This window comes from Ahaetulla prasina, chromosome 2, assembly GCF_028640845.1.
Source record: "Ahaetulla prasina isolate Xishuangbanna chromosome 2, ASM2864084v1, whole genome shotgun sequence".
NCBI classification, from domain to species: Eukaryota; Metazoa; Chordata; class Lepidosauria; order Squamata; family Colubridae; genus Ahaetulla; species Ahaetulla prasina.
In genome coordinates, this window is record NC_080540.1 from 176,233,721 (window position 1) to 176,377,899 (window position 144,179).

General features: G+C 40.7%; 1 protein-coding gene and 1 long non-coding RNA gene across 5 annotated transcripts; one reads left to right on the top strand and one right to left on the bottom strand.

Annotated features, from left to right (window-relative positions):
• Positions 1–19,044: 19,044 nt before the first annotated feature.
• ATP2B3 (ATPase plasma membrane Ca2+ transporting 3) lies at positions 19,045–92,052 on the bottom strand. Of its 4 annotated transcripts, XM_058172680.1 has the most exons (21): positions 91,848–92,052; positions 74,625–74,822; positions 72,449–72,706; positions 71,518–71,643; positions 67,626–67,756; positions 63,709–63,726; positions 58,546–58,582; positions 55,140–55,304; positions 53,602–53,816; positions 52,043–52,285; positions 49,408–49,649; positions 46,912–47,146; positions 45,133–45,312; positions 44,063–44,150; positions 43,749–43,855; positions 37,119–37,310; positions 31,760–31,973; positions 30,080–30,291; positions 28,526–28,633; positions 27,751–27,933; positions 19,045–19,253 (listed from the first exon to the last, which is right to left on the bottom strand). In XM_058172680.1, exons 1-21 carry the CDS (start codon positions 92,050–92,052, stop codon positions 19,089–19,091), a joined length of 3,522 nt encoding a protein of 1,173 aa, XP_058028663.1. In that variant the 3' UTR covers positions 19,045–19,088. The 4 variants fall into 4 exon arrangements, with proteins under 4 accessions (XP_058028663.1, XP_058028662.1, XP_058028664.1 ...); XM_058172679.1 differs by lacking the exon at positions 63,709–63,726 and having other exon boundaries at positions 58,546–58,587; positions 67,631–67,756; XM_058172681.1 differs by lacking the exons at positions 58,546–58,582; positions 63,709–63,726 and having other exon boundaries at positions 67,631–67,756.
• Positions 63,908–114,531, top strand: LOC131192995 (uncharacterized). The gene is made up of 5 exons (XR_009153820.1): positions 63,908–66,303; positions 67,667–67,856; positions 73,184–73,303; positions 110,808–111,004; positions 113,650–114,531. It is a non-coding gene; the product is annotated as an uncharacterized LOC131192995 (long non-coding RNA).
• Positions 114,532–144,179: the final 29,648 nt, after the last annotated feature.

Sequence of the window (144,179 nt, forward strand, 5' to 3'; positions counted from 1 at the left end):
GGTATCTAAAATATAGTGTATTATTGAAGTAAGTGATCTAGATAAGTGTGGCCATAGACCGGTGACTATTTGAACAGCTGATTGCACCTTTCAGTATAAATACATACTGTATTTGTAGAATATGTGTGATACACTTATGGGGCACTGTGGTTCCCAAATTGTGTTGCAATACCCTAAGGTGCCACAGCAAATTCAGAGAGCTATGGGATATTCTAAATTTTTGAGCAAAATAGCGATGTGCAACATCTGCTGGACACTACAACTAATAGCTTGAGATAGTTCACAGTTTTGGCTTAGGGGTACCTTGAAAATATTACTGAGACATTAAAGGCACATAAAATAGAATTTTGGCCTAGGAGCGTTGAGAAAGTTTGGAAATGTTTGGCATATCATATGTGCAGAACATTTTGTTTAATTGGCCATTTTAATGCCAGGAGCTTAGATTTAACACCAGACAGCCTTGTTTACTTGTTTAAAGTAAAATAATTCTTGCAAATCAGCTGCATCATCTAGATCAGGGGTGTCCAACTTTAGCCAATTTAAGACCTGTGGACTTCAACTCCCAAATTTTCCCTGGCCAGCTGGGGAATTCCGGAGCTGAAACCCACAAGTCTTAAAAAATGGCCAAGGTTGGATATCCCTGATCTCAATTTAATCTCTTTAAGATTAAAATAGCATCTTACAGAGACACCACACAAATGGGAATTTGTCTAGAAACACTGACTCTGATTACAGTTTTTACTTATGCAATAATGGTATTTTTCAAGTGTGTGCGCGCATGTTTTCTTGCTGCAGTTAAGTCAATCATCTGAGGTAAGGAATTCAGATCTGTCATGGGGACACCACTCATAGTCATGAATTTTTAAAAAAATATCCTCAATTTGAGGGGAAAAATAACCAAGCCAGAAAGCAGGAAATAGTTGGCAACCTCTCAACTTTTTTTTTCTTTTGTAGTAGCTGGGAAGAGAATGTAAAAATTGGTGGTGGATTTGCTAGTGGATGAAGCTGACTGGGACAAGGGATTATGACGTTTCTTTCGTTGTCTGGATAATATCACTTAGTAGTAAACTTAAGCTTGGTCTTCCCCTTTTGCATACTTGGCCTTTGTTTTAACCTGGAGCTTCCAAATAGTGTCTGAAGTTTATAAATATTAGACAGTGAAATAAGCCTCCCTAGCTTCAGTATTTTTGAGATAATGGAAAGAACATGAATAAGGTGTTCCAAATAATACACTCTGTACTCTCCAAGCAGTTCGTACTGCATGCTATGGATAGAAGGCAAAGGTTTCTGATTCTATGCCAAAAAAAAACCATATATATGATTTCTCTTATTTACGTACCACAACATTTTGGTTATTATGGGAAAAAACAGTGTCTTAAATGGAGCACTTGAATCCACCTTGTTATTTAACTCAGCCACTCTCCTTGGTTCTAAAAATTCAGTAGGCATTGCTTTCATTGTTAAGCATAACCACAAAGACTAGAAACTTGTGTCATTCTAAACCAACATTGGGATTTTTGGAGATTGAAGTCCAGGGCCTCCTTTCTCTAGAGTTGCAAGCCGTTTTCAATGCCAGCAGATTACGTTGCAGGGATTTTGAGAGAGAACTTGGTTCATGGCCTACATTTCTAATTTTTGTAGAAAGAACGTGGTAAGAGTATAAAATGAGGTGAAAAGCCTAGCAAGCATGACTTCTGGAATTTTTTTTAAGTCCATAGGAGAACTCTCATTTCTTCTGGGTCACTTCTGTACTTGGCGTATATTTGTGTTTCTGCTGCCCCTCATGTTACCTCTCTCTATGTTTGTCTATTTGTTGGGATGAGGAAGCATGTGCCATTCTGGGTCATGTGATTGGGGGACTGTCGTAGAAGATGCTGCCAATTTGATGTTTTTTTCCTCCTCAAAAATACTTTTATTTCTTCCCACGAGACATGCCTCCAGTTGTTAGACTATGATATTTCTCCATCACTTCCTTTCTCACTCAGGTTGTCACTTTCTTCTAACTGAAAGTAGTTCAAAGCAGCTCCAGATTTCCTTTAATGGAACAGAGCACATTGTAGATACTTTCCTGCAGCTAAATTTAAGGAATTTGGACTTTCCTGAATAAAGATTTAGGTTTTTTTAACACAAGAAGAATGTTTCAGCACACAAAAAAAGTGCTCCTACTTTTTGAATTTCTCTGTTTATACTTTTGTTCCGCTTTATAAATTTATGTTTTTCTGGAGGTCCTGTGATGAGTAAAAGGATACTCAGTTTGATTGTTTTTGTAATGTTTACAGTTTTGAGGTTTTAGAATTTTACATATTTTAATTCCTGCCATGGACATTTTATATAAATGTTTTGGTTGCTTGAAATTACCGTAAACTGTGGTATGGCAATGGCAGGAATAGAAATAAATAAATAATATGGGACAAGAGAGAAGATCTTAGCAAATTCTGGATTTCTGCCCAACTATTTCTCTCATCCATCATTTTTTTTTCTGGAATGTTTTATCTCTTACCCCCCGGCCAGGTTCAGTCTATTTTCAAACTCAAGCTTTTTTGCTGGCTTTTTCTGTCATCCCACATTTGGCTTCCTTCTGTTCGATTTTCAGAGAATTGGCTGATAGACAGAGAGACATATGAACAGATTTCTGAGCCCCTTTTCATAGTTTCTTTCTGGCATTGTACTGGCTTGGAGAGAGAAAAAATGTCTGTTGCTGTGATAGTTTTCTACAGAGGTTTAAGAAAATTTAGCATTTTTATAATACAATCTTGTAGGTGTTGGTTCAGTCCCGCTTTCATTGGAATGGATTTCAGATAGATCTGTTTAGGATTGCATGGTTAGTTTAGAAAAGTAGTAGCAGGATTAGAACTTTAGAAAAATGAGAGACAAGCTTAAATAGAGAAACAATGGCTTATACTTTTGAAACATTGTGAAGCTCAGTTTGATCCAGTAATACTGAATAGTGGTGGATTTAGGGTAGTTACCACACATTCCAGTGGAAGACAATGCAACTTTTAAAAAGAACTAGGTAAATTCTTAGAAGCTAATGATTTTAGTTATTAGTAATGATGATAAATTGATCTTCCACCTTTAGGTATACATTTGAGCACTATTTCTTGGCAACAACCAATGGAGCATCTGTCTGACTTGTGTCTTACAAAGGGAAGGGAAGGGAAGGGAAGGGAAAGGAAGGGAAGGAAAGAGAAGGGAAGGGATCGAGTCGAGTCCCTGTGGATTTACTCTGCTAGTCATAATGACTATAAGGGGAAGTGCTCATCTCCATTTCAAGGGCCACTGAACCATTGAGCTGGCTGAAGACATTTCTGCAGTCATGTTACCAGCATGACATCACAGAGCACTGTTTATCTCCCCACTGAAGTGGTACCTATTTATTAATTCACATTTGCATGCTTCCAAACTGTTAGGTAGGCAGGAGCTGGGCGAAGACAGGAGCTCACCCCATCAGTTCTCAAACCTGTGCTGTTGGCTTTCCAACTGACAAGCCCAGCATCTTAATCACTGAGCCATCGTGCTGCCCATACTTTCTTATTAAATGCCCTTAATTTTTGCCTAATTCGTATTGGAGAGAGAATTTTGGAGGAGACACATCTTCAGTCAGATCCTGCAAGGCAGTTCTTGTGTACACCTGGTTGCCTTTCCGGCCCCCGCCACAGCCCTCCAAACATCCATCCATATTTATAGAGCCACAGATCTTGTACCTTGTGTAATTTAGTTGCTGCATATTTCTTCTCTTAAAAGAATAGCCAGATATAGTTACTACAAATACTATTCTGCTGCAAGCAGAGAATGTTGTGTTGGCAATCTGAGTAAGGTTGACACAACTTTTAAAGAAAATACACTACAAGTCAGCTACTCTTGAATTTTACCTTCTCTCTAGGGATTGAGTAACAGTGTATTAATGTAAGCCACCCAGAGTCACCTTGAAGCGAGATGGGCAACAAATAAATCTAATAAGTAAATAAATTAAAGATATATATTCATGCAATCCTAATTAGACTGCAGCTGTTCTTTAGAGATGGCCCACTGTTTCCGGTACTTGCTTGTCTGTGCCAGTTGGCCATTCATGAACTCTGAAACTCTTTGTTTCAGCCGTTTCTAAACTTACTTGTGTTTGCCAGGCATCTGCAATATATGAGCACGTGCACAAATACAAACACACACACACCATATACATATGTCCGTTCAAGCTACCGATTAGAATTTGGTGTGGAATTCAAAAAATGAGTTGGGAATTTGTTCCAGATTACAGGACAGAGGAACTTGGATGGATCTTTTCAGTCTTTCCATGAAAAAAAATCTATTGCCCCAGATTCTGTAGTGATGCTCTTAAGCAGCTGGAAATCAGAAATGTTTAGTGATCTATTTTGGATTATCCAGAGATTTACCAGCAGATCTTAAACTTTCTTTCTTCTAGTCTTCTTTCTGGATCTAAGGAGCTGTACATAAATATATTGAAAGGAGGGAACAGTGATAAAGGGGTGTGATAGGAACAGATTCAGGTAGATTGGTAATACCTACTAGTTCATTGTTTGGCAGTTCATTATGCTCCAGAATTCCTGGGGATGAGCTTTCCTAGTCCTTCCTATTGATGCCAAGAACTAAGCTGGAGATTTTCAGCTTCTAAAACTTGACTCTGGTATAGAATTGCAGATCTGCATAAGGATTGCTATACGGAAATAAGTATAGGATGGAGCTAAGTACAACAAAAAAGTGTTTTAAAAACTATTATAAGAAGTGATAGGTTTTGTTCACGTGAGGCTCTTTTACTGAATGAGGCTAGTTTCTCCCAATAACCGGATGGCTTTTGTAATAATCAGGTCAATTTTAACAAAGCCAGTTCCTGGCTACTTCCAGCTTTATGCTTGTGGATTTTTTGCAGTCTCTTTCATTAGGACAAATGTACAAGCACTTTTTTTTAAACTTATTTATTATTCTTTTTTAAAAAACATTCAGATGAGAAAAAAGAAGAAAAAAGCTTGCGTTTGTTATTTTGTTCTTAGAAAGAAAAGACAGCAACAAAGAGATTTACAGATGGGTTTGGCATTTGCCCTTCCGAAGGAGGGATGGCTTTTGTAATAATCAGGTCAATTTAACAAAGCCAGTTCCTGGCTACTTCCAGCTTTATGCTTGTGGATTTTTTGCAGTCTCTTTCATTAGGACAAATGTACAAGCACTTTTTTTTAAACTTATTTATTATTCTTTTTTAAAAAACATTCAGATGAGAAAAAAGAAGAAAAAAGCTTGCGTTTGTTATTTTGTTCTTAGAAAGAAAAGACAGCAACAAAGAGATTTACAGATGGGTTTGGCATTTGCCCTTCCGAAGGAGGGATGGCTTTTCTGATAGTGCTGTAGCTGGTATTTTCAAGCAGGCTTGCCCTAGGAAATACAAAACATGTAACATATTGAATCATGATGAATGGTCAGCTGTAATGTCATGGGTGGAGGAAAATGACACTGCCAGAGTTCTAGAGGGTCTCATCTCTGCAGCCTAAGTCAAACAGTCTGAGGATATGTGCCCCTCACCCCTCTATTGCCTGATTTCTGCCCAATCCACTTTTAACCACCAAATACTGCTTGGTCATCCTATCTGACTGAGAATCAGGAATGCCTTTCAGATGACAGCTGGTGCCACTCCATGTCTGAAAACTATTAGGATTGAAGCTTTTTAGCAAACTTTCATATTGAAAGGAGGAACAGTGATAAAGGGTGTGATAGGAACAGATTCAGGTAGATTGGTAATACCTACTAGTTCATTGTTTGGCAGTTCATTATGCTCCAGAATTCCTGGGATGAGCTTTCCTAGTCCTTCCTATTGATGCCAAGAACTAAGCTGGAGATTTTCAGCTTCTAAAACTTGACTCTGGTATAGAATTGCAGATCTGCATAAGGATTGCTATACGGAAATAAGTATAGGATGGAGCTAAGTACAACAAAAAAGTGTTTTAAAAACTATTATAAGAAGTGATAGGTTTTGTTCACGTGAGGCTCTTTTACTGAATGAGGCTAGTTTCTCCCAATAACCGGATGGCTTTTCTGATAGTGCTGTAGCTGGTATTTTCAAGCAGGCTTGCCCTAGGAAATACAAAACATGTAACATATTGAATCATGATGAATGGTCAGCTGTAATGTCATGGGTGGAGGAAAATGACACTGCCAGAGTTCTAGAGGGTCTCATCTCTGCAGCCTAAGTCAAACAGTCTGAGGATATGTGCCCCTCACCCCTCTATTGCCTGATTTCTGCCCAATCCACTTTTAACCACCAAATACTGCTTGGTCATCCTATCTGACTGAGAATCAGGAATGCCTTTCAGATGACAGCTGGTGCCACTCCATGTCTGAAAACTATTAGGATTGAAGCTTTTTAGCAAACTTTCATATTGAAAGGAGGAACAGTGATAAAGGGTGTGATAGGAACAGATTCAGGTAGATTGGTAATACCTACTAGTTCATTGTTTGGCAGTTCATTATGCTCCAGAATTCCTGGGATGAGCTTTCCTAGTCCTTCCTATTGATGCCAAGAACTAAGCTGGAGATTTTCAGCTTCTAAAACTTGACTCTGGTATAGAATTGCAGATCTGCATAAGGATTGCTATACGGAAATAAGTATAGGATGGAGCTAAGTACAACAAAAAAGTGTTTTAAAAACTATTATAAGAAGTGATAGGTTTTGTTCACGTGAGGCTCTTTTACTGAATGAGGCTAGTTTCTCCCAATAACCGGATGGCTTTTCTGATAGTGCTGTAGCTGGTATTTTCAAGCAGGCTTGCCCTAGGAAATACAAAACATGTAACATATTGAATCATGATGAATGGTCAGCTGTAATGTCATGGGTGGAGGAAAATGACACTGCCAGAGTTCTAGAGGGTCTCATCTCTGCAGCCTAAGTCAAACAGTCTGAGGATATGTGCCCCTCACCCCTCTATTGCCTGATTTCTGCCCAATCCACTTTTAACCACCAAATACTGCTTGGTCATCCTATCTGACTGAGAATCAGGAATGCCTTTCAGATGACAGCTGGTGCCACTCCATGTCTGAAAACTATTAGGATTGAAGCTTTTTAGCAAACTTTCATATTGAAAGGAGGAACAGTGATAAAGGGTGTGATAGGAACAGATTCAGGTAGATTGGTAATACCTACTAGTTCATTGTTTGGCAGTTCATTATGCTCCAGAATTCCTGGGATGAGCTTTCCTAGTCCTTCCTATTGATGCCAAGAACTAAGCTGGAGATTTTCAGCTTCTAAAACTTGACTCTGGTATAGAATTGCAGATCTGCATAAGGATTGCTATACGGAAATAAGTATAGGATGGAGCTAAGTACAACAAAAAAGTGTTTTAAAAACTATTATAAGAAGTGATAGGTTTTGTTCACGTGAGGCTCTTTTACTGAATGAGGCTAGTTTCTCCCAATAACCGGATGGCTTTTGTAATAATCAGGTCAATTTTAACAAAGCCAGTTCCTGGCTACTTCCAGCTTTATGCTTGTGGATTTTTTGCAGTCTCTTTCATTAGGACAAATGTACAAGCACTTTTTTTTAAACTTATTTATTATTCTTTTTTAAAACATTGCAATTCCCTTGAGATAAGGAATGACTATTAAGCCAATAGAAATATTGTGTCAACATGTGTGAAAAACGTTTTTACTAAGGATGCCAGCAACTTAAAGAATACTTGAAAGCTATTTGGTTACCTACCTTCCAAGGAGCAGAAGCTAAAACTACAATGATAAGCTTGTGAAACAGCTGCTGGGCCATGGGAGACATCAATTTAATGCTGCCATGCCAGATTCTCAGTACCATATTGCTACCCAGCCCATCTGCATCTTCTCCCTATTCTTGCTGTTTGTCCAGTGCCCCCTTTTTATGTCCATAGTTTGTCTTGGATTAATCAGAATTGGTCCTGTGACAAATTGCTTAACATGTAACTGAGAGAGGAGCCTTTGTTGGTCACAAGAAATAAAACAAAAATGGGTGCAGAACTTAAATGAATGAGACATGAATGGTAAAGAAGCAGGCATGGGAAATGAGAGGAATATGTGGGCAACTAAATATTATACTTAGTGGCAATCTAGCAATTGTAGAAAACAGTATTTGTATATGTGTGCTATGTGGTGGTGGTGATATTAGACATCAGTTCAATCTAAAGTAATGGGAATGGAAAATGAAGGATTTAACCTCATTCAGGAAATGTCCATGTTCTGATTGAAGGATTGGGAATGGTATTTCATACTTGCTTGTGGCTTATTGTAAGCTAGTCTTATTTTCTCCATGCTGGCTTCTTCCCTGTGATCTGAATTTTGCTCTAAAATGGATGCCAGCATTTCAAAACATGGAGAAAAATCTAACCAAATGGTCACTAAGAGTCGACCCTGACTTTCTCTTGCTTGTTTCAGTAACAGAAATGTACCTGCTGCTTCTTTTAAGGAAGCACTGGGGAAATTTCACCCCACCTCCATTCCATTGAACTTGACTGCCAGTTTACATCTCAAGACATTGTGGCTGTAGTGCTTTGTGAGTAAATATCTCTGGGTACTTTGCATATAGCACGGAGGTCAGTGTCTTATAATTTATGGTGGATTTTGGTGTGGAGAAGGAGGGACTTCTCCCATGCTTCTTGTATAGGACTAGCCCATTTGATGAATGCCCAGAAGGTTGGTGATGAAGAGGAGATACATAAATGTTGATAGGGTTGCATGCTTAATGGGGAGGAGAAAGATTGAGGCAACCCAGGCAATTGCATGCATTTGACTGTCTTCTTGCCACATCATGCTTGGGGACCAGGATCCAGCTCCTTTATCAAAACGATGAGTTGGGGAGAATCAACCTGAGAAGTCTAAAAGAGAAAGGCAAAGCCCTCCAAAATTAGGAAAAGGAAACAAATTGCAAGCAAAATCAAATGAAGAACAAAACTCCCAAATGAAAGCAATTTGGAAGCATGCAGTAATGGCAGAAATGTTGGGTCAGATTACCAAAGGCAATTAATAAGAGAAATAATGAAGCAGAAGGAACATGATGTTGGGAAGTTCCTTAATTATTTTTCCTAATCTTGGAGAGAAATATGTGTATGAGTGTGTGTGTGTGGGGGGGGAGAGATGGGGGAAGATAAGGGAATAAATAAAACATTTAATTCTAAAGGTATTCAATTTGTTGCTATGTCTTTATGTATGTATGTGTGCAGGAGGGGGTTATTGCAGAGAGGGAGGGAGGCAGATTGCTGTGCAACTCTGTAAACTGGAGAGACATTACCTTCAAGCTGGAATTCAACAGAGGCTTTGGATCTCAAAACTAAAATTCCCTCAGCTTTAGCCAAAGGATTTGAGGAAATGGAAAGATATTCAGTTTACTTTGCACCATATTTGGAACGACTATTTTGGCCTTTTAGAACCAGTTTAGTTTAGTGGTTAAAGCACCAGGCTAGAAACCAAGAGATGGTGAGTTCTAATCCTGCTTTAGGTATGCAGCTCAGCAGAGTGATCTTGGGCCAGTTGTGCTAAGATGAAACTGACAGCGTTGCAAGAATTCCAGCAACTCAATTATGTGGGAGTCAGTTTGATGTAATGGTTAATGCATCAGGCTAGAAACTGGAAGACTGCGGTGCTAGTCCTGCCTTAGACACAAAAATGGCTGGGTGACCTTGGGCCAGCCACACATATTCAGCCTAGGAAGGAGGCAAGGGCAAACCACTTATGAAATGTTGCCAAGAAAATTGCAGGGACTTATCCAGGCAGTCACAAAGAGTCAACTGTACTCAATGGCATAAATGAATAAATGATTGGCTTTTAGTCCAAGCCTTAAATTAACTAAGAAACTAAGAAAGTTATTTTGACACCAAAATCATGTCAGGATTGAATTCTAAGTATCTTGCTAACTTCATAATTCCTTAATAGAGATTGTTCCCTCTGATAATATCTGGTAAACTCTATTTGATTTAATTCAGTTCAGTGCCTTGACCAGGTAGATTTTATGTTCCATATTATGAAGTTGGAAATAATCTGCTCTGTGATCTAATCTTAGTTTCTGTACAGATATATTCAAAGTCAAGTGGGCACCGGAGTTTCGTCCCATTAGCAATTCGGCTGGGCTTTTCCCAGTGGCTGTGCTTGGGGTTCTGTGCTGGACGGCTAGGAAAAGTCTATTTTTGTTTGCCAGTCACCTGGCTTGAGCCTGGACAATGCCTCCTTAGCGCCCGGACGGAACGCCTGCAAGGCCATTCGACGCAGGGTGGAAAGGTGCAGAGAGGGCATGTCGGATGCCTTCCTCTGCCAGGTACTCTTCAAACTGGGCTGCCGTGAATTGGGCTCATTGTCGGACACCAGAGTGTCCGCAACCCGTGAGTTGCGAATAGGTGGCGAGGGTTGCGATTACTGCTTCGGCTGTGGTGGACTTCATAAGTATGATCTCTAACCATTTGGAAAATGCGCCCACCACCACTAGGAATGTTTGGCGTGAAAGGGCCAGCAAAGTCAATGTGGATTCTTGACCAAGGCCCTTGGGGCTTTTCCCATTCTCTGACTGGGGCTGTTGGGGGTAGCGGTCTGGACTCTTGGCAAGCTTGGCATTTCCTACCCTCTCAGCAATCTCTGCCCATGAGTGGCCACCATACATAGCTTCTAGCTAACCCCTTCATCCTTACGATGCCTGGGTGACCCTCGTGGAGGAGGTCCAATACCTTGCCCCTTAACTTAACAGGAATTATTACACGATCACCCCATAACAGGCACCCCCCTTGAGCCGGGAGCTCATCACGCTTTTAACAAATCCTTTGAACCGTTCGCCCGGCGCAGCGGGCCACCCTCTCTGTACCCAACCGAGTACAGTCCTTAACACAATGTCGGTATGATGCCCGAGCCACTTCCTTTGATGTGACTGGGCCAGAGTCCAACGAGTCAATAAGGAGGATGGGTGTCCCGGAGTGGGGTCTTGATCGCCCCTGGCAGTGGGCATCGGCTCAAAGCGCCTGCATGCCCCACTTCTTTCCCGGTCGATGCTGCAGCTTGTATGAGTAAGCGGCTAAAATATAGTCCATCGAGTCAAGCGTGGCGAAAGTGCCACAGGCGTTGGCGGTCGCCAGCCAGTAATCCCAGTAACGGTCTGTGGTCAGTCACGATTTCAAAATTCGCCCAAAGACATACTCATGGAATTTTTGACCCTGATACAATGGCCAATGCTTCTTTGTCTAATTGGCTGTAGTTCCTCTGGGAGGACATCGTTCTAGAGTAGAACGCTATAGGGGCTTCTGTGCCGCTTGAAGTCTATGGCTGAGTACAGCCCCACCCCATAAGGGGACGATCGCAAACCAGCACTAGGGTAGTGAGTCGTGATATTGGATGAGCAGGCTATCACTTGAGAGCAGGTTCTTTACTGCTTCAAAAGCCCTATTTTCTGACTTTCCCAAGACCAAACAGTATTTTTCCTAAGAGCCTATGCAGCGGTTCCAAGAACGGTTGCTTTGTTCTTTAAAAAGACCGCGTAAAATTAACCAATCCCAGGAATGCCTGCAGCTCTGCTTTGTTTTTGGGCGCTGGAGCCTTCCTAATTGCCTTAACCTTGCTCTCAGTAGGGTGAATTTTCTTGTCTATCCGTAGCCCAAGAAATCGACCGATTCGACCCCTATCTGACATTTATTTGTCTTGACTTTTAATCCGCTGTCCGGAAAATGCTCAAGACCTTTCTTAACCGCCTCCCCAATTCCTCCATGTTTTCCCTGAAATTAGGACATCATCAAGTAGGAACTACCCTGGGAGCCCTTGCAGTAGTCGTTCCATCAGGTTTTGGAACAGCCCTGGTGCCACACTAACCCCAAATTGCAATCGGTGCACTTGAATGCCCCCTGTGCGTCACAATCGTTTGGGCTTCGGCTGTGCGGCGCTACTGGCAGTTGTTGGTAGGCTTGGGCCAAGTCTAACTTTGCAAAGACTTGCCCTTGCCCCAAAGAGTGAAATAACAATTTTGCAAGCAATTTTGCCTGACTCCAATGGCATGAATTCCCATTTCTCTTTTAGCTCAGATTTGAAAATAGTTGTCACTCCTCAGGAATAAAGCAAAACCTGCATGTGTCCAGCTCTTCCTTAAAATCCCTAAATCAAGCCATGGACCCCGTGGGCAAGCTGACCTCTTGGAAAGAAGCACACAGTGCTGTGCAAATGGAAGTGCATGATGGTTGGCAGCTGCTGACACATACAGCAAAAAGCCCTGTGGGAGACTTCAAGGTGCATGTGGCAAAAGCAGAGATGGTGGGGAGAGGTGGCTTTCATGCTGCAAGAAAGTCAGGGCAGGAAGTCCCAGAGAGACTTCAGAAAAGCGGAACGGCACAGACATACAGTGAAAACGCCTCCAGTTACAGCCGCAGGAGAGGAAGAGAAGAGAAAGACCCATGCATTGTTGCAACAGTACAGTAAACGTTCGAGTATTGAGGCCCATCCTTGCTGTTTGGGGGAGGAGACGAGGGAAGAGGGGATAATGAGTTCATGCTCGGCCATCGGGCCCTCTGTCCATGCCTCACAGGCTTCCCTCCTACCCCTGCAGTGGCCAGAAGCGAGTGGTAGGACACAAGAGAAAAAAATGAGCCAGCAAGTTGAGGTGAAAAAGCACAAGGTGGTGATGGGGAACCCTTCCAGGACATCCAGTCTTCAGGCACTCTCTGCAATCGGCATTCAGTTCTTTAGTATTACCCTGCACTGATGCGTTTGGAAAAACTGAGTGGAAGTGTTGCCGTCTTCTCCTCATATTTATGTCTCCAGGACGGAGGTAAACTGGTTTAATAAGCATTCCTTCCCAGGAAGACTTTAGTTCAGAGCCACCAGCTTTGCTTAATATTCCCTAAGGGAAAGTGATGTGTGCTAAAAGGTCTATCGGTGTCTGTGTTATTAACTAGCTGAAATTTCAGATCTGGGTTTAAACAATGATGGGACTTTTGCATGAATTTATGGCCCTTTTCTTAACCAGGGAAAACAGCTTGTTGCCATCTCTCACTAAAAGCCAAGGGTTAATCAATCTGCCACATTTTAGCTGCTAGGATCTAACATGAGCCAGAAGTAGAGCTGTGGGCAGATTAAAGAGCAGGACTATTGCAAACAGGGGTTGATTAATTTTGAATTCCTGAACCCAAAGTACATGAGCTCATATCTGAAATAACAATTTTTGCAAGCAATTTTTGCCTGACTCCAATGGCATGAATTTATGGCCCTTTTCTTAACCAGGGAAAACAGCTTGTTGCCATCTCTCACTAAAAGCCAAGGGTTAATCAATCTGCCACATTTTAGCTGCTAGGATCTAACATGAGCCAGAAGTAGAGCTGTGGGCAGATTAAAGAGCAGGACTATTGCAAACAGGGGTTGATTAATTTTGAATTCCTGAACCCAAAGTACATGAGCTCATATCTGAAATAACAATTTTTGCAAGCAATTTTTGCCTGACTCCAATGGCATGAATTCCCATTTCTCTTTTAGCTCAGATTTGAAAATAGTTGTCACTCCTCAGGAATAAAGCAAAACCTGCATGTGTCCAGCTCTTCCTTAAAATCCCTAAATCATAGGCAGAGATCCCTAAATGATACAGCTTGTCGCTATTTTGAAGTGATAACTAAGCTGTTATGACTGGATTTAGCAAATCTCTGGAATGTAGAGAAGCTGAACATGCATTTTAGGAGTTGTTACAAGCTACTTCACCACTGAGCCAAATTTTACAGGAGGTATTCGGGACATAGATTTCAGAAAACAGACACCTCTTCTTTACAATTACAGGGCTACAATATTTGCATGTTTCAACATTTGAAAAATGAAAGATAAGTAAAACTATTTAAGTATGGGAATCTGGCATGTTATTGCTTAAATTCTTATTAGGGTTTTATTACCACACTCATAAAATTATCTGTGGATAATAATTATCAGTGGTTAATAAAATCATCAAAGATTGAGTGGGCAATTTTTCAGTGACAGGAGCTATACAGGTAGTCCTCGATTTACAACCACAATTGAGGCCAGAATTTCTGTTGTTAAGTGAAACATTTGTTAAGTGAGTTTTGCTTCATTTTATTCACTTTCCTTGCCACAGTTGTTAAGTGATAAGTTGGTAGTTGATAAGTTAGTAACCCGGTTGTTAAGTGGATCCGGCTTCCCCATTGACTTTGCTTGTCAGAGAGTCACAAAAGGTGATCACATGAACTTGGGACATAGCAACAGTCATAAATATGAACCTGTTGTCAAGCATCTGAATTTTAGTCACCTGATCATGGGGATGCTGCAAAGGTAAGAAGTATGAAAAACTGTCATGGGTCACATTTTTCAGTCGTAACTTTGAATGGTCACTAAATGAACTGCTGTAAGTCGAGGGCTACCTATACTTAAAAAACACCAAGGGGGGTGAGAATAGGATTTCCAAGTGATTCATATAGTTGGGGTTGTCTGGGTTTTTTTTTGTTTTTTTTTGAGAGGTGCTCCTTTGGGGCACATATTAAGGTGAAATCAAAACTCAAACACCATTTTCACTATGGTACCAGAAACTATTAGGCAGTTTCATCTTAATTTCTAAGCAGTTTGGCTGCACAGTTTCTGAAACTTCTGGAACTGCAAAAAAAAAAGGGGGAAAAAGGGGTGGGTGGGTGGGGGCGAGGGAGATAAATTAGATTTTCTTTGTGACTCCAAATGAGTCCCTGCTGTGGAAAATGTGGCCTTGTGTAGAGATAAGATTTCACATATTATAAATTAGGGCTTCTGCTCTTGATGGAATTTGGGGAAACTCTGTCAGGGCTAGAGCCTATTGGTGCATGTAGTGCTCAAAGTCCCCATGAATAAGCACAAAGCAGCAGTGATGGGATGACTTTTAGGAGAAGAAAAAAAGAAAAATAAAGGAATTGTGGAAGGGAGGGAGTGTTTTGTGTTGCTTTTATTAAACATGAAAGGAAATTTCCAGCTGGTATAGAGGTGGTTCCATCCATGACATCTTGGAAGCTGAAAAGCAAAAAGGAAGGGGAACTTCATAAGGGGAGGGTACCCAGGACAGGGACTAAGACAGGAGATTCATTTCAGGCTCCAGAGAGAAAAGATTTTTAAAATTCTGGTTACTATTAGGACAGCAGCTGTTGTGTCAGGCCAAAACAATACCTTGATTTGACAAAGCTATAAGCCAAGTCTAAAGGTCTTATGGCTGCCTTTTTTATTTCTTTGAATAGATTTATGTCTGCAGTTTATATATTGCAATTTGCAGTCTTCCAACTGAACACGGCTAGAGAATTTGTGAGCATCTACTAGCCTTCCTTTGTAATTCCTTCAATTTATAATATCTTGATATTGCTTATTGATTAAATGAAATTGAACTATTGTTCTCTGAACAATAAACAAATTATAATTCCTGCTTTTTTTAATACACTTTCGAAGAGATAGAGGATTTATGTTTGAATCATTCTTTGATCTTGGTGGTAAAGTGAATGCAATGGGAGAGCTACCCGTAAGTTATTTCACCTATGTACACTCAAAATGTGTCATAATTCAGTTAACAAATGAAATGTCTCTAATGAAAGACATATTTCTTCATTTGAATGATTTATATAGCTGCCCCTCTCACAATAGTGACTCAGTTCACTATGTTGGTGTGACTCCTATCACAGTCCACAGTCTATATAGGATTTAAAAGAGGAATTTACTCTGCAATGAATAGACTTATGCTGCCATTGACTCTCAAAATCATGACCTCTGAAAGTTCCCAATTAAAATAATTCAGGCTTGTGTGTTAAAATCTATCAAGGCTATGAAATAAACAAATATTAAACGTCTGCTAGAATCTAGTATAAGTATCTAGCATTACCAAAATCTGTAAGGTTATGAAGAATAAGGCTATTTGCAAAAAAAGTTCTGATTTGAGAAGCATTGCCTGGTTCTTTCAGCAAGGAAAAACAGGCTTCATCTGTACTCAATTGATCTGTACTCTCAAAGCAGACTCTGTCTTTAAAGAGTGCATCAGACAAAATTTCAGCAGAAACTGAGGAAACTTTAATTCATCAAATTTTTGGCTATTAGTATTAAAGGCACATGGAGCATATCAGGAAAAAAAGAAGGGGGAGAAGGAGGAAGGGAAATAGCTGGAAATCAGACTAGATTCTGCTTTGATCGGGGATGTCAAACTCTATTTCACGGAGGTCCGCATCAGGATTGTGTTTGACCTTGAGGGGGGCATGGTCAGGCTGGGCGTGGCCAGCTCGATATCACTCATGTCAGGGGCACCTGTGGTGACCAAATGCTAAGGCAGGCCTTCGCTTAGACCCTCCTTCCCTCTCATTATAATCTAACTATCTTTCTTTCTTTCTGTCTGTCTGTCTGTCTGTCTTTCTTTCTTTCTTTCTTTCTTTCTTTTCTTTTTCCTCCTTCCTTCCTTCCTTCCTTCCTTCCTTCCTTCCTTCCTTCCTTCCTTCCTTCCTTCCTTTTTTTCTTTTCCCTTCCCTCTTCATTCTTCTTTCTTCTTCTTTCTCCTCTTTCCTTCTTTTTCCTTCCTTGCTCTCTTCCCATCCTTTTCTTTGTCTTTCCTCTTTCCCTTTCTGCTTTTCTGCCCCTTCTTGGATGCTCAAATGCAAAAGGGGAAACATTTCTCCTTTTGTTTTGTTTTGCTTTTAGTTTGTTTTGCTAGCCCTCTGCCGGGGAAAACTGAGCTGGGGGGGAGGAGGGCACTGAGAAGTAAAGTGAGATCTTGGGTGCCAAAACAGTGTTACCACATAGACCTGCTGGAAAGCTCTCTCTCTCTCTCTCTCTTTTTTGCTGAAACTGCACTGAAATAAAGCGTTACATGGGGACTATGACCTCAGAGAGCTTTCTTGGGAGAACGTGTTAATAGACTGCATTCGGACAATGGAAGCTGCTAATTGGCCTTTAGGTTTCACAGACCAAAAATGTTTCAATCTATTCTGTGAGCCTGAAAAGATAAGATTCCCCTGTGGAAAATTTAGGGAGGAGAAACCCATTTGCCATCCATAACATGATTCCTAAAAAAAGAAATATAATCATCAGAAACAAAAAGAAAAAAGGAACAAAAACAGACAACAGCATTTCCAAGATGCAGAAGGTGGGAAAAGATTCCCAAGGACATTAAAGTGATGGATATCAATTGCCCAAAGAGCGACAGCAGCTCGCTGGAAGGGAGGAAAAGAGTTTAATATAAAGGCAGCCTTTAGAGAGACAGAAAGAGAGAGAGAGAAAGAGAGAGAGAGAGAGAGCTGCTAAAAGTGCAGCAAAGATGACAAGGCCATACTCGAAGGTTTACGTTGTAGGTTATGCCCCCATTGAAAAGCAAGATCAGTGCATGTCATACCAAAAGGCACCATGAATCTACCACACCACACCACAATGCCGGCATGACCACCAGCATGGCTTTGACCGGTTAAAAGAAAAACCAAAACAAAAGAAATCATTGAAATATTTTAAACAAACCAACTTGCCAAGAATACCTGGGACCGGCAGCTGGAGAACAGGTGGCTTACCTTTGTGGATCTTTCATTGTTGTGCCAAAAAAATGAGAAATAACTCTTTTCAAGTAGGCAAGGAAGAATTGGTACAGTTTCTGATGAGCGATGGGGTGGGTGAGGGAACAGAAAAGGGGGATAAAAGGAGCAGGGGAACCATTTCTTTTCACCAACATACAGAGGAACTGATCCATGACATCACAGAGGTGCCTTCAAGAAACACATTCTTGTCTTTCACTTAAGAGGTCCACTTTTCTGACTCCCCATCCCCAGAATTCTTCCCTGCACTTCTATCAATATTTTAGTCTTTTCCACGGACACCTTTTAAAACTCTTAGATGTCCCACCCAAGGCAGCATCTCCATCTGCAGAGCAGGCATTCTTTTTCTCAGAATCCGTCTTCTCCAAAGGGATTTTTGTTTGTTCAGAAACTTCCTACAATTAACCCATGTTGTTAATGATAGATGAATAATATCTCTTTGGAATTTCTTCCATCCTATCTGCTATCTAGATTACAAATCTGAACCAGTTTTTAAATCCATTTCACTGTCAAGCATCCATTAGGGACCGTAGAATATATTTTCACGCTAAGGTTGTATTAATGCTATTTGAATTGTCATGGCTTCAGACCAGGATTCTTTTAGGGATCTGCACTTTCTACTACTAACCTTCATTACTTTAGTTCATCTGGTCCATCGGAATGTGGGAGAATGCTGTTTCAGTTGTCTCTAGCAAAGATGTGCCCAGAAGCATAAATTTACGATTTTCCTTCCCCCCTGCACCCCCCCGCCCAGAAAAACATTTGGAGCAAAATTATATAACTCCAAAAATTCTTTGGAAGCAGGCATACCTCTAACTTTTATGGCAATTTAGTGTGAAGTGTGGATGGCAAACTATATTTGAGCTTGTGGAGCTGTCTCCCTGAGAATCTGCTTTGGAGCAATTTTAGTTTATTCTAAAGGGTGTTCTGGTTGCCTCCAGATTTAATCCAGACCAGAATTGCCTTGTTCTTCCTATTATTCATTGAAGCAGGAATATAAAAATCTACTCCAAATGTTTTGTGCCCTGATCTGGAATATTGCCCCTTTGCTCTCTCTGTGCCTCCTTCCCCATCTCTTACATGCAACAGCAAGTGACACACACCAAACAACACAATAAACACCAATCACTGTCAAAATGCGTGGCTAGATCAAGAAATGAGGCTGGATCCCCAGCTGGTGTCGTTTTTCCCTTGATCCCGCTCATCTAAGCGGTTAGCCGCTCCCCTGGCCCAGACCCACCTCACCAGCTGGGGATCTGACTCCAGTCCATTAAAAACCAGCAGCCACGGAGAAAGTGAACGAGACGAGCAAACCAAGGAGAGAAGGGGTGCAGGTGGTTAAAGAAGGAGAGGCAAAGCGCAGAAATTGTATGGCTTTATAGAAGTTGGAAATCCGGCCTGGCTGAGACCGGACAGAGTTAAAAACTGAAAGAAATAATATTGCAACGGTGGCTGCAGCAACGAGGGACTGAGGGATGGGGGGTGGGTGGATAGAGAGAAGGAAAGGGATATTGTAGGAGGGGCAGAAATAGAATGGGGTGGGGGGGTTTTTTGGTCTTGTTTTGCTTTTTGTTTTAAATCACAAGCAGTAAGAGGAAATCAAGACTCACTCCCGGCACCGGCGCTGGCATTTGCGGCGGAGAGAATTACGTGAGTGGGGGTAGAAATATTGGTTACATCGTGCAGTTGACTGAGGACGGAAGAGCGGCGTCGGACAGCCCCCTGAAAGGAGCCGCTTCTCTTGAAGGTGCTAACTACCTCCATCTGCAGGAGAGAAAATGAGATAGAAAATTTGGGTGGCAGCGGACAGTGGCTGCAAATGGAACAGCCCGTGCCAGCCAAAATTGGCCATGCTGGGTATTTGGCCTCCTGCCAAAGACTGTGAAGCATTATGTGCCAGAGACCAGCTGGTGGGAGTTGGCACCACCCTGATGTTCTTTGATGGAGAAAGCAAGTTGCACCAGCAGAAGATCGAGGAAACTGGTCACCCGAAGGCTCCGTTTCTGGATCATTGACAGGAAGTACAAACCCACGGTATGTTACCCCAGAATTGTTCAGGGAAAACCAATCACTGGATAAATAGATGCCAACCCTCCTATTAAGAACAGAGTACAAGGCACACCTGAACTGTCAAACTCACTGCCGGAAGATGTGCTGAAGGGCTATGCTTTAAGATGAATCATAAAGACACATAATTCCACCTTTGAAGTATCACCAGGCAAAGAAAAAGGGTTATAAAACATTTCCAAAATCTCAAATTGCTTGTTTGAATTACTTTATAATTTCGGTCTTCAAAACCTATTCCTCCCTTCTCACTGGTATCTTTTTTTAGTGTGACTAAGGAGTTGTGTATTGAAGAGCAAACAGTACAGAGGAGGTAAAGGTAAATTCAAATAATATCAGGCTTGAGGGATGGCCAAGGATAGGAAGAAGCTTCAGCATCAACTTGGTTGTATTTCAGAGGATCTCAATTTATCCTACATTAGTGTTATTCCTTCCTGTTTTCAAATTCAAAAGAAAAACGAAAAGCATACTATTGCTATCAATACACATCTGCGCCCTGGATTCCAGTCATAAACTTCTGCATGGGTTCAATAAGAATTGAGAAAGATCCAGCTTCTAGAAATCCTAGAATTTTACAATTTCTTCATTCACAGTGATAGATCCTTGGATGGTATTGTGCTTCCTTGTTTGACTCTTCCGAGCATGGATTACTACAGTATATAAGAGGCTACACTTACAATGCGCACAACACTCTAAATTGTCCTACTTGTAAAAACCCACACTTGCTGAACCCAGTACATATTTTCACTTAAACATGGCTGAAACTTTTCCTGAGGCCAAGAACTCCATCCTGCACGTTCTTCCAGGTATAGAAATAGATTGAACTGGCATTTGAATTTTAGTTTGAGGTTGAAAATAAAACAAGGTCTTCCATAACTTGTCCTGAGCAGTTTAGGACAAGATGAATAACACCCCCCAGCTCCCTCTTCCCTGCTCACTATTCATTCACTTCTGCCCTCAAAGCATCAATTTACTCTGCCTAATTATTAGAACCAGGCCCATAATAGAACATTGAAGTTTACTTCCCATGTATAGGAGAAGAAATTCTAAGCCTTCTCTTTTCTAATGTTTCCATAGTGTTTTCAAATAAATATTTAATTTCAAAATGATCGGACATAAACCTGAATAAGCATGATAACTCAGAAGGCCTACTAAATACACTACTTGGGAAATAGCATGAACATTCTGGGAATCCATAAATCTCTGCAATGCAAGCTTTGGATAGTACACAGTTATACAGTCACTTAGAAAATAAATAAGAGAAAATATGAGGAAATAATATGCCATGGTGTTGATACAGTAAAAAAAAATCAAAATTAGGTTATGGAAATATGAACCTTGGAGAGACAGCAAAGAATTGTATATTATCAATATGAATAATCGTTAACCAGATATAATTGAAATCTTTTGCAGCTGAGCCCATCTTTATTACAGAATCACAGAACTGGGAAAAGCTTAATTCCCTCCTCTCAATTTAAGAAATTACTCCTTAATCCCAGAAATAATTCTAATGGGATTCCTGTATATACATGTGGATAAACCCATCCATGGATAAACTGACTCAATCTTTTAAATCAAACTACTTTGGTTTAAAGTTTTTTAAACCAAACTACTTGAAAAATGTGCCACTGTGGATAAGCCTATTGTGAAAATTAAGCATACCCAAATTTTGAGGGTCAGTTTATCCACAGATGGGTTTATCTGTGAATATATACAAGATATACACAGGTACTTTTAAAAAGTTGAGGTGAAAGCCTACTGTTTATACTTGCAGATAAGCCCATCTGTAGATAAACTGAACCCAATTTTGGGAGGTGTATTTTGGCACCACGAATTCTTGGCTTATCTGCAAGTATATACGGGTATACTCTTTGGCTCACTAAGCCAAAATGTTTGGTTTTGGCTTTGCATGAAATATGAAATTGGGAAATATGAAATTAGGCAACCTGGTTAGTAAGCCATGTTTTATGACATAGCATGATAGTGACCCAGACATCCCCTACAAGCAGGAAGCCTGCCCCATCTTTCCCTAATCCAGGAAGACCATACTGGCTGGAAATTCTGGTAAGTCCCAACCAACTTATTGAATGAAGTGTGACAGAGAGGGATGGCCATATTACATCAGACAGTGCACAAGAAAAACCTGCAAAGATTTCAATAAAAGATTAAAAGAAAATAAACCATCATCGTGCATTTTGTGGTTTAAAAAAAAAGAAACCCCACATTTAAATCTAGCTATTATTTCTAGTTCATGCAGATGTGTTGGTTGTAATGTATTCATGAAGTAGGTAATTGATCTTTGGGCTTCACCATACAGTGAACTGTTGCATTATTGGTGATAGTTTATGTATATAAATACTGAGACAAACATCCCTTCTTATGCTGTAATATCTACTGTGAAAAATGAATGGATCAATCCTTTTGGTGATGTTTCTCTCTTATTTATGTATGTAGGTCAGGTTCTTGTTCTTGGGTGATGGAAAGGCCCTACTACATCATTTTAGTTTGGTTCACTCATTGTTCTAAGCCAAAATCAAGGAAACCAGATGATGGCTTAGGATGATGTATGGTCCCAGCCACTGTATGCACAAGCTGATTAAAACTGGGAACAACTGAGGAGGTTATTGAATGGGTGGGCTTCTTAGTTTGCACTATTAACTAGACAAAGGAAAGTATGAGATTTCAGCATGCTAAGAAAGAATAAGTAAACCTTTTTGTTCCCACATATGAAATAGATTGGTTGGAAAGATAGAGTGTGTGTCACAGTAAGCAAATGACAGCGAAGTTGCATATATGGGTATGTTTGTGAATATGTGTGTGAAAAGGAAATGTGAAGGGGAAGGAGGAACTTAGGATCCACCTTTGTCACCTTGAAACATGTCCATTGTCAGACTCTACCTTAAATTCTAAGCATGAATTTTAAACCCATTTATTACACGTCTTCCCACACTTCCTGCAAAAAAAGAGAAAGAAACAAAAAAGAAAGGAAGAGAAATAAATAAATAGAAAAGGAAAGGAAAGGAAAGGAAAGGAAAGGAAGGAAGGAAGGAAGGAAGGAAGGAAGGAAAGAAAGAAAAAGAAAGAAAGAAAGAAAGAAAGAAAGAAAGAAAGAAAGAAAGAAAGAAAGAAAGAAAGAAAGAAAGAAAAGAAGCAAGTTTATGCATTCCGGATACTGTATTGATATATTCGGTGGGATCAGCACATAAAACTATCCCTGGCACTTTTAGACAGGAAGGATGTGTCATGTGTACATGTATCCCCACCCCCACCCCCAAAATAGAGTAGAACTTCAGCACTACTTTTCTACGTGTGGAGAAATTTTGGTGATGTTTTACATGAAAAAAACTTCCAACATGAATATGTAGATATTACTTGCAACGGGACATTATGTAGTTCACAGAAAAGCTTGTTCATATGAATTCTACTGAATTTATAAATGGGATGCATTCTATCAAGGAACCCCAACTTACTATTTTTAAGAGTAGTCAGGTATGTCACAAAGCAAGAAATAGCTGGGAAGGGGGAAAGTCTTTTCTTAGGGAACCATGCTTAGTGAGGAATTATTGTTGTTGTTGTTTACATATTATTGTTAATCCAAGATCATAGAAGTTCTCAAAAAAGGAAAGCTTATATGATGCATCCTGTTTCAAATATAATTGTGTTTGAGGAGTATTGCATTCTCCTCATTCCATATAATTCATGACTACCAATAGTATTTGGACAGTATCACAAAATCAGCATGGCCCAAAGGGAGCCTGGTAGAAAGTGGAATGAATGTAAGACGAATGGCTGTAAGATAGGGCCTGCATCTATCCATGGTACAAACGTACATTGACAGCTTCTTTTTATTCCATTGTGCCCCCATGTTGCTCATCCTGTTCCCAGTAGGATTAAGGTATTTTTCTTATATTTATTCCGACACAGATATCCTCAAGGTGTCTAAAATTTAGTAAGCTTTCTCACCCCTTACCTTGGAGGAAAGTGAGGTAATGGCAGAGACTGGGAATAGAGATAAGATAGGGATTAACAAAGGGCTCAGCAAATATCATGCCAGTATTGTTATCTGCTGACTGGTAGATGGCTGAATAGCACATCAGAAATGGGGAAAGACCTATGAACTTACCAGGATGGGTTTTACCAAAGCACACTTTGAGCTTTACTTCCCCACTTTTGCAATAGGAAACATGTCATTTATACTGGCATGTACTAAAACTTCTTTAGGAGGTGAAACAATGGTTAAATTAGACATATAGATCCAGATGAATCAGTCAGCTTGGAGATACAATATCGGTACAAACCAGTTTTGAATTCTTGATCTCCTGCTGGTGCAAATGGTATGAGCAGGCAGAAGCAGGAGAATTTCCAATTGGATACCAGTAGGTTTTGGTGCAAGGCATTTTGAACTACAGGAACCTCCCTGCTCCCCTCTCCTTTGGTTAATCAGCCTTGTAGAAGCTGTTCTTCTTTGGACTCATTTGATTGAGATGGGTGTGGCACTGTTGTTACAACTTACATCTCAAGGGGATGAAGTTGACTTAGCAGGCTGAGATGAGGGGTCTGCACTGAATGAAAGGAACTGGGGGTTAAGCGTGCCTGAAACGTCTACATTCCATCCTGGAAGCCCTGGTTCTTACCCCTGAGGGGGAAGATTGGGAGGGGAGCCAGATTCCTGGGTTCTGTCATGAAAGATGGGGCACACGGGCACCCTCCATCAGTGTAAGTTGATTAAGAGCTGTTCTTGGGAAAGGGTTGGAAGACATGATGCTTGGGCGGCAGTCATTTCATTTTAACCATTCAACAGCAATTTCGATACATCACATGCTATTGGTCATTTCTCATCATGCTCCTGGCCAGGGAACATCCTTGATCCAAGAGCATCAACTCTTAAGGCAGGAACATTTTTTTTTTACATGCTAAAAGAAAAAAAAAAAGAGTTGCAACAAGGCACATGTCCCGCCCCCTCTTTGAGGCAGTGGGAGGAAGTGGGAAGGGATGGGTGGGGAAAGGCTGCAACCAGAAAGCATGTAATTAGAACATAGAAGCCAGACATGGGTGTCTTTGGAATCATGCCGCTCACATGGATCACTGGTGACCAATCATACCTGTGTACAAATGCTATAAATACCCGAGGAGGAACAGCCTACTTTCAGATGAGTTCTGTGTCCCACCCTTCCTCCAGGGACCTTAACTTGTTGTCGGGTTATGATTGCATTGACATTGCCCACAAATTTATGAGTACAACTTTTATGTGCCTGATAATCCTTGCTTTAATTTTTGTTTAAAAGGAACAGTTCTTTATAAGCCCAGGTAAATCAAATTAATTATTAATTAGAATGATTTCGGGTTGCTTCCAAGCTGCAGGATTCTAAACTTATTCAGTCATTATTTTTTCTGCAATAAATTATATGCTGAGTGGTAATTGATTTTTCACTTTCAGGCTGTACAATACTTGTGTGGGGAGATATTTCATCCCACCCCCGGTCTACTGGAAGATGTAATTTAACTGTGTGGGTAATGGGTAATTTAAGTCATGTATTTATAAATTTAGCATGCTGATTGGCACAATGTTTCAGGTTTATTGAATTGTATTTTTTTTAAAAAAGAAAAGCTGAAATGGATTTTAGTCCAAATGTAAAGACTTATTAAAAATACTGCCAAAACAGCTATCTGAAAAGATAATAGTGAAATATATTACTAAGAAAAGAGTAGCATTAACTATCCAAAACATCTCTCTACTCATCAAAACCACACCTCTTTAAAAACATGTGAGGAATTTGAGAGAGAGTGTGATGTTGTTCCACTCCTTACAAAATGAATAAAATAAAATCTTATAAATTTTCAAAAGAACATAAAAGAGGCACAAGAAAAATATATGAGAGCGGGAATTTGCGATAGATATTTGATAACCGCCCCATCTCCATCCTAGATAGCAAACTTTTGACAACATGAATTCCAAAAAAAAAATATCAATGGGGAAACATCCTGAACAGAAGGATTTCCAATGGGGTGGAAGTGATATCTTTTACATTTTACAGACCTATTTCTTTCTAGACTTCCCCCTTTTTCCTTTCTGTCAAAATGTCATTTCCTCTTAAATGGAGTGTGCTCTTGCTGTATCAGACAAGTTACAAATGCCAGATGGAGCATGTATCTAATCTAAATTTCTTGTGGAAAACTTGGGAATTCTGGCTTTGTGGAGTTTGTCTTACTGATAAAGCAAAGCCCCTGCTTACATTTTAATCCATTATATTGTATTCCATGTAGCTCGCCATCACGAAAGGAAATACTGTGTGTGGGCAGGGAGATTTCTCCTGCTTCTCATTTGATACTCAAGGATTCAACCAAAAATTGATTGGCCAATTTTTTTTTACCCAGAAGGCAGTCAAGATATACCTATAATGTTTTACCTTCCCCAATATTCTTTCATTTTGCAGTTGATAAACTTAGATTTGTCTTTCATATGCAAATATTTCTTTCCTAAAATCCATTTCAGCCAAAGAAAGAAGGGCTTTGAAAGAGCCTAAACGGACTTCACATTGTTTTTGTCTCACTACACTTATACAAGAAATATGCCCATTTATATCTTAGGTACTTATAGTAATACAAGTTGCAAACTGGGCTTGCTTCCAACACTGGGTCTATTTGTGAACTATTACACAAGCCTGCTGTTTGTGATATCCTGACCCTGCACATGAGCAAGGAATGAAGTAATAGAATAAAGATTCAGCAGGCTGTTATGCGTGAGGCCAGCTCTAGTACCATCATGGACATTTGGATCCCCCCAAAAAACAGATACAACACGCCATAGCCAGCATTATATTTGGGCTGCTTTGGACACTACATGTTATGCAGCTCTTACCATTACCATCTTTCTCCATGGAAATGCACAAGCCACATGATGGGGTTTAATAACCCTGTGGTCGGAGCTGAGTCAATTTGTTGCCATACTCATACTGGATGTCCTTGGACAAGATTCCTGTTTCAGCTTTTTTTCTTTCTATGTCTAGCTTAATGAAAAGAAGGACTAGGGGAGACATGATAGCAGTGTTCCAGTATCTCAGGGGCTGCCACAAAGAAGAGGGAGTCAAGCTATTCTCCAAAGCACCTGAGGGTAGGAGAAGAAGCAATGGGTGGAAACTAATCAAGGAGAGAAGCAACTTAGAACTAAGGAGACATTTCCTGACAGTTAGAACAATTAAGTAGTGGAACAACTTGCCTCCAGAAGTTGTGAATGCTCCAACACTGGAAGTTTTTAAGAAGATGTTGGATAACCATTTGTCTGAAGTGGTATAGGGTTTCCTGCCTAGGCAGGGGGTTGGACTAGAAGACCTCCAAGGTCCCTTCCAACTCTTCTCTTCTCTTCTCTTCTCTTCTCTTCTCTTCTCTTCTCTTCTCTTCTACTCTACTCTACTCTACTCTACTCTACTCTACTCTACTCTACTCTACTCTACTCTACTCTACTCTACTCTATTTTCTATCCTATCCTATCCTATCCTATCCTATCCTATCCTATCCTATCCTATCCTATCCTATCCTATCCTTCCTTTATCTTATGAGCATCTAGCATGACCTATTCCTGTATAAATTACTACCACTAACTCTACCCTGTTTCCCCCAAAATGACAACCCCTGATAATAAGCCCAATCGGGCTTTTGAGCGCATGGCAATAAGGCCAAGCACTTATTTCAAGGTTATAAAAAAATACAAGACAGGGTTTTATTTTTGGGGAAACACAGTACAATTTTCCTTATTGGTACTAGTATTACAATGACTGCAGCACTACTGTTACAATTGGTGTCACTGTCTTAGTTACAATTTGCTGTCTTTTAATTGGACAATTTTTAAGTAGCCCAACAACAACAACCAAAAATAAAATAAAATAAATAAAAATCACCATCCCATTTCTGCTTCTATAAACCGCCCCTGTTCATGCATCCAAGCGCGGCATTCATTAGTTTATTCTCTTGAAACAAGGCAATGTGGAAATGCCTGGCATTTAAAGGTCTCTCTCTCTCTCTCCACCAGGCATGAGCATCAGGGTGAATCCACCATGTCCTGGGAAGGGGTAGGAGATAACCAGATGAAAGAGTTGTCTTCAAGTCACCGCTAAAGCAAAGGAAGGATTGGGTAAGGGGGTGGGGAGGGAAGCACTAGTCGGAGTCAGAGGTGAGGAGGCTGTTCCTCACTGTCTCATACCTGGGTCTGGATGCGGTTGAGGCCACGGAACCACAAGATCTGGCCACGGCGTAGCTCCCGCTCAGCGTGGTCAATTTCTTCCTCATCCTCAGCCATTTCCTCATCTGTGATCTCATCCTTACCAGGGCCATGTCCTGCTTCCTTCAGGCATTTAAGATGGCTGGTAGGGATGGTGGCAATGACCTGCAGTGGGGAGTAAATACCTAGGCTACTTTTCAGTCTTTTCTCTGTAGAAGATATCTATTGCTCAGTTTCAATATTTTTCAGGAAAAAAAATAGTAATAGTGATGGAACATGGGGCAACCATCGATTGTTTAATGAAAACAATAGCTCAGTAGGCCATGGATGTGGAAAAGACATATTCCATGCTAGGGGCGATTAGGAAGTACTCTAGATTATACCACATTGCAAAAATATACAGTTGTAATATAAAAGTAGTATAATAATTTTAGGTAAATATATAGGGCAATGGGTGAAAAAGAAAGCAACAGTTTTATAAGTCTGGAGCACCTTATCTATGAGCAAATTTGAAATGAAGAACTTTCACTTGAAAAAAAAAAAGAAGGAAGGTGGGATAGATAAATATGGGAAGAAAGAGAGAGGTATATAATTCTATAAACGGTGCAGCAAAAATGACTAAGAGAAGCTTTTCTTCTCTCCTGTTTCATATTTTTTGAAAGCATAAAACTGAAAACAAGACCTGGAACGAAATACCAATACAGATGGAGAAGCAAGATAGAGCATATACTGGTGTAAATGGAAATGATTTCCTTACCTGTCCCCAGACGAGTTCCCCGAAGCCCACAAAAAGACACCACAGCCATTGCTCTGTATTCAGTGGAGAACAGCTGAATGGCTTTCCCCCAAACTGCACAATGACGATCTGTGGGGTGGGAGTGGGGGGAAGAGAGGGATGGTAAGTTGATAGCCAACCTTTTAGTACTAGAAGAGGCTTGCCTGAACAGGACAGAAGGAAAATCTGGGTCAGATGCAGGATAAAGAACAGATAGGGTCAGATCCAGGATCTGAGGAACCAGATCCTCAGGTAAATGTAAGAAAAGGGTTTGAAAACAAAGGACCAAAGGACCAAAGTATAATGTGTTGCAGGGCAAGAAGCACCAGAGATCTAAGGTAAAAGCTCAAAGCAAGTAAACTATCTGAGACTGTCTCAGCATTGGGCTGCTCGGGGTAGGAGGGCCCTGGGGGCACTTAGGTATGGGCAGGAACTTCACCCCGTTAACCACCTGGAACTGGGTGAAAATGGTGCTGCATCCATTCATCCCTCCATCCCTCTATCCACCCACCCACCCAGCCTCACTAGGTGGACTAGACCATGAAATCAATGCCACTAGAGTGCTAAAACTACTTTAATAGAGATTGGCTATAATAACAGAATCTTGGAAGCCTGGTTGTGCTGCCCCTCCTCCTACTTCTTATATTTCCTATGAGTCAGGAAAGCATCTGACTGATCCTCTTCCCAGTGTTATCCTAAAAACGGACTTAAAAATGTCTCAATGTCTATTTGTCGAGGTAAACCATTTGTGCATTATTTCCATGATGCACATACTATCCGTCTGTGTATACACAATTTGTTTTTTTAATGAATTTATCTTCTGTCAACCTTGCTTCTCCCTGTCTTCCAAGTCTTTCCTTCCAGTTGCAGATCTCACCGTCAGGATGTATACTTAGGGCAGTTATACAGTACGTCTACCTTGTCTATCTGTGAAGTGTCAGGGACCTTTAATAACTATGATCTACAAAAGCATGCATAAACATTTACATTTCATACAGACACAGATACAGGCACAACACACACACATAGAGAGAGAGAGAGAGAAAGAGAGAGAGAGGGAGAGAGAGGGAGCGCCACTGAACTATTCATACATCAGCTTTCCTGACTAGCTACCCTTAAATGTGTTGGGATTAACTAGGATAGGAGCACTGACCATACTGACTAAGAATCTGAGAGTAGCATGTCAACACCTCTAGAGGGCACCAGGTTGTGGTGGCACAGTGGTTAGAATGCCGTACTGTACGACAGGGCTAATTCCCTGCTCACTCCAGGAGTTCAATCCTGAGTGGCTCAAGGTTGACTCAGCCTTCCATCCTTCTGAGGTCGGTACAATGAGGACCCAGATTGTTGGGGGAAATATGCTGACTCTATAAAGCACTTAGAGAGGGCTGTAAAGCATTGTGAAGCGGTATATAGGTCTTAAATGCTATTGCTATTGTTATTGTGGGAGTCCACAGAAAGAGGAAGCACACGCCTCTTTCCTATCTTTTTCTAACTCCATCCAGCTTTTCACAACTGTTTGCTGCAAGCTTATACCTGTATGCCAAAAGTGCCCAAAACAATGCTGCAGAAGATGGGGTTGCTAAAAATGCCATCAAAGACATTGCGCTCTCCATGGATTTTGCGGGCATTGATCTCATTGAACAGCTGCATCATGACAAAGATGTTAAAGATGATGGTGTAATGCTCCGAGGGCGGAGAATGCAGGGGAGCGTTGCGGCCACAGTCGATGTCAAATAAAACCTCTCCTGTGGAATAAGGAAAGGGAGTAAAGCAATTGCATCACGGACCGAGAATGCCAGTTCCAACCAGCCAAATTCATCCCTCCACCGAAGTTCCAGTTTGGTGTTATACCGAATGGACAAGTGAGCTCCCACTCCAGATTCACTCTTGCTGCTTACCTATCAGCCCCTCATGACAGATGACAAGCTGCCAGCCCAGACATTCAAATCAACATTTTGGGATTGGAATCCTAGATCTTCTTGAGAGGTGCAAGACTTCTTGTTAGGAAGGATCTTACTTTAGCATGTAAAAAAAGGGCTTCTCCCTCAGCCCCTCCCTTTCCAGGGGGGAGAGCTTTGGTTCTCTTGGAAACGGCAGGCAGTACTCCAGGGGAAAAGGAATACATAGACGTGTGTTATGCTGGGTGGGAGAGAAGGAAATAAGATTCTCCTCCAGCTCTGATTAGAGTGGAATTTCCAGTTAACAGTTGAATCTAAAGGAATTTGATTCAAGCCCAATCTATTCTTTAGAGCAGGGGTGTCAAACTCAAGGCCCGCGGGCCAGATCTGGCCTGTGGGCTGCTTAGATGTGGCCTGCAGGGCTGCCCTGGAAACAGTGAAGGACCGGCCCACAGTGCCCTGCCAGTGACAACAGAGCTTGGGAGCCTGTTTTCACTGGCAGAGCGCTCAGGCCACCACAGGCGTTCCTGACATGAGTGACATCGAGCTGGCCCCCCCCCGCCCCCCCGAGGTCAAACACAACCCTGATGCGGCCCTCAGTGAAATCGAGTTTGACACCCCTGCCTTAGAGTAAACGTGGAAAAGATTAGCTAAGAATTCTGCTAAGTTTAGTTTTACTGAATGTTCATCATTTCTGGTATCTGTTGTTTCTGTACAAGCTCAGTCGCTTGGGGCTTTGTAGCTTGGAACTTCTTTATATCAACTTTGTAACTTGGAACATCTTTACTGCTTCCAAGTTTAGAGGAGCAGCCTCGTTCTCTCATCAGAACTTTCTAGTAGCTCTTTCAAAATGCTGATTGTGGTTTTAGCGATTCTCTGTTTTTATCCCCTCCATCGCTAATTGTGTTACAAGTGACTATTTAAAGTTGAAAATAAAATATTATTTCCTCCTTTCCCCTCCCCAACTAAAGTTTGATTCTATTTATACCTTGTGAAGTTGATCTCCCCTCCCCCATCTGAATGCCCTAATGCTACAGGACAAACAGATGGCGCTATGGAATTATTTTGCTCCCCTTTCTCTCATTTCTTCCCTTTAAATTTGAAAAAAAAAGTAGCACAGGTTGTAAAACTCTTGTCACACATGCCAGGGGTTAGGGATAAAATACCCCTGGAAGAGAGATGTGACAGTCATCACTACTGAATTGCCTTGATGAGGCAAAACTTGGCCGTAGAAACCCAGAAAATTTCTGGGACAGTAAGTGGAGTTCTCCAACCTTTAACCCTCTACCCTTCTATAGTTCACTTATAAACTCACCCACAAAGAGGAGAGTGAAGATGATAATGAGCTGGTACACAGCATGGCCCAAAATATTCTTCATCATGGTCCGGGATATGAGGGGTTTGTTGCGTCCATAGGGCTTGCGCAGCAGCAGGGCCTCAGTTGGGGGCTCGGTGGCAAGTGCCAAGGAAGCAAACGTATCCATAATGAGGTTCACCCACAGCATCTGTACTGCCTTGAGAGGAGAATCCTTTAGGAGAAATTGAGAAGGAAAATTGTAACATCTCCAAGAAGTGAAGGAAGCATATACCCATCCACCACTATGCATACTAAGCATACTCTATCCATCTTAAGATACCAATGGACTTGCTTAGAAATGAGCAAACTTTTTTGTAACACAGTCAGTACTCGTCAAAGTTTCTGGTACTTGGGGTGTATTAGGTGAACTTCATGAATATATTGATCTATGTATCATCACAAGGGGCATTTCCAGGCAGAAGATCTCAAGAGAGATTGAGGCTTTGTGGGAGAGCAGCTATGCTCTTCTATGGTAATCAAAATTCAGAAGGTATCTGGTAGCAAAGGTATCTTGTTAGGCAAAAAACCTGCTAACAGACTACTTTTGAATTTCAGCTTGGGTCTGTGCTTCAACTAAGAGCTGAGCTTATAAACAGCTGCCTCAAAATCAAAAGGAGGAGGAAATGGAGAAGGAGAAGGAATCCATCAAGAATGAAAGGACAAAACAAGACAAGCCTTGCTTTCCTGAATTTACCTGTTGATGGACAGCTCCAAAGACACGTCCTTGTGCTCCATTTTTATTCTTTTATTTTAAACTGGATTGAATTGGATAGTCCTTTAAATAGAAGATGACAGTGAACAGAGTACTGTATTGTACAGTTTGGGAGTAACTTGCAAGGTACAATTGACAAGTAGGGAGAAAGTTAATTCTTTCATCTGTGATATCTTCTGCCTGCCTCTGGAAATTTCTGCAGTATCGTTAAAATTAACAAGGAATTGGGAACCAAGTGTCTGCCTTGAACTGAGTCACTCTGACTCTACTTTGAAGATCTGTGAGATATACTGATACCAGAGTATAACTATAAATCATTGGGCTAGATTAGCCAGAACTATGACCTGGTGTACAGACTTCAAATGTTTATTGATTCAGTCTGCTTTTCAAAGTCTCATTAGGATCTGGTATGTAATAATCTGGATTAAAAGAGTGATTCAGTACAACAATAATTGCAAATGAGAACATCTTTACTTCAATAATTGCAGCATGTTTCTGTCACTGAGCATTTTTTTACTACTGGTTTGCATGAACCGGTGCGAACCGGTAGCATTTCACCCCCTGTCCAGTTGCCATGATTCAATCTTTTAGATGATTACTTACGAGTGTGGCAGATGATCGGAAAGAGCAACCAACACACCCACTATTAATATTGGGGGCTGGCAGGGCTCATTCTGCTCATTTTAATATAGCATAATTTTTCATCATTTTTTAAAAAAATGCTTTATGGTCAGATTAATAGTATACATTTGCAGATGTTCATCTAATGATTTTTACACACACATATAAACACACACTTGTCTTTTCTGAAATGAAAAGGTGATAAATGCATTTAGTTCAGAGACTAAAATTATGAGAGGTACTACTAACTGGGAGGTAAATGGGTAATCCAGGATATCTCCAGAGCAGGGGTCTCCAACCTTGGCAACTTTAAGATATTTATATATATGGGTGGGTGTCTGTGTGATTGTGTGATTGTGTGACTGTCATCCCCACTCTTGAATCCTCCCATCACCCTAGTTCATTGCTATAAGAGAAATTGCTAAATTGAGTTGGAATTTGGGGTCAGCCTCATTTTCAGCAAAATCTTACACATGACAGATGGTATTTTTCAAAAATCATTTTTCATTTTGTTAAATACATGTCAAAATGTTAAGAACTTTCTGAGCTCAGTGCCTTCCAGATGTGTTAGAACTGCATGCTGGCTGGTGTCAAGCTCCTGGCTTCTAATTAAACCCAAATTAATTTTCTTTCCAAGCACGATTTTCACAGTCTCTTTGGCAAGATGTGCTGAGGTGAAAGGGACAAGGTTGGAAGCATTCCAGTAATTTGGAATTACTATTTCCCAACATTCAGCCACTTTATATCCAATAGATATTATGTAAAGAGACAGTTTGATGTGGTGGTTAACACACTAGGCTAGACCATAAATTCAAAACCTGCCCTAGGTAGAAAACTGGCTGAGAGATCTTAGACGAGTCACTCATTCTTGTCTCTTAAGAAGGTGACAAGGGCAAGCTATCTGTGAAAAATCTTACCAAGGAAACAGCATGGACTTGTCCAGGCATTCACCAGGAATCAACACTGATTTGAAGACACACACACACACACACACACACTATTATGGAGGAGTCCTGACTGTATTTCCATGAACCAGCAAACAGACAGATCTTTTCACTGGTAAGGAAGGAATTGGAAGATGTCTCTTTCTAACCCCTTCTTCTGAATCTTTATGTCTAGGGACAGAATTTTGGGACACACCTGGACAGATACTCAGTTGTAGAAAGCTATGACCAGTGCAGGACATTTAGGAATCAAGTATCTGAAAAATTTCTGCTTTACCACCTGTATAGTCATGATAATGTTGGAAGGTCTCGTCCAGCTGCCCTCACCATCTGTTTGTTTAAATTTTTTTAAAATTTCAATTTATTAACAAGTAACAAATGATAATACAGTGGAGTATATATACAGGCAAGATACAAAATGTCTTATTTAATTAAATTATTTAGAATTCTGGACTTGGGTAGTAGACAATCATTATGATGTCTGTGTTTAAACCAGATGAAATTAAAAAAAATCACCTTGTATTTTATCATAATACAGTACTACCATCTTTTAAAGTTGGATTTTCCACGAGAGTAATTTTCTAGCATCTCTGCCATCATATAGAGTTATTCAGATCCTTTCCTGATTTCCAGGGTCTTGCTACTATCTGTCTCATTGCAACCAAGAAGAAAACTATTAATTCTTTACGTTTCAAAATATTTCTTGGATTACTAAAAAACAAAAAAAAACTCTACATTCTGTAAGTTCAATTTAGGATATAATATATAGGTACTTGGGCTCGGCTTACGACCACAATTGAGCCCAACATTTCTGTTGCTAAGTGAGACATTTGTTAAGTGAGTTTTGCCCCATATTTCAACCTTGCTTGCCACGGTTGTTAAGTGAGTCACTGCAATTGTTAAGTTAGTAATACAGCTGTTAAATGAATCTGGCTTCCCCAATTACTTTGCTTATCAGAAGGCCACAAAAGGTGATCACATGACCCCCGGACACAGAAACTATCATAAATATAGGGTTCCCAAGTAGTTCCCAAGCGTCTGAATTTTGATCATGTGACCATGGGGATGCTGCAAGGGTCATACATGTGAAAAGCTTTTTTCAGTGCCGTTGTTACTAAACAAATTGTCGTAAGTTGAGGACTATCTGTATCCTATTTCTTTACATTTCCTACAGCATCTTTTGCCCTTATCGTCTGGGATCACATAGATGGCAACTTGAAGGAGACTGTGTTCAGTTTTTAATTTTCCAAAGCTTTCTTTTCAGTTTTATTTACACGTTGTCATGTTTTATTAGCATTTTAAGTAGGTTTTATAAATTGCCCTGGGAGTTTTAATGAAGGGTAGTATGGAAAGAAAGTGGAATAAATAAAAAATAAAATAGAGTCAAGCTTCATCCCAGGTTAATGAAAGAAGGGAATGATGAAGGCATTTTTAAGAATCCTTTGCATCTGTGCTTTAAAATTCATGGGGGTTATTTGACTCTGTCAGAGGATTGTGTTTTGACTGAAATGGTGAAATGGTGTATGGTGTAGAGTTTCCTGCCTGGGCAGGGGGTTGGACTAGAAGACCTCCAGGGTCCCTTCCAACTCTGTTATTATGTTATGTTATGTTATGTTATGTTATGTTATGTTATGTTATGTTATGTTATGTTATGTTATGTTATGTTATGTTATGTTATGTTATGTTATGTTATGTTATGTTATGTTATGTATTGCTCAATCCAGTATATAATCTTTAAATGGACTGACCCAATAACACAAGTTGTGAGTAATTGGAGCTGAAGCATGTTTGACTGTAGGTATAACCTAAATTTAAAGAAAGAAATCCATCTAAAAAAGAGTGAGAAGTAGCCTGTTTTGATGTGTCTGCATGCGTATTTGTTAACTCGAAATACTTTGTGGACTATTTACTCAAAATTTCCATTTGCAGAAAATAGCAGATTGTGTGGGAGCAACCCTCCCTTCCATCTAATAATGTTATGTATCTATTACCAATTGTGTGGATTGAACCAAGACCTGATCAGATCTTGGGACAATTTTAAGCTGATATATCTAACTTCATTGTCCATTGACTCTGTTTGTCGGGCCCTATGTGGCCCTTGACATCAGGGAATTTTACCATAGAGCAGTGTTTCTCAACCTTAGCAATGTTAGGATGGGTGGACTTCAACTCCCAGAATTTCCCCAGCAAGTTTACAAGAATGTGTATCACAAAAGAATATGCATTTCCTTTATTAGAGTGGCTTTATAAGTCCCCCGCCCTCACAGCCAAACAGGAGGATGTAGTTTCACTGTGTAAATGAAGACTCAATCATCCAGGCCAAAAGCACCTAAAAAGGTTAAATCATGGCAACAGAGCCAAAGTTTATTAAACTGAGACGTTTCCTTAGTCATCCAAGTAACTTCTTTAGTCAAAATGAATAAAATTAGATTAGGCAGAGAATCAGAGAATTGTTGGAATGTACTAACTCTTGCTATACCAACTGCAAGGGTTTCTCCCCGAAATGTGTTGCGTTCAGTGCATTGTGTTCTCATTGATTGGAACACTCCAAAATGATGTTGCACAGAAGAATACTAAAACCTGTTCTCTATCATCCCAGAGGGAAGATTTAATGGATTTAAGTTACACAAAGGCAAATTCCAACTGAAGAATTGGAAACACTTCTTAGCAGTAAGAGAAGTTCAGTGGTGAAACTAATTACTCCGGGAGGTAATGAACAGCCCTCAGTTGGGAATCTTTTTGTATTCTTGCGTGGATCACAGATCCAGATTTGTTGGCTTAGTGGCTCCTTCTAAATTTATGGTTGTAAATATGTTATCGTGATTTGATGAGGGATTATCTTTCCTTCTCTTAAGCTCTCTCATCTTTGAATATTCATTTTCTATACAGTCATCTAAGACACACACTCACATACTTTTCCACCTGGGATGTGAGAAATAGCTGGAACAGATCATTCCATTGTATCCCCATTGTGTATTTTCCCAATTTCTAGACCGTCCTCCATCTTCCATTTACTGCTCCACCTTGCAATGCAGCCCACCTGGGTGATGCAGGCCCCGGTGAAGGCTACGATGACGGCCACCACATTGACAGTGAGCTGGAACTGCAGGAATTTGGAGATGCTGTCATAAACATTGCGACCCCACATCACCGCCTTGACGATGCTGGAGAAATTGTCATCAGTCAGGATGATGTCAGAGGCCTCTTTCGCCACATCGGTGCCGGCTATGCCCTGAGGATGATACGAAAGTAGAGGGTTGGTACATTCTTCTTTTTGTGATGGGCAAAAAAATCCCCCCTCTCTTTTTCTCTTAAGGACTATAATGATCCCAATAGTTGTGTGTTCTAATAGTATTTTCATTGATCTAATTCATCCATTGCTAACCCTATGCCAATTAAAACACATGTTTATTTAGGTTTATTTATTGATTTGCTGTATGGTTGTAGACTGGAAATCTACATTATAACATAACAATATTCCTGAAAGCAATAAAGCCAGGAGAGAAATCATAACAGAATCAAACTTTATAAGCTAGCATGTTTATCAAAACATGTTAGCTTATTTTCTTGACAGAGCTCAAACCCAGTACCTCCGAACTGTAATGGGGAGAAAACGGCAATGTTCCTGGAGATTTCACTAGACCGATTCTTTAATTAAAACACTTGCAATCTCTGATTAGGACCAGCCCAAGCATTGGCTAAGTAGGGGGAGAAATTAAGTCTGCACACCAGGTCAGGTATAAAGGGCAAATCAGTAAAACATGTACAATTGCCTTAACTTCCATCACTCAACACATGGGTAGGCATTCCTAATAAGTGATCTTGCCAATGTGAACTCCCTTTTATGAGGAGCAGGGACAGGAGGAACACAAGGTTTACAGGCCAAAGTCTCTAGAGTCGTGGTAGGAAGTTTTTGACTTGTTTTGTACATCTAAATCAAATGCTGTCTGCTTAACTTCAGGCAGCGCTTTTTCTGGACCACGATGAGTAGGGTGTGGGTTGAGACTCTGCAGTGTGACATATTATTGGCTGTATATTCCTTCCATTTGAGAATGCAGCTAGGTTTGACTGGTCCTATAAAACAGGGGTCTCCAACCTTGGCCCCTTTAAGACTTGTGGACTTCAACTCCCAGAGTTCCTCAACCAGCTTTGCTGGCTGAGGGACTCTGGGAGTTGAAGTCCACAAGTCTTAAAGGGACCAAGGTTGGAGATCCCTGCTATACAATATACCTCCGAGAGATTCCCCACAGGTGTTCCTTCCTGGGTATCCCTGATTCTTCTCCCCACTCACTGGTCCTTCCCTTTTGACATTCTTTTTCTCTCCTCTGTTCTCTCCCTACCAACATCCCCTCTTCCTTAGGAGAAATAAGCGCCAGCTCCTGATTTATTTACTGCATTTCTTTCCTTGTGTGCTCTAGTAAACACTGTAGGAGGAGAACCATCTTAATCTATGGTAGCCAAAAAATAGGTGTTTGGCAGCATCTTTTCCAAATAAGAAATTTTATTAAAAAGCATAAGTTTTTGTGAACTATTTCATCAGAAGTGTAGAGTGGTTAAACAGATGCAGCATTTAAATTGGGGTGATGCTTCCTTTCCTCCCCTGCTCCCCAATTTAAATTCTACATCAGTTTAGCTACTCCATTATTCTAATGAAGTGAGCTATAGTTTACAAAAGCTGATTTTTCCCCCAATGGGTTAGTTGGAAAAGATGCTACCAGAGTTAGACCCATACATTAAAGGGAAAAAAAAGAGATAAAACTGCATTGTGTTCTACAAGGCTAAAGAAAGATAATTAGCTAGCCAGCCAGCCAGGAGAACTTGAATAAGAAGAGAAACAGAAACTTTGATACAAATACATAGACATGCATTACACACACATTTGAATATCTCAGGAACAAGGAACCCAGTTCTGTGTTCTAGAGTAGCAACTCCAGAATGACTTTGGGTGACTTACAGTTTTAGAAAAATGCATAATATAAAATAAAAAAAAGAAAGCTTAGACAAAACCCACAAGTAACCAAAGAATGCCAGAGGTTCCACAAACTCTCTAATCTCAGGTCAGGGAAGAGAGTCAGGTTGTTAGAAATTTATAGAATATTTAAAGGTGGGACCCATATGTATTTCTGGGGTTATGATGTTCCAAAGGGCAAGCACCACAACAGAGAAGGCATACATTTTAAATCCCACAAGATGACAACGTTTAACTGAAAGAATTGGAATATACCCGCTCTGCCCAATTGTATCAGATAGGCAAGAAACTATCAGAGATAGCTGCTCCCTCAAATAACCAGGCCTTGTGCCATGAAGGGGTTTATAGGTGATGTGCAGCACCCTGAATTGCACCTGGAAACCAGCTGGTAACCAATGCAGCTCCTTAAAGTAGTGATGATATAGAGGTGTAATATAGGCACCCATTTCTACTTGCACCACTGCATTTTAGACCAGCTGTGGCTTCAGGAAAGCCATGTAGAGTTCATTGCAATAGTTAAATTGCAAGGTGACCAGACCTGAGTGACCATGTGAAGGATCTTCTGGTCAAAGAAAAGCTACAACTCCATGAGAACACCCCCCCCCCACTCAAGTTGTCCAATAGTCTTGGATGGGGAGGTATAACACCAACCAAGACTGAAGATGAAATCAACTCAGCCTTAGCTACTCACTCTTGTCAGGGTTGAGTCTATTCTTCCCTATCCAGAGCTGAACAGCCTCAAGACTAAGGGTGACTACACTGGCAGCTTCAGCTGCACCACTCAAGTTGAGATCTACTATTGGGTATCAACAGCATAGTGACGATAAACTGTTATTGGTTAATGACTGAAATAGTTCTGCTCTTCCTAGTGATAATACTGAACCCCAAACTGACATATGACTTCGCCAATGGTTTCATGTAGATGTTAAAGAGAAGAGACAAGAGAGTTGAACCTTGAGGCACCTCATAGGTGAGAGCTGCAGGTAGGACTTCCTCTCTCTTAGCAGTAATTGGGAATGACCACTGAGGAAGGAAGTGAACAACTGCAGCACAGTGCCTCCCATTCCCAGCCTGCACAGCCAGTCCAGAAGAATGCCATGGTCGATGGTATTAAAAGTGCTAAGAGATCAGCATTCACAGCATCTATAAGTATAGTCCCCTCCTAACATATCTACCCCTGCCCATCTCAGTTTCAATCATACTGCCTTCCCTCTCATCTCCCCACTCCAGTTCTCCATTCCCTTTGTTCCACATACTTCTCACACCCACCAGCTCCCCTCACCCCACTCAAAACAAACAAAACATTAAAACCCACCCACCCCCACTAGCAATGCAGCCAGCCTGGTTCTTCCAAACTGTCTTGATCTCCCACCAACTGCTCTTCTTCTGGTAGCTCTGCAGCTATGAGGCATCTGATCCTCAAGGACAATGTCTACAGTCCCTAGCCTGGCTGTGTTGTAATTACAAAAATTCTCTTATTTATCAATACCATACTTTTACAAAGTATGAGATACAACCTTGTTTTGAAAGCTTTCAACAATCACCAGGAAATCACTTCAAAACTGTTTTTCATAGTCCCCCATCTGAAATGTTTCCATGTCACCCTTTCTTCCTAATCAGATATGTTTTGTATTATAGAGTTGTGAATTCAGACAATTCTGCAAAGGGAAGAAAAAGCCCATTGCCATTTTAGAGAATTTCTAGTCACTAAAGAAATCAGGACCAAATTATATTGCACAAAAAACTATGCAAGCTTTTGAATTTCCCAAAACATTTTTATCGGGCTAAGTGATATGAGAAGGAAGAGGTAGAGAAGAAGGAACTGCTTGGCAGCTACACAAATTCTTCTTCATCATTCATCTTATGATCTCCTCAGGGCTTAATTTCCTGGAGCCTATTTGTCAAGTGAAAAGGTACAATTGTTCAGTGGACTGGAAAATAAAGTGTTGTATCAAACTATTTCACCTCCCCAAAGAACAATCACACAACAAATGTCATAATATATACTTTAATATATGGCCTTAGGCATGAAAGCTGGCTGGGTGACTTTAGTCATCCCTCAGCCCAAATCCACCATAGGGTTGTCATGGTGGGGAAAACAGGAGGAGGAAGGAGTTGTATGTATATTTGCCACCTTGATGTACTTATAAAGTAATAAAGGTGGGATTAATAAAACTAATAAAAATTAAAGTTATTCCTGGCATTTTTACCAGGAATTCTTTTTCATGTACAAGACCTACCTGAATCCTATTTAAAGAGGTTGTTCTAAAGCCCAGGAAAATAAACTAGGCTACAGGTATTGCTGGCCTTTGTCACAGTATTTTCCACTGATAATTTCAATGCACATTTAAAAAAAATCCCCAATAAAAATAAATGTCTGCTGAAATTCCAATCTTGACCCCTTCTGAGATACCATTATCACCCCACTTTCATAAAAGGGGAAGAAACAGTGCCATTATTGTTGTTTTGGCATACCAGTCAGTGACCAGATGTTCAGAAGATTTCTATGTGTTTAGTGCTGATCTTGTCTAGGAGTAAGTTATAAATATATAATAACCAAAAAATGAGTCCTGGAACAATGTAATGCCTTCCAATTCCTATTTTTCCCACTTCTCAGTCAGCAGTCTTTTTGGAATTTTAAAACAAACAAACAAAATTGTTTGTACCTTTTTTTAGCTTAGAGATTTCAGTCAGGATTCCTAGAATGTACATGATGGTGTCACAGCATCCATGCCACAATATCATGAAGACAAATCAGAATGAGGAATCAAGATGACCAGATGTTGATGTTTTGTTCTTGTATACAAATGAGGCAACTGTTTTCAACCCAACCCTAACTGAAGCTACCCTAAAGCATTGTTAGCACAGACTGCTTAGCATGCAATATACAGTATGTACAAAATTGTGATGCAGCCAGCCTTTCTTTATTGTAGGACTACCTTAACACAATCTTGCAAGTATCAATTCTCCTGCCATCTCCTTTACAGCCTGAGAAGCTAGAGAGGGTCTTTTCTGAACCTCTTGCCCCTCCCAGTACCCAACTATCAGGTCTCTTGTCTATTGCTTCCTGTGCAGGATTTCTTTTTTTTTTCTTTTTTTTGTGTTTACATTTATACCCCGCCCTTCTCCGAAGACTCAGGGCGGCTTACAGTGTATAAGGCAATAGTCTCATTCTATTTGTATATTTTTTTTTACAAAGTCAACTTATTGCCCCCCCAACAATCTGGGTCCTCATTTTACCTACCTTATAAAGGATGGAAGGCTGAGTCAACCTTGGGCCGGGCTTGAACCTGCAGTAATTGCAGGCTTTGTGTTCTTAATAACAGGCCTTACCAGCCTGAGCTATCCGGCCCCGGTATTCTTGGCCCATTATCCCAATGTTTTTCCAGTGCCATTAATCAACCAATGAAAAAAGACCAAAAAGACCTTAGAGAGCATTGGAAACATGTTAATTATAAACATATTCACTTAGCGCTCATGAGTAAAGTGGTAAATTTGGAACTACATAAACCATATTGACCATGAATATACACAGATGTCAACAACTTTATATCCAATGAAGTAAGTATGTACTTCTGTGCATACTTACTTCAGACTAAACTCAATTGAAACCAGTCATGCTCATTTCCCATTGAATTGGTTCAATTGATAACATATTCTGACTTAAAAAACACCACCACAAAAGTTCTTCAGCTAGTTGAAATAAACCTTTAGGGTTTTAAGCTAGCTTTCCAAGTAATTTGCAAAGGATCCAGTTTGAAGTAGAAATCCCACGCATGAAAAAAAACATCTAACCAGCACTTGTTCTGTTTATTCTTTTGACTTCCTGTATGAATATCTGGCACAAAGAAGAAGAAATTCTGAAATGCTTGTTATCAGCTCGCTTACTTGCCAGAGAAAGAAGGGAGCAGTGATGGAAATGACATCATTGCTCTTGATCTGGAAAAAACAACCACCACAGAGCTACACTTTCCAATATTACCTCCCTCATATTGCAGACTGGCGACTGCTTATCCAGAACTCTACTGATGGTCAGTAGGAATGGGCTGACTGGTGCTTATTGAGCTTGTAGTCATTAATACTTTTTTAAAAGTTCCGGCTCCAAGTACTTGATTGACATTCAAATTAGCTAATGGTTTCCCATGGCTGAGCCCCTTGTTGGATGTAATCCATTTCATAACTTTGGCTTCAATGCTGATACAGAGTAGCAGGCTACCTTGGATCTGGGCCCTCTCTTTTCAGTTCAAGGTCAACCTGCTTATCTGCAAGGTCAAATCCTGAAAAAAACCCTTCCAAATCTGCAGAAATTGCTTATGCACGCAGTGTTAACTGATGACTATGATGTCTCCCTGGCACCTCCCTCCCCGCCAGGTCCCTCATGCAATTTATATTCATTTCCACGGAAAATGGCAATAAGCAGATAATCATACATACAGCACTTGCTTGCTTTTTGAAAAGGCAGACCGCCTGTACCAAGCACAGGGGAAAGGAAGGACTGATGGCGGCTGGGCCAGCATTGAGTTAACTAGTACGTACATCTGTCATTGCAGCTGCGACGCCAGGAGGATGCTGGGCTCATCCCACAGATGAAGGACATGCTGTGAGCTCTCTTTTTATATTATGTTTGTCTTCACCCTAGTTCCCTGTGAAGTGGATGTCCCTGTGGACACAGGGGAGGGAATTCAGTTCAACTCCTCTTACCATGGCAAAGCCCACATCGGCCTTCTTGAGCGCGGGTCCATCGTTCGTTCCATCCCCAGTGACAGCGACTACCTGGCGCTGGTCCCCAATAGTGCTGTCAATGATGCCTTGAAGGTCAAGAATGTGAGTTAGCTAGTGGCGAGTGGGCTACGATCCAAATACATCCCAGAGCTGTTAGGTGGACATGCTTTCAGAGAAATTCTGGGCTGCATATCTGGAGTTTGATTTGGAACAGGAAATCAATCCAAATCCTGGGAATTCTAGTTCCCACCACCCCGTTTTGACTGAGGATAAAGAGATTGCAGGGATCTTACCTTTCACCAGGGTGTGCTTATCGGTAGGTGATGATCGAGCCAGAACTCGCAGCTTCGGCCATATTTTATCAAGTCGTTCTTGTTCTATCTATAAATATAGAGAAGTAGTATGTGTAGTACAAGAGAACATAGGAAGTTGCCTCAGCTCATTTCTGCACCATCAATTGATAGCATTTTCTGGAGTCATCCAGCCATCATTGGCCAGAATAATGCACTCAGACTTTATATCACTTCTAGGATGGCTGGATGATACTCAGTAGGTGTTATATGTCTTTAGTGTGGAATTCTGAATCTGGCTATTCATCATTTCTAGCTTACAATTCTCTCAGCTGATAGGTGGTACAGGGATAGCAATAGGGATAGATAGATGATAGATAGATAGATAGATAGATAGATAGATAGATAGATAGATAGATAGATAGACAGACAGACAGACAGACAGACAGACAGGATAGAGACAGATAGAGAGATAGAGAGAAAGAGAGGGGGGGCATCAGCACAAACTTCATATGGAAAAAATCCTAGGTTCACTCCATTCAGAGACGGGAGAAGATCTATTGCCAAAAACTAAGATTTTTTTGCATATGAATTTTGTGCTATGGCCTTTCTCCAAATAGTGCCAGGACAGTTTTTCCCAAGTCTGACATTCATCGTCATATTTTGCTAATTGCAATATCAAATGCTTGGGCCATCAAAGGTAAGAAGAGTGACATCCTTTCTCCTATGCTGTTGAATGAGCTAGGTAGTCTAAAAATAGCTTGGCAATCAGTAAAAAGGAGAAGAGCTTTTCCCTCTGGCATGAGAACTTTTTGTCTGTGGGGATTTATTATTTTTTTTAAAAGGTGAAGGGTGTTCAGAATCTTCCTAATGATTGGAATTCATGAAAAACTGAGATTTGTTCAGATTGAAGGTCTCTTGTTTAAAGGGGAATCCTCTTCCTGATCTCCAAATGAATTTCCATTTGAGAGAGCCCTTTGAGGAGGAAAGCTGCTATTTCAGAACATATCTCCCTGACTTTGGAATTGCAGGAGTAGCACCTTTCCAAAAACTTAAAACAGCTTCTTTGATACCTCTCCCTTCTCATTGCGGATCCTTCGGTTGAAGTCCTTTCCCTCCAGGCACAAGAAGTCCTCCCCTGGTTGGATGATGCCACATTTGGCAGCGATGGCCCGAGCTGTGTTGATGTTGTCTCCTGTCACCATACGGACAGTGATGCCAGCACGCTGGCACTTGCGGATGGCCTCTGGCACCTGGAAAATGAACACACATTATAGCCAATTAAAGGCATTAATTGCTTATAACATAACACGCTTCTTGATTTTCTACCTCAGTATTGAATCTGATATCCAGACTGGGAATCTCAGCTTTGTATTTCCAAAACATAATCAGATTTCCTTGCTGGATTCATATCCAAAGTCATCAGTTAATCACTATTTCATCTCTAAAGCATCTAGCAAATTTGGGGAAAGTAGAAGCCAGGGGAAAAAAACCCTGAATCATAACCCCGGTCTTTTTCTTTAAAATAAAAGTGGCCACCTTCAGCATATTTTCATTTTTCTCATTAAGGCTGCTAAGACATACATCCTGATATTGTGTCACAGTCACAATGCTCAACTAAAATAGATGGCTAATGTCAGGAGGACACAATCCTGCATAGGAGACATATTATTCATCTTAAAAGCCTTCTGCTAAAGCCAGATATGTTGAAATTCATTGCCATTACCCTGAGGATGAAAACAATCTATCTATATATGTATATAGTGAGAGAAAACTATTCATTGACTTCACTCTATTTAATCATGTTCCCCATCCACGATGCAAAGTTCTATCTTATTTTTGCACAAAACAACAAAAATGCTTTCTTGCACAGGATAATTAAAATATATGTCTTAGTTCTTTGTTCTCTGCACTAACATCTGAATACTTTATCATGTAAAGTGCTTCATGTCTTTTAAAAGTTGAAGCAATTATGCTGATTTTACGAGTGCTAGCAAAAGGGGGAGAGCTGTTATTTAGCACAGAAATCCCAGCAGATCTGACCGATGGAAATCTCCTTTAGCAACTTCCCAAGATTCTCTCTGACTTCTAAAAATGTATTAAGCTTTTCCAAACTTGCCTTTGTAGCCAAAGGATTAAAAACATGATTCCCCCTGCGTGATGGTGCAGTGGTTAGAACGCAGTATTGCAGGCTAATTCTGTCCACCTGCTAGGAATTCGATTCTGACCAGCTCAAGGTTGATTCAGCCTTCCATCTTTCCGAGGTCAGTAAAATGAGGACCCAGGTTGTTGGGGAAAATATGCTGACTCTGTAAATCACTTAGAGAGGGCTGTAAAACCACTATGAAGTGGTATATAAGCCTAAGTGCTGTTGCTATTGCTATTTTTCTTAAATGGAAAGGAAGCCATTGTTATGAAGCTTAATTCTGGGCTATTTCTGGACAACTCTGACTTTATCTGTATTACAGAATTGAAGCAGCTGTGCTTGTTTGGCAAAATCCTCTTAGGATCCAAATCCACCACCCTGTTTGCTAGGCCATAGTGGCTGCTGAAAGCAGAATAACATAATAATAAAAGAGTTGGAAGAGGCCTTGGAGGTCTTCTAGCCCAACCCCGTGCTCAAGCAGAAGACCCTATTCCATCCCTATACCACCTCCATTTGTTTTTACTAGCCAACAGAACCTATAGCCCTATCCTGTTTCTGCTTTGATCAGCCATTGGGAAGAAATGGGAGTTTGGAAACTTAAGAGTTGATTTCCCCTGACTCACAAAACAAAAGACAAACACACACACACACAAAAATACAAAACAAAGGTTTGTTCAGAGAAAATCCACCTCTATCCAGCCATTACCTCTGGTCGCACAGGATCCTCAATCCCCACTATAGCAATGCAGGTCAAATCTATCACAATATCATTTTCATTGTCCCAGTCAGGCTCCTTCCCTGCTGGAAAGTCACGGTAGGCTATGCAGATAGTCCGCAGCCCATCGCAGGCCATGGGCTCGATCACTTTCTTTACCATTTCATCTCGGTCCCTGGGCCGGAAGACGCGAAGCTCTCCATTGCTATTTAGAATGTTTGTGCACCTGTAAGAAGGACGAACACACACACACTTACACATATATCAGTGGTGAAATCCAATTTTTTTTACTACTGGTTCTGTGGGCATATCTTGGTGGATGTGGTGTAGCTTGGTGGGCGTGGCTTGCTTGGTGGGTGTGGCAGAGGAAGGATACCGCAAAATCTCCATTCCCATCCCACTCCAGGGGAAGGATACTGCAAAATCCCCATTCCCTCCCCACTCCTGGGGGAAGGATACTGCAAAATCTCCATTCCCTCCCCATTCCTGGGGGAAGGATATTGCAAAATCTCCATTCCCACCCCACTCTGGGGCCAGCCAGAGGTGGTATTTGCCAGTTCTCCAAACTACTCAAAATTTCCGCTACCGGTTCTCCAGAACCTGTCAGAACCTGCTGGATTTCACCCCTGATATATATATACACACCAAAAGGAGTTTATACTTAGATACCAGTTCTGCCATGCAAGATATGCAATATCTCATTTATCCAGGATGCTTATTAAAGAAAGTAACTTTTCAAAATTGGCTCATTTTGATAAAGAAAAAGAAATGTTGCTCCTTTGAGCCATTTTTGATTCCTGACAACTGCCTGCACATTTTCTTTAGTGGTTTGCCCTTGCTTCTTTCCTAGGGCTCAGAAAGAGTGGCTGGCCCAAGGTCACCCAGCTGCCTTTGTGTCTAAGGTAGCAGTAGAACTCAAAGTCTCCCGGTTTCTAATGTTACCCACCACATCAAATTTATTCCTTGATATAGAAGCCTCTGCAAAAGGCTGTAACAGTAGCTAAAGGCAGGTCAAAGGAAATGAAATCTCATGTTCAGGAATTCTGCTAATTCTGACTTCTGACTTCTGAGCCACGTCAGAGTTTCCCCAATGACCATCATCCTGAAAGTTTGAATGAAGTCAGCATTGTTAATTTCATACTGCTCTGGTGCTTTCTTGTTTTCATGAAAAGCTGCTTTAATTTATTAGGGTTTGTCGCCCAGTCAGCCAGATGATCAGACTGGATTTTAGAATTTTTGTCCACCTATCTAATCCTAAGGACCTGGGATAGACAGATATCATAGTTTGATGGTGCTAAATGTATTGTTGCAGAGTGTAAGCTGTTCCGAGTAAAGCTGCCTTCTGCAATTATGGTGGGTCGCACAGTGTTTCTTTTTATGTATGTATTTATTTATTAATCAAACAGATGTATATAGCTGCCCACCTCATCAAAGGTGGCGCACAGTAGGTGAAGCCTCTTATAAAAACCAATGATATATTAAAAAGTATAAAAATCACATTAACAGCAAATGTTATAAAAACAAAGATACAAACCCTAGGCAAAGAGGGAATAAAAATAGCCAGCTTAGTAACGGAGCCATCTAAGCATATCTCCAGTTCCCTGGGAGCCCCAGGCCTGATAATATAACCAGGTCTGGAGGGCCTTCCAGAATATCAAAAAGGATGGGACTAATCTAATTTTTTGGGGTGGGGGAAGGGGAAGAATGTTTCATAAGCTAGATGCCACAACAGAGAAGGCACATCAGTGGACCCCATCAAATGTAGGTCCCTAGATGATGGTATGCGCAGCATGCCTTCCTTCTCTGGTAAATCTAATGGGGCAGGCAGATTTCACTGGGGAGAGGTGGTCCCTTAGATAGCCTGGTTCCATGCCATGAAAAGCTTTATAGGTCAAAAACAGAAGCTGGATTCAGAAGCAAACTGGCAACAAAATGCAGCTCTTAGAATAGAGGTGTAACAAGCACTGTTTTAAGCATGCACTTAACCACATTATTAACTACAACTGTAAGAGTTGAAGAGAGGGATGGAACTTATTTATAAGTTCCTGCTTCTCCTTGCTTCTTGCCTGATTTTTTTGTTTGTTTGTTGTCCCTCACAATTGGCCGTTTTATTCATTGCTGATTGTCTCCATTGCAAATGTATCCTCGAATGAGGTACATAGGTAGCCTTAGACAAGCCCTCGGTCTTAGCTCATCACCACATTGCTCATATTTATTTGAGCTTCTTTAGCCTGCTTCTCAATCTAAAACAAATTCTTTGTTTGGATTCCAATAGCATGCAGATAATAAGGCTCACTTTTCACAGTTAGAAGAATTCCTGGAATATTGTATGGGAATGTTTCAAGGTCAACATAGGGAACTAAGTGCATTTATATTGACCACGCCAGGGCAAGTTTCACAATATGAGATAGTCTTGCCTGCTTTAAGAGGGTAGCCTTTGTCTGTACGAAGGTCCCTTTCACCATTCATAATGCAGAGCAGACTCACTTTTTGAGGACAATTTCGGAAGCGCCTTTGCTGAAGAGGCGATAGCCACCATCAGGCATGCAAATGACGGTGCTCATAGATTTTCGGACAGAATTGAAGGTGTAAACCTTGTAGAGCTTCTCCTCTGGAATGTGCTCACGGACAGGCTGGTAGTCACGTCGCAGATCAACCACAAAGCCCAGCAGTGAACATTCGGTCTTATTGCCCACCTGGCGTGGGAGACCCCCTTCTTTTTCTGGAGGCTGAAAGAAACGGAAGGTCAGAAACGAGAGACACCCGGTTCAGTTCGTCTAACTTCATCACTTCTCTCGGCCAAACTGTTTGTGCATGAGGGAACGAGTGGTGGTGGATCAACTGTATCAAATTCTTGGCTGCCAGAATTCAGGTTTGTAAATACGCTTTGAATTTAAGGCATATCTATGCTATAGAAAAACTGATTTAATAATTGTTTTTGGAAGTCTAAAGGCAAAGGTTCCTCTCGCACATATGTGCTAGTCGTTCCTGATTCTAGGGAGCGATGCTCATCTCCGTTTCAAAGCGGAAGAGACAGCACTGTCTGAAGACGTCTCCGTGGTCATGTGGCCGGCATGACTCAATGCCAAAGGCACACGGAACGCTGTTACCTTCCCACCAAAGGTGGTCCCTATTTTTATACTTGCATATTTTACGTGCTTTCAAACTGCTAGGTTGGCAGAAGCTGGGAGAAGTAACAGGAGCTCACCCTGTTACGTGGCACCAGGGACTTGAACTGCTGAACTGCCGACCTTTCGATCGACAAGCTCAGCGTGTTCTTACCCAGGTGTCAAGCTTCAAACGGTGTTTTTTTGCAAGAGCAGCAGGATTTTTAAAGAAAGGACAAGCAGTTAAAATGGCAGTTTGATGGCTTATCAAGGTCAGTATTTGGAATGTGATTCTGGAAAACTACCCTTTCTGAACGGATTTAAAAAAAACAAACCCAGTATCAGGAACCCTCCCTCTAATCTAGACCCTAGAGATGGATCCCCAGATGTTGCTGGTTTTCAATTCCAGCCACTTCTGCCAAATACCATGAGTCATAAGGGATGATGAAAGGTTTAGTTCAGCAACATCTGGAGGATCAGAGATTTATCACTCCGCTCTAGTCACTTTTCTCCAACTTGTGTTGACTTCCTCCACTGGAGTTTGATTGGATCAGAAGGAAATTGGGTAACAATCTGCAGGCGGTAAGTCCCAGAACTAGAAATAATTTAGCACCACTCATCCTTATGCCTTCAAAAATAAAATCTTTTCTCTATGTGCCCCAAGACTGGGAAAGGCTTCCATTCAGCTGCATCCCAAATAGTATAACTCCACAGTTAGCTGTCACAGGTTCTTCTTCTTAAATAGCAATAGCCTTTCTGTGGATGCTGCTGAATGGTGGCCTGATCCAGTAGCTCTCACAACTGATCTGATCATCATCTGGAGCTCATTAGAGCCTGCAAAGGAAATTAAAACAATGGCTAAGCTTACTTGATGTGGTGGTTTAGCCTCTCTTCTTCTAACGTCTGAACCAGAAATGCTATTCTATAGGGCAGGTGTGGTGACAGTCACTAGGCACATCTCTGAATCCCACCAGATGCCACTCCTGACTGGTGCGGATGCCAATTCTATTAAAACTTACTGGATGGTAATCCAAAGCATGCAGTTCAGCGAATAATCAGGCTCTGTGCCATGAAGGGCTTTAAAAGTAACAGTCACACCTAAAAGTCCATGTTATGTTACATGGGCATAGCAAGGTGCACCCATAACTACTTGCACAGCTGTATTTGGATCGGTGGTGAGGAGTTTTCAAGGGCAGCCCCATGCAGTCCCCACTTGGACTAGACAAGAGGTGTCCAAGGCGTGGCTGACTGCAAATAGACTTCCCAATGAAGAAATGGGGGGCAATTGGCACACAAGATAGATTTGTGCAAAGGCTGAGCCACCTGCTCTACAAGCAGGAGCTGAGAATCTAGGAGGACCACCCCAACCTGTATTTTAGCTCTACCTGCGGGAGGACCACACCACCTGGAACTAAAGACAGAAGATCTTCAGATCTATTTTGCATGAATTCAGCTTTCTTTTCCTAAATGGCCAGTCTGATTTTCTCCATGTTTTTGGATGGTTGTAGGGATATGCCCTTTTCTGTGAGTTCCATGAGATTCCACCTGTTTTCCTGCTTGCCATTCAAAATATTAACTAGAGATCATTTTTCTCCACCTGGATTGTTCTCCAGAAACTTAGAATGCTTGTTAGCATTCCAGCTGTTGGGGATTTTAGCTCTTCTTCATGTCTGCAATTTTTTTATTTACTGCTAATTGTTCCCAACTTAAATGTCACTTCAAGTCAAAGTACAGAGGTAATGTTACACCAGTGTTAGATGTTAGTCTTAGCCCTTCCCCATATCACTCTTATGTTTCGAACATCTTTATCCTGCTTATCATGAAGATAATAATATTTATTTATTTCACAGGGAGCTACATTTTCCAAGACTGCAGCCAACATAGGTAAAGGTGATGGGAGCTATAGTTCAACAGTTTCCTGGGGACCATAGATTCCCTACTTGCATAATAGTACTGCATTTATGGGCCAACGTAGCCTTAGGAAGGAGTGTTTCCAAAAAGGGGCTACTACTCACTAGTATCTTGGTGGTATAGGCACTGTTGATAGCAATGGCATGCACCAGCAGATCCAGTATCTTGGATGTCAGGCTACTGGGCTCAGGCGTCTCCTTGTAGTGTGTGTCACCCAGGTAGGACTGCACAACTGTCATGCGATTGGTGGTAAGGGTCCCTGTCTTGTCTGAGCAGATAGCTGTGGCATTGCCCATGGTCTCACAGGCATCCAAATGCCGGACCAGGTTGTTGTCTTTCATCATTTTCTATAGTCAGGAAAAGAGATTAAAATTATACATACTTTTTTCCAAAGGAGAAGAGTGAGCATATTAGGGCCTAGCATCCCATCCACTTGCATTCCTACACTGTTCCAAGAATAGATGAGGGCCAATTTCGAGTCCTTGTTTTGGGGGGAATTGGAGGATTTAAAGGACCAAATTCCAGCTGCCTAGCATACCCCTTGAAAATCCTGATCCTCTCCAAGTGCCAAAATAGACATTTGTATTTTTATGCAACCACATCACGCTGTGGAGTTATATTCAGTTGGTAATCAACTCTTCTAAGAAGCTTGACCTCTATAGATGCCATACGCTAAATAAATAAAAATAAAAATAAAATTCCTCTAAGGTCTTTTTCACAGCCCATTCTATATCTGGATGACTGATTATTGTTTTCTAGCTAAAGGATTTTGCATTTGTTCTGTTACACTTCATGTTGTTACTTTCATTTCTATAACTTATCATGATACTTTTGTTTTATTTGAAAATTATTTCTGTCTTCTAAATGATGGGCATCCCACACACTGTTGTTTCCTCTGCACATTTGAAAAGCATCCCTTTAGCCTTTCCATCCCACTTATTAATCCAAAAATTAAAGATCATATGATATAGGAATGATACCTTACTCCAGTTGGATGCGAATCACTAGAGAGCTAACCATTAATGACAATCTACCTAACTGTCCTATTTCACTGATCCGTAAAGTAGTTTGCTGATCAGTGTATCATGGATACTTCTTCCAAAGTTGGTATTCCTATAATTTATTAAGGAAGTTACTGATTTAAAAAATGAATTACCGTAACGGGTAATCTGGTGAAAATAGGTCTTGACAAATGCATGCTGATTCCTAATAATGGCTGCATAATTTTCCAGATGATTGATGATTTATTTATTTATTTATTTGATTTTTATACCGCCCTTCTCCCGAAGGACTCAGGGCGGTGTACAGGCAAAGTAAAAACAAACAATACAATATACAGTTTAAAATGCAAATTTAAAAAAACTTATTATAATTGGCCTGAAACTTTAAAAATATATAAAAACTAAAACCCCATTTTAAAAATTAGTGGTAGAAAATTTAAAATCAATAAAATTTAAGCCAGCTTAAATTTAAATAAGCCATGATGAACTACCTTGTGATCTAGTCCACAATCTTCTTAGTCATTCCTGTTAGGCTAACTTGCACCAGAGGGAGATGGCCATCAGAGAGCATTTATGGGAGTAGATGACAAAAGAGCATAGCCAAGGATCCAGCCATGTATTTTAGCAAAAACCAGTGAAGGCACTAAGGATATAATGCTCACCTTGACAGAGTAGGCTAAAGAGATCGTGACAGCCAGTGGCAAGCCTTCGGGTACAGCCACCACCAGGACGGTGACCCCAATAATAAAGAACTTGACAAAGTATTGCACGTAAACAGGAGTGCACTCAGCCATCCACGTCTTCCCATCAATAACAAAGGTTTGAATGATGAAATATAGGACCAGGATGATGACTGTGATAGCTGACATCACCAGCCCTAGCAGGATTGGAGAAAATAAAGAAGAGAGACAGTCAGATGCAACGGCAAGACCTGAATCTGTGAAATCACACACCCTGCAAATAAGATTGTGTCTTGAGAACATTTTGTATTAAAAGCCAGGATGTGAGAAGAAAAGTCCCCAAAGGGCTTCTTGGCACAAGGCCCAGTCAATTCCACAAATTTTCATTCTTAAAATGAGGACTGATGGGACCTTTTGCTATCTACCCAGCCTTCTCCAGGCTGATGGCCTCAGGATTATATCTCTTTTCAGCCATATATATCTCTAGAATGGGAGTGAGAGCTATTAAAGGAGTTCAAAACATCTGTCGGACAATCGTCAAGGAAACAAAACAGGCTACCTGGAGAAAAGAAGAGCAATCTCATTCCCTTTCGACTATATTTGTAGTGTGAACCTAAGGAAGTACTGGAGATTCATGGTAACGTTATAATAATGTCACAGAGATGGGAAATTCAGCTTCTCAGCAACATCTGCCCAGCACCTCCGCAAGGTTGATTCCACCAAAGGACCAGCTTTCAAGGGTTCCCTCCCCTCCATACTACAGGTAATAGACCCTTTTAAGAATAGATGGCGTTTAATACCATAAGTAATGGGAAACTGGGTTTAAGGCCTTTGCGGATGGAAAGTTCCAATTTAATTGGCAGCAGATGATCTTCCAGATACTATGGATTTATACACTCCATCTTCCTGAGTGCAAAGAGTTAGCTTTAATAACTAATCAATTTATTAATTGATTAGTCTTACAGTCGTATCAAATAAAACAAAACAAAGCAGGATAAAATAATAAACAAAAAATAGATTAAATGCAGTAATAAAACAGATACGTAGTAAATTCAAAGAATCAGCATTCAGATAAATTCATCACCTTTACAGGATATCCCAATTTGTTTGATATTACAGTTTCTTAGCTGAGCTGCCTTAACTATAACTTCGCAGTTCTGCCTTTCATAAGAACTGAAGGCATGCCTGCGTCTTCATGTATGCTTATCTCAGAAGGCAGAGAGAAGGATGAATTAGGCTTCTCATGGCCCTGAGTGTGGTTTCAGTGTCAGGGTTAGTTCATTTTCCTTGAAACTGGACTAGAGCCTTGACAAAGGGTAACAATGGATAAATAATGAATATGGAATCAATGAAAAGACAAATCCTTGCCTGATTCATACACTCTGCACAATTGACCTTCTCTCAGCCAAGGATATTATTCATTTGTTTATTAGCAACGGTGCATCCAAGCTCGCTTCCCTTCCCAAAGGGAAGTGCCCACTGTTGCTACAATGCCTCTGCCACCCTCACCATCCCCATACCTGCTTTCCCAATTTGAACGGCCAGTTTGGTGAGCTTCCCCTGCAAGACAGATTTCTCTTTTTTGGGCACACTGGCTTTCTTCTTCTCCCGCTCTTCCATCTCACCACCCTCGGCACTTTTCAGGGGTTGCATCTCCATGGCAACTGCCCCGTCCTGTTTTTTGGCTGCGGAGAGAAAGGAGCAAATATGGTTTTACCCAGAATTGCTGACTCTTTTATTATAATTCTGCTACTATGCTTGCCCGTCTGTTTGTGTGTTGCATGTGCGTGCATTTTACTTTTCTTGATCCAGTTGTTTATAAACAACATCCTGGTATGCTACAAAAAAAAAAGGTAGAGATTTTCTAGTGTATTGATCTCCATAAAAAATGTAATTTATTGCCTGTAACTGAAATCACGTTTGGTATTAATCCACTATGATGTTCAGTTTTGGGTTAGCAAGATATGTGAAGCCAGTCATAGCGGTTTATAAACCATGAGTTATGGTTTAAAGTGAAATATAAATCCAACCAATTGTAGTTCAGTGAACAAAGTACTTTTAAAAAAATCTTAGGTCTTGGCAAGAGGTTTGTGCTTCTATTAAAGGCACAAAAGCAACGCCATCATAAGTTGCCCTTCTTTTTGCAATTTTGCAACTGTTGCCATAATCAAAATGGATATATTGGGTGAAGCAGAACATTTGCCCAATGTTAGCTAAGGTTGTTGTGGTTTTTCAAAATCACTTTTTACCGCAAGTTGCATGATTCATTCCTGGAATTTTATTAAGTGTGTTCCCAGGCAACATCATAGATCATTATAATAGTCCTGTGTTTTTCTAGTCTGTATTTCTGTTCTGAATGTAGCAACTTGTTTAAGAGAAATGGTTTTGTTGTGAAATACATTTTGATTGCTAATATTAAGAGTGACCTGGATTTATACGCTACAAATGAGTTATGACTTTGTTTGGTTGTCGCTTATCATAACCTGTGAACTAAGTCACTATGGCTTATTTAACCATCTGTAATTAAATCATTGCTTTTCATCTAAGCTTTCTCACATACATCCATGCACACAAGTTATCTAAACAAAAGTACCATTATTCTCATGAATCTCAGTCATCCAGATTATGGTTGTCCCAAAGGTGCTTTTTCAAGAGACAACTGGACTTTGTTTTTCATTGAACACGTTTTGCTTCTCATCCAAGAAGCTTCTTCAATTCTGACTTCCCTCAGAACTGAAGAAGTTTCTTGGATGAGAAACGAAATGTCTTCAAGAAAAAACAAAGAAAGCCCAGTTGCGTCTTGAAAAAGCACCTTTGGAACATCATTTCATTCATTCTTTTCATGGAACTTCTTCCAATGTATAAAACACATCTTCATAAGCAACTTAAAAGGTAAAGGTAAAGGTTCCCCTTGCACATATGTGCTAGTCATTCCCGACTCTAGGGGGCAGTGCTCATTTCCGTTTCAAAGCTGAAGAACCCGTGCTGTCCAAAGACGTCTCCATGGTCATGTGGCTGACATGACTAAATGCCAAAGGCGCACGGAATGCTATTACCTGTCCACCAAAGGTGGTCCCTATTTTTCTACTTACATTTTTTACGTGCTTTGAAACTGCTAGGTTTGCAGAAGCTGGGACAAGTAATGGGAGCTCTAGGGATTTGAACTGCTGAACTGCCGACCTTTTGATCGACAAGTTCAGCATCTTAGCCACTGAGCCACTGTTACGCGGCACTAGGGATTTGAACTGCTGAACTGCCGACCTTTCGATCGACAAGTTCAGCATCTTAGCCACTGAGCCACTGCGTCTCTTTTATAACCAACTTAGCCTGTTTTAATTGCAAAGATTTTCACAGTGAGTTCTAGAAATGTAAGATCCAGAAAGAGAAAGATTTTCAACAGACATTAGAACCCCCTTATAGAAAAGCTATTCAGCTGCCATGGATGAACAAAACTTATTTTCATGATAAAAATTTTGCATCTCAGGTGGGACATACTGTTCTCTGATTGATTCAATGCATATTGAACCTAGAGAAATACAATATATCCATTGAAGAAGATACTCATCTCGTTTAAGGCTGACTAGCCATTACTTTCCGATGCTTTAACAGGAGTTTTGCTAACACTGACTTTTGCACAAGATGCTTATTTTTCTAAACAGTCATATTGCATTTTATTCTTCCTTGGAAAGAAGTTCATTTGACAGGCCTACTGCCAAAAAGGTTCAATGTTCAAAAAGTTCACCGTTCAGTTCAAAGTCCAGCAATAAAGAAATCTAGTATAGCATCTTAGTACCATATATCTCATTTTCCTTTTCTGGTAATATTACAGAGAATGTTGATTAATCAAAGCAACTCTGATATTGTCTGGCAGATGGAACTATGCTTCTTTTAGCTTAGAAATGAGGAGAAAATAGAATCTGAGTATAACATATTTGCATGCCTTCAGTACTAGGTTATAAACCGGTAGAAAATCCAGGATTAGGTGAGGTTATACTCTCTTTTAAACTCTGTTTGTTAGGTCAAGGTGGGAATGTGGGCATCCAGATGTTGAAATCCAGCCTTTATAAGCTATGGTGACCATGGCCAGTGGCTGTAAAGAATGGGATGCACTAAGGTCTTATCTACCAATCTAACCTAAATGCATTATCCAACAGACAATTTTCAGTTAAAAACCTCAACATCCACCATGTTTCTTTCTTTTTTTAAAAAAAATCTGTTTTTTGCTTAACCAGAAGTGTTTTATTTAAATCTGAAGACTAAATTCACAGTCATTCAAATATCAATTGCTACTATACCCTAGAATTCTAGGGTTCAACAGCACCTCTAAAGATGTAATTCAAACATCTGAGGCTAACTATATATTATGTTCCTAAATACAGCTAGTTTGCTGTATTTTGGTTGGTCCTAGTACCGGATGATTGACATGTTCCTGGAAGAGCTAAAAGACTGGTCAAAATGACACATATTTATTCCTACCATGATTAGGAGATGAACTGAACTTGATAGCACTTAATTAACTAAGTGGGTTGTAGAGATTCTCCGAGTTTCATTTTTCATGTGCAGACTTTTAGAAACCATCTAGCTAATATCTTCCACACTATGTTCTTGGAGAAATAGAGTTTGTTGTGGAATATATGGTTGCTTAACAGTTCATGAAACATTTGCAAATTTAAAAAAATAAGAAATATAAACAAAATAAATAAATAAATAGACAAGCTTTAAATATCTTGACCTCAGATCATCAAATCTGGACTTGTTACTGTTGGGGGAAAAAAGGTTGTTAAAAAGAATGCATTGGATCTAATGGTATAACTGAAAAGATATTGAACTAGACTATCAAGATCTGGAGAATGTTAAGTCTTCCTGATATAGCTGGCATTCCAACTAAATGTCGGCACTCAAGAGATATGATGGGGAAACATTTACCTTTGTTTTGATTATTCTCCACTGCCCCATCCTGCTGCTTCCCTACAACAGAAAAAGGGAACGACAAACACAGGACGCTTGAGAACAGACAACACAGCACCAGTGCAACATGCACACACGCACGCACGCACACACACAGACATACTATGGAGAGCATGGATTGCGATAAAGCTCCTCTCAATATGCTTGGTAGTTAGTCTTTCCCAGTTCGATCCGCACCAATTATATTGGTCTGCAGCTTCCATTATTGTAAACCAACAGGCAAGGGCTGGTTGGATGTGGCAAGGGTTCTAGTCTGCTAGTCCCCCGTTTGGAGAACACATGGTTGAGGATCCTGAATGCAGGCGCAAGCAAAATATAGCTGTAGTTAGAAGAAACGAGCCTAATTTGGTGGCTTTAATCTACCACTATACTGGAATCAATTGTATGTATTGAAAAGAGTGGGGCTAGTTTTAGGTTCCTGTAAAAAAAGAAAAAGGATGGAATCTTGGCCAATTCCAAAGACAAGCTGCTCAAACAGGCTAAGTGAATACATAGTATGGGAACTACAGAGCTGGGAGAAATATAAATATAGCAACGAATGTAGAGAAATCTATTAGTGTTTAAAATGGAATGTACTAAAAAAAAAAAAAAGAAACATCTTTTCTACCAAAGAACGTTCTCCTTGAAGAAACTAAACCCAACAAGGTTGCCCCAGCATGACTTTTAAAAAGATGATAGGAGTCTTCTTCATAAATCACAACTGACCATGTGATGATTTTGGTTGATGTTGGTAGTGACAGCATCACTTCTTGTGGATGCTTCAGGCAAAAACATCTTATTGTCTCCATCTCTCTGCCTTGTTGCCTCCCTTTCTTGTTTGACCTCTTTTTGCCCAGAACAAGAGAAGGCCTGGTCTCCTCATCCTTAATACAATTATTGGCTTCCTGATCTAAGGTGCCAGACTTCTAAAAAGTGGTTGTTTATTGGAATGGATCCTATGTTACAAAAGCTGTCCAGCCTGAGTTTATTTTGACAAGATAGGCTAAAAAAGAAGAATAGATACATTTCTTGGAGTTCTTCATCAACTGTTAGAAGGCGAGATATATTATACCAGTGATGGCTAAACGTTTTGCTGTCATGTGCCAAAAGTGGGGCGCAGGAGCGGGGTGGTGGTGTTGCGCCCACACCCATAATTAAATGCACCCCGCTCCTGCACTGCGCACGTGACCCTCATTCTCTCCCCACTTTTGGCACACAATGGCAAGGTGGGACCAGTAGGCCCATTTTTCACCCTCCCCAGGCTCTAGAGGCTTTCTTGGAGCCTGGGGAGGGCAAAAATGGCCTTCCCCACCCACCCGGAGACCCTCTGGAGGCTGGAAATGGCCTGTTTCCAGACATCTGGTGGGCTGGGAAGGCCCGAAAATCATCTGGCCGGCACGCGCATGTGCACCGGACTTAAGCTAGGGCAACGCTCATGTGCCCACCGATATGGCTCCGTATGCCACCTGAGGCACGCCTGCCATAGGTTCGCCATCACGGTATTATACATTTATTTTCCTTTTATCCAGAAGAAGCAAAACTCGTTCTCTTTTTTAGTGTTATGCAAGCAGCCCCTGTAATTTATTGTATCCCCCTTGTGATGGTTATGATTAAAATTCAGGGAAGGCTATAAAAACAACCTTTAGAATGTTTTTCAAGTGCAGATAACTACTAAGAGGAACAGCAGGAGCTGGGTTGAGTCCAAATTACATTATTATGGTTGTCCACAGAACTAGCTCGATATTTAGACTGAATTTGACATTTTTCTCCACCTATTGAGACTTGCCTATCTGTTCACAGCAGTGTAAAATCACAGCTGCCAGTTCTGTAGTTGGTATTGGCCTTCATATGTGACAGGTTCTTCCCAAGAACCCAGAATACCATAATATATCTATGCATAGACTAATCTAAACAGCGTGGCCTTTTCTATTAAAAGATGGAAATGTTGTCAGTGTGCCGATTTTCTAAATGCCGTCCAAATGGTTTTTTTGGGCATGGATCCAGTGTGCTGATAACCACTGTCCCATCATGGCTGGTTTATGTCTGTAATCTTTCAATTTTGATTTTTCAGATCTTGATACTTAGGGATTGTCTCCAATTCTTCGTCTTCCATTCTGCATCCCCTGGTTTTGCAAGATCAATTATCCACTTTCTTCTTTTCAACCACAGTTATATCAGCTGCCCAACTGTAGTGGCGTGCATGTCACTGTTGTAGACTTAACTGAAATATGGGGTGCCTGATGAATGCATCTCTTTTTATATAGAGGGACCACCATTAAAGAACATGCCAGAATGCAAGATTTCCATAGATTTCCACCAGGGATGGAACCTTTTGCTTGCAATTATGTTTTCAGTAGGCAACAAGGAGTGTTACTTTCAGTTCCAGTGTATTTTTTTAAATTTGCATTTATATCCTGCCCTTCTCCGAAGACTCAGGGCAGCTTACACTATGTCAAGCAATAGTCTTCATCCTTTTGTATATTTATATACAAAGTCAACTTATTGCCCCCCCAACAATCTGGGTCCTCATTTTACCTACCTTATAAAGGATGGAAGGCTGAGTCAACCTTGGGCCTGGTGGGACTAGAACCTGCAGTAATTGCAAGCAGCTGCTGTTAATAACAGACTGCATTAGCCGTCTGAGCCACAGAGGCTCAGGTATCATCTTCCTGGAATACTGTGAGACTACCTAAGAGGATCATAAGGGGCGTGCATAAGCGCACAAACGTGCCTACCGTTCCTGTCCTATTGTTTTTCTTTTCTTCTTCATATATATATATATATATATATATATATATATGCTTATACCTTTATATACTATATAACCTTTCTGTATGATACTTACATATATTGTTGTGACAAAATAAATAAATAAAATAAATAAAAATACATGGGCATTTGATATGAACCAACAAGTCTCTTCTTATGTTCTTATGGATGCTCATAACTGGCTTCTGTGGATGATTATGCATTCTTTGGATACTCAGAGATATAGCCACACTGATTACCAGCACTGAGAGTATATCCCCTATGGTCTCAGTGCTGGTAACCTTTGATTTGGCCTTGAGAAGGAATCAGAGGAAGAAGGGACCAAGCACAGAGAGGATGTTGGCATTATGTATGGACAAGGGAAGGCACAACTGGGGCCAGAAGTAGTGGGACTCAGGGACTAGGGCCTCTGGTGGCTCAACAGACTAATGCAGTCTGCTATTAACACAGCTGCTTGCAATTACTGCAAGTTCAAGTCCCACCAGGCCCAAGGTTGACTCAGCCTTCCATCCTTTATAAGGTAAGTAAAATGAGGACCCAGATTGTTGGGGGCAATAAAAGTTGACTTTGTATATAATATACAAATGGGTGAGACTATTGCTTAACACAATGTAAGCCGCCCTGAGTCTTTGGAGAAGGACGGGATATAAATTCAAATAATAATAATAATAAAAAGACAGAAGTAACATTAATTTGACAACTGGAGTGGCAGCCATTGTGAGGGGCAGGCCTGGCCAAGGATTGTTGTATTGTGGGGCACCATTGGTTTTGTGCCAAGGTACCTTTCTGTCTCAGCAGTATAGGCATCTGCAAGTGTTAAAGGAGATATCATTCGTTGATCAATTCTTCCAACAAATGGTGCAGGTGCTGATATATTCTCTCCAGTGGCCCAAGTATTTTCCCTTTGAGCTGCTGCTGCTGCTATTATCCATTCAGTCTTGTCCGACTCTTGGTGATTCTATGGGTCAGGTCTCTCTACGTCTTTTGATCTAGCGCTACTTCTCTGAGTCGTTCTATGCTCTGACTGGTGTCAGCTTTGATGTCCAGCCACTGTATTCCTTGGCAGCCAGGTTTCCTTTTACCATTAACTCTTCCAAACATAATTGCTTTCTCCAATGAATCTCCCAGCTGCATGACATGGCCAAAATAAATTAGGCAGAGTTTTGTGATTTTTGCCTTCCAGTGACATGATTTTTTTTATTTTTATTTTATTTTATTTATTTATTTTGTCAATCATATATAAGATAACAGGTAAAAGTATAAACATAATTTGGATACATGAAAAGAGTAAGTAAAAAAAAGGAATGTTAGGACAGGGACGGTGGGCATGCGGGTACACTTATGCACCCGCCTTACAGACCTCTTAGGAATGGGGTGAGGTCAACAGTAGACAGTTTAAGCTTAAACTTTTGGGGGTTTGGGGAAGAAACTACAGAGTCAGGTAGTGCATTCCAGGCATTGACCACTCTGTTACTGAAGTCATATTTTCTGCAATCGAGTTTCGAGCGGTTTACCTTGAGTTTGTATCTATTATTTGCTCGTGTATTGTTGTGGTTGAAGCTGAAGTAGTCATTGACAGGTAGGACATTGTGGTAGATAATTTTATGTACTATGCTTAGGTCAAATTGAAGTCTGCATAGTTCTAAGTTGTCTAAGCCCAAAATTTGAAGTCTGGTGGCATAAGGTGTTTTATTGCAAGCAGAGGAGTGGAGGACTCTTCTTGTGAAATATCTCTGGACTCTCTCGATTGTATTTTTATCCGATATGCAGTGCGGATTCCAGACAGATGAGCTGTATTCAAGGATTTGTCTAGCAAATGTTTTGTATGCTCTAGTTAGTAGTACAATATTATCAGAGAAGAAGCTACGCAAGATTAGGTTAACAACTCTTAGTGCCTTTTTGGCAATGTTGTTACAGTGGGCTCTGGCACTTAGCTCTTTGGAAATGTACTCCAGTACCTGCTTGTTGGTCACCTTTGCCATCCAAGGAATATGCAGGAGACTTTTCCAGCACTACAGCTCAAATGAACTGATTTTCTTCCTGTCTTGCTTTTTTAAAGGTCCAACTTTCACAAACATAGGTAGCTTTGGGGACACATTAAAGCATACTAAGCTACATTTCATTGCCAGGCTGATATCCTTGCTTTTCCATAATCGACTCACGTACAGTACATCATTGCTGCATGGCCCAGTGCAATCTGATATTTTATTTCTGGGCTACATTCACTGCTTTGAACAATCTGCAATTCTAGGAAAGTGAATTTTTCCATGCATTCTGTCTCTTCACCATTACATTTTATTTTCAGGTTTCCATTTCTTGCAGTGGTCATGAGCTTGGTCTTTTTGATGTTCAGAAAAAGAGCAACATTCTTACTTTTTCCTTTTTTATTTTCTTGCTCAGATGTTTCTGAGAGGAGAAAGGTATCATCCTTCAAGCCAACACAAAATACTGAAAAACTACTTTTTCTCGAAGAAGAAGAAGAAGAAGAAGAAGAAAGAAGGAGGAAGGAAAAGGAAGAGGAGGAGGAGGAGGAGGAGGGGGGAGGAGGAGGAGGAGGAGAACCCTGCACCTTTTTATGTTTTTATATAGATTGTGGAGATGCCATCAACCATCTCTACTATTTCTGATACCTGTCTTCACCGAAAAGCTAGATCTAGAACAGAGGTCTCCAACCTTGGCAACTTTGCTGTTGAGGAACTCTGGGAGTTGAAGTCCACAAGTCTTAAAGTTGCCAAGGTTGGAGACCCCTGATCTAGAAGACAGAGGAGTGGGTAGGAGACTTGTTCACTCATCTCTTAATTTTTTCCTGTTGAGATATGCATAGGCCATAGGAAAAAAAAATGTGGAGGGAGGTGGGAGATAATAGGAAAAAGAGACAAGACTATTAGTAAAGACATTTGCTTAGATTGTTGAGCCGGAACCAATTGGTTAGGCTAATTGCTAATTTCTACTTAGTTTTCTCTGATGCTGAGTTGTTAATAGATAGTTTGTAGATCATAGTGTAAGGAGAATGGTGACTAAAGTGATGGCCATCTTCGTCTAGCCACTGCTAAAAACTTTGCTGTCTTAGGGATGACCTTAACTAGAAGCTGGGTGGGAAGGTGTTGTTATCCTGCCAATTCTCATGGATTTTTTACCAACTTTTAATACCAAAGCTAAGTTTGAAGGGTATCGTTTTAAAGTACTTGTGATCTTTCTTGCCCAGAATGGTCTTGGGAGAAAATGTCCCTCCTATATTATTCACAACTAAATGAAAGTTTTGAAGTGAGGAGTCAACAGTGTGTTGATGATCTCCAACTCTACTTTTCCTTAAGACTATGCTATTATAAATAATTTCCCTGTTCCATTAAAGAGGCAGAGAAAAACCAAGAATCAGGTTTCTGCTCTGCCAGATACATGATATTTTAGTTTCAACATCAGAACCCTCCAAGACAAACAGCCAATAAGCCAGTCTTCAGTCCACATTTACTAACAAGCAACTATATTTTATATTAGTGAAAGAATGGATAATTATTGTGGTACTAAACACTCATCATGACTAATGTTAATGATGGATGGTATTGCATCATTTTGAATGCAATCACTTAGCACTTGAATTAATGCACTATGCTAATTATTAATGCATTATGACAGTGGGCCAATTTACCATTGCATTTAAATTGACTGTGATGGGCAAAATGTACATAGGATGGGATTCACAAACAATTTCATGTCCAGATTCTGATCAGAGTTGTGTCTGCTAACTTACAAATAACTAACTAGAGTAAAGTCACTACAGTATAACATGCATCTTCCAACAATGACCTGGGAAAAAGGGAATGTTAGGAAGACATGCAGATAGGAAAAAGGATAAAACAGGAAGCCAACTTATTATGGAGAGAGATGGTTAAATAACTATTGTGAGTTTTATTGGGTGAGGAAGATTGCTTGACAGTGATTGGCTAACATAGTTTTTGACTGACACATTGGCAGTGTTTCAGCCACCAGAAGTTTCAGATTGACATAAATAGGTTTTTGTCAAAAAAATGGAAGTGGTGTAGAAACCATCAGAGACTATTTGCAAATTATCTTGTTAGTTAATTAAACAAATATACATGGCCACCTGACTCACACCCGACAACTCCAAGAGGCTTACAACATGAAAAATCCACAACATAAAACCCCTAAACTCCCCATTAGACAAGTTAATAACAAAATAAGTTAATAAATTAAGATTTAAAATCCCTTTGCTATGAGGGATTCAGTGCTACTATCCCCTTAGCTCAATTGTTCTTTGAATAGGGATTAATTGTATGTAGTAGATTTTTAAGGGCCAACACTAAATCTACAGTTTTGAACGTAATTAACAAACTAACACAGAAATAGGTTGCTTATTATTCAGACGGGATAAAAACAGGAATTTAGACAGAATGGAGCACTTTTCTTTGTACCATTTTTTTTCTTTGAACATTGGCTATTTGTTTTACACTGATAGGGAAAGAGGCTGCAGCAGTTTTTCTAATTTCTTAGAGAGTTAACATGGTTAATAAGTCTTGCGATATGCAAGATGCAACAACAATGAAGCAAATGCCAAAGCTTTGAGTTGTGCCCAGTTCCTTGCTGAGGCAGATTCCAAAAATGATGAACCATAATTCAAGCATGCTGAGTCAAACTTCAGCACTATTCATCCAAATGTACTGACTCAAGTGTTATTGCACAAGTAGTGCCCTTTCAGTGTTCTTGCAACTGTGTGGGAGTCACTTTTCTGTCTATTGCTGGGAGAATATTTCAAATAAACTGATCACATGGGTGAATGGCTTGCATGAGCAATGCCTATGATTGGTTGGGTTGGATTCTTTAGACCTTCTCCCAGTCGCGTAGGGAGATGAAGAGGACAAAGCAGGGATCAGAATACAGTGAAGGGCAGCCAAGGGATTTCACTGGCAAGTAAGGAGAAGAAAGGCTTCTGAAGCAAGAAAGGAAGGAATGGTGAGAGCAGAAAAGATGAGTGTCAGCTTTGGAAGCCATATTAATCCTGGAAGTTTCCATGCTGCCACCTTCTTGAGCTTGGGAAAGTAGGAGGGGGGATTTGAAAGTGGGTTTTGTTAGACATAATACATTCTTCTTTTTGGTCAAGGTCAGGGTGCTCCTGCATCTGGAGGAGGAATGGTTGCAGTGGTGCCTCAAGTTGGGACTGGATGGTGATTGGGCCATGGATGGACTGATGGGTGCAGGGGCTGGATATGGGGTTTTGATTTATTGAGGGAAAACCCAGAACCCTCAGATTTGGGTTTTCCCAGATGTGCCAATATACCTATTCCAATAAATGAAGATTTTGAGATGAAGCTTGTCTCTGAGTTTTTAATTGGAGTTGGGTGGTTTTGGAACGCTGACATAAACCTAAATCACACTGACAACAAGTGGATTCCTAACACTGAATGTGGCATCTTTGGAAAAAAATGGGATCCAATTAAAAGAAGGTAAAGTAGAGTGAAGTGATAAAACAGCTTTGCCAAAACAGGCTTTCCCAATCTAGTGCCTTTGAAGCTAGCGCTCCAAAAATTCTAGCAGGGTTCCCTTGAGAATTTAAGAATCATAGTACTCATCGTAGGGAGCCTTGTGCTGGGGAAATAGTTATATGGAACAGTCCTACTGAGCCAGCATTGAGCAGTGGTTCCAGAATATTTATTTTACCTCAGTTCTTAGATAGGCCAGAGTGGTGTTTTTCAACCTTGACAACTTTAAGGTGCAGGGACATGTTTGCTAGAGAATTTGGGGAACTGAAGACCAAACACACTAACATTGCCAAGATTGAGAAATACTGCTCCAGAGTATGACCAACCTACTCTGTGCAAACATCCCCCATAAACATCTCTTCCAACTGTAGCAAATTCTACCTAAGATGTAGACTACCAACTGTGACAGTGCTATTTGGGAATGATTGTTAGGCTTTGGAGTAAAATAATCAGAAAGTTCTGAAGGGCATATCAATAGCCTTGGTAGATAACAAGGGGAAGCAAGCAATGCTCAAGAGGAGAGTGTATGAATAAATGTTGTGATCAGAAAAGAAACAAATTATAATAGGGCTCCATCAATCTGAAGTCATCTTTGTGCCAGTTATGCAGAAACTATAGATACCTTCTGCAAATGCTGGATGTTTTTGAAGACACTTATCTGGAGCAGCTCTGAAATGCATCTTGATGCCCTGGCTTCAGCCAACAAGAGAGCTGATATGAGCATGAAGACCAGCATGCAGTACAATGGATCCAGAGGTACACTGGGGAAGTGCTTACCTGGACCAGAGAGCAGACCTTACCTTTTTTCTCTTTCTTTTCCTCCTCTTCCCCACCAGCACCCAGCAAAGTAAAGATGATCCCAGTCTGTGAGTTGACTCCAACAGCAGAGATAACCATTCGCCCAGAGCCTTCCATGACGTGGGTGCCTAAAACAAAACAAAAGTCAGAAGAATACTAAGTGGAAATGTTAGGAACCCAAGAAGTAGATCTTCTGGATTCATTACAAGCTGAGCAATTCTGGAAAAGGTACAGCGTTATTTGACATCTACTGATGGCATGTTTAGCAAAACGTTAGCAAAATGTTCTCACAGGGCTGTGCAGTACTTGGACCTGAAGGGAAAGATATGTTTTGGAGCCCCTGTTGCAACTCTTAAAAGCAGATGTGAATTTTTCCAGAATTGGTTTGTTTGTTTATTTCTATCCTTTATTATTTGTTTACTTTATTTTTTTTACAAATAACTCCAGGCAGCAAAAATATCCAGCACGGCTTCCTCCTCTTTTTCCCCCTACAACAACAACCCTGTGAGGTGAGTTGGGCTGAGAGAGAGTGACTGGCCCAAAGTTATGCCTGAAGCAGGACAATGAGCTCACAGTCTCCTAGTTTCTGGCCTGGTGCCTTAACCAGTAGGCCAAACTGAATTGCTTGGCTGCAGCAACGTCATGGGAAAAGAGACATTTGGATGAAGGAATTACTGATGGGTGCTATAGCTATACCTGTGTTCAGAGGCTCACCAGAACTAATATGCTGCAGTTGATAAATCTCAATATTCTAGCAAATGACAGTAATTACATAACAGTGTTGATTTTGCAAATCTGAAATCTGCTGCTGTGAGCCACTGGTTGTCAGTCTAGGCCTTAAAGCAGGGGTGTCAAACTCGTGGCGTCATGTTGTCATCACATGATGTATCGTGACTTTTCCCCCTTCGCTAAACCAGGGGTGGGCGTGGCCAGTGAGTTTGACACCCCTGCCTTAAAGAGATCTATGCTTCCTCAGAAGCTTAGCCTGAAGACTTAACCATAATGTAAGACTAATTCCTCTCAAAAAACATTGGAACTTTCTATGTGATCTGCCGCCGCAGAAAACTATTGGATGAATTTTTAAGTTATTTAGCAGCCCTGGTGGTGTAAAATGCAATATTGCAGCTAACTCTGCCCACTGCCAGGAGTTTGAACCTGACCAGCTAAAGGTTGACTCAACCTTCCATCCTTCTGAGGTTGGTAAAACAAGGACCCGGGTTGTTGGGGGCAAAACTGCTTAGCCTTAGAGAGTGCTGTAAAGCCCCGTGGAGTGCTATATAAGTCTAAGCTCTATTGCTATTGCTATTAAGTACGTAGGTTCAGTTCAAGAGGTATGGCAATGAAACTTGAGAGGCCTGGCTAGCACACTATGGTTGGTTTCAGACAAATCACTAGAGGAGCTAAAATTGTGTTAGGAGTTTTGTGTTTTGGTATCTTGAAAGATCTTAGCAACTGCTCAGTCATATCATTTGAAACAGGCCATCACATTAAGACACAGCAATTATACATTCTTAGGCTGCGATTTAAGATTTAGTGTATCTGAACCAAATTTGCCCCATTAGGTCACTCCCTGAGATCATCTTGGCCATATAATGAAATACACTGCCATTTAAGTGTAGCTATTACTAATTAAGGCTCAGCTCCCCAAAGCTATAAAATAGTGGTAAAGTTTAAAGCGCTTCCCAAAGTACAGGGCAGGCCTTAGCACCAGAATGATGTAGTCCTTTTTGAAGACAAAAGAATGTAGCTCGTGGGCATCACCTGAAGTGCTTTGAGTCTCATCACCATACAGTTCACCTATTCTCCCGTGGCCCCTGCTCTTTTGGAGCTGACTCAGTCCCTGGACTGTTCCTTAGCAAGTAACGAAGGCACTTCGATATTTGCTCCAGACTTGAGAGATTCAATATGAAGATGTACATCTTGGCTGAGCTGAAACTTTTCTTTTGGCATCTTGCTTTTCAAAGCTCCTTATTTCTAACCAATCTCAGTAACTTGTATGATTCACACCAGTCCAAATCATTATGTGATCTGACTGTGAGCAGAAAACAAAAGATGAATGGGCTTTTGGCTGTTCCATGCCTGTGGTGTGAGGGATCTTTTCTGGCTTAGAAAAACACCAACCTTTGGATTTTTCTGGGGAAACAGTGGACTTGGAGTTTAAGGTTGTAAGGCCAATAGATTGCAACCTTTCTCCTGTTACATCATGTGAACTGTCTGAAGAATTCAAATGCAGGTACTACAGATATATTTAACTCTTAGGAGAGCTTCATGGGGCCCAGAAGCCTCTGAAGCATTTGGTACTCTGTGTGAAAAATAGAAATGAGCGTCCTTCCACCATTCCTGTTAAGCTTAAGCCTTGATAGGCTTCCCTCACTTTGTGCCAAACTTGATGTTCCCTGAAAATCTCTCATAAAAAGGAATTTGGAGAAAGCAAGATACCATCCCCCTGGGGGGGAACAAAGGGCTGTGTGGGATATGGTGCCAAGTTCTGTAACCTAAATGCATCAACAAATATGCTAATAAAGTTTTAGAGAGGAGAAAGGGGGGTTTTTTTGAGAGAGAAAACGTTCAAGCAGTTTCAGTGGGAAAAATCTTGGCATGTTTCCAGAACTTTGATACAAACTTATACTGGCCCAAATCGCATTTTGGAAAAAAATGATAAATCACAAAATAGCACATGTGCAGAATACAAAGGAAACCTGTAGATCCAGGCATCCTTTACATGCTACAAGAGATCCTATGGGAGACATGCAGGAGTCACTTACAGAAAGGAATAGATATATTTTCTTCCCCTTATTTTTTACATGTAGAGTAGTAGATTTGGTATCTATCGGTATTAATATGGTTATATGATTATGTTGCTACTTAGTTTTGATGTAGTCTCCTCCTTAACCTTTGTAAAAAGGAATGTTAACTGTAATGGTTTCTGAAGACATACATATTGTGACTTTGAATTCGTTCTAACTCTTGACAAGTCCCTGCAGTTCTCTTGGCAAGGATTTTCGGGGGTGGTTTGCCATTGCAAACTTCCTAGGGCTAAGAAAGAGTGACCAGCCCAAAGTCACTGAGAGGACTTTGTGCCTAGGGCAGGACTAGAACTCTGTTCTGTCTCCTTCCCCACTTCAGACCCACGAGCTGGCCTTCAGCCAGTGGATTCACGGCTCTTATCAGTCCTGGCAGAGAAATCACAGCTGCCTGCCAAAGTTCAAACAAATGACTCACGTAGCAAGACTTTCAGCTCTTTTTGAAATGGTTCAGCTAAACTTTTGTTTCCCGTGGAGTGAGAGCAGTCCCAAAGCTCCTTATATATCCTGTGGGGGGGGCTCCTGCCCCACCCTTCCTTTTGATGATGCCACCTCTCTAATCTTCTGAAGCGCGGGTCAAGCCAAGCTTGATTATTCTTATCATCTGGGTCTGAAGGCATAGCCTGGGGAAGGGAGGAATCAGGGGATGATGGCCTCATTACGTCCTCCGACTGGTCTGGTTCTGGCTCCTGGAGCTGAGCCAAAGGAATTGGTGCTCCCAAGGTAAGCCTTACCGGCCCTTCCCCCTCACTCTCGGAGTCACTTTCGGGCATGGGGCCAGTGCCTTACCGGCCAAATCTTACTGTCTCAGTAACTATATTAAGCCAGCGTTGTAATAGAATGTATGAATGACCTTGGGGAAAAGAGAGGAAGAGATGCTGCTTAGGTAACAGTCTCATAAGAGAGGTAGGAGCCGGCATCTGCATACTGTCAGAGAAAGAAACTTAGGAAAGACCTGCCTTCGTTAAAAGTTTGTGCCTTTAGACTTGTAAGATTCTGTTAATCTTAATGTAGCTTTACAACAAAATAGAATTAGTTCATCTTGTCATGTTTCTTGTCTGGGAGCACTGTCAGATGTCCCTCACCTGATAGCAACATGGGATCTTTGTCCACTGATTTGCGTACATGATCTGACTCCCCTGTTAAAGAGCTCTCATCTATCTTGAGATCATTCCCCTGGATAAGCACTCCATCTGCAGGAAGCAGGTCACCTAGGAGAGAAGAGAAACAGGTTAAGCAATTAACTCTATCAACAAATATTGGTGGCCTACAATCTTATGGCCATTATATACAATGGCTGTTGCACAGAGATATCATTTTGCTTCCTTAATTACTAAGTGAGCAATAAGCATGCTTGCTATTCGATAAACAGCGATACACAGTGCTGCCTCTTAGGGCTTCCAGAATTTCAGTGGGAATTAAAAAAAAAGATATGCATATTTACAATAATTATATTTCTGGAATTAAGTATAAAGAAGTGCAACAGAACAGATGTGAAGACAGCTGTGCACATATTTGCCACTGCCTTTTTTATTAGGAAGTGAACGGGGGAAGGAACAGTTTATCTAAATCCTGGATGGATGGACAAAATAGTGCAAGTTTCTGTTGTGTAGATTGTTTGACTGAACAGAGTCCTGTGGTCAATTCATTGCATTCCTTGAGAAACAAGAAATGAAAGAGCAGTGGCATAATGAGAAAAAAAGCTTTTGTCTAGACATAGTCTTAGATAATCTTAAATTTTCATCCTTGATGCCCCATCGTAAGCTTTGAGACTAAGCATCTCTGCATTACAATTGTAAAAGAAGCTCGTATAAAGTTGAACCACCCGCCTCCTCTGGGACCCCATGGAGCACTTTGTTTACCAAGCATGTTTGGTGTTCCCAGAGACAGAAACTAGATGTCAGAATTGTTTTAAATCCAGTCCCTGGGGGTATCTCCATGCAGCTGAATTTGCCTTGAATTTCCCAGGACTAAGGCTAAGCTGAGTGATCGTCCACCTCCTGCCTTCCCTCTTACCATATTTGATCTGGGCGATGTCTCCCACCACCAGCTCAGCCACAGGAATTTGGACCTGTTGGCCATTGCGGATGACAGTGAATTTCTGTTCCTGTTCTATGCGGCTTTGCAGACCTCGGAACTGCTTCTCCTTGCTCCAGTCATTGAATGCTGTGACCAGCACTACGCAGATCACTGACAGTAGGATAGCGGCACCTTCAATCCAGCCAGCTTCTGACTCACCCTCATCCTCTGAACCCCCTGACACATTCCCACAGACTGGAAGGAGAGAAAAAAAGGAAAGTGTTGGTTACAGGAAGGCTCCTCTGATCACACCTCACTTCTTCTTAAATCAGGAAGTGGTGCCATGATTCCATCAGCCAAAATATCTGGGGGGCTACAGGTGAGTAGAGGTCCAACTGTCTGTTTCTCAACTTCAGCAAATTTAAGATATATGGACATCAACTCAAAGGATTCCCTAGCCATCATGTTGGCTGGAGAATTCTGGGAGTTGAATCCCACACATCTTGGTGTAAATAGCAACAGGATCCCTACCTCCTTCTTACAGTCCAGTCTCCTTCTCAAACAGCTACAGACCTGAATTTTCCTAGGAATGAGGCAACAGCTATAAAGGTTGCTGACTTTACCACTCAGTTTTCCAGTATTAATAATCCTAAATCTCATACAACTGTCAAGATGAGGTCCCATAAATATACATATTATTAATCTCGTTGTTTTGTCTCTTGATGCATACAGACCATTGCAAAATTGCATAGAATTGGATATTTCTCCTATCTATTCCAAACGGATTGTGGGAGAATATTAAATCAGGAAGAGGTGCCATGATTCCATCAGCCACAATATCTGGGATTGCAGGTGAGTAGAGGCTTAATATTTACCTGTTAAACTCATTAATAGGTAAGTAAATGGATGGTAATAGAATTAAGCTAACCTGAATACCCTGATCCTGCCTGGGTAAAGCTGCTAAAATAACTCAGTTTCAGTGTGTTGTTGTGCACCTGACTATCCCTTTTGCACAATACAAGTATGCAAATATAAATAAAAAGATGAAGCCGCATAGCACACATAGGGATGAGTCAGCATGAAGAAATTTGATAAAGTTGGGCAGACCAATATGCAGAATCAAAGTCCAACTAATCTGCAAAAGACAGATGGATCCACCTCTTAGGACAAAGTTTTGATGTCATATCCACATAATAACCACAATTGTTCCCTCCCATAGTGAAGCTAGCAAGAAATCATGTTAGGTTTACTTTTGCTGCCCTTACAAACTGTATTCCAATGGCTGTGATTGGTGGTTTCCTTGATGTAAATTCCTGCCTAATGTGATATACCTACTGTACACTCTCCAATTAGTACATATAAAGTTCTGATTTATCCCATATATTACAGTGCTTTGCTTCCCCCTCCATTCCTATTATACTGTGTACTAATACTGTGGACTTAAACTAAAAGTCTTTGAAACTATAGGCTGCCTGGTTGACCCATGGATCACTAGGTGGCAACAAAGAAAGTTTTGTATCCTTTGGCTGCCATCTCCACTAAGGTGCTAGTCAGTTTCATGGAATTGCACCCTTTAGGTCCATCAAGGACCGTCCATGGTTCATCTACAAATTATATTAGGGAGTATCTCCTTTGAAGGGAGTTTGCCTGCTTATTCCAGAAGACTTCCTTCAGGTTTCCTGTTTTAAGAGTTGAGAAGAATAAGAGACCAAGTCTTCTCAATGACTGTCATGTCCCTTCCCCACTGCTGAGATTTGGATAACCCCATTTTGGATAGTTTTTAGAGAATGATCAAAAGAATGTTGTTCCCTTGGGCATTCAGAATCCAAGCACTATCTGTGGTACTATTGTCTTATCTGTAGATGATGGGTCAAATTCTACTGTTGTTGTTATGACTGTTTTATGGCTTTGATGAGGAGCTTGCTTGATTTATTTTAGGGATCTGTCTTGTGAATTGCCCTTGGTTGTGTGACAAGAATGTTATACACTGTAAATACACTAATCAATCAGTTTCTGGCACTAGATGGCCATGGGGCACTGTGGGAGGTTTCAATGGTGGCACTCAGTTATATTTTCCCATAATGCTCCAGAGCAATGTTTTGCAATTTCTTGAAATGAGGAACTCCATCCATGTGAGATTGTCATGGCAGAGACGGCAGGGATCCAACCTTACCTTCACTTTCTTCACCCGGTGGAGCATAAAAAGAGAGTCCCAAGGAGATGATGGCAGCAATTTCCAGAATGATTAGGGTCACATCCTGAAGTGCCTCCCACACTAACTGTAGGAAAGTCTTGGGCTTCTTTGGGGGGATAAAGTTCTGTCCGTAGATCTGTCTTCTCTTTTCCAGATCAGCTGTGTTATCAGAGAGACCTGGGGTCAAAAAAAGAGAGTGGTAAGAATGAAGCAACGAGTCTGCTTGGCCTCTTTGTAAGAGGCTAGAGAGTGTCAACGTACCAGGAGAAAAATGCATTAATCAGCTTTCCCAACTTGTTACCTCAGGAGCTAAACTACAATGCCCATTGTCCCCAGTCGTAAGTTACTGGGGGGGGGGAGAAGGTTGTTCTGTTCTCCAGACGTTCTATGATGACCTAGGTTTATGCTTTTAATGTTTTAAGTGGAGTTCTGCAGATGAAGGGAAAGATTTATGGTATGCACTCACCAACCCACCTCAGATAACTCTAGCCTTTGCTTCGAAACTAAAATTACTGTTGCTATGTAGGTGAAGTTTCCTAGCTTTCTTGATGTTCTCGTGTTAGTGGATTGCTGGGTGATTTCCAGTATGGAAAAGAGTGGCATAAGGCTGCTTATATCATGATCTGGGATGAAGTAACCAATGCCGTAAGAACAGGAAGGTAAGCTATGTTAATTTATCTATTTAGATTTATATCTAATTAATAGCTCTTGTTTCTACAGATAGTCATCGACCTATGACCGCAATTGAACCAATTTTTTTTTAAAAGCAAGACAGTTGTTAAGTGAGTTTTACCTCAGTTTTACAACTTTTCTTGCCACATTTCTTAACACTAGAATGATTAAGTTAGTAACACGGTTCTTAAGTGAATCCGGCTTCCCCATTGATTTTGCTTGTCAGAAGGTCACAAAAGGTGATCACATGACCCCAGGATGCTGCAGCTGTCATAAACATGATGCCTGTTGCCAAGCATCCGAACTTTGATCACGTGACTATGGGGATGCTGCAACAGTTGTAAGTGTAAAAAACGGTCATAAGTCACTTTTTTCAGTGCCATTGTAACTTTGAATGGTGATCAAAGTGAATGGTTGTAAGTCAAGGAATGCCTATATCGCCTTTTGTTCCCATAATTCTCCCATTTCCCACCCCAACCAACAGCCATTGGTGGGGTAGGTTGGATTGGGATAGACTTAAACAGGGGTGTAGATTTGAACTTGGATGCCCTGATGTCAACCTTACACTTTAAGCCCTATGGAACAAAATAAAAAAAGGAAAGTGTGGGTTTAAGTCTAAAGAAGGGATCCTTAGTAAATGGCTTTGCCTGCTTAAAAATCAGCTAGAGATACTCTATATTCTTAAGTGCTCAGTTATGGCTTTGAGGATTTAGCCCCTAAATGGGGGAGAAAGAGTTTTCCTTCTACTGCAGAATTATAAAGGAAAATTATAAAGGAAAAGCTTTTTCATTTCTGTTTTCTATTCTCCCCCCCCCACTTGCCACCCCCACCCTCACCCTAAAATCTGATTCAGAGGAATAGGAGAACTAGGATAGTTAATGCTTCTCTGGAATTCTGTCAGCATTTCATCAGGACAAAGCAAGAATAATCTCTGACTTTTAGAGAGTATACAAAAGCTCTCATTTGTTGTAAAATAAATTTGGTCACAAATTTAGTCATTTTCAGCAAGCAACCGACACAATGTCTCAGTCCAAATGCGGAGTCTCGTACTACTTTCCTGTCCATGACTTTTCTATCAGCTTGGTCAGGATCACAAATCACAAGTAGCTTTACCATCCAGGATAAGCAGTGGAGGTAAACTGACAGTAGTCTAGGCCCCACACTGCAGAATGGTTAGGAGGGCCCTCCTACCCCAGAGGGAGTATGGCTTCTATTGTATTTTGAAAAAAATAAAAGAAAATACAAGGTCATCTAAAACAGACCCTCAGTAAAACTATTAAGTCTAGAGCATAAAGCTATGTAAAGCTTTATGGCCTACATAGCTTATCTTTGTAAAGAAAGTATTTCCTCTAGCATTTCACTAATACATGCTTACTAAATCCGCAGTATTTACACCTAAATATTCCTTCTTTGTTTTCTAGCTCCTTCCTAGCCAGGGGTGCTGCTAGGATTGATTGATTTATTTATTTATTTATTTATTTATTTATTTATTTATTTATTTATTTATTTATTTATTTTTGCCAAGCATGCATAAGATAACAGATATAAGTGTAAACATGATTATGAATACAGGAAATGGATACAAATAAATGGGAACAGTAGGACAGGCACAGTAGGTACATAGGTGCAGTTATGCACGCACCTTACTGACCTCTTAGGAATGGGGTTGTTGTGATTCCAGCCCCCGAACCTGGCCCCATGCCCAAAAGTGACTCCAAGAGTGAGGGGGAAGGGCTGGTAAGGCTTATCTTGGGAGTACCGATTCCTTTGGCTCGGCTCCAGGAGCCAGAACCAGACCAGTCGGAGGACGTAATGAGGCTGTCATCCCCTGATTCCTCCCTTCCCCAGGCTACGCCTTCAGACCCAGCTGATAATAATAATCAAGCTTGGCTTGAACCGCGCTTCAGAGGATTAGAGAGGTGGCATCATCAAAAGAAAGGGTGGGGCAGAAGCCCCATCCCACAGGATATATAAGGAGCTTTGGGACTGCTCTCACTCCACAGGAAGCAAAAGTTTAGCTGAACCATTTCAAAAAGAGCTGAAAGTCTTGCTACGTGAGTCATTTGTTTGAACTTTGGCAGGCAGCTGTGATTTCTCTGCCAGGACTGATAAGAGCTGTGAATCCACTGGCTGAAGGCCAGCTCGTGGGTCTGAAGTGGGGAAGGAGACAGAACAGGGGTGAGATCAACAGTAGATAGTCTAAGGTTAAAGTTATGGGGGTTTGGGAGGAAACCACAGAGTCAGGTAGTGCATTCTGGGCATTGATCACTCTGTTGCTGCAGTTGTATTTTCTGCAATCGAGTTTGGAGTGGTTTACCTTAAGTTTGTATCTATTTTGTGCTCATGTATTGTTGTGGTTGAAGCGGAAATAGTCATTGACGGGTAGGACGTTGTAGCAGATAATTTTGTGCGCTACGCTTAGGTCAGATCGAAGGCAATGTAATTCTAAGTTGTCTAAGCCCAACATTTCAAGCCTAGTGGTATAAGGTATTCAGTTGTGAACAGACGAGTGAAGGACTCTTCTCGTGAAATTGGATGGAATCATGAAATTGGGTGTTTTCACCCAATCAAAGCTACCATATACAAAGGACCCTTCTCCTCTTCATGAGAAGTCTGGAAGGGAACTGAAAAACTTCTCATTCACAGCACTGTCAGCCTGATCATGTCTGGTCAAGTAAGGGTAGGATTTCAGCGTCTACCAATAGAACAAGCAAGAGCACCATACTGAGGCAGGGCAGGCTTGCCCCAGATTGGGCTGCTATCCCCTCAGATTCCCTCTCTGCAGTGTTAGTGCATTAGCCCATCCCCAGCCTCCTCTGGAAGCTGTGAATGTCAAGGGAGAAGCCAAGGGGTATAGGCTGGCACTTCAAAGACATGGCACCTGCAGTGAAGGAGGAAGACTTCACCCCAGGTGGGATTCAGTAGCTCCTGGGAGATGAAAGCGCCAACTGGGTGGCACTGCAGTTGTCTTCTCTTCCTTTGCTCACCTTTCCTTAGCTTTGTTAGGCCCTTGTTAAATATTAAAAATGCCAGAGAGCCAGGCAAGCAGCAGGAACGACAACCCGGAGTTTGCTCTCAAATGCCCTCCACAGCCAGCCCTGAGGTGCCAGAGCAGTGCCCCTGCTTTTTAAGACAAGGAGGCAACAGAGCAGCCATTCAAATTACAGAGGCTGGGTACTCTGGATACTAAAAAAATAAATAAAAAAATACATATTTTGTTTAATAAAAGAAATCATTAGGGCAGAGAACCGGTTGTTAAATTATTTTAATCCCACCACTGCACAATTTGTATATGTAAGAGTAATAATAGTGTATTTTCATGTTTGGTTTAAGCAATTATATTAAACATAAATTGTTAAGTGGTGATCAATTCTTTCCTAAACCTGATATATAGGTTCAAAATCATTTGATTTTGGACACTGGGTGGCAGACAATACCTTCCAAATGAACTCTAATAGTAATAGAAACAGGATGGCACAATTTCTTATTAAAAAAGAAAAGAAAAGAAAAGCTATCTGCTAAGAATATGATACATATAATTTGTATTATGCTTGTCACCTTTTATTACTTAAAGACTGTATTTACATAATCAGATTAGTTAGATTTATCAATTTTGTTCGCACTTGTCACTCTAGGGGAATATTAACCTTGGTAAGGGCTTTTTGTGTGTGTGTGTATATGTGGTTGAGAATGTCTTGTGAGGCTCATTCAGCTTAAAGTCAGCTTAAAACTCAATGAATTGTGCAAACCCTGAAAGAGGGTTAATTGTTTAACACAGCCACATCTCTCTGAATAACTAGTAAGGTTTCACAGGATATTATAATGTGTAGGTGCAATTTCTTTTTGCCTTCTAGGCTTATCAGTTGACTACAAAAAAATCTGACTTATTCTGCTGTGGTCTTAATATCTTGTTTGGGTGAAGCAAGTAGAAGCAGAAAACTTTTCCTAACATGGTGGTGATGATAATATAATTTATTAAAGGTGTATGCCACTGAATTGCTCCTACTCCTGACAGCTTACAAGATAAAAGGCAATAAAAAGTCCATTTGGCAAGAAGATAAATAATTTTGTTCACTATTGTCAGTATAGTGAATTCTGGATTAAGACACAGAATTTTAAAAAAATAGCACCATGGATGCCAGACTCCTCAAAGGAATTAAAGTACCTCAGTCTTTTGGGATCAGATGTTAATCATCAGGGGGAAGAAATATGGTGGAATGTTACCCAGTGTTTTGATGGGTAACCTATTCTATTCTATTCTATTCTATTCTATTCTATTCTATTCTATTCTATTCTATTCTATTCTATTCCACTCCACTCCACTCCACTCCACTCCACTCCACTCCACTCCATTCCATTCCATTCCATTCCATTCCATTCCATTCCATTCCATTCCATTCCATTCTATTCTATTCTATTCTATTCTATTCTATTCTATTCTATTCTATTCTATTCTATTCTGATGGGTAGATCCATTTGTAAGAGTGTTTTCTACCAGTCATAAATCATTTACCTCCCCAAATGTAAACTAAGGAGTTAAAAGTATTTGTCCAAAGGGAGCCCCAACGGTTGTAAAAATGCCAAGATACAGATCCATTCTTTTGACTGCTGTTTTCTGTTCTAACACACATTCCACAGAAGGACAATGGAGGATATACAGAGAGATGCAAAAAGCCTGACAGAATACAAAATAGAAGCTGGGTCTGAACTTCAGAAGCCCGGGGACTAGTAATGCCCCCAGAGGCCCAACATGTTAAAAATGAATCATCTCTAGCAAATACAAACAGACAAAACATTCATGCTGCACACACCAAAGCCAGATCAAAAACCAAACACATCACACAGACTCATACGCCACACGGCCTACTGCATTTTGAAACAAGATGCAAACACTGATGTAGCCCAGGAAAAAATTTCTCCTCCAACTCTGGCACTCTTCCAAAGACTTCACCCCGCCCCCCACATTGTTACTCTTAGAGCCTGGAGACATGACAGGCAATAAAAAGGACATATAAGGTCGGTGTTTCCTAGCAGAAATGTTTTTGAGAGCTAGCATTATTGTTGTTGTTGTTGTTGTTGTTGTTGTTGTTGTTGTTGTTGTTATTATTATTATTATTATTATTATTTAAATCAGGAGAGGCAAAGGGCCCAGCATAAGGCAAGAAGATTGTCTTCGGGCTTATGGGTTTCACCAATATCATGTTCCAAAATCCAGCATTTTGTCACATTGCATTGAACTCACCTCTTGCTTGATGAACTTATAGATTGTATACTCATTTGCATGGACTGATCTCCTATTCTTTTACTCTAAAAAGCTCATAGAACTTGGTGATGTTATAAACTAGGGCTATAAACTCAGAAATGGATAAAAGAAGACATATAAGAAATTTCCAATGAGTTGGAAACAGGAGTGAAATCCAGCAGGTTCTGACAGGTTCTGGAGAACCGGTAGCGGAAAGTTTGAGAACTGGCAAATACCACATCTGGCTGGACCCAGAGTGGGATGGGAATGGAGATTTTGCAATATACTTCCCCCAGGAGTGGGGAGGGATTTAGGATTTTGCAGTATCCTTCCCCTGCCATGCCCACCAAGCCACGCCCACCAAGCCACACCACACCCACTAAGTCACGCCCACAGAACTGGTAGTAAAAAAAATTGGATTTCACCACTGGTTGGAAAAGACTGTAATCAGAAAAACTGCTACTCAGTTTGGAGACCAAGTATCCATTTTGGGTAGATATCTCAAAAGCCTTTGGAGCTCCCCCTTCACACAGAGCACCATCTTTAAATTGACTGGGAATGGACAGGGTATCCAGTGAAGAAGTTTTTGTCCAGAGTAGAGATGGGCAACCTTTTGGACAGTCCATCAAGGGTAACAATTCCAAGGGAATGGGGCCATTTTTTTTTTATTGAAAAAGTTTTTAAAAAAACAAAGACATTTTCGCCTTTCCCCCTCCTCCCAGAAAACCCCTTCCCCTCCTCCCCCGGCTTCCCGGGTCAATCACAAGGTATTGTTATACATAAACCAAACATAGAATAAAATTTTCCCTTCCAATCCAATTAGCCTCATCCAAAGCTTTTCATCTCCCAACCCCCTCCCCATTAAATAAAATAACTTTCTAATTATTCAAAGGCAATCTGATATTTCTTAATCTGATATCTGTTTTGTAGATAATCAATCCATTTTTTCCATTCAATTAAATATCTTTCCTGCGTATTGTCTTTTAAAAAAGCTGAGATTTTGGGAATGGGGCCATTTTATTTTATTTTATTTTATTGTTTCCAAAAGATACACATACCGTACATCCACTTCCATGTATTCATTTCATGCAGGTTTAAAACCCATATGTTAAATGTTCTACTATACTTTATTCTGCCGGTTCATAGTTTTTTTTGTGTGCAATCAATTTTACCCCCAAAATCAGCTATGATTCTTTAATGCAACTGTATCTGAACCCTTGCTGGGTGACAACTTGTGCATTCACAAAGCAGAGGAATGTCCTCTGTATAATATGTCTCCAACTCATAATAATATTACAGTCCTAAACATGCTTAAAAGGGAACACTTCAACACAATGTGATTTTCTTCTGAAACAAAAACCCAAGCAGTATCATTATTGTTTCCTGAAAAACAATAATTATTCTAATTATTTTTGTATACAGTACATTACACTGGATTCAAAGCATTTGAGCTACACTTTTGCAAAACTCTGTTCCTATAGGGCAGTGATGGCGAAATTTTTCGGCACTGAGTGCCGAAAAGGGAGCGCTTTGCGCATCCCCGCGCTTTGCACATGCATCTAGGCCACAACCAGGAAGTGGAGCTGCCCAGGGTGCATGCATGAGCCCGAAAATGAACTTCCGGTTTCAGCTTCTGAATTTCCGGTTTCAACCAGCAACTCTTGAGGGTTTCTGGTGGGCATGCGTGTGTGGTGATCAGCTGGCCGGTGGTCATGCTCACGCAGGAAAACAGAAGACCAGCTTTTCCAGTTTCTGGCACTGCCTCATGCAAAAAGGACAGCTGATTGTCCTATGCGCATGTGCACCAGAAACCCGGAAGAGGAATGGGCGACGCCACGTGTGCCAGGTGACATGGCTCTGCGTGTCACTTTGGGCACGCGTGCCATAGGTTCGCCATCATGGCTATAGGGTGAACCTATTGAATATGCTCAGTTTCTTCCATGGATCCGAAAGAGCAGTAGTTAAGTAGTTATGGTTCAGAAGGATCTGCAACAGTCTTCTGAATTTTCCTCTTCCTTGAAAAGGTGAATCTTTCCTGCCTTAGATTCTTGCCCATCAGTCATTTTTCTGGTCCTCCCCTACCTTCAGATCAGCAGCTTATTCCACTTGAGGAATAGGATTGGAAAGAAGCAGTGGGAGGAATGATGATGACAGTTTTTTGGCAGGTTGGTATAGTTTCAGGGCCTTTCCACCACCAAGTTCTAGTGCTCTCCGCCCATTCTTGAGTCAGCAGAAATCTATACAAGCATGAAGTTGGCTGACTTCCTTGCCAATCTCTATTCTACTCCATTGTCTGTTTCAAATAACTTTAGCAACCTGTCTTTCCCAAGATAATTGATGGGGACAAAGACCAAGTTCTACAGAGAACTCTGTAATGTTGGGGAAAATGGGAGGAAAGAAGAAAAGACAACCACCAGCAGCAAAGTAGATGGACTAAATTACAGTGGTAATGGTTGTGTTGTTAAGATCTGAGGCAGGTTGGAGTTAGATCACTCTGGAGAAGATTTATATGTGATTGCTAAGAGTCAACCCCTACCTGATGATGTACAATCAGAAAATCAAAGCCTACGGGTTTTTATAGGACTCGAGGGTGCCCTTGGATGGTGTTAGAATAAGGGAAAGCATCACTTTAACATTGGTACAGCTAAGAATAACTTGACTGACTTGCTGATGGACCGGGAATAAAATGAAGGCCATGCAGGAGGACAAGACAGAAAGAAAGATGCTATCAGGGCATGTTAGATAAAAGTGAGGACATGGCCTCAGGCAGCTAGGACAGCAGCCCCCAACCTTTGTGGCCTGGTAGCCCGGGGAGGTGGAAGGGGAATCGGGCCGCGTGAGCATGCACATGCATGTGTACTGCTCAACTTATGAGAGCTTGAAAAGTTGAGTTGTGTGTATTTGTGTGCACACCTGGCGGCCCACTGCACATGCAAGCCAGCCCACCATTCACATGGCCCAGTTGTGGGCCAAGGCCCAAGGGTTGGGAACCCCTGATTTAACACATTGACCTGGGCTCAATAGGGAATAGGGAGGCAATGTAATCTGTCAAAATCAGAATCCTTCTCGAAGATCCCTCTTCCAATAAAAGATCTTACAGGAATCCAATACAAGGGACCCAAGGATGATCCATGGTGACCAATGTATGCCATGGTTGAGGAACTAGACAGCCAAGCTTATTGAACCTCATGGTAACCAAATAACTACAAAGGCCTTGGTCAGATTAAATCAGAATTTAGCTTCAGTTTATTGTCCCTTGTCCAGCTAGTTAACAGATAGAAAAATGAACGAATGATAGTCCGGGCAATTTATCATGAAATTTAAAACAAGAGCAGCAACTGCATCATCCCAAATTCCACCCCCAAAGAAATAGGTATACAGTATGAACCACCAGGTCACCACTAAGGTGCCCTATCAGACACAGCCCTCAAATTCAGGGCTGAGAAAACTCAGTAGAATTGCTAGTGCCTGGGAGGAGGGAATGAACAGAAAGAAAGACTAAAAAAGAAGGCAAGAGATGGCAACGAGAAAAGAACAGGAGGGGGGTGGGTGGGCAAAAGACAGCATGTTTGCCGAGTGGTAAGGACTCAGGCACAGGAAATATGGATCATCCAGGAATACTTGTTGATTTTTGTTCTGTGTTAGTGAGAGCCACAAAGATCAGTTTTTGCCTTGGGTTCTCTGTCTGGATGATCATCTAACTCCTTTCTCATCCTGGTTGTTCTTTGGTTGCTTTTTCCTCCTATCCTATCCCTTCCTTCCTTCCTTCCTTCCTTCCTTCCTTCCTTCCTTCCTTCCTTCCTTCCTTCCTTCCTATCCTATCCTTTCCTTGTAGCATTTGCCTGCTGCCCTGTTCTTCCTTGCCTGGTTCCCCTCCTCCCTTGCCTTCTCAGTACGATGGGAAAAAGCCTGCAGCTCCCTGCAGCAGAGAATGAAACCAGCCTTGGCTGCAGCAACCTCAAGGACAATTCAAGGAGAAAGCAGCAAAGGGAGAGAGGTGAAGGTAGGCAACCAGACAGAATGGGTCTGCTTTGAATTCTCCGGTGCTTTCCTGGAGCTCTGTTGCTTTCCTACACTTGGAAACCCAGATTGTTTTATACAGAGAGCAAAGCAGGCAAAAGAAGCCCTTAGTTTGTCTGTCCTTTTAGAAGGAACAGGAACAGCCGCATCTCAAGGTGCAGGCAATGGTTTGGAAGGACACGACTTCAGTCTGCCCAAACCTCAAGCCCTCTAAATGTGTGGGAGCTCAAGGGCATCATTCCACACTCCCCCACCCCCGCCCTCCTGCGCGCACACACACACACACACACACACACACTGGGGGGGGGGGGGAAAGGAAATAATTCTCCTCAAAACAATTGGTAAATGTTGCAATTCCTATGTAGTAGCTTATGATCAAGGGGAAGGGGCGGTACCATACCCATGCTTAGAGACATCCCTTCTCAGGACTCAGCCTTTCCATTCTGATGTTATGCATCAGAAGGCATGCATTAAGCCTCATAGATCACCACACTGAGATTGGCAAAGCAATGAACTGGGGAAAGAGACAGTCTTTCAGATCATCTGTTCCCAAGATCAAGATCAAGTGGGCCTTGAAACTCTGTGGCATCTCATGTGCTCCTGACATCTGAGGTGGTTGCTTTGGGTTCAAAGGGCACCAGAAGCTCTACTGCTCTTTGCCCATCTAGTCCAGCACTGCTTGACTCTGCAAGCAGAGAGTGGTATCTTTGGCCCAGCTTTGGAGTTGGAAGATAGAACTCAGACTGAATCAGTTGTATAATGATGCTTTGGAATATAATGTTACTAACTGTATGTTCTTGCTGTAGCTCCTATGTAGCTCCTTGGGAATAGAACTTTTATTATTTTGCCAATCTGGGCCGGGTTATGACTTAATTGATTATAGAGTTTACACCCTGAAGGGATCAAAGCAATGGTTAAATTCAAATTTTTAAACTACCGGTTCTGTGGGTGTGGCTTGGTGGGTGTGGCAATGGAAGTACACTGCAAAATCTCCATTCCCTCCCCACTCCTGGAGGAAGGATATTGCAAAATCTCCATTCTCACCCCACTCTGGGGCCAGCCAGAGGTGGTATTTACCGGTTCTCTGAACTACTCAAAATTTCTGCTACTGGTTCTCCAGAACCTGTCAGAACCTGCTGAATAGCACCTCTGGATCAAAGGATATATTCTGCCATGCTTCCTTATCTTTCCCACTTGTAAACCCATAGTTAGCTTCTTAGAATATCAGGATTTGGGCTCAACCTATATATTGAAGCTGCAAGGTTCCCTTTTAAATCTGTTAAAGATTTCACATTATTGTCCATGTCTTCCTTTCTAGTTATCTTGTTTCCTTATCAGGTGTAAAGAAATTATTTTTGTATTTGGGATCTGCTTACAGTAGTACATGTTCAAATTGTTATTGATCAATATCTGTTAAGGTCTACACAAACTTTTGGTTCTTGCTCTAGGCTTCTTTGTGTGTAAGAGACCAGTGATTCAGTGTAACTACCCTCTTTCCCCCAAAATAAGACATCCGTTGATAATAAGCCCAATCATGATTTTGAGTGCATGGCAATAAGACCAAGCGCTTATTTCAGGGTTCAAATAAATATAAGACAGGGTCTTATTTTTGGGGAAACATGATAGCTATAGAGTGAATAAAAGGATTCTTTGGATCCTTGCTAGTTGTTGGTGCTTGGGGATGTGTTTTTCAACACACCCTAGAATAGGACACTAATACTACTCCTGATTGCTCTCTTTCAGTCTTAACCAGTTATGTCTGGTCTTCCACAAATAAGACAACTGTCACTAAAAGAAAAACAGATGGCTTTCTCCAAGCTGGCCCCTCTCACCTTTGTAATCTAAACAATGTTCAGCAGTTGGCCAACTTTATCTGGGTGTGGAACTAAGACAGGTTCTGGTAATTCTTGGGTGGAAGACTTTGGGAGCAAACTAGGGCTGTATAATTTTGAGGGATGGTGCTCATAGAGAAGGAAGTGGTGTGATGGACTACAGTAATGCAGAAGTTTCCCAGGAAGGAGGAAGCATATTCCAGAATGGGGGACAAGACAAGAAGCAACACAGCCTGGATGTGGACAAGAGTCAGAGGAAGAGACTACAGATAGCCACCCCCTAGAATGTCCCAGGGGATATCTGGTTGGGTGAGAGCAGTAAAGATTTAGTCTGACAAGATTCTGTCTATTATGTGTAAGACAATAAAGAACTGAACTCTGGCTAGATTGTTCTATGTCATTCTTGGGCTAAGCCTGAGAACAATAGACTGGGAAGTCAAACAAGCATCCCAGAAGAAGGCAGTGTCAAGACACTTCTATGTTGTTGGCCAGACAATTACATAGATGTGTCCATGAATTCATCAAGAGTTGAGCTCAACTTGAAGGTAATGTTCTCTTCTTTTGGAAAGTATTGGTTCTAGATCAAACAAGAACTCAGATACGGATGAATTATATAAAGCCATACTTGTAATTTCGTTGCTAATATTTTTTTTCCCTTCCATCCTTGAGAAAGAAATTTGGGCATGTGATGTATCACTGCCATTACCAGGAGAAGAAAAGTTCAAAACCCTTTTGGAAAACAACTAAAGAAAATAGAGCCAAGGAGAAAGTGTTGACTCTGCCATCCTTAGACAAGTTGCCATGAATTGCATCAAGAATGCCTAGAAACTATAGCTTAGAACTCCTACAATCTCTGCCCTTGTGATAATTAGCCTTAGAAAACCAGTGGACGAAGAAGCGAAGATTATAGATATAAATGTACAATTATGAAATGATGGATTGGGTAAAATAGAAAAGAAACTAAAAAGAAAGTATATATTATCAGAAGATTGGAGTTGCTCGGATACCAAACAAGGGAAATATTATACAACAAAGAAGAAAGAAAGAAGAGAGTAATAGAAGGTAAGATAGAGGAGGTGAAGGAGAGAGAGGGATGGAGGGAAGGAGAAGGAGAGGAAGATAAGTTAGGGGATAAGAGTAGGAGAGAAGGTGAGAAAGGAGGGAAAGAGAAGGGGGGAAAAGGAAAGGGAAGGAGATATGAGGAAGGAGAGGAGGAGGAAGAAGGTAGGAAAGGAGAAGAAGGAGGAAGGGAAAAGAAAAGAAAAGAAAAGAAGAAGGTTTGTTGTAAAATGGAGGAAAAGAAAGAGTAGAAGAGCAACTCCAAATGTAATTAAAAAGTTTTATAGTTATGCTTTCTTTAGAGAGAATATGTATGATTATCTATGATTAAGAAAATGTACATTTATAATATGTGTATAAGAAAAGAAAAAATAAAAAACTTTTTATAAAAAAAAGAAGAAAACTAGTGGGCAATTTTTAGGCAGTTGAGCTACAGTACAGGTCAACCATATAATTGACCGGTTCTGCTTATACAGCAGTGATTACCACCTTGGTTAGGTTTCACGTGACTGGGGATCCTACAAAAATGAGCAGGCTAAGATTTTTGTTTCATGGAAGGAATTAGAAGTCGTTTTCCCTGGGCGTCCAATCCATGTGATGTTAGGTTTAAGAGCTCCTGCTAAGAAAATCGTGTCGCAGTTTCTTGGGACTTCAAGAACTGTCATGGTTATTCACCACCGCTTGGAAATAGAATTTTCTTTCCTTGCTCCAGTCACCTGAGGAAGAGTCACAACTGAGTGGGCCTTGAAATGGGTGAATGTATCAGAGCCCCGTGAAATGGAATATTTAAAAGGCCCTGGGGATCCAGTAGGGTAGCCCAAAGCCAACACCTCTGTGTTGGGTTGTTACTTTTCCCTGGGGATGAACTGGAGCGAAGGAAAAGGAGCTGTTTTGTTCAACCATGGGGGAAGAACATAAAGCAAACCACCTCCAGAAGAGTTAAGCCGTCTATCTTCCATGGGTCACTAAATCAAGCCTTTCTGAATTTTGCAAGCTTTAGTCTGTATAAACTCCAGTCAAGCAGCATAATTTTTGCCATGTCAAGGGAATCAAAACCGGGAGATTTAGGTTAATATAGATTGATCTGCCTCCACTACTCTATTCACAATAGTGTGAAATTGGACTATCTTGGTAAATCTTTCCTTCAGTTCCTTTAGGCCCCCAAACATACTAAGTAAAATGGAATATAGAAGAGTGTTCTTATGAGCAAATATGCATAGAATTGCAGAGTTAGTCATGGATTCTGGCCTTTTCTTTTGCTTTAACAATAGCTCACATCAGAAGAGAATATTTTTCTTGTCAGAAATGTAAGAAACTTCCTGTACTAAGTCACATTTTTACATCCATACGACCAAGTTTGGACTATCATATTTGAGCCAGAGGTGGGTTTCAGCAGGTTCTAACCAGTTCTGAAGAGCTGGTAACGGAAATTTCGAGTAGTTGGGAGAACCGGTAGTAAAAATTCTGACTGGCCCCGCCCCCATCTATTCTCTGCCTCCCAAGTCCCAGCTGATCGGGAGGAAATGGGGATTTTGCAGTAACCTTCCCCTGGAGTGGGGTGGGAATGGAGATTTTATGGTATCCTTCCCCTGCCACACCCACCAAGCCATGCCACGCCCACCAAGCCACACCCACAGAACCAGTAGTAAATTTTTTTGAAACCCACCAGTGATTTGAGCTGCAAAAATACAGACTATCATTAAGAGGTTAGCAAAGAGGTTAGCAAAACCTCTAGTTCTTTGCTGCAATATAGCAGTCTTCTAGATTTCTGCAGTCCAGATATAGTAGCAATATGCTGGACCATAGTGGCCAAACAAATGCTCCCAGTCAATCTCTAAGCCGAGCATAAAGCCATTGGAATCCACCCTCTTGTGTCGCACAGCACTTTGTCTGTCATGCTGGAACTCACATATAGCAATAATGAAGGATAGTTACCTATAGTCTGAAATTCCTCCAATATGACTTTTAAAGCTATCCAATCTGGAGACAAGCTCTACAGCTTTTCTGGTGGGTGGATTCCACAACGCAACCAAGTTCTGGGTGCAGAAGGGCATCCTTTAGTTTACCTCGAACCTCCCACCAAAGAGCTTCCTTGGAAAAGCCTTGTACCGCTATAGTCACTTTTGTGGTTGTTGCTATTATCACTCAAGTGGTGAGATGGCACGCTTCGCCAAGAGTGCTACTTGTTAAAGCGATTTGGAGTTTTTCCCAAGTAATCAGAGTACAGCAAGAAAATAAGACTCTAGGGGGACATGGTCCAAATGAGTTGCGGCCAACCATCTAAGTCTTGGAGATGCACTCTGGTGTTTAATAGATAATTGAGGATTTCTGGGGAACGGGAACGATGCAATGTCATCTCTAGGGAGATTGGCACTAGATTTTTCAGCTCCCACTTGGAGGACTTTTAAAAAGAAGTAAGTAAATGGCATTCTGTGCAAAATTGTGCTGCTGCTGTTATCTGTGATTGCTGTCAGACTTCGGTAGGGTAATCTCAAATGCGGGGGTGGGCTTTGGAGGCTGGGACAAAAAGGACCCAGAGGGCTGTAGATTGCCCACCCTTGATCTAAATAAAAACTATTGGGAAAGTATACAGGGTAGACAGGTTTTTGGACTTTCTCCTTTGGTCTATCGCTGTAGCTTTGGAAGGAAGGAAAATTACATGGCTTTGTTCCTTTCTCTTACAAAGGCTCATAACACAGATATCCAGCTCCCTTACAAATATAGCACTCTGGTTATTTTATTCCAGAACAGGACTGCACAAAACACTTGGCAGATTTAAGTAATATGTAATCACACCCTTCACACATTTTGAGAAGCTTCAAACTGCTTCCTTTTAATCATGTTCACCCTCCCACCCAAGTCTCTGGAGGCTGTTGCTAGAAATGATGATAAATAAATGATCTAGGCAGACACTAACTATCCTGACAAAGTTCACCCTTGGCCACTTGGGAATAAGTGATTTAATTATATTTCGGTGTCAGGTGCCAGGACCGGATATTTTAAGGCTGCTAAACATCCAATTACTGAAAATATAATTAATTCTTAGTCAATTAATCAGATAGATAGATAGATAGATAGATAGATAGATAGATAGATAGATAGATAGATAGATAGATATTGATATAGTTTATGCACTCTAGGAAGCATTTTCCAGATGGTGAGGTAAAGGGAACTTTGCTTTTTAAAAATTCTAATTCTTATGTTTGTGTGAAATGGCTTTTCTCTAACTCATATGTCACTTTGATCTAGACCTCCATAGCATTGTAATTTGAGATGGTGCCTTCATTTGGAAAATGAAGCAATTCCACTTTGATGCCTCAAAGTTAAAGGGTTGAGGTGATCCAACTTGATGAGACCAGGTGCTATCAAGGGAAGAGGCCGCTCTGCATACATAGCATATCTCTCCCAATCATTTTGACTTCTTGTTTGGGCAGCCAATCCAATGTGCTGTTCTGAAGGGGAACACAGCTTCCCCTTTGACTTTGTTTTGAAGGGGGGTTCGGTAGTGCCTCAACATCAATACAGGTATATATGCTCCTAAATAAATATCTCCACTAAAATCAGTAGGTCTGATTAATTTGTTAAGAAAATAATATTTTAATTCTTGGAATAATAGTAGACTATTTAGGGGCAGGCTAAATTATTAGTGCTAGTTCTTAGAGCAGGGGTGTCCAAACTTGGCCCTTTGGAGAGTGGTGGACTTCAACTCCCAGAATTCCCCAGCCAGCATGAGCTATAAATTTAAGCAAGTTGCTAGTTGGAGAATTCTGGGAGTTGAAGTCCACCACTCTCCAAAGGGCCAAGTTTGGACACCCCTGTCTTAGAGAGTTAATGGGTTATAATATGTAGCACTCTTAAGATATGTGTAGTTGACTTTGAGATGGTGGGTTATAAGTCATAGAACATTTTTAAGTAGCATTTTAAGTAGCATTTAAGTAGCATTTTAAATGAAAGGAATGGCTACATTTTAGCAAGTTTCCATTGTGATATTGAGACTACAGGTATAAAGACAGGTTGAAGCATCTTTAAATAATAACAATGAGAACAATTTGAGATTATTGAAAGTGATGTACATGAAAAAGAAACTGGATTTAAACATTTTGTAAAAGACCCTCTTAAGATGATAAAATTTATTACTTTGCATTCCTTAAAATGTGCAGTCCTCTGGCAATTCTTGTTATATAATAATGCATTTTACTTCCTTTATTTCATGCCACTGATATCCCTTAGATGAAAAGGATTATGCATGCTTTCCCTTGCTTTCATCTGCAGTAGGTCCTAGGGAAGCACCTATTTATTCTGCCTCTGGGTTCTGCTCCCAAGTCCTGACCTGATGATCCCACTGATTATGAGCCTGCCCAAGTCTTTATCTGGTACCTTCGGTGGGGGAAGTCTTGAGTCTCCTGCAGAGCCCGTTGACATCTGTGTAGGTCTCCTGGACTTTCTGGAGAGCTTCAGCCCCACGCAGCTCCATAAGGGAGCGCAGCTCCGACAGGGTGCAGCCAAAACCACCTGCATGGTTCATTTCTCGCCGCTGGTTTTTGGGATAGAAATCCACAGAGCTGTTGGCCATGTCTCCCATGTTGGACGTTAGCCGCAGCCCAGCTGGGTACACTGGGCAGTGGTGTGGGGGATGAAGAGTAGACTTGAGTTAGGTTAGTCTGGTAGACAAAATGAAAAACCTGTGTGGAGGGGAACAGAGAAAGGCATACATTGGCCAGAAAGAAAATATAATTTCTGCAAAGAACATCCATCCCCACTGTTTCCTGGTTGCAAATTCTCCCTCGCTTACCTGCTCAATCCCGGCTGTCTCCTGGATTCATTCTATAGAGCCTCAGGGGTGGGGCCACAAGGTTTTCTAGAGGCCAGCCAACCAGGGGGCCAAGCCATGGAAGAAGCAGAGATGAAGGCCTTCTTAGAGTTTGGCACAAAGGGTGTTCCTGCTGCCCAAAGGAAACCTGTTAGAAAAGCAACAGTTGTGGTCAAGCTCCTGCCACTCATTCATGTCAGCAAAGCCTGAAGCTCTCAGGTCAACCAATGTCTGCAGTGGCACACTGAAATAAGTCAGGAATGTATACCTTCCATCAGCATGACGGCTACACTAGTCTTAAGGGATAATTCCCCCAAATAGGCTTGGCCAGGGCATGTATATCTCTCTCTGTGTGAGGAGTTTAAAAAAGCGTAATAGGTGCCTTTAGGTATCTCTAAGACTTTATGTTCCTTTTCTTTTCCTAAATGTTTTTTTTGGGGGGGGGGAATCCAGAGATCTGCAAAAAAGGGTGTTGGTGGCCCATGGGTTTTGCACCCTTCCGCTAAGCCCCAACGTGTTATATTTAATTTTAAGTCAGCTTGTTGTATGAACTCAAACGTTAATATTTGCCAATCAACATTTTATGGCTTAACTCAATGAGCCTCAGTCAAGAACTATGGTTAAAACATAGCACAGTGTAGTATGATGTACAATTTAAAATACGTTGCTGTCTTTCCAGCTTCCTTAACCTTTCCTGGTTAATCATATTTAATTTGTTGATATTCTTTAAAATGCTATTTTCCCAGGAGGAGCCTGCAGATCCCAAGGGCCTGAATACATGTTGATATATTATAAAAGACAGCAAGATAAAAAAAAAAAAGGCAAGGTCATTATTTAACTACAAGCAGAGTAGTTTGGAATCAACGGATTAAATATAAACTACTTTGCATATTATACAAACCTTCCATTGTCTTTTTAAATATATTCATAAAAGTGGGATACAAATTTACCAGATTAATAAATCAAAGCTTCAAGCATTTGAAACAAGCAATAAAAAGAAATTCTTTGTCCTCAATCCTCAATATTCTTTGTAACATACCATTTAAAGGATATAAGAATGTAATACATAACACACCCATACACATGCACACACACATGCATAAACCAACAAACGAACAAACAAACAATCTCACATCGGGGTTTTATTAAAGAGCAAAACTGATAAACCGATAACAGGAATTTTCTTACATTCAATTAAAAGAGGGGGAATAAGTGCTTATTTCTAGATCTGACTGGTAAATGTACATAATGTTTGGAGAAAAAAATGGGAGCGTTCAGGCTGTAATGTCAATTAATCTCCAACTAAAGAAACAGGTCTCATGTTTGAATATGAAAGACAAACAAAGCCTACAGTATTCATATAAATCTGCGAGTTTCACCCAAAAAAGAAAGTAGAGTACCACATGAAATTGGTAAATTTAACTCAGGGCTCTATAGTGCTTCATATTCTAATTTTAAAAAGTGCTTTGGAACATGGAGATGTTTCAATTTTTCAAATTCCTTAAAACAGCTGAGTCTTTTCCAATGGTTGCATGGCTGCCCTCCATTTGACTTTTAGAAACAAATTTGAAGTGTTCCTCAGTCCTAATTATATAAGTATGTGTAGGTGGGTTTCCCGAGTGCTCTAAATCCAACACAAACATACGACATCTCTCAGGGAGTAGTGGATTTAAACCTGGATCAGGAACCAACCAAATCAGTCAAGCTGTGAATAAATCATCATATGTAGAGATAAGAGAGGGTGAGTTGGTAGGTATAATATAAGAATATATAGGCTTTAAGATGTATGTTGATCATTCTATATGATTCATAAGTAGTAAATGTAATTAGTGCTGACATATCTAGATTCAACAAGTAACCCTATAATCAAGGCTTCTAAATACTTCAAAGTTCAAGAATTTCCAAGACTCAACTCAATTCTGCTCTGTTTATTAATTGCCTTTATGTAATTCATTCCAAATATATAATCTGCAACATTTTGAAACTACGGTCAGAAAGAGGGAATAGAATATTTGAGCAATCAAATGTTTGACTTCCAGTGCTGTCTTCTTGTCTTCAAAAAAAAAAAAAAGCATATAAACACAAAAGATCTAATGTAAATAAGGTATCTGTGTCTCATTGTCTCCTGCTTCTCCCTTGCGGGTGAACATTTTCTTCATAGGATTTCAGAGAAACAAGGCTTTGGCCCAGTGTGGCTGCTGCTATCGAGGAATGAAACACTAGCTTTCAAGTCCTTCCTTCCTTCCTTCCTCCCTCCCATACAAACTATTGATTTTTCTTTCTCCCAAATCAACCTCTACTGGGGGAGAATAAGCATCGTACCCAGTATAATAGCATGGAGATAGTCATTTCCAACTATTTCCTTTGTGTGAATTGCTTTAAATGTATGTGACTTCTTGATGGTGCGCATGGAACTTAAAAATTAAATGTTTTTTTTTAAATTAAAATAATCCAATATTTTGCAAGATATCCAACTTTCAGGGGAAAGTTATTCTGCTATCTGAAATATTGTGAAATTTCAAGTGAGGATGCTAATCTCTTGCAAAAAATTAAATGAAAATGCCAATATTTTACAAGATTTCAACCAAAAACACTGGTTGAACCAAAAATATTTCAAATTTTGGTAACACTTGGGAAAGTGTAATGGTATTGAAACTCGTCCTGAGGACCACCTGCAGTATCTTCAAGGACCACCAGTGGTCCTCCAAGCACAGGCAGAAAACATAGATCGTACTGTACAGCAAGTTATTGACAAGGCAAAGGAGCTGTCCAGGGTTCTGAAAAAGACCTTTCAGCCAATTTTCTATTTACTATTGATTCTAAGACATTCAGACAAGTAGCTAATATAGTATCCATGCTCGCATTTCCCCCATGATTTATTATCTATTCTGCATCCATAATTTATATGTGTAATACCATATCATAGTCCTGTAGAAAATTCCCTGTGTAGTTATTCCTGAAGTTGCTTTGAAATCTACTGTAAGATATTTTGTGTTAATACCATACCTCTATATTGCACTGCTCATTCTTGTTTTTAAGAGGGATGCTTTAGAAAAAGTTTAGAGGATACAGGTTTGTAAATAGATTCCTCTCTCAAATTGAATTTGCTTGTATTGTTCAGTAATCCTGTCAGTGAACAAAACAGACACCAGCCATTCCCTTATTTATGTCCAAAAGAGACTGATTTTGTACTCCAATGTGAAATTTATTATTTGCTTTTAGAAGTGGGCCAATCAGTAATGTTTTTTTTTTTATTGAAAGAGTTTTAAAAAACAAAAACATTTTTCCCCCTTTTTTCCCCCTCCCTCCCAAAAAACAAAACAAAACAAAACCCTCCCCCCCTCCCTCCCCCCCCCCGGCTTCCCGGGTCAATCACAAGGTATTGTTATACATAAACCAAACATAGAATAAAATTTTCCCTTCCAATCCAAATAACCACATCCAAAGCTTTTCATCTCCCAACCCCCTCCCCATTACATAAAATAACTTTCTAATTATTCAAAGGCAATCTGATATTTCTTAATCTGATATCTGTTTTGTAGATAATCAATCCATTTTTCCATTCAATTAAATATCTTTCCTGCGTATTGTCTTTTAAAAGCGCTGAGATTTTAGCCATCTCAGCCAAATTAATAACTTTCAATATCCATTCTTCTATTGTAGGTATCTCTTCTTCTTCCAGTATTGTCCAATCAACAGTCTTGCTGCTGTTATTAAGTTCAAAATCAATTTAGTCTCAATCCCTGTACAATCCATTATAATTCCCAAAAGGAAAAATTGTGGCAGGAACTTTATCTTCTTCTTCAGTACATTTTGAATAATCCACCAAATTCTTATCCAAAAGACCTTAATTTTCTTGCAAGTCCACCAAATATGAAAATATGTAGCATCATCACAATCACACCTCCAACATTTCGCTTGGATATTAGGATACATACATGATAATTTTTTGGGATCTAAATGCCATCTATAAAACATCTTATAAAAATTTTCCTTAAATTCTGTGCTTGTGTAAACTTAACATTTCTAACCCAAATTTTCTCCCATGTTTCCAACATTATTGGTTCCTGAATATTCTGTGCCCATTTTATCATACAATCCTTTACCAAATCCTTTTCGAATCTATTTCAAGCAACACATTATACAATCTCTTTATATGCTCCTGGGTCTGATTTCTAATTTGCTTTATTAAATTTTCCTCCTTTGCATTATACCAATTTTTGATCTTCTTTCCATCTAGCACTTATTTGCCCATATTGAAACCAAGTATAATTCCTCCTTCTTCATTTTAATACCTGTAATGATTTTAATTGCAATCTACCTCCTTCAGCATACAAAAGTTCTTTATATGTAATCATTTCCTGTTTCTGTTCTATATTTATATTCTCTATTGCATGTCTAGGGCTCGCCCATATAGGAATCTTGTAATCTAATTTATAGGAATATTTTTCCAGACCATAAAGAGCACTTCTCAACACATGATTCTTAAAAGCCCTATCCACTTTTTTCCATAAAATAAGTACGCATGCCATCCATATAACAAGTCATAACCTTCTATATTCAAAATTCTTTCCTCTGTTAAGTTAAACCAGTCACTTATTACTGAAAGGGTTACTGCTTCATAATATAGTTTAAAGTTAGGCATTCTTAAACCACCTCTTTCCCGTGAGTCCTGTATTATTTTCATTTTAACCTCGCCTTTTTACCCTGCCATATAAATTTATTAATCCCAATCTGCCAATCTTCCAAATTTTTATCCTTTTTAATTATTGGTATCATCTGGAACAGAAACAAAAATCTAGGTAACACATTCATTTTAATAGCCGCAATCCTTCCCAATAGGGATAACTGCAATTTCTTCCAGCCACTCATATCATTCTGAACTTTTTGCCATAGCAAGTCATAATTATTCTTATAAAGTTTCTTGTTCGATGAGCTAATATAGACCCTAAATATTTAACCTTTTTTACTACCTCAAATCCTGTCATTTCCTCTAGTTTTTGTTTCTGTTGTATAGACATATTTTTAATTATCACTTTTGTTTTATTCTGATTTATTTTAAATCCTGATACCTTTCCATATTTATCAATTACTTCCAACAAAAATCTACTTGAATTTATAGGATTCATTAACGTAACCACTACATCATCTGCAAAAGCTCTAACTTTATACTCATATTGTCTAATCTTAATTCCTCTATTTTCATTAATTCTCGTATTTTATCTAATAATGGTTCCAGAGTCAAAACAAACAATAATGGTGATAAGGGACATCCCTGTCTTGTTCCTTTCGCAATCTTAATAACTTCTGTCAAACTACCATTTACTATAATCTGTGCTGTTTGCTCTCCATAAATCGCTTTAATTATTCTAATAAAACAGTCTCCAAATTGCATTTTCTCTATTAATTTAAATAAAAAATCCCAATGCAATCGATCAAAGGCTTTCTCTGCATCCAAAAAAATAAGTGCCGCTGAAGTATTCTTCTTTCCAAATATTCCAATATATTAATAATCTGTCTAACATTATTCCTCATCTGCCTCCCTTTTATAAAACCAGATTGATCAGTATGAATTCTTTGTTGTAAAACTAACATTAATCTATTTGCTATTATTTTTACAAAATCTTATAATCATTATTTAAAAGTGAAATCGGCCTATAGTTACCAGGTTTAGAGCAGTCTTGCTCCTCTTCGGTATCAGTGAAATAAAAGATGTTTTCCATGACGGGGTATTCCCACCCTAATTGTATCTGATTAAATAATTCTTTAAGTGGGCCTAATATTTCATCCTGTGTTTTTTATAATAAGTTGCTGTAAGACCATCTGTACCAGGGTTTTCCCATTTTAATTGTTTAATTGCCTCCACTATTTCTCCAGTAGCTATCGGCCGATTCAGCTCCTCCCTCTGTTCTAATGTTAGAATATTAACCTTATAATCTTTCAAATAATCATAAATGTCCCTATCCAATATTTTGTCTTTTGCATATAGTGCAGTATAAAATTCTGAGAATGCCTTTTAATTTTATCCTGTTGGTATATCTCTTTACCTTTATATTCTATTTTTTGTATGACACGTGCTTTCTGTTTCTTCCTTAAATTATATGCCAACCATCTCCCAGGTTTATTTGCATTACAAAAGGTATTATGTTTAGCATATTGTATATTCGTTGCCACCTGGTCTGCCATTAACATATTAAATTGACTCTGTAATATTTTTATAGCCTCTTTAAGTTTATGATCTTGTGGGTTTTGAATTAATAACTGTTGCTTCCTTTGAATTTCTTCTTCCAAATATCTACGCTGCCTTTGTTTATTATTCCTTTGCCTGTTGTCCCAGTAAATCAATATCCTCTGATACACGCTTTGCTCGCTTCCCACACAGTTCCTATAGGTGTCCCTTTGTACATATTAAAATCAAAAAATTCTTTTAACTGTTTCTTACAATAAGTTACATTATCCTCATATCTAAACAGATTTTCATTCAACCTCCATGTTCTACCACCTTTTTTCCCTTGTAATAATTCCATCCATACTGGGCTATGGTCAGTTAAACACCTCGAAATATCTTCGTTTTCTTCACCCTAGAAAGCAAGTCATTAGAAATTAAAATAAAATCAATGCGTGAAAAGATTGATGCCTATCAGAAAAAAGTAAAATCTCTCTCATCTGGATTCCGTAACCTCCATATATCTCTAAACTCAAAGTCTTCCATCATTTCAAAAAGGATTTTGGTAATTTTGCATGTATAGGTATCTTCTTGGAGGAGGTTCTCTTATCCTTCTTGTATCAATTACTCCATTCCAGTCTCCTAATAAAATAAACGAACTATAATCCCAGAGGGTCAACCTCTCATGTAACATTTTGTAAAACTTTTCTTGTTGCTGATTAGGTGCATAAATACCTATCAACAAAGTCTTTTTTGCATCTATCACCAGTTCAATAGCAATAAATCTTCCTTGAATATCTGCCTCAATTAACTTAGCTGGTATATCCTTCCTGATATATACAACAATTCCATGCTTCTTTTCCAAAGCTGATGCAACAAAATGGTTACCCAATTTTGAATTAATTAAATATTTTTGGTCTGATAATTTTATATGTGTCTCTTGCAAACAAATCACATCATTTTTAAATTGTTTCAAGTAGTGAAATATTTTCCTTCTTTTCTGAGCTGAATTCAAGCCATTAACATTCCATGACAAGATTCTATTTGCCATTACTGGCCTCCTGAAGCTTTGAAGCAGACAACGAAAGCTCCTCCTCCGGTATCTTCCGTCTAGCTCCTCCCACAGCTTCCATACTGGGATCCTGACTTTTACTTTGAGACTGTTGCTCTTCTTTACGCTTAAGGGCTCCTCTTGTCACCCTTTGCTCTTGTGGTTCCTCTAATACTGGCAGCAATAAAGGCTCTTGGATCACCACGCCTTCTTGAGTCTCTTGAATTTTTTCTATCACTTCTATTTCGACTTTCAAAACTGTAGAAAGAAAATCCTTTGCCTTTAAAACAGTGTCAATTCTATATCTCCTTCCTTGATAGAATAGTGTCAGTCCAACTGGCACCTCCCATCTGAATTGAATCTGATGTTTTTTAAGTTCTTGTGTAAAAAAAGCAAATTCCTTCCTGTCTCTTAACATCTTTGAAGGAATCTCTTTCAACACCTTCAACTCCTGTTCTCCAATTTTTAAAGTTGTCTGATATGAAACTTGCAGAATCTGATTTCTCATAGTCCTTTTCACAAAATAAACCACAATGTCCCGAGGAAGCTTTCTCTGTCTTGCAATCCAGGAATTAACTCTATATATTTTATCAATTTGGTAAGCTACCTCTTGGGGGTCCACTTCAATAAATTCAGCCAATGCTTCTGATATAATTTTTCTTAAGTCTTCTCCACGCTCTTCTTGCATACCACGAATTCTAAGAGCTCCTTCCATAAGTTTATATTGTAATATCACAACCTGATCTTGATTTTGATCCACTTTTTTCTGAACACCTTTCATTTCGTCTTCTAAATGCTTATTTGACTGAGAGATCTGTTGCATTTCCACTTCCAATCCTTCAATTTTTTTACTCAGTCCTTGAACTGCCATAAGAATATCTTCTCTTATTTTTGCATTAAAATTCTCCATCATCTCTTTTTGCCTATCTTCAGAAAGTTTTAATTGTTCTTTCAATATTTCCTCAAGACTTGGTTCAGATCCCCTTCTTCCAGAAGGCTTTAAAGGTTTAGCTGCCATTCTGTCTTCAAAAGAATCAGGAATTCAAACTTAATAACTCTCCTTCCCTCCTTTCAGTATAAAAAAACTCCGTTTGTAACAATCCACAAATAACGCTGCTTCATCGTACTAAAAATTTTTACTTTCACTTTCAGACGCCATTTTAAAAGTCAATTAATCAAAGACAAAGAAAGGTTTCAAGTTTCAAAAAGGGAGTCGGTACTTGCCGTGCTGATTCTGCATCAAAGATTGAACGCTTGTGAAATTCCCGTCTGCTTAGAATATCAATCAATTTAATAAGTCCTTTAGAGCAGAAGCGACATTCCCTCTCCTTTTTCCTGATAAAAACAGGAGCGTGCTGAAGTTGGAGGGAGTGGAATTCGGTGGGGTCATAAATCCAGGAAAATTCACTCTTGAGAGCAAACCCCCTGTCAGACCTGCCACTCTCCCACAACTCTGATAACCTCTTTCACCCAGAGGTTATGCTAAGCTCAGTGAACAGTGATTTATTTTCTGTTTCACTGACTTTTACAATCTTCTAACACGGAGTGCTCTGTTAGAGCACCCAGCAGGAGGGTGACGTCACTGGAGCCTGTCGGCCAATCAGTAATGTTTTTGATTTTATCAATTGTATAAACTGGGTTTCATTTGTCAATTCTAGTATTAAAAGTTTAGAGTTGTTTTGGCTCTATAGTTCTGGCTCATTGTGGCATCATGGACTTATTTCATTTCAACAAGGAGAACTTCTGACTTCACAAACTATCAAATTGCTCTCTGTGTATTCATTTATAGTTCTGAAAGGACTGATAATTAAGATGGTTCACTGTGCTGTGTGAAAGCAGCAAAATTGTATTTTTAAAAATGTTTCTAAAAACTTGTGTTGAGTGAAACAGGAAGTTCCTTCCAAAATAGATGCTTCTCTACCAACTTAATTTTCTTATCCACTGGAAATAGCCTGGAATGCCAAATCACCATGCAGGGGCTATGCAAAAAAGAGTTTGAAACCACCAAGGCATCATACAACTGTCTTTAGAACTCAAGGGACTCACAGGAAGCCCTAATTAGTATGATCAACTCCATGGGTAGTCTAAATTGGATCCAAACCATAAGCCAGAGAAATACAACACATATTTGAGCCATCCCTCCTGATGCATGAATAATTTCCTTTGCCTTACTTATATACTTAAGTTGCCATAAGGAAGCAAGAGGAGTGTGAATCTGTGTATGTGTTAGGCATCTGCATAACACAGTCACTTAGCTGAGGCCACCTCAATGGAACTTGGATTATTGGTCTCACTACATAACTGGATGAATGTACAAAGGGACCCAATAAATTGATTCCAAAGCTATGCCTAAAGAGTGCGACACAGATATACTAGGATTACAATTCCCGGAATTCCCAGTAAAATGTAGGAGACGCTAGGTTAAGATTGGATTATCTTATCCCAAAAATGATTGTCATGATCATTTGTCAGAAATCCCCCCTTAACTTTCTTCAAGCAATATGGGAACAGGGATACAAATATATTGATTAGAATAATTCAAATCAATTTCCTATCCCTACCTTAGCCCAACTAGAAATCAACTTTACATGTATCCTGAAAGTCTTTATCCCCCAAATATGGAAACAAATCCACTCTCTCTAAATATGGTAGAAGGAAAGCTATTGGTTTCCTATCAGCTAACTTGGAATTTTTGCTGAGAGTCAGATATAAATAATTAAAAACAGGCAACAATATAATTCCATACATGCCTATTAGAGGAAGTTCCCTCAGAGTGCAAGGGGATCTTGTTTTTAAATATTTAGGAAGCACAAAATAACCTACCTGAAATAATATGTCACAAAATACAGGTGTAGGGTTTTTTTTTCTTGTTGACTGCTAATTTTTACAGATCTACATATGTGCATATGCACAAACACACATTTACACACATATATTGTCATACGTATTAATACACAAGTATGACTAACAGAGGCAATGACAGTGAGGAGTTTTAGTACCTTTTCACTGGAACTGAAATCTCTTGCAATCTCTTACAAGGGCAAGTGTAAAACCTTTCATCCCTTTGATCACTTTAACAAAGCCATCATTTAAAAGGGGCACTCCTAAATATTATAGTTACTAAGAATTCATATCAACAGTCTACATTTTTGCTCTAGAAAATCAACAATATTAATACACAATTTGCAGGGTTGATGACTATTGTGATGGAAAATGCAATTGTGGGAGCAAAGAGAAATAAGGCAATCATTAAGTACCTTTTTATTAATTTATAATATAAAATTTTAAAAATCCTTTTGGTATAGTAGAATAGGATAATAGCATCAAACCTCAACTTTTTACTTTTATATAGTAATATAAACTAGCCATTTCTATAACAACAAACCTATTAATCAGTAAAAGCCAAAATCAAAGTTTCATTTTTTTCCACCTCAAGCACAAAGTCCAGAAGTGGTTTCCAGTCTATTTGGCATAAGCACTGAGAACATAAGAAACCTGCTATAAGATGAGATACCTTCAAGAACGTATTGCTATTGAAATCTCTAGTATATACTAAGTATATAAAAGTAAAAGTAAAAGTCCCGGGGTGGGGAGGAGGGGAGGGAGGGGAGGGGATGAGGGTAGAAAATGGATTGATGGTCAATGTACAAAGTTGATCGAAGACGTATAATTAATGTAAGATCGGAGCTGCCTGGCTACCACTTCAGAATGATGGGAAAGAAGGAAGTAGAAGAGAGAAGGAGGTAGGAAAGAGAAGAGGAGGAAGAGGAAAGGAAGGAAGAGGGATAGAAGAGGGAGAAGAAAGGAGTAGGGAGGAAGGAGGAGAGGATGTAGATAAGAGAGGGGGAGGATGGTTGTGGAAAGTAGAAGACGGTAGAGAAGGGAAGAGAGTTAAAGGAAGGGGGTGGTGACCGGGCAGGTCCGATTAATTGTATATGATGGTACATTAAATGTTATTGGATATGAATGTTAAAATAAAACTTTTTTAATAATAAAAGTAAAAAGTTAAGGCTGTATTTTTATTATTTTTATTCTACTACATTGAAAAAAGGTTGGAAATTAATGTGTTTTCTTTCTTTTTTGTTCCCCATACTCCGCACTTCTCTTTTTTCCTTTTTTTCCTTCCCCATTTCCCTATTATCTTTGTTTTCATTTGTATTTTATATTATGATAATTAAAATGAAAGGAATAAATAAATAAATAAATAAATAAATAGTGTAAATAAATAAAAACAAGGCCACGAATAGGAGGTGAAAGTAATAGGCCTCTTTGGTTTATCTTCTAGGAATGTAAAGAAATACTGTCATAAAATCTGAGATTTTTATCTAGGGGTCGTGGTTATCAGCTATGAATTTATTCAGACCCCTTTAAATCGATTTGCTTAGCAGAAATCAAAGAAAAGCTTCTTCTCTTTGTCCCAAATCTCTTACCCATCAATTTCATTTCACGGGATGAGCCTGAGCATTACTGTTAGGAAAGAACTCCTAACTAGTAAACATAGCGGTAGAAGGAGGGGAGGCAAGCAGATAACATATGCCGCTATTTCCCCTGGCATAATGTTCTAAGGTTATTTTACATCTTAGGCAAGGCAAAAACCATTCTGCTATCTGAGTAGCCAAATCAAGAACTAAGCTCCTTGATAATCATATTGATACATGGATGTGGCATGTCACAGTTCTAAAGCAACATATAAAGCCAGCCTTCCCATTCCTGTTGGGAATCACAAAAGCCAGAATTCCTGAGCTTAGATTGTGGTCAGAAGGTTTAAAGCTTCCACCACACTTCAAGTAGACTTGATAATCAGAGCCCATAGGACGAGAAGATGCCTTTATAGTGGCAAAGTATTTTACCTCTGTAAATCATTTGGGGAGGCTATTCCCTACAATGGATAAATGAACAAACTCTTATTCTTACACCCATCAGAATTTCAATGCTTAGTCCAATTAATTGACTGTTTATCCCCTTTGGCCATGAGACACTGGGAAGGGTTTTTTTACACATAATTTTGGAGGCAGAAAATCATCCCTTGTTATGATGAAGGCAGTCAGAGTCTCTGAAAATTAAGGTAGGCATTAAAAAATCTTCCTTTTATCTATTGAACAAAACCATTGAAAGCACTTGATCTTTGCAGCAGCTAAGGATAACCCATGGGCATACATTCCATTGGACAGTGTGTGCTATTTTCATTTTTCCACACTGGAATTGAAAATATATATTAAATACTTTGTATATTCAGCAATGACTATATAAAAATAATCATAGGATCATCAATAATAACTGGAATAGTAATAATGATAGTAGGCTCAGCAACAAGCCACTGAAAGGAAAGTTAGAGGCTCAACTATAAAGTGGATATACAATTTGTTGGAAAGTTATTTTAAACTGTTTGCATATAATAGCTCCATCCAGAATAACAAATAGGTAAACTGATAAACTCTTATAGGACTAACTTGTCTACTTAAGCACAAGTAGAATTTTGACCAACAAAATAAATGTATGTCATATCGCTTTCCTTGAAAACAGGGTCAACAACCTTTGGTAACCCCCCACTAGAAGGGAACAAGTGAATTCTTTAGAGCAGGGGTTTCCAACCTTGGCCACTTTAAGACTTGTGGACCAACTCCTAGAGTTCTTCCAGAGGAAGTCTGGGAGTTGAAGTCCACAAGTCTTAAACTGGCCAAGGTTGGAGACCCCTGCTTTAGAGGCTTCTAGGTGTGCTCACCACCTGTTAATAACAGGGAAGAAAGAATCAAATCTGATTTTTGGATGATACAAAAGATATACAAATTATAATCAATTATGGAGGACATACCTCCTTTTTAAAATGATTTTGTTCTTTTAAAATATTCAGCAGAAATCAGTTAAATAAAATAATGAATAGAAAAATCAATCATAAACTCTAAGAGAGCAGAAAAAAATGTAATCAGAATTAATGACCATGACCTTGGCTTTGAGGTTGTTGGGGAGAACAGCAGCCATCTCGTTCTATATCTTCTCTTTGCAAAAACAGCAGAATCTACTGGCACCTTTAGGGTTAATGTATTCACTATTGCATAACCTATTTATGCAACAATATTAAATTCGTTGGTCTATAGGGTGACACTGGACTCCAGTGTTCTGCTGCAGTAGATCAAAACAAAGAGCCTACATACTGGGCAACCCAGGTGCCCTATGACTGTATTACTTTAAAATTATAGGAGAAATACTGATTAATATTCTACTACTGACCCAGCATCACTGCACATTGATCATTGAGAGGACTGGCTTAAAATACTTTCCCCCAATGTATATTATTTGCTAGCATTGATTGAAGTGGGTGGGTGCATATGGAGGGAGCCCTCTGGCTGTCATATGATCTCCTAGTAAATATTGCATGATGTTTTTTTTTAATGTAAATTTCATTTGAGAAAAGGCTGCAGGAAATATATTTTCAAGGGAGGCAAATATATCAATATGACATTTAATAATCCTTGAAAGAACCATGAAAAGTCTGTTGTTGTTGTTGTTGTTGTTATCCTCCTTTGGCAAAGGAAACAGCAAGTTACTGTACTGTATTCAAGGAAAAGGAACATTTAAACTGGGTCTTCTCAGACCCTGTCTCAGTAAAGCTTTAAATGCATTTCTATATGGGATAGGATTCTGGCAGATGCAACTCTGCACTTCACTTTAAACATCTGTAATGAAGCCATACCACTGAAATTTCGTTTTCCTAATCTTAAAGTATCTCAAAAGGATCTTTGGTCTATGGTTAAGTGATCACTTCTGCATTTTGGGTTGCAAACTTTTAAATGAGTTTTTTACATTGCCAGTATTGCCAGTATTGGGTTGCCAGTTTTTAATGAGCTTCTGGCACCATACGCCTCAAAAATCCTGTGGTTAGAATAACTATCAATACAGGTAATCCTCAACTTACAACCATTCATTTGATGATTATTTGAAGTTACAACTGCACTTTAAAAGGTGACTTATGATTGCTTTTCACATTTATGACCTTTGCCGCACCCCCGTGGTCACGTGATCAGAATTTGGACACATGGCAACTGGCATGTATTTATGATGGTCGCAATGTCCTAGGATTATGTGATCACCTTCTGAGACCATCTGACAAGCCAAAGTCAATGGGGAAGTCACAATCACTTAACAACCGTGTTACTAACTTAACAACTGCAGTAATTCACTTAACAATTGTGGAAAGAAAAATAGTAAAATGGGACAAAACTCACTTAACTATTGTCTTGCTTAGCAATGGAAATTTTGAGCTCAATTCTGGTCATAAGTCGAGGGTTACCTGCATACTGTAGTGTAGCTACAGTAGAGCAGACTCTTGGAACTCAGTTAAGAAGACCGGGGCCAATATTGTGCTAAGAAAGTGCTAGTCATTATCTGGCACTCTAGCCTTCTTTGCAGGGAAGCTTTCTTGGGGGGGAAGAAGGGCAATTGTGATTAAGAAATGCAATAATAGCATTTATCACTATGAATTGGCAAAAATCATAATAATTGTTTCCATTTCTGCAAATAGTGCTGCCATTCAGAACAAAAAGGAAAGGAAAAGAGAAAAGAAGGAGAGGAGAGGAGGGGAGGGGAGGGGAGGGGAGAGGAGAGGAGAGGAGAGGAGAGGAGAGGAGAGGAAAGGAAAGGAGAAAAGAAAAGAAAAGAAAAGAGGGAGATGAGATGAGAAGAAAAGAGAAAAGGAAAGAAGGAGAGGAGAGGAAAGGAAAGGAAAGGAAAGGAAAAGAGAAAAGAAAAGAAGGAGAGGAGAGGAGAGGCGAGGAGAGGAAAAGAGAAAAGAAAAGAAGGAGAGGAGAGGAAAGGAAAGGAAAGGAAAGGAGAAAAGAAAAGAAAAGAAAAGAAGGAGAGGAGAGGAAAGGAAAGGAAAAGAGAAAAGAAAAGAAAAGAAAAGAAAGAGAGAAGAGGAGAGGAGAGGAGAGGAGAGGAAAGGGCTGTTTCTCTTTCGACCAGCTAACAATTTAGCATCTCTCTTCCTAGTCTACCTTCCCCCAAAGCTTGCATCAAGAGTCACCCTGTCCCCTTGTCACCTTAGAATATACTCACAAGAACACTATTGCAGTAGGTTAAGCTCAGAATTAAAGTTACTAAGCAAAATTCAAGGAAACCAATTCTGGATTTTGGACTACTCTGTCTCGTCACTAAATCACCTCTCAGAATCGATTGCTTTCTTCCAGAGATTTTCTAAATTTAAACCTGGCATCCCTGCTTATCCTGCTTATGCACCACCCTTATCGCAGTGGTGGGGAGCATCTATTTCCTTCTATAAACTGTATCTGTAATTTTCCCTCTTGCCTGCTTCTCGTCTCATCATTTTGTTACATCTCTAACCTGACAGTGCTTTGGCTAAGAGGGACTGACTCTGCTCATTTTCTTTCACCCTGGCAAGGTGTTTTGCTAATAATAGCACAGGTCGAGATTAAAAGCATCTTAGTCAAAAGTTGGCTTTGACACTATGGGATGAAAGTCAGTTTTGTCCTCTTCTATCTCTGGCATCTCAGCATTCTTGGCTGTAAATGAAGAGGAGCAGACCAAAGAGTAAAATGCAAGGGGATTGTGGGAATCTGTCCCAGTGTCTCTTTTGGCCAGCTCATTACTGCAAGCCGATTCTTAGCCTCTCAAATCCAGTCTATGAAGCTTTGCCTAGAGCCATGATGGCGAACCTATGGCACATGTGCCACAGGTGGCACGCATAGCCATATCAATGGGCACGCGAGCTCAGCTCCGACGTGCATGTGCGTGCCGGCCAACTGATTTTCGGGCCTTCCGGTCCTACCGGAAGTTGGCAAACGGGCCATTTTCGGCCTCCAGAGGACCTCTGGGGGGGACGGAAGGCCGTTTTTGCTTCCCCACCCCAGACTCCTAGAAAAGCTCTGGAGCCAGGTGAGAGAGAAAAATGGGCCTACTGGGCCATCACGTGCCAGGAGCGGGGGAGCGCGGAGGTGGGTGGGTGGGTCACGTGCACATGCACTGGGGTGGGGTGCATAGAATTATGGGTGTGGGCACCTGTGTGCGCGACCCCCTTGCCCCTCCTCCAGGCACACAATGGCAAAAAGATTAGCCATCACTGGCCTAGAGAATAGACATAAACTGATATAAAAGTGCCTCCCCACTTCAATGCACAGCATAGCTTCCATTCAGTGATTATATCCCCTCCTTAATTTTTTCTTTCCAAACCTTTATAGCTACTTGTCCTCCATACACAGGAGAAGGTTGGGGAACAGATCAGATCCACTTCAATTTAGTTATTGGGATGCAGATTTCATAGTCATGGTGATTTGATTTCTAAATTGGGCGTGTTTGGGTTTTTTTATTTTTTAAAAAGTGAGCCCTCCTAAACTGATTTCATTCTGCTCGGAAAGTGGATTCAGCCAGGGAAAAGGTATTTTTGTATGTGCACAAAGCGACATGACGAATTTGATTCAGTCATCTGATGTGGAAATTTAATTTGATTCAGTGATTTGATTAAATCACTATTGGATTTCCGAACGGAATGGACTGTTTGCAAATGCAAGGCAGTTTGGAATTTAAAACTAGAGGAAAATATGATACACTTGACCTTTAAGATTAAGATTTTAAGAAGATGTTGGACAACCGTTTGTCTGAAGTGGTGTAGGGTTTCCTGCCTGGGCAGGGAGTTGGACTAGAAGACCTCCAAGGTCCCTTCCAACTCTGTTATTATTATAAGAGTATTAGTGTTGTGTCAGGTTCAGAGAAGAATGGGAAAGGTGTTTGGTGGTGCCTCTCCTTCCACCACCTTTATTTATCTAAGCCCAATTTAAAACAACTTTCAGAAGTTTCCCCCAGTAGATCTCCCTAAAGATATAATCTGGATTGCACCCTGTTTGGGAAAATAGACCTTTCTTAGGGCCTGCTAAAACTAAAGTCTAAGCCTGCAAGAAAGCCACTGCTTTAATGAATATTGGTCATTACTTTTTGATTCCTTAAGCATTTCTCTCAGCCTTCAAGCTGGACCAAGTGACTGAAAGGGAGGGAAGATGAAAGTAATACCTGATTCAATGGTGACATTGTGAAGCTTGTATTTGAGCTACACAAGGCTTTAATCATCTATTTACACTTTTAAAAACACCCCTCCAGCCTAAGAACAATCCCCGAAGTATATGGAACGAGGACTCCTTCTGGTTGCCACTGTATCACCAATATACAGTGAAAAGTAAGAGGAAGTTCCACACTCAATCAGAGCATTGCTCTGTATTACAGTAAATTAACTAGAGATGGAGCAGCAAAACTCCTGTTCTCAGACAGGATTTTTAAAGCCTTGTCTGAATTTGCTCAGCTTCTGACTTTCAGGGTTGGTGTCCCATGAGCATTCTGTTCTGTTCTGTTTGTTCTGTTCTGTTCTCTTCTGTTATCAAGTGCTAAGAATCAGGATCACACATATTAAGTTCCAGATTTATTGCTGATGCCTATACACATGAATCTAATCAGCTAGTGTTCAGCACTAAATTGGTACTAGATAAGAGTCAGTGGAATTTCAAGGACGGGGGAATAGACTTGTGGCAATATAATGACTCCAGGCTCATTCCTCTCTTGACTCTGCCCCCAGGCTCTGTCTACTCCTATTCCTATTCCTTTCTGTTCCGTTTCGTTCCGTTCCGTTCCGTTCCGTTCCATTCCATTCCATTCCATTCCATTCTATTCTATTCTATTCTATTCTATTCTATTCTATTCTATTCTATATTATTCTACCCTGTTTTCCCCAAAATAAGACATCCCCTGATAATAAACCCAACTGGGCTTTTGAGCGCATGGCAATAAGGCCAAGCACTTATTTCAGGGCTGAAAAAAAATATAAGACAGGGTCTTATTTTTGGGGAAACATGGTATTCTATTCTATTCTATTCTATTCTATTCTATTCTATTCTATTCTATTCTATTCTATTCCACTCCACTCCACTCCACTCCACTCTACTCTACTCTACAGTTTTAGTTATTAAATGGGGGGGGGGGCTTCCAAATGGTCAAAGACCATTTTAAGTGAAACAGGAAACAGAAGGGACCTGGTCTTTCTCCATAGTGCAGGGCCTGTACTTCTAAGAGGTCAATCTTGGGCTGACGGCTTTACAATGCATTAATGTAATTCTACAACCAACCGAGGGGCTTTAAAAGCTATTGCTGCATGTATTTGGCTGCCACAACCTTGTTTTCTTCCTTCTTGACTCTCCTATCCCAATCAATTCCTATTTTTATTCAAAATGCATTAGCTTAAATTAGAGAACTTCAAATTGCACTGAAGTGCATCATGTGATGCTTATTCCTTTTTTTTGTCGTTGTTCTTTTTAGTTTTGGCAGACTGCATTAGGATTTCAAGTTCATTTCACTCTAGAAGATAACGCGAGTTAAAACCATGGAAACCCCTGGCAAGAATGTGGAAGGAGCAACCTGAGTGGTCTCCTTGAGGCTCATGAGCTGAATCGGCACAAGTGAGCGAGGAAGTCTACTCCAGAGTCTGCTCAGCTGAGCAGGGGCACCGAAGTACTGTAAGTATGTCATTCTCTATCCAGGAAACATACACCAAGTTCTCTCCCATCCTTTCTACATGTAGAAGAACAACAGGCTGAAAGGATTGTAGCCTTCTGGCTCTTGCACTATTTTTTATCATCAGGGAGTGTCCCACCAGCAGCCTGAAGCTGGAAGTCCAAGAAAAAGGTTACTCGGTGTCTGCATCGAAGGCGTGAACCAGCCATCTAAATAGTTACATCCGGACCTTCAACCATTCTTTTGATCTGGGATCGAATGTGTGTTAATAAAACATGCTTGAAGAACTAGCAATGCTCTGGTAAATCAGAGGCCTCCAACCTTGGCAACTTTAAGCCTGGCAGACTTCAACTCCCAGAATTCCCCAGCCAGCTTTGCTTTGCTTTGCTGGCTGGGGGGATTCTGGGAGTTGAAGTCCGCCAGGCTTAAAGTTGCCAAGGTCGGAGACCCCCTGCTCTAGTTAAAGGTGCTGTTCTTAAGGAGATTCCTCCCACTGTGAGTGGCAGCTCCATCAGGTCCGTCTTCAGAGCGCAGAGCCCTTCAGAGACTTCAGGAGATCTGACTTTGTTTTGGTGTTCCTCATTAAGGCATGAGGCAAGGAGATATGAGTGGCAGTGGTGGCCTAAGCTGAGCCAGGATGAGAAAGAGCCCTTAGAGGAACAAAAATCAGTTGGCCTGAATCACTGATTTCTCTGTGTGATCAGCCAAGTACAACTTGGAAGCTTATGAACTCACACCCCTTCACAGAAATTCCCCAAAGGCTTTCTAGCAGGAAGAGCATGGATTGCAATAAGGGCCCCTCACCTTTCAAGGCCTTTTGTTCAGACAATTCCTCTCCTTCATTACAATGGCAAATATACTTACAAATATACTTACACACACACACCCCTGACACAGCAGCAAACAACAACATGCTCTGCCTCTGAGGAAAGCTTACATCACAATAATATGGCTGCTCCTGCCTTTTGGGTTGACCTTCACTCCAATTTCTCTTTACAGTAGGCCGTATATCTTTAACATGATCTGTTCTACTTATTCTAGCTTTTACAGTTTATAAAATGTATTTTACTCATTCCACGTTATCCCAAGCTGGGCAGCAATTTAGATCTCCTTCTTTCCCTTTGAGCTGCCTCTACGAGATTTGCTCTTGGGCAGGATTACATGTATGTTTTATGGATATGTGCAAAAAGAAAATGCAGAGGAAATTGAACAATTTTGCAGCTTGCAATGCGCCCTTTGTTCCTGCTTCAGATTCCCACACAGCAGTCCTGAACTGAGCCTCAAGGAGTAGCCTTTTACTCAATTACCTCTCCCCATCTAAACAGCAGGCTGGCTGGTTCTGCTTCCCTTTACCTGTTCCTTCCATATCATTTTCCTCCACACAGCTCCCTCTCTCTATTTTAGTTTTGATACCCATCAGCCACAATCGACATGGTGTATGGATGAGGAAGATGAGTGATATAATTCAAGGTGTTGTGGTCTGCCAGCAACCTGCGGAAGTGGGAACCGAGTTGGACAGGGATAAGGCTGAGGTGAGGCCAGGGCCATCGGGGAGTGAGGTGCGGACTCCAGAGCCTCCAGAGACTGATAGTAGTGAGGCAGAGGAACAGGAGGAGCCTGTTCCTAATGCACACATGAGAAGAGCTGCCAGAAGGCAAGAGCAGCTCAAGCAAAAAGGACGACTTGGGAGTAGGGCCAAAAGATAATTGGCCCCTCCCATAAGGCTTAAAACAGACCAGCATCTGTTTGGGCTTTGCCGGAAAGCAACGTTGGTTGCTTTGTCTTCTGCTTCGTCTACGTCTTGCATTTATTTTTTTGACTTCTGAACGTTTGCCAAGAAAGGCCTTTGGCAGTTTGCCTAATTGGACCAAGGTTTGTGATAGGACTGAGGAATTTGTGTTGGGAGGAATTTGTTTTAATTTAGTTGAACTACGCTGGGAATGAAGTAATTCTCAGCTGTTTGTTTGTTTCACGGACTGAGTTTCCTACTACCTACTTGGGCCTGGGTCACAAAACAAGGTTAAGGAACACCACCCTAGTGGAATGAATTCCCGGAATGCATTGGAGACACTAGAAGGAGACAACTAGTATCAGGGAAATATCTCCAATACTGAGTTTCCAGTGTGAGAGATGAGTAACCATCCTATGGTAAGCCAGCATCTCTAATGAGATCTTGGGAGATTGCAAAAACTGCCAGAGGCTGAGATCTGTGTGAGTTTCCAACTCACTCTGCTTTTGCCTTCTTTGTTCTCAGATCAACAAAGACAAATCTACCGTTGACTTATTTCCCCCCCCCAATCAACATTGCCAAAGGAGAAACTGTCTCATGGAGATTTTGTAATATACTTTTCCATTTCTTCAGTTCATACTTGGGTTCCAGGTCATATATGGTTACTCTAGCTCCAAAGTGAGACTTACAGCATTTTGGTCTAGTGGTTAAGGCACCAGACTAGAAGCTAGGAGACTGTGAGTTAAAAGCCAGATGGGTGACTTTGAGCCAGTTATTCTCTCTCAGTTCAAGCCACCTCAAGAGTTGTTGTTATGGAGAAAATAGGAAGAGGAAGAAGTATTGTGCATGTTTGCTGATTTAAGTTATTTATAAAAATAATAAAGGCAGGAAATAAACAAATACATTTTACTTTTGCAGCTTGCTGAATGCCCTGAGAAAGGCCTTGTTCTTTTCCAAAACATGTCAAGCCTCAATAAATGATTTTGAAAAGAGTTTCCTCCCTGACCATTTTCTTACGATGAAGTTAAAACAAAATAGCCTCTCTGAGACCAGTCAAGCCAGGAAAAAGCAAGGAAGAAAGACATAAGGCAGCAAAGTCACTTATACAACTGCTCAGCTGGAACCTAGCCATTGCTGAAGCAACATCTCTCACACTATTCTTCATACTGGACAGCTCCCCAGCTAATCTGAACTGCTTTTTCCTTGACCAACTGGACATTCTTGATAAAACAAGAGTCGATGCTTCAGCAGGCTCAATAGGAAGAGAACGTTACTAAAACACATTTTACTGAAATAATCTAATTTTTTTGTGCTGTTTATTCTTGAATATATTCATGAATTTAAATGTTACTAATAGTCCCCTCATGCCCAGCCTTTTGCTGGAATGTAATATGGCGGTCTCGCAAGGTAAAATGTTCATGTAGATTTTGTTTGTGTGGCAGTCCAGATTATCACAGTTAATAGGCTGGAGAAACATTGCCATATGATGCTGCACAGGGGCTGGTGGGTTGTATTTAGCCCTGGAGTATGTTTGTCAGATCTCAACATATGCAGTGAGGCTGATGAAATAGGATTGGTGTCTGAAGAATGAGACCTTCCATTTGTTGTTGAACTACCACTCCCAGCATCCCTTAGCATTAGTCACCTTACCTCAGGCTGCTAAGAATTGTAATTCAACAACATCTGGAAGGCCGAAGCGCCATCAATTGTTCATGCATGGAGATGGATCTGCTTAATGATTCTGGAGGGGAATTTGAATGACCTGAATATGAGTCAGGCAAAAGTTGATGGCAAAAACTTTAATTAAGAAAAGATATACAGGTAGTCCTCGACTTACAACAGTTCATTTAGTGGCCATTCAAAGTTACAACAGCATTGAAAAAAGTGACTTATGACCGTTATTCACAGTTATGACCTTTGCAGCAGCCCTAGGATGAAGTGATCAAAATTGATATGCTTGGCAACTAGTTCATATTTATGACCGTTGCTGTGTGCCAAGGTCATGTGATCCCCTTTTGTGACGTTCTGACAATGGGGAACCAGATTCACTTAACAACCGTAGCGATTCACTTAACAACTGAGGCACGAACGGTCATAAAATGAAGCAAAACTCATTTAACAAATGTCTCACTTAACAATAGAAATTCTGGGCCTCAGTTGTGGTCATAAATCGAGAACTACCTGTATTGAACTTTTATTCTTTCTACTGGAGACCCCAAGAAGCAGAAAGCTATATATTCAGTGTTGTTTAGAAATCTATATTTATCAGATCTATATTTAAGATAATTTGAATTAAAATAGAAACTCTTGTTGTAAGATGGAATATCTATATTAGACAAGTAAATTTCTTTTCATCAAGGGGAAATAGATAAATTCATTGATTACAGGAATCAATAAATACTTTATTTTCAACCTTTTTTAGCCATGCTATCGTCCCAGTAATGCTACCCAAACTGATTTAACCTACAACAAAGCAAACAATCCTTTGGGTAACACAATTTTTAGCATAAATTTGTCCTCATGAAGATGGTACTTTGATTTAAATTAAAAAGCATGAAAATGTTCAATCCTAAAAATGCAAAATGTGATTACATGACACAGGTGAAATATGCGGAGGAGGGAGCTTACCAGGACCTGGAATTCATCCTTATAAATAACTGAAAGTATGAATTACTTCCAGGCACCGTATCTTTGCAAAGCCCCTTTTCTAAATAATAGGGTTATATTTAAGAGTTCCTACTGAAAGGGAATTGGGGGCGGGGAGTATGGAAATCTAATCATAGGCTTCTCCAAGCAACTGCCTTCTCTGATAAATTGGGACTACAATTGCCATAATTCCCAATCTGCAGAACACTCCAACCCATCCAGCTTATAGAAGGATATTTAGATCATTTCCCCCATACTTGTTCTATTCTACACTAAGGAGGAAAAGATAAAAACAGAGAATCTGTCTAGTTTGAAAGGACTTTCAATCTGCAAAAATGATGGCTACCTTTGGTCTTCTAAGCTGCCAAACACAATATTTTGCCTCTTTTGTTAAAGTCAGAACTGCCCTTCTTCCTCCACACTTTGCTCTCTACTGTCCCTCCCTCCCTCCTTCCTCTCCCTCTACTTCTCCTCTTCACCTCTTTTCTGCAGCACAGATGCAGGCTGTGACTGGTGGCATAGGGTCAATAAACATCAGCTGCCTTGCCATCAACACGCAGGCCTGAAGTGGGCTCTGCATTTGCCTATGATTACATTATGTTCTTGGGAGAAGGAGACTAGGGGCAGGGCGCTACCCAAAAGGAGACCTTTTTCAGGGCTTGTGGAACTGTCCCTCCGGAAAACCTCACCTAAAACTTACCTCTTTTCTATTTTATTTTATTTTTTTGCAGGTTTCCAAGATGTGTTTTTCAAACCGTTGCCTATTTTAATTTGCCCTGATGATTTGTACAATTCTTACAATGACACCCCTCTCTGTCTTCACATTTAATTGTTCTATTCTTTTGTTGTGGTTTTGTTTGGTATAGATGCTTGGCTCTAGAATGGTACTTTTAACAAAAAAACAAACCAAACACTTCATCACTTAAGTGCTAAAACTATATAAAAGCTATACAAAAGTCCCTAACAGCCATCACTGAATTCCCCAGATGTCTTTGACAATTCCAATCATGCCTGGTCAGCTGTGGGTGATAGGAGCTATGCAAGCTGGCAGGGCACAATAGGAGCCATAGTTTCTCATACGTGAGATGCTGTTAGGCTAAATGGACTCCAGAAATAATCTGGCAAGGCCATCATTCACCTGCTGGCCGTCCTCCTCCACCCCATTGTGGACACGGGGGAGTCCTGGCCAGATTTAGCAGCAGTCAGCAGGAAATTCCGCTCTTCTGTTTTATTGCTGAGCTCAATTTCCTTTGCACTTTGCTTCTCTGAAGCTTGTAAAAAGAATTATGCAAAGAAGAAAAACCTCAGGCTCAAGCTGAGTCCAGAGGACTCTCCAAATTCACCCCAAGGGTATGTTCCAAATGTAGCAGAGGCAAGGCGGGCTCTCAAGATTGATTGCCTTTTGGAATTAAAATGCTCCAATGGTGTGGCTGGCTAGAGGGTCAATTCTGATCAGACTCTGGTAGCCCGACATTGTGCTAGGAAGCTGGGAAGAAGAGGAAGCCTAAAATAAGGCAAGGATAGTTGAAGGATCAAGCCATTAATCTCTCTCTTTCTCCATCTCTCTCTCTCTCCATCTCATTTATCTTCCAACCTTTCTTCTAATGGAACCTGCAGGGTTCTCGCCCATTTCACGACACCCCCATGATTCAGATTAGGGTAGAAGGAGGGTGCTTGGCCCATGGCCATGCCGACAGCTTCTGAACTGTATAAGGATCTGATTCCACCCTAGACAAGCATACGATATCTCAACCAATCCAGGGCTTCTGTTGCCTAGAGATTTAGGGACACACTGTGCGCTGCTGATCCAACCTCCTCTTTCATGATACTGCTCAGTAAGAAGGGATATTATTCAGACTGGTACAAAACGAGCTCCCATAGCAGTTCAAATGCATATTTTTAATGGGGCAGTGCAGTAAGTAATTAGGCACCTGCCAAGGTCAATACGTTTGCAAGGAACACCCCACCTCCTCCAGTGGTATTTTCTGCTCCTGCCACTGACTTTAGCTGCCTGTTTACTTGCTATGTTTGAACAAGAATGCATTGGCAAGGGTGGCAAATAAGAGCAATTCCATCAATCATAACACACACTCTCTCTCTCACTCACCCTCCCTCTCTCTCTCTCTCCCTCCTCTCCCTCCTTCCTTCTTTCTCTCTCTCTCCCACCCCCTTTTTTTCTTTTGGAAGTTGTGTGGGTCGGGCTGAAAAGAAAGGGCAAAGCAGTGGCAGCAGTGACAGTGACAAAATGAAGGGATGCCGCCCACTAAAAGCTCTCTACCTAGCAGCCTACTGGAATTTGGGGCCTAAGTGATAACAGCATCACTTTCTTAGATTCAGGAAACCTGTGGCATTCTAGCAATTGCTGAATTACAACCTGATAGTTCACTGTTAGCAACCCTTTCTGCCAATTGTAGAAACAGCATTGGGCCTCTCGTTGCCTCCTCTTGGGGGGTTTCAAAACAGAGAAGAGCTTCCTAATTAGTTGCCCCTTTGACTCACCTTTATTAAATCTCTGAATGAAATGAGCACAGCAGTTGCTCTTGAACCTGGCCACTGGAAATGGGTTCAAAACAATAAATATTTTCTGCACCAAGACCTTTCCCCCCAAAGCCAGCATCCTTCACTAAGGATTTCCGTACATGTTCATCAGCCACTTCCCATCTGTAGTCTTGCCTTTAATAAAAAAAAAAAAATCAGGCGTAAAGGAGAGGGAAGAATTCTGTGGAACACAACCCCATTTTCACGCAAAAAGCCTTTTCTCCAGTAGTGGGATTCAAGTAATTTAACAACCGGTTCTCTACGCTAATGCTTTCTTTCAACAACCAGTTTGAGAAACTGCACAGAAAATTAACAACCGATTCTCTCGAAGTGGTGCGAAATGGTTGAATCCCACCACTGCTTTTCTCCGAAGAAGCTATCAAGTTAGAATAAAACATTATTTCACAAATTGATGCTTTACCAGCTCCTTTAATCTTCAGGGAAAGGGTAAATTAAGTATCCTTATGTTGTCTCAAACTCAAGTTGAATCTCTCAGCAACGAATTCAGAAATAGTTAAATATACAGTCACCCAAATCATTGATATGAGATCAATACGTGTCCTCTTCTTTTAAGACGGCCCTCTATTTAAGAGGGTTGAAAGCCGACTGAGAGTAAGAGCCATGGTGGTAGAGTGCAGTATTGCAGACTAACTCTGCCCACAGCCAGGAGGTCAATCTGGATGGGGCCCAAGATTGATTCAGCCTTCTATCCAGGAGTGAAATGCTATTGGTTCACACCGGTTCGGGTGAACTGGTAGCGTGGTTTGGTGAACTGGTAGTGGCGGCAGTGCAAAGCTCCACCTACCCACCTGGACATTGTTACTTTCTGGAAGTAACCCATTTTTGACCCTCTGTGCATGCGCAGAGGGTCCAAAATCGCATGTGACGCCCGCACAAGTGGAGCGAGCGCGAGCGTGCAGAGCACACACTTCTGAACCGGTAGGGAAGGTAAGTAGATTTCACCCCTGCTTCCATCCTTCCAAGATCAGTAAAATGAGGACCCAGATTGTTGGGGACAATATGCTGACATTCTTTATAGAATAGAGTGCTGTAAAGCACTGTGTAGTGGTATACAAGTCTAAATGCTATTGCTAGTGCTGTTCAAACTGCAGCCTGGTCCAAATCTGATTTTAAAACCAATGCAATAGTCAATCAGCAGCTGCAACACAGAGTAGATAGAGGTCATATGGCTATGTTCTTTCCAATATGGAAAGATATAGTATATCCCTATTTAAATTGCAGCAATTATGTCCAGAAGTGCATGTATCCTGATGAATATTTTATGCATATTTCATGCAATTTCATGCTGTCCTTAGTTCTTTGTTTGATGAGGCATTTCCTCTTCCGCATAGGTGGCCTCCCTACAAAATTGCTCATTGTCAGCTAAATAGAAAAGCAAAGCAGAGCATTCCAATATGTTCTGAAGACCTTTTTGAAGGGTCTTCTCTAATACAGTAATAACCTCCAGGTCAAGGGGTCTCCAACCTTGGCAACTTGGAGTTGAAGTCTGCCAGGCTTAAAGTTGCCAAGGTTGGAGACCCCTGCTCCAGGTCATGACTGGCCATTTTATTGCATGCAGAGATCCAGAACAGCCAGCCCTGTAGTATCCTCCAACTTGGCATCCTCCAAATATGACAAGATTGAAATCCTCCCAATGGCCAGTGGTGGCCAAATGCCCAAGTTAATCCAGAGCACGTGACACTAGGAAACACGGGATTGATATCTCTGAAGCTTTGCATTCTAGGGGTTCGTGGGAGAGGCATAACATATAGCCTAGCCTTACACAATAAATAGAACAATTCCACAACAACTGAAATATATTTCCCTGCCAACGCCATCCATTTTAAGGATGAGGCTTCTACAAAAAAAATAAAAAAATAAAATAAAAGGGTTCTCCCAGAAACAATAAACAGCTGGGAGTTTCTGAAAGTGGGACAACTGGCAGTTTCAGGAGCCCAGGCAGTAGGACCAGAAGTCTCTGGAGGGAAAGAAGCTCATCGGGCTGCCAGCTCTTCCTGCAGCACTGCGAAGTCAGGTTGCAGGTATTTATTTATTTATATATTTATAAATAAATTGCCCATCTGACAAGAAAGGATTCTGGGTGTAGAATACAACCATCAAACAAAACAACAAATGCATAGAAATCCTGATTAAAAATATCAAGCCCTCATTATCAAAAAATGGAAACATACAAACCACGCGGTGCAGAAAAGAACAAATATACCAACTGCAATATTTATTTATTTATTTTTAAATCAAATTCATACGTTCGCCCCTCTCACAAGAATTGACTCTAGGCGGTGTACAACGATCAAAAGAAAATACCGAATGTATATAAAAACGGTCATTATAAAAAATATAAAACGATCCTTATGCGGAAGCGAGCCACTAGGAAACAAAATAATGCTGAAAGAATGCAGAGCTCGCTTTATCCAAGCTAGCATGGCGGATAATTTCTATTTGGGAAAATAGCAGAGATGCAGGGAGGAACCATCCAGAGCTCTTAATTCAGGTGCCTTCCTGTGTCTCATTCTAGCCTAGGAAGCCACCCCCCGCTTTGTCCTTCTGCATGGATAAGCAGGTTTTTGGTCTGGTGGGTGTATTTGCAAGTCTGGATTCCTGCCTGTGCCTTTCTCCCCAAAGAGCTGCCATGGAGGGCCTGGCCAGTTGCAGACTCCTGCTGATAGACCTGGAGACTAAAACATTGGAGGAACGGTTACAAGAATTAGATATGGGCCGTCTAGAAAAAAGAAGGACTAAGGGTGATATGATAGCAGTGTTCCAGTATTTGAGGGGCTGCCACAAAGAAGAGGGAAGAGGGGTCAACTTATTTTCCAAAACACCAGAAGGCAAAAAAGGAAACAGTGGATGGAAACTAATCAAGGAGAGAAGCACCTTAGAAATTTCCTGACAGTGAGAACAATCAACCAGTGGAATAACTTTCCTTCAGAAGTTGTGGGTGCTCCATCACAGGTTTGTAAGAAAAGACTAGGCAACCACTTGTCTCAAATTGTAGAGGATCTCCTGATTGAGCAAGGGGTTGGACTAGAAGACCTCCAAGATCCCTTCCAGCTCTGTTCTGTTTGATTGATATCCAGCATGCCCCTCCACTTCCATCGCCCCAGCTCAGCTTTATCTTGTCTCTAGGCTGGAACCTCAACCTTTTTTTTTTTTTTTTAAACGTATCTGTAAGATTTTGCCCCTCCTCTCCCCAATTGCTGAAAATAAAAATAATCTTCAAGGCTGGTGCTTTGCAGTACAGGAGCTTCTTACAGATTATTTGATACTGATTTAATATTTAAAAAGTTTTAAAACTCAAGTGGGACAGAAGACTGTGAATAAATCACAACAACAAAAACCAAGATGCAAGCATTTCTGTTTTTACCTTTGAGGTGTTATGAAAAAATGTTGTAAATTCCTCCAGTGGTTGATTGGGTGGGCTGCAAAAATTAAATCTATCTGTCTTGGTTTAGTGGAATAAAAAAAAAAGACTACCAAAAATTATATATTATCTGCTGAAACATAGATTTCTGGACACTTCCTCGGAAAAAAAGAAGAGAAAGAAGAAAAGAGTGGGAAAGGAAAGGAAAGGAAAGGAAAGGAAAGGAAAGGAAAGGAAGCATATAAAACAGAATCAGCAAGAAGGTATGCCTCATTCAGTTCAGAAGATGGAACACAACATTATTATGGGTTTATTCCCCTAATTTGGTTGTGCATTATTATAATATGACAATCCAACAATGTGGCAATGCTAAGAAATAAATCTGGGAAAGTTCTGTTTTGCTGTCATCCCAGACAGAATTCAGGACAACCTCCCCGCCCCTCACCCCATCACCACCACACCTACTGCTGCACAATGAGTCTGGTGTAAACCTCCACCTGCAGTAATAACTCATAACAAAAAAGATACTGCAGAATTACAGTAGACAGATATTACTTGTTACAATTTTGCCGAAATTTTGCCTCTTTTCAGCCAGGAGATTATTGCTGCTTTAACGTAAGAAACAGAAACATATAGAGCTACAAAAAATATTGGAAAGGACTCTGGAGATTATCTGGTCCAAATCCATAATCAATGTAGGATCAGCAATAGCGGATGAGAATATAACATTCTGAAGAGATTACTTTTGACCCCCGTTCTTAAATACTTGCAGCAAATAAATACATCTGTAATACAGTATATGTTTCCTTACAACGTAATTTTAATTGTCTCCAGTTTTAACTCAGAAAACCTATCAAATAGTGGAGCCAGAGTGCATGCTTATTAAAGTTTGGCATCTACTTTGGCAAATTCCTTACTCATCCTTCATTTGGGGAGCTCTATTTATTTGCCAGATATGTCTTGCAACACCCTTGCATTTCACACACAAACACACCCAAATAATTCTAATCTCTTTGTTGCATCCCAAAAAACCTCAGGAAAGATGGAATTGCCCGATATATGCCTCATCTCCTAGTAGTAGCTTCTGTCAGAAGGATGCATGAAAAGGATTCATAAAAGAAAAGGGGAACTCATCTAGAACAGTGTATGGGTGATTTTCCACTAATTTTGAAAGGCTGGGCCATCCTGTTGGTTAACCAGAAACCATTCCTTTGGTACTCTCTCTTCATCTTTCCTAGCATTGCACAGTAATTGCCAAGGACTAATAGCTTTTGCCAGAGAGGCTCTGCCTGATCTCTTGAAAAGATATTCAAAACTTCTGGTAAATGTCGAGCCACCGATTGTTCCATCCCTAAAGGAAAGTAAAACGTCCCCTCTCCTTTTAGACACATTCTAAGAAAGACAGATTCATGATTGCCACTTAGATTCTATGCCACTTGGATTCCACCAGTGTTATGTGGCCCTTAGGGTTTTTGTCTTTTCTTTTTGATGCTCCAGCATTTTCAAACAGTGATGATGATTCCTGAGTTGGTTCTGCTTTGTTCGTCAAGACCATTCACAGGCGTAATTATTAGAATTGGAGAACGTGTTGAAGCTACGGTGATGATGCCTGCAAAATATTAATGGGATAACCTTTCTCTCCCCCCCGCCCCCAACTAGCTTCAAATGATCACCCACAAATGCATTAAAAGGGGTATGGGATGAGGAACAGGAGGAGAATATAGTTTGTTACATTCATATTGTGAATCTAATTGTTATCATAGGCCAAATTTTTCATCTAATGCCTGAGTTCACACTTGTGAAGTTGCTTAACCATGATAGTTGTTTAAGCCATTACTGGCTGGATATGTACTCGTGAGCCATGATTTACTAGTCCATAGATTTTGGTGTTCTGCCCATAAATCTCATTAATTTTGGGGCCAACATGGCTATCTCAAAAATTTTGTAGCCTTTTTTTAAAATAATTGCACCTGCACTGGCATCCTGAGTCACATGACTGTGGCTGACAATGATGCTTCTCCTATTATGTTGGCGTTCTTGTTGACCAGCAGAATGTGTTGTCCTCATTGGTGGTAGGGAGAATGTTACAAATGTGCTAATTGGCTGTTGATTTTCCAATGAGATTATAGCCACTCCCCCATCATCCTCCATCACAAGCATTGAGAGTTTATGACTGATCAAAGGTGGCTTAGTCACATTAACAAACTGTACCATTTCCCCCCAAAAAAATGTGTATTGGAAAGCAGAATAAAGATTAGACACCATGTCTTTTTGTCAGCTTAAGCAGGAAAAACTGGTTGTTTTGATGTGTATACAAAGATCTAAGAAGTTTAGACCTGGTTACTATTGTTCAAGAACTTGGGGTTTACAAAGGTCCAGAGCATAACCAGCTTCAGTTGTAGAGCAAGGCTCTGGATTGCTGTCCAAGGACCCACCGAACTGAATGAGCAGGAGATTTCCAACGTCACCAGGTGGGCTGACTACATTTTGAAAGACATGGAGGTCATATAATATGGGTGCTTCCCATACTCATTGGGAGGAAGCATACATAGATAGAGGCATAGATTAGACCCAAATTAGCTAAGCCTCCCCCTCCCCCCACCAGCAATCTGGATGGGAACACCGAAAAATACTAAAAGTGCTCAACAAGAGTGCCTCTATTTACACTGTTGATACACTGGAGTGTACTCCATGGAGGGATTCTGGAACTGCCACTTATTTAACTTAAGTAACCCAGCAGCTTTCAGTTCCCAGTTTCCTCCATATACATGTTTAAGCTCCCCTCCGATTTTAAGACCTGTGTAGCTTTTCTCCAAAGCCTCTTCCTTGGCCTCAATGCCTGTCCCTTGCTTATTGGCAAAGCTGGGTATTGCACCTAGGCTTTAATGTTCCCTGCCATTTGACTCTCGTTGTCAAATCTGCTTATTGACCTAATACACTTTTCAGTCCATTCTCTTCCTCTTGTATTGTTTTGTTTTTGTCTCTCAGGAGCATCAGGCAACCAGTGAGTAGTACCAAGGACAGCGCCCAGCTGAGAGCTGTCCTTTCCTCCTCTTCCATCAGCTCATTATTCTCAGTAAAGTTGGCTCTTCCTTCCATAGGACAAGACCTGTGCTTAACTCATAGAATCATCTATTGCAATGTCCTTCCTGTTGAAGACTACTTCAGTTTCAATTGCAATAATACAAGAGCAAACAATAGATTTAAACTTAATTTTAACCGCTTCAATCTTGATTGCAGAAAATGTGACTTCTGCAACAGAGTTGCAGAACACTTGGAACACACTTCCTGACTCTGTGGTCTCTTCTCAAAATCCCCAAAGCTTTAACCAAAAACTGTCTATGATTGACCTCGCCCCATTCTTAAGAGGTCTGTAAGGGGCGTGGATAAGAGCACAAACGTGCCTACCATTCCTGTCCTATTGTTTCCTTTCATTATATCCAATTAATATAGTTATTACATACTTTTGCTCATATATATGCTTATATGATATGTAGTTATTTTATGTTGATGCTTGTGTATATTGTTGTGACAAAATAAAAAAAATAGTAACAGATCCATAGTGCATGCAGCAAGATTCTGTATTGTGTCATTGCTAATCTACAATCCTTCTTGACCATTCTCTACCCTCAGGCTGAAAAATCTGTGGCTTTCCAAATCTATCCCACCATCCCTCACCATACACTGTGTTGGTTGGGGCTGATAGGAGTCCTAAAAAGCTCCAAGTACTGAACCTCAGTTATAGCTTCTTGCACCAAAATATATCCTTGCTATATATTGAACAATTTATCTTTCACTGTGTCTGGCCAAGAGAAATGGAAAAGTTGGAAAAGGAGGAGTGACTTAAACCTCTCTTCCCCATATAGGTCATTATCCAGCCCTTGAGTGGTTCCAGAAGGTGCTGGGAAGGGCAATATAATCTCAAGGTCTGGCTTCTAATGGAACCATTAGCTGTTGTTAGATTGAGAGCAGATACTTGGTTGAAGGCCAGAGCAGCTTAATGCACTGGCTCTGGTGCCCAAAGAAGACAAGAGGGCATCCCGTCAGAGAGTAGAAGATCGAGAGTTAGGAAAGAGGGTAAGGAATTACATAGCGTTTCACCATTAAGGCTATCATAGGTGCAAACGTTGGATGTTCCCATCCAGATGGCAACAAAGGGTTAGCATTTTCTGTATCACTTTGCTGCCAGTTCCTGGTTGTTGGATTTTATTTTATTTTTTGCATCTCCAATATGGCAGCTTTATTCAAGTTCAGATCTATTTTCTTGCTGTAATGCATGAGGATTTATCTGAGTTTAATTGAAACTCAGCGGCCCCTCAACTTCACTGACTTAGCTTCACCAAGACTGCTACTTAAGCTTCAAGTAGGCAAGTCATTCAGAAGATGCCTGAGCTCTCACATCCATCTCTCCCATCATTTGTGGTGGAGCTCACACACTAAACCACAGATACCTGATGTTCAAAACATCTCAAATTAGGACCGTACCATAGTTACATCCATGGTCTCCCTTTTTTCAGATAGCATTTATTAATTGTTTTTGCAAAGTTCATCCTGGTCATGCTGGAATTCAGTCATGAGATATGCAAGATGCTTCAGTTCATTCCTCTCTAAACTCCTTGTTGCTGGACATTCTTACCTACTTCTTGTTTGAGAGTTACACAATAAGGGGTGCTTTGTGAAATGCACTGACTGCCTGACTTGTGCTATTCTCCACATTTGATGGGACCATGACTTCCAGCATTCCTGACTGCCAAACTGTGACGATGGGAGATGCAATCAAACACATCAGGAGCACATCTGGTTGGGGTAGTCACGCAGAGGAAGAAAGCCCTTGACCTCCTTCTAATGTCTAAGTTTCTCATTGTGCAATGCTGTAGCTGTCTGCTTGGGATCGGATAATGTTGACTTGTAACCTTCCTCTTCAAATTTAAAACTATGCACTGTTGAAGGTAAAAAGGTAAAGGTTCTCCTCGCACACATGTGCTAGTCATTCCTGGTGCTCATCTCCGTTTCAAAGCCGAAGAGTCAGCGCTGCCCGAAGACGTCTCCGTGGTCATGTGGCCGGCATGACTAAATACCAAAGGTGCACGGAATGCTTTTACCTTCCCAACCAAAGGTGGTCCCTATTTTTCTACTTGCATTTTTATTTGCTTTTGAACTGCTAGGTTGGCAGAAGCTGGGACAAGTAACGGGAGTTTACCCTGTTACGCAGCACTAGGAAAACAAACTGCCGACCTTTTGATCGACAAGCTCAGCGTCTTAGCCACTGAGACACCTATTTCTGTTGAAGAAGCCCCTGCAAATCAGAGGTGGGTTTCAGCAGGTTCTGTCCAGTTCTGGAGAACCGCTGGCAAAAATTCTGAGCAGTTCGGAGAACGGGTAGTAAAAATTCTGACTGGCCCCACCCCCATCTATTCTCTGCCTCCTAAGTCCCAGCTGATCAGGAGGAAATGGAGATTTTGCAGTAACCTTCCCCTGGATTGGGGTGGGAATGGAGATCTTACAGTATCCTTCCCCTGTCACGCCCACCAAGCCATGCCACGCCCACCAAACCATGCCCACAGAATTTTTGAAACCGACCACTGCTGCAAATTGCCCAACAGTGAAGAAAAGTGGTAAAAGCAACTCTCTTCGCATGCTCAGAAAAACATCATCATTATCATCGTCATCGTCATCGTCATCTTCATCGTCATCATCATCATCCAGGTGTTACAAAGAGATTCTGGAGTGAATGCCATGGTTTGGTTAATGGGTGTGTATTAAATGAACTGAGCCAGATTCAGCAAACAAGGTGGAATGGATTTCAGAAGCATTTTAGAGAGCTGAAGTGTGCTTGATTCAGCACTGGGCATGTTTCTTGGTGGAAGTGGTGCCATTTTCTGCCCAGAGGCAAGGCACTCTCTCCTCCTTTGCTGTTTCTTGGGGTGATGGTTTTCAGACAGTTAAGTCAGGCTGCCTTTGGGATCTGGAGAAGGAGAGGATCCCAAGGATAGTGGACTCTTGTACTCTAACCAGCTGGGTAGGAGGGCATGTGCCAGGGTGCCTAAGAAAAAATCTTCATGGTTTCCTGTGGGTGTTGTGGTCCATCAGCAACCTATGGAGCTGGCAGACAGCAGTGAGGCTGAGGTGGGGCCAGGGCCATTGGGGAGTTAGGTGCGGACTCCAGAGCCTCCAGAGACTGATAGTAGTGAGGCAGAGGAACAGGAGAAGCCTGTTCCTAATGTATGCATGAGAAGAGCTGCCAGAAGGCAAGAACAGCTCAAGCAAAAAGGAGAACTCTGGAGTAGGGCCAAGAGATAATTGGCCCCTCCCATAAGGCTTAAAATAGACCAGCAACAGCATTTGGACTTTGCCGGAAAACAATGTTGGTAGCTTCGTCTTCTTGCATTTATTTTTGTATCAGTGTCTTTGGAATGTTTGCCAAGAAAGGCCTTTGGCAGTTTGCTAATTGGACCAAAGTTTGCGATAGGACTGAGGAATTTGTGTTGGGAAGAATTTGTTTTAATTTGAGTTGAACGATGCTGGGAATGAAGTAATTCTCAGCTGTTCAGATAAAGTTTGTTTTTTCACGGACTGAGTTTCCTACTACCTACTTGGGCCTGGGTCACAAGAGTGGGATTTGGGGGTGGGAATTGATCCTCTCCCCCTCAAGTTTCTTCCAAGTGCTGTGGCTATGATCTAATCATCCTTGCTGATGGTGACTTAGGGAGGGATCCGATTGTCTTCAAGATCGGCCAGTTTTACATACAACAATAAGGTATCTGGACCCAAGTGGGACAGGTCTCTTTGCAGGGCTGCTGCTCATTCAGGCCCAGATCCCAGCAGGAACAGCTGCTCCTTGCTAAGTAGGAAAATCCAAGGAAAAGGCAGGGGAAAAAGTTTGAGATGCTCTACATCAGGGGTCTCCAACCTTGGCAACTTTAAGCCTGGAGGACTTCAATTCCCAGAATCCCCCAGCCAGCAAAGGAGTTGAAGTCCTCCAGGCTTAAAGTTGTCAAGGTTGGAGACCCCTGCTCTACATTTCAGCTCTCTGTGGCTCAAACCAGCCCCTGACTTTCCGGCCAGTGTTCTGAATCCATAGTGTCAGTGGAGCCAGATTCCTCTGAAGCCTGAGCTATTTTTACTGCTTGTTGCCAAGCGATGGGTGATGGAGCCGCCTGTTTCCAGCCATGTTCCCCAGCTTTGGCAAAACACCCAGTGCGGGGAATGGGGTGTGCAGGGCAGAGATGAAAGGGAGTTGGGGGGAGGGGTATCACAGGCGTTGCTGGCAAATAATAGCCCCTCAGGAGATTTGATGTTAGAAACATCCCATCCCATTGCTCAGCTCAGCTTTCTTTGGAGATGGGCAGGTGCATCTACGTATATTATGTTTCAAGGTAGAGTGCCTTTTAATATAGAGGTTCTCTTAGCTAGCCATAGATTCCCTCCACGATCATGTCTGCCAAACATCACATCATCTTCTGTGGCAAATGATTTCTTGAGGTAACTGGACCTCTCAGGCCACCCCTCCCTCTTTTGGCCATTTTGTTGAAAAATTGTTTTAATTTGCCTGGTGACTAGGAATTTTAGGATTGAAAAGAGGAAAGGGAGAAAACTGATGATGGGTAATGAAATGTCTGTAAGCAAACAACCAAAGTCAGAAAGCACTAAAGCTCCAAATTTCCTAATTTTATAACATTCCAACATGGTCTACTCCTGTATCAAGGGCCCTGACTTCAGAGTAGCCATCTTCAAATTGAGACCCAATTTGGTATAGCGGTTAAGGTGCTGGCCTAGAAATCAAGAGACTGTGAGTTCTAATCCTGCTTTGGGCATGAAAGCCAGCCAAGTGAGTTTGGGTCTGTCTCTCTCTCTCAGTCCATCGCATCCTGCAGGGTTGTTGTTGTGGGTACAGTGACCGACCAGGCATCCCTTACCACAAAAGACAGTCCTTTATTTGAGAAAGCTATCCTTTTGATTTATTTAATTTTTTATTGCATTGGTTTTGCCTTTGAATCTTCCTTTGTAAGGCAGTTATGAACATAAACAATTATTTTTTATCCTTAAAAAATCCTCTTTTAGATTTGCCCCCTTTTCAAGTTTGTCATTGCTTTTTTCCAAGAAAATATGGTTACCGTTGAGAGGAAAGTCATAGGAGGGAGCATTATATAGGGTGCCTTCAACCGAACAAAATAAAAGTAGGCTATAAATCTAATAATAAATCAGTAAGTAATTGGTGCCCCCCACCTCCAGACACATTGGAAACATAATTCCTAGAGTTCCTCAGTCAGCATGGCTTTTGCTAAGTGCCCGGACAGTGGGTATGGGGCTGTTTCTAAGCAACTTCTTTCCAACTGTGGGCTCAGCATGTTTCATTTTGATCACTACAGGAGGTATAACTTCAGTACATTTGGAGGGCACCAAACCGAGGAGGGCTCCTCCAGGTATTTAGCAATTTGCTAGTTCTCATAAAATATTTTTGATCTTTCCTTGTTTTATCCCCAGCAGTTTTCAACCTTCCCTCCCCAAGCAGTTTCTATATTTTATAGTGTGCAATGCTGTAGATAATGCTACAAATACACATGCCCACTCATATTCATCTGGATGGGTTTAGAGCAGAATTCAGCAACCTCTTGTGGTCGAGGGAATTCTGGGAGGACCAACAAATCTGGAAAGCAGCAAAATTTCAGTCGTAAGGGAACTCTTTTGACCCTCTCTGCTTTCTTTCCAGTCTCTTCTTTGGCTCTTTGACTCTATTTGGAAGAGAGGTCTCCCCCAACACTACCAATGATATTTCAAAAAACATGTCCACAGTAGTACCATGGAAAGATTGTAATCTGAATTCTTTAATGACAAGGAGGAGGAGGAGGAGGAGGAGGAGGAGGAGGCCTTTCCTAGTTTGGTGAGTGCTTTTCTTACCAGCTGCCCAGGATCACCTGCATCTGGAGCAGGTCACAATCTTGATCTACAACAGGGGTCTCCAACCTTGGTCCCTTTAAGACTTGTGGACTTCAACTCCCAGAGTTCCTCAGCCAGCTTTGGAATTCTGGGAGTTGAAGTCCACAAGTCTTAAAGGGACCAAGGTTGGAGACCCCTGATCTACAATCTTTTGCTGTAACTTGTGAGACTAACTGAAGTGTGACAATGGTGACAACTGGGGTTAAGAGATCGTAGTCTCAAGAAAATCATATAGCCACTTCTGGTCCCCAAGTGAAAGTGCAAGGCAGCCAGAGGAAACAGGCAAATGAAACACACTGCAAAGATCTCAAGGGAAGCCAGCTCCAACACTAGTTCAAACAGAACCCAGAAGTGATGGCTGCGTATCCTTTTCCATTCTACCTCTGTCTCACACCCATGTACAAAATTTTGCTCCCTCCTCAGCCCAGAAAAGTTCCACTAAGAAATATGGTTACCTGCCAAGATGAACCAGACTACATTTGTATTTCAGTGAGTGGGTGGGCATTGTCATGTGTCTGAAATATTCTCTTTTGGAATAAACATATGTGAAATAACTTCACTGTCTCATTATGATTTACTATTTATTCTTTATTTGTGAAACAATATTTCCAGTCCTTAAATATACAGTAAAAAAAAGAAGAAGCAAAAGAGCAGATTGCTTTCTTGAACTTTATGAAAATTATCAACAAAACCATTATTTAATAATGCATTTTGGTAAGTAGCCTTGTTTCCTAAAACTCATTCCAACTACATTATGAAACTGATCTATGGGTTAAGTGCTAGATAAATTTTTTTTTTACATCCTCTTGAAAGCTCAACACATCTCAGTTTATACACTGGAAGTTGAAAGAACAAGCGTTGTGCAATTCAACAATCTAGATACAACCACGGGTGAAATGAACTATATTTAGGTACACATTTCCACCAGCACCAGCAAAATGCAGATTCTCAGAACTTCAGTTCCACTATCTTTATAAGAAGCCTTAAACACTTGCTGAAAGGACAATGACGGTTCACAACGTAAGGGTGTCAGAAAGCAATCTGTGTTGGAAAGCTTGACTGTCAGTTTCGTGATCCTCCCTCTGTTGTAAAACTACTTATTTATTAGCAATTACTGGACTGGCAACCTGTGTAGGTAAATAGAACATTATAATTCTACCCACTGCAGACATAATTTTTACATTGCTTTTACAGAGGAAGTAAACTAATAGATCAAACAACGTAGATCAGCGTTTCTCAACCTTGGCAAGATATCTTCAGTTGCCAAGGTTGAGAAACACTGGAGATGATTAAGCCTTCAAGATACAGATTGCAAAATGCTGATCCAGAAACTTAAAGATTGTGAGAGTGCCAGAAAGCCCAGTAATCCTTAATAAAATAGGAATGGCAACATACTGCATGCTGGAAATGGAGGGGGAGGCATAATATGCCGGGATCCACCCCTGACACCCATTAACAGCTTCAGTGGGATTGTTACTAATAACCATTTGATTGTTGTTGAACTGTTAAAGGGATCTTTTATCAGACTGCATTTTGTTTTGGTTTTCTATCAGTGGCGGTGCGACTGAAGAGCGTTATGGACTTACTGGGATCTTCATGCATGCAGATGCTTACTGGTAGTTAGAAGGGCTGCATTTTAGGAGCAGCACCGAACTGGCATACAACCTGAGGCACTTGCCATAATTGAATGCATGATGTCAGTTTCTGGAAATAAGTCCTTTAGATTGGTGTACAGGAGCAGGAATAAGCTCTGAGAAAGCTTTATCAGAATTGCCACAGGGAGGATAGGAGCTGACTACGGGTTTACAACCCCAATCAGGCTCACGTGCAAGAGGTGGGTTGTCTTGTCTCCTCTGCCAGAGGTGTATGCGACACCCAGAAGGCTTGGCTCCACCTGAGCTCTTCCAATTTTGGCACCGATTTACTCTCTAATAGGAACAGAAGGGGGAAAAAACAATAGCATTCACCTCCTTCATTGCCAGCTCTTCAGTTGCTCACCCTGATCCTCCTCTGCCTACAGCTTGAAAGGGGAAACAGACCAACCTGCCATTCCTCCCAGCTCCTTGGCTTGCTGACCCCAGGATGTGGCTCAGATCAGTAGAAGCAGCAGCCACAGCCCTGGCTCTTGCTCATGCCTTTCCAAAGCATCGGCCATTTCCTCTGCTGAAGCTTATTTCTGGGAGTTGAAGCCCAAGTGAGTTCTTTTTCCTTGATAAAAACCTGGTGATGTACTTTTATTCTGTGCTTGAAAAATAAAACAACCCTCCCCCTCCTCTGATTTGTGCATCTGCCTGACCATTTTCTGGTACAACGGGCAGATATTCTCCTGCAGCTGAAGGACAGAAGCCCAGTTAATAATGGTGATGCTGCAGGAATTCCTTGCAGCTGTCAGCTGCCTCTGGAAATCCCAGGGTATTCTCCCTCCCCCCTTCCCTCCCTCTGAATGATGTCACTGTTTTTTGACAGAGTGGGAGGGGCAAAAGGACTCCTTGCCCCAGGAGGACAGATCCCATATTAAGCCTGACAGATTCCTCTTTCAAGGCGGCACAAAACGAGGCACCTTCAGCCACTTCAGGAATCACCAGTTTAAATATTGAGTGCCTGTGATGTTTCTTCACTGAACAGCCTTTATTTAGAAATGGTCCCGTCTTCAGATGAAAGAGGATGCTCCTTCCAGTCCCATCTCTCCTCCCAACCGGTGTGAGAAACATTAAATGGATGCTTGAAGTGAAGATGGCATACAAGTCTTTTTTCTTTTCTTTTCGTTTTTTGATGTACAAGTTGGACATAATCCACAGAAAGACCAACATAATTCAAACATGCTGATTCTTTGTAAAAGCAGAGAAAATGACATCATCTAGAAAATTTAAAGCATGACTCTATGTCTTTTTCCACTTGCCATTTGGAGATGTGGTTCCTGAATTAATTTTAAGTAATTAATTTAGTAATGAACCTACTTGTGATAGACTACTAATGAGTAGTTCAGGAGGGTGAGCAAATACCAGAGTGTTGCAATGTATCAGGCATGTGGGAATTTCTGGCTTTTTCCTAGTTTGTGATGGTGATTAGGGGGTGTCTTCATTTTTGTGAGCCGCGTTGAAGTCTATTTTTGGTTTACATTATTGTTTCCTTGGATTTCTGCCTCAAAAAGGAGTAGGAATAAATTCAGCAGCAGCATCATGCTGCAGACCTCCAAAATGCTTTCAAGGAGGACTCGCTGCATCCCTGGGTAGCTGATTCTTGAAGAAATGGGTAAACTGATTGCATAAACGAAGACCCTGCTTTTCCTTCGTGGCATTCAAGGAGCTAAAAATCTCAAAGAGTTTTCAGTTTAGTTCCTGATCAGATCCCACTCCATTTAACTTCAATGGCAAGAAGCAAAGCAAAATAACTTGAAATGGAAGGGGAGGGAGAAAAGCTACACTTTCTAGCTGGGTTAGGATTTGGATTTTACCATTAGAACCAATATGCAAAGTTAGAAGATGAAGATATTATCAAATGCACGTTTGTATCCCAAAGTCAATCCCAAGAAAAACCTGGCCTTCTCTTTTTCTTTAAAAGGAAAAAAAAAGGTGGAATTGTAAAAGTTGGTGTTAAGAGCATTTCCCTCTGCAATTTTCTGTTCATTGAAATGACATTTCCTAAGCATATCTGCATTACTTAGTAAGTTAATAGACCCAATGTATGAGGGGTCCTAGGTGGTCTCTGAGCTTGTTTCTTTGCAGATGTTTCGTTACCCAAACTAGGTAACATTATCAGTGCTAATAAACCCAATATATGCATGCTTCCCAATAAATAGCTAGGGTTACTTTCTAATCCATAGGAAGGGTACAAACTTGAACTAAGTGGTACTTACTTCAAAGCAAATTCTATAGATTTTCATAAATTTAACTGTAAAGTGTTTCTATTAATATTATTTTCAAATTTCATGATGGCATATTTTTTTAACATTAAGGAGGAAAATAAAATGGTTATGAATTTATTTTCAAATGTTGTCTTGTTCCTTTTCATCCAGAAAAGCTATAGCATCTTTATACTTATTTTATTTATTATATTGATTTATATAGCTGTCCATCTTGCAATTGCAATTCCGTATGCATTCTGTAACCACCTGTTTTATTATGAAAGATGCTTTTGTATACTATACACAACGTCAGTTATTGCCTCTTCCTGTAATGCATCAATAATGTAAGCCTAACAAAAAAGCTGTGCTTGGGTTAATAACATCTTAATATCAGAGTACAAAGTTAGCTCAGATTTTTTTAAAAAAAAAAAAGCACGTGCCAATATTGCTGTTGTGTTATTCCACTCCAAGGATGTTAAGGAAATAGTTCGTTCTCATTAAAACCATGTGAAAATGTAAAGAGATGGAGCTAATGTTCCTAGTTTTACCATGGTCATTTAGCACAGGGCTCTCCAACCTTGGCAACTTTGAGACTTGTGGACTTCAACTCCCAGAATTCCTCAGCCTGGCTGTGGAATTCTGGGAGTTGAACTCCACAAGTCTTAAAGTTGCCAAGATTGGAGACCCCTGATTAAGCATATTCCTATTTATCATGAAATGATGTTGCACTTTTGAAAAATGCTTTGATTTTGTAGGTGTCAAGGAAAGAACATACCACATAACTGGTGGTAATGTTCTTTCCTTGACACATAACCACATCAGAAGGCCTTAGAAAATGCCTTCTGATGGCCGTGACGGCTGGCCACAGGGTGCAAGTGCCAAGGTTTTGATGCAACTTTGGCACAGGAAATGGTCTCCATTAAAGCACGATGAAGCTCAGCAAATGAGAGCTTCATAATCGGCACAGAAAAGTAAAGAAACACCCTAAAACAGTCTTCTTCCACCTGATTTCACCCAGATGTATTCGGTTATGAAACTAGAAAACATGTGCTTGAAAGTTCTTCTTAGGCATTTGCCTTGAGTTTGGATTTGTTCTATCTTTGCTTGAGAAGAGCTTAGTCTCCAGAATCCAAAAGAAAAGTCTTCTCCTGATTTTTTTCTCTACTTAATCCTGGTTGTTGTTGTTGTTGTTGTTTTACTGGAGAAGATATGAATTGGCCTTGAGATTTTCTGCATGCTATTCAAAAGTTTACAAAATTTTCAGACTATGATTGGAAGAGATTTTCAAGCAGAGCTGGATAACATTTAAGTTATTGGACAGACCAAGAACCAGGGTCAGCTGCCCACTTCAGTATGGAGCTCGTGGGTTCTGGATTTGAGGGGGGAGGAGAAAGAAACTAATGAATGCTCAGGGGAGAGTGGTGATCACCCAAAATGTGCAAACATCTTTTGCAGTACTCTCTAGATAGCTAGAAGAAAACTAAAGTCTACACAAATACTTTATACAGTGCTATACTGTGCCATCCAGGCACAATTCGATTAAACAGTGGGGTTTTGGCATGTTAATGAAAACCTTCCTGTTTGGTGTTTGCTTCCTAATGAACACAAGTAGGGGATTAATAATGGATTACCTATTCTCCTTTGAATAATTTTCCTTAATTGCCCCCCAGTGTCCATTTCAATTTGCTGGCTTTTTTTTTCCCCTATGACTTTCATGAAGAAACATTGTTATCAAAAGGCAGTACTGAAACAACCACAGATGAAGGAGGAAAAGCATGATGCATCGCAAGGAATAGGTATTTCGGAAAGTTGTTTCATTTGCATAAGCTGAAAAACAAGGATCAGGGTTAAACTACTGCCAAACATTCTTTGGCATCCTCACCAGTGCCACGAGAACAGTGTTTAGTGGCACATGGATGTCTGTAATAGTAGTATTAAGAAGAAACAAGTGACAGCAGGTGCATTAGTCAAATAACAACGGATTAAGTACTCTCCGTTACTTGTATCATGTCGTAATCTGACTGAAAAATTGTATCACCTGATTCATTTGTGCGATGATGTCATGATGCATGTCATTGGGGCTTCTACCAGAAGCCTATAGGATGGTATATCACATTTTGAGTGAAATAATGTCTAATGGCATTAAATCATCCAGACTGAAATCGTTCACACACAAATCCCAAACAGAACTTTTGGGAGTTGAGCTGTATATAAATTTTAATAATAATAATCACACAAATTGATTATAAACAGCTACATTAACACAGTCACGAAAATGTCTCACTGGAACACCTGTAAACATTATCATGTTTGGTAATGAAAAAAAATGGTGGGAACATGTAGTTGAAAAAGTAGTTGAAAATAAGCAGGTTAAATAACGTGGGATTTCTGAATTCTAACTGATAAAGTCATGGCTCAAAAACAGACCAGATTTAACTGCAGTTGAGAAGAAAGTACGGATAATTTGATGCGGCAATGCCAGGGGATAGTAGAATAGGAGACAAAGAACTGGAGAAGATCACAAAATATCAAGATCTGAAAACTGAAGTTGGAAGATTATGGCATAAACCAGTCATGGTGGTCCCAGTGGCTACTGGCACACTGGGTGCCATACCAAAAAAATCTTGGATGACATGTAGAAAAATCTGTGTATTTCTACCTGCCGGTTACAGAAGACTCCAGTACTTGGATCTGCACAGATTCTACAAGAATACATAACAACATCCAAGGTTCTTGGGAAGTACTTGATGTGTATGAAGGCCAATGCCAACACCATCTAAAGAATTGGCAGTTGTGTATATAATAATAATGTATTGCTCCATTTGGTACTGGAATTGTAATTGACAGGGATAATTGAGCTTAGGCTAGATTTCTCCAGCTAGGTGCCACCCAAATAGATGTGCTAGTTGATGATTTGGAGAGTTGTCTTGGATGGGCCCAGTTGGTCTGTTGGTCAGGAACCCCAAAGTTGGAAAGAATCTTGTACATCATCTAGTCCAACCCCCCACCCAAGCAGGAGACCCTACACCATTTCTGACCAATGGCAGTCCAGTCTCTTCTTGAAAGCCTCCAGTGATGAAGCTCCCACAACTTCTGAAGGCAAGCCGTTCCATTGGTTGATCGTTCTCACTGTCAGAAAATGTATCTTTATTTCTAGGTTAAATCTCTCCTTGATCAGTTTCCATCCATTATTCCTTGTCTGGCCTTCAGGTGCTTTGGAAAACACCTTCTCTCATAATTCACATGCAGCTTTAAATGTTATTAACTGTAGTCAAAAGTCCATCTTTCACATGGAAGAAAACACTGCTATCGTATTAAAAACAGACACAGTATAACAATTAACAAACGAAACATCCGCTGCTTCTTACTAATGTCCATGCTCTGCCTTCACTTGCTGCGTAGCAGAATCTTGCCACATTGTCCATAACACAGCAGCTTCTGTGTATGGGGATTTTCCCCAGCCCATCCTTTTAAAATAACCTATATATAGTAGCACTATTTGCCCTGAGCAGCCTTGGCCCTCCTTTATAGCAATCGATAGTAAGTTGAGTCCTATTCTTTTCCCCAAACCCTACCATCAGGTAGAGAGAACCTCTTCAAAGGGGGCAATTGCCACTCATCCCTTCTCATGCGTTTCGGTTCTTTCAGGATCAGACAAAAAGGTTTCCAGCTCAGTTTGCAGTTTACTGGCTTCCTTTCTTTCCAATGTGTAGAAGCTCATGCGTTTGTCTTTTAAAAATTTTGTGTTTTCAAAGACACCAAGTGAGCCTTCATTTAATTCATCTGTTGTCTCATGGATAAAATAAAAGAATTTTTAAGATTTGTTTTGGGAAGAGTGTTTTTAGGCTTGATGGCCAACTAATGAGGAGATATGCATGTTGCTTCGTCCTCCCTCTTGCAGCAGACAACTGCCCCCATGTCCAGCAATTCCATGGTAGTCTTACCCTTAAGAACTGTCCTCGGTGCTGCTAGATAGCCACTATTCTCTCTGGCCAACATAAAATCCTTTGATGCAAATTGGCGCTGCCTGCCTAGATCACACACCAGCTGTTGCTGGTCAAGAAAGCCTGGGAAGGTTGGTTGCATTAGGCAAAAAGGAGAAGAAAAAAAAGACCAATAATGCCAGTAAATTGCTTAGGCAAGCCCTAAGCAAGACGGGCCGGTTTAGCTCTGCCTGGTAAGGCCTGTTATTAAGAACACAAAGCCTGCAATTACTGCAGGTTCGAGCCCGGCCCAAGGTTGACTCAGCCTTCCATCCTTTATAAGGTAGGTAAAATGAGGACCCAGATTGTTGGGGGGGCAATAAGTTGACTTTGTAAATATATACAAATAGAATGAGACTATTGCCTTATACATTGTAAGCCGCCCTGAGTCTTCGGAGAAGGGCGGGGTATAAATGTAAACAAAAACAAAACAAAACAAAACAAAACAACCATAAAGGGGGAAGGAGAGTCATTGGGAATATATTGTCCCCCCAACTTCCAGAAAGTATTTCATATGATAAAGGGTTGCAAGCAGTAGATAAAAGAAGGGAAAAGAAGATGCTTTCTGTAGGATGAACATCTGGCTACTAGGAGCTACTGAGATTTAAAAGTAAGAGTTCTTTGATCTCTGCATGCTGGGCTGCTTGAGATCACAATGGAGAGGAAGCCATTGGCAGCACTGAATACCAGTACGTTTCTGCCCCCAATAATTCCAAGCTATCTTTTCTCTTCTCCTGATATGGTGCACCTGTTGATCCTTCTGGATCATTTCATAGGCAACAACCACCATCTCTGACCCTATTAGTGTTGCCATCAGTCTTACTAACCAATGCTTCTATTTTATCTCTGTTCCATTGCCTTTTGCGGCTGCCAACTTCTCTTTCCTGAATCTGACTTCTCACCCTTCCCAAATGCATTTCTGAGCTTGAATTCTGGCCCACAGAGCACTCTGCTCTGAGGCTGGCTCCTTGGTTCCACTTCTGCCAAGATTCACATCTCAGCTTCTTGTATCCATGATAGTGTCTCTTGATAGCAAGTTGGGCGGCATATAAATTTGGGAAGTAAGTAAAGTAAGTAAGTAAGTAAGTAAGTAAGTAAGTGACTTGTAACCTTGCAGATATTACTCAGTTATAACTTCCATCATCCCTGATTATTAACCAAAATGCTAATGCCAGTTAGAAGCTCTTGTTCAATGGCATATGGAGTTTCCCAGTCAATTTGCTTCCAGATCCTACCCACCTAGCAGTTTGAAAGCATGCAAATGCAAGTAGATTAATAAGTACCTCTTCGGTGGGAAGGTAGCAGTGTTTCATGCACCTCTGGCATATAGCCATGCTGGATACATGACTCCAGAAGTGTCTTCAGACACTGCTCCCTCGGTCAAGTAACAGAGATTAGCACTGTGCCCTAGAGTCGACCTGACTGACAGAGAAAGCTTTACCTTTTACAATAGTCCAATGTAGATTTTATGTCACAGACAGATGAATTAAAGCAAGACGCTATCAAGTTGAACAACCTGCCCTTTGTAGATTAACCTCCATAGCTTGCAGTGAAGAGAACAGAGAATGCAACAGTATTGATGTGAACAAGCAAGCCCAGCTGTATGATATAATGAGGACTCAAAGTATCTTATCATTTCATGGACATGAGTATAAAAATTGAACATAAAATTTGACTTCTTCAGGGTCTCACTTTTTTTGGTCTGAAAAGGATTTTCTAGCCTGTCTGATGAAATCTTCTGAAATCTCAGAAGCCAGATAAATTGTTGAGTAAGGAATCAGGTGGTCCCAAAACGAACTACCTTTTTTCCCCCCCTCCTCTCTGTAGCTAAAGAAAAACAGAATGAATTATGCAAAGTAATGACAATGAATCTGCATAAGCTATATAGGTCAGAGAATTCTGCTTCTAGGAGCAGAATTCTTGAAGATTATAGGACAAAGGATGCATACGATTATTGCAGAAGTGACGTACCCTGTCTCGCTTTCTGATCGAGGTGAATGATCTCTTCCTATACATTCAGCCAGGCTGAATATTGACCCCACTCGCAGTGTCTTAAAACATGCCCCAAACTAATGAAAACCATGACGGTGATAATAGTGGTGAAAGTATTGAATTAGGAATGGGGAGACTTAGCTTTCAATCTCCCATCACAGAAACGTATTGAGTAGTTTTAGATCAGTCATTCTCAACACCATAAGGTAGAGAGAGAAAAACAGGAAGGGATGTTGCGTATGCCTCTTTCAGCTCCTTAATAAAAAGTGGGGAGTAAATCATCATCTTCGTTATTATCTTCCACTTTGATGAATACATCAGTGCATAAATAGGACAGTATGGTGTGTGTGTGTGTGTGTGCGTGTGTGTGTGTGTGTGCGTGTGTGTGTGTTGAGAAAGACAGATCTTTCAGTTATATTATCGTGGATCTGGTTAGATGAAACTTGATTTGGGAAGGGGCAGGAGAGAGAAGTAGAATGAGATTCCATTTGTAGTTGATAGACCAGAGAGCACTGCAGAGTGGTCGTATTTACAGACCAACACACAACACGAGGGCATCATGGGACTCCTAGTTCAATGTTTTCTTTACAAGACAAATGTGAATGTTTGAAGACACTTTTTGGAAGGATGAAGTATTCAGCCAAGACATGAACCTGGAGTTGAAATCCAGAATCACCCAACCTGCCTACAAAACCATCGCCAGTGACAAGTCAGAGAGTGCGAGCTGCATGATGGAGCAACAACATTGCCTGCCAAAAAGAAGGCCCAGCATCAGTTCCTGGACTGAACTGAGCATGCTGGGAATCGCTTGGACTTGATACTTCTCACTGCAAGATCCTTTGCATTTTATTCTTTTAAAAAAACATTTGATTGACTTGACTTGATTTGATTTCTATAGCTACCCATCTGAACAAATGACTCTGGGCAGTGTATTTTTAAAGGTAAAGGAATACAAATTAAATATATATGGTTGTCAAGTAAAACTATTGCCACAGGTGTCAATATAGCCAAGAAATGGGATTCTTAACACACTTGGAGCCCCAGGTCTGGGAACATAACCTGGTCTTCACAGCCTTATGAAAAGCCAACAGGGTTGACATCATCCTATGTCTGAAGGGAGAATGTTCCAGAGGGTGAGAGCTATGGCAGACAAGATCTCCTAGTCCCCACCAAATCAACATTCTTTGGCAGGCAAGATCTGTAATTTGTCCAACCAAATTCTACAGGTAAAAATGAATGGGAGAAAACAATCCCTTAGATAGTTTGGGCCCAAGCCATGAAATGCTTTAAAAGTGACAATCAGCACCTTGAATTGCACCTGGAAGCACATTGGCAGCCAATGCAGCTCACACAGCAGTGGTGTTACATGTGTCGAGTATCTGACACCAGTAACTACTGTACCTGTCTAGAAGCATTCTGCACCAGTTGAAACTTCTGAATGCTTTTCCTGGGCAGCCCCATATACACCACATTGCAGTAATGGCACGAGAGGTCACAAGGGCATCAGTTTCAGTTAGGATATTGGGAATGGTGATCAAATACATCTAGAGGACCCAAGATTGACAGGAAATCTATAAGGTTGGCAATGATCATCTTTAAGGGCCAGTTGGGCCCAATGGCAATTGCCCATACAGATATACATGGCATTGCCAAGGGAAGAGATACATTTCAGAAAAGAGAAGTCGCGTAAAAAGAAAAATAGTGTGTATTATTAGAGCAACAGCTGCTGGATCAACAGCAGATAGCTAGTAGATATCTAGTAGAATTGGCTAAGTCTGACTATTTGTATGGCTGCAGTAGGAGATTACGGTTGCCCCCTAAATGGCCAAGGGTGGAATTCAGAATGATAAATACTTAAATAAAAACAAAGGTCTTCCTTTTGACATAACAAAATATGACTAGGCTAGGTTTTAGGTAATTGAGTAGCAAACAAGAATGAAATTAATTTTGCAGTACTGTTATGTATCACTATAGCAATTACGTTAAAGTCTTCTGGTTTGTGAAAAATATTTTGCAAACAATACGTAGGATCAGAATCGGCAACTTGCAAGTTACATATTGCCTTGAAGTTCCATAGGGTTGCACCACTGAATTGTGTATCCCATCATTTTGAGGAAGGAGGCCCATGACAAATACAGGCTTAAAGTTTGCCTAAGGCAATTAAGAAAGCAAAGACCCCAGTCTAAAAAAAAGGCTGCCTTCTTCTTCACGCTCACTGAAACTCTCGGATCACCACTATCTCACTTCCCCAAGAAACCATGAAATGAAGCTCTCAGGTGCCAAATGGTAGTCCATTGCTGGTGTGGGATATTTCTGAGCGTGAGAAACTATGCTCTGAACCCAGATGGGTGAAGAGGATAATTCTCAAGGAAAGGAAAGGATCCCTGTACTAATAAGGAACAGGCAGGCAGTGGGAGAGTTTAAGGGCTGAATGTGATCCACTTGGATCTGCAGAGATATTTGCGGGGGGCACGGAAGTGTACAGAACTGGATTAAGTGCTCTGAGGGCAATTTGACTCTTCTAGATTGGTTTGTCTTGACAAGCAGCGTGAGTCCGGCTTGGCGCTTAGCACTTAAATGTGATGCTAGGAACAGCACAGCAAGACAGGACAAAAAAATCCTAACGTGAACCCTTGAATTCACTTTAGCTGTAAATGTGATTAAGATGAACAAATGCAATTAACATGCCCTGGTATTTCTATGCACATGTCTTTGACATTTCCCGAGTACTTAATATATATATATCCCTCTACTTTTAGAAGTTAACATTTTTGCAAGAAGCTCATGAAAACATGCCCTGGTATTGAAGGATGATGCCTTCAAGAATTGGGGATGGGGGTTGGGTTTATAAATTGTGTGGCTTAACAGTTCACAGAAATCCCAAAGGACTGTGAAAATTTAAAGCCTGTCTACCATCTCTGAATCAGTAGAAAACTGCAGGGACCAGCATGAAATCTGCTGTTCCTATTGATGACTCTCATCCCCACCTCAGTTTCCCATTCCCGGTCACTGGCAGTCATCCAACAGGGGACAAAACCAAACCAATTGGTATACATTTGTTGGGCAGGGTTGGAACGAGGGAGAAAATACCACTATAACAGTGGTACAACTAGGGATGGCTTAGGCCTGTCTCACTTGTGGGCTTGGGAGGTGAAGAGAAGAGGACATGGCAATAAAAAGAAGTGTATCTGTGCTGTGGTTGGGTACACTTGGGGAAAAGCCCACAAAAGGGAAAGAAGAGAAGACCAAAAGAGTCTGAGAGCCCAGAAGAGACAGCATCATGGAGCCATTTCTGGGCAGAGACATTAACCCCTTCTCCCTGTTTCAGGCGACGTGTCCTTATTATAGAGAAGAATCGGTGCTGCTTGCCAACATTGGGGTTCTATACAGAGGATAACTCTAGTCGAAACTTAAAATTTAAAGCCCAGCAGACTGATCGCTTACGCCAGATGCACAAATCCTGTTATTTTGTTTGTTTGTCTTTCAAGGGTAAAATCTTTCGTATGATTAAATAAAAAGCCCAATATGTCTCGGCCAGCTCTTTGCAAACTCACAGCAAATGCAGGCAGCCTGGTGCAAATCATATTGCCTTCCCTCATCCCCAAGGCTGAACACGCCTCCGAAATATTGACAGAGAATAACCAGCTGTGGCCTCCTCTCGGGAGGAGGAGAGGGAGACTCTGTCCTGGTTAGCCCTGGGACCTAGAGATCCTGAGGGGAGGAGTGGGATAGAAAGAGTGACACAAGAATGAAAATGAGTGGGAAATCATGAGTAGGTTACTTAATGTAGGGTTATATAAGGAGAGAGAGAGAAAGAGAGAGAAGGAGGAAGGGAGGGAGAAGATGTAGGTGGGTGCTCAGTTTTTGCTTGTTTAACAGGAGTTTTCTATCCCCTCCTCTCCCCACCCCCACCCCCAAATCAGTGGGGGAGAAAAGGATGAATGGTCTAACAGCTCTGCACCATGCAGAGATGGTTCAAGAGAACATTAGGCCAAGGGGGGGGGGTTTGGGGTTTTGCAGAATGTATAAAAATAAAATTGGCATACGGGGTTCACAGGAGGGGGGGGGAAAGGAGGGGGTAGAAGAGAAGGAGAGGGAATAAGGCATGGTTTACGCATTTACCAGG

Coding starts and splice junctions, on each gene's coding strand:
- ATP2B3 (XM_058172680.1), bottom strand. CDS start 92,052: ATGGGAGACATGGCCAACAGCTCTGTGGATTTCTATCCCAAAAACCAG. Junction 55,305..58,545: donor GGAGAATAATCAAAACAAAG/GTAAATGTTTCC, acceptor TTCTCTCCGCAG/CCAAAAAACAGGACGGGGCA. Junction 27,934..28,525: donor GGGAACTCGTCTGGGGACAG/GTAAGGAAATCA, acceptor TCCCCACTGCAG/GTCATTGCCACCATCCCTAC.